This window comes from Bidens hawaiensis, unplaced genomic scaffold (genome assembly GCF_021521415.1).
Source record: "Bidens hawaiensis isolate Kalapana, Puna unplaced genomic scaffold, B.hawaiensis_p1.1 tig00043830_1, whole genome shotgun sequence".
Taxonomy (NCBI): domain Eukaryota; kingdom Viridiplantae; phylum Streptophyta; class Magnoliopsida; order Asterales; family Asteraceae; genus Bidens; species Bidens hawaiensis.
Window position 1 is genome coordinate 1 of NW_027497774.1, and position 142,574 is coordinate 142,574.

Below are 142,574 nucleotides of genomic sequence, written 5' to 3' on the forward strand. Positions count from 1 at the left end.
GGCGTCTCTCCGTTTGTGAAGGTTGCTTTTTGTTGTTCGGTGTTATTTATAAAAGTCATAAGAAAAAAAAAGGAATGATAAAAACATCACTTTAGTATATATTTGTATATTTTTGTGATTACGTAAACTTTAATATATGAAGCATAAATGCAAACAGATTGTCGACTTTTGATAATCTTTTAATTTTTTTTGTTTTATTTTTAATTTTGTTACAAGTAAATTATCACAATTCACAACTATATGATAATATGAAGTTATGAACCAGTGCGCACAAACGAGCTAAAGCATGAGCCCCAATCATAAGTCCAGCCCAGAAACATGCCGACCCAAAACTTTAAGCATTCCCGCAATCCGAAGAAAACGAAAGTTAGATAAATCTACTATGAACCCGCTAGCCCACCATAGTCACTATACGACCCTGATCCTGAAAGTAGAGGTGTACAACACAGGTGTTTTTTTTTTTCCAAACCGAACCGGTTTGGTCAAAGCCTTGTCAAAACCGGTTTGACCCAAGCCGGTTTAGGAACAAGAGAGGCCAACCTGGTCCAGCTCGGTTCGGTTTAAACCGGTTTTAAAACCAGTTTGGTAGATCATAAGGGGAACCGGTTTGGGTGAAACCGGTTTTATTGTCAAACTGTCAAACGGTTCGATTCGGTTTGCATAGAACCGGTCCCAACACCTGTTTTTTTGTACACCTTTTCCTGAAAGTAAAGTCTTGGGGTATACTCTAATGCCCAAGATAAGTTAAGATGATATTGCACTTTAAATATGAATTAAACTACTCTCCACTAGTGTTAAGTTTATTAAAAAGTCCTATGGATTATGCTTTTCACGGCGTTTAAAATGAACAATATGCATTAACTGTGTATTAATTACTAATTGATTTGTTAAAAATTATTAGAGTGAGATGGAGTTAAATGGATTAAACCAATTCTTTTAGATGAGATGGAGTGAAAGAGAGGAAAATGAGTGATGTGCAGCTTATGTGGAATTAGGATGTGTTAGAGTATATCTTATGGCCTAAGGGTTTGTATCATATAAATCTCTCTCGATATATATATATGTTATTGTACAATAATATATTATCATACATTACGTACGCGACCTTCCAGAGCGTTGGATTAAAAAACAGGCAATGGCAGTTTCGTAAATAACCCAAACTAGTTCATGATCAAATTCATCGATTACAAATCCAATTTGATCCAAATTCTGAACTCATCGTCTCATCCAATTTCTAAACCCTAATCAAAGCATAAAGTATGAAATCTCTAAAGTCAAAAACCAAATTCAACATGCAAAACGTCGTTGAATATCAAGAATCTTCAAGAATTGATCAAAAATGATGATTTAATCATTCAAATTGATGTGTAGAAGGATTTAGATTCATCAATCGATTGTGAAATTGCAGAATACTATACTCGATTGAGCTCTTATTGCGGTTCAAAATATCACGTTTAAACATTCTGAACAAACTAAAAACACTAAAATGCTCTGACCAAAACAAATTTAAACGTTCAGACCAAAACGAACACCTTTAAACGTTCAAGTATACGTTCAATTACCCAATTACCTCAATACTCTTAAACTAAAACGTTCAAGTAATACGTTCAAAAGTTCAAGTTTAAACGTTCAAGTTTAGAAGTTCAATTCAAAAGTTCAAGTTTAAACGTTCAAGTTTATACGTTCAATTCAAAAGTTCAAGTTTATACGTTCAGTTTATACATTCAAGGTTAACAAAAAAGGTTTAGAAGTTCAAGCTTATACATTCAGACCTTTAAACGTTCAGTAACATAAAACTTGAACAAACCTAAAACGTTCAGAGGCTTAGATATGAATTTAAACAACTGTAACATGAAATTGAACACTGAAATCACTTCATATAATCTCGTAATCATCAAACAATCATCAATCGGCCTTCAATTTTATCATCGATATCATCATATGAACAAAATATGAAAACGTCTGTAACTGGGTTTCTGCGAATGGAGTATTTCATTCAATTCAATTGAAGCGTGTGTGCAAATGGCGTTGGTAACGATGGTTGAATCGACGCAAACGGTTAATTAGGATGGAAACGATTTGAAATAATTTACAAATTTGCCACCGTGTGTTTTTTGAAATCTAGGGCTGAGGGTGTCCCGTACGTAATGTATGATAAATGATTATTGTATTATATCCTATATATATACACACACACACACATATATATATATAGGGGAGGGATATTTTGAGAACCATATTGAGTTTTAAGAACTTAAGAACTCAATTCTTGGCCACACATTTAATTAAATTGATTGAATATATGGTTGAGATTAAATCTGACCAAAAAATCTAAGTAGGAGAGAGAATAAGGATTTAAGTTATTACACTAACTTTTACGTCCGTTATACATGTGTAAACAAGACGACCCGGTGCGTAAAAAATTCTGTAACTTTTTTACGTATATGCAACCTACATATATTACGAATGTATACAAAAAATTCAAAAAAAAAATCATTACACTGAGTTCTTTCGAGTTCTTAAAACTCAAATGGGGTTCTTATTTGAAATCTCCCCTATATATATATATATATATAAAGATGTAAGTGGTTACACTAGCTTTTACGTCCGTTACACATGTGTAAAAAGTCGACTCGGTGCATAAAAAATTATGTAATTTTTTTACGTATATGTAACCTACATATATTACGCATGTGTAAAAAAATTCGAAAAAAATATCGTTACACTGAGTTCTTTCGAGTTCTTAAAAATCAAAGGGGTTCTCATTTGAAATCTCCCATATATATGTATATATATACACACACACTAGATTTTATCCCTCGTATCACGGGGGTTGTTCTACATTATTCGTTTTTAATATATATATATATATATATATATATATGTTTGGATTTTAATTTTATTTATTGTAAGAAAGTTAATAATTATTCTACTTGAGGTTTGATGATAAAATGGTTCCACAAATAAATGATATATTATAATATGATTTAAAAGCTATCTGGGTTTGGTAATGCCCATTACCCGTTTATTTTCTTTATTATAAAATTGGTTCTTAATTATAAATAATATCTTTTTTTAAATAAAATAGGATATTAATTTTTGGTATATCCCTATTTTATAGGATTTTCATATCAAATATTTGATGAGATTAATTTTTAATATAATGAGATGTTATTACCCGTTTAAGAGCTATCTGAGTTTGGTGAAACCTTTACCCGTGAATTCGGGTCAAATGCGCGAGAAGCCTTCATTTATAAATAAAGCAATCTGATGGCTTGAGAGAATGGTTGTTTTACATTTTTCATTTTTTAATATTTATTTTTTGGAATTTAATTTTTTTTATTGTAAGAAAGTTAATAATATACTTAGGGTTTGATGATGAAAGGGTTTCATAAATAAATGATATGTTATAAACCGTTTAAAAGCTATATGGATTTGGTGACGCATGACCCACTTATGTTTTTTACTATAAAATTGTTTATTAATTATAAAATAATATCTTTTTTTTTAAATTTGATATTAAATTTTAGTATATTCCTATTTTATATGATTTTCATATCAAATAATTGGTAAGATTAGTTTTTAATTTAATGAGATATTATAACCCGTTTAAGAGCTATCTGGTTTTGGTAAGACCCATACCCATGAATTTGGGTTAAATCAATGAGAGACCTCCATTTGAATATCAAGCAATCTAGTGGCTTCCATAAAAGGGGAAGCGACCACATCGCGACACGTAGGATTTTAAGGGTTTCGTTTATAAATATTATAGATATAGATATAGGGTTAGGTTTAAATAAAAACCCACTTGAGTTGTGAAAACTCAAAAAACTCATTCTCAATCACATGATTTAATTAAAGTTTGAATATTATGGTTCACAATTAAAGTTAATAAAAAATGTAAACATAAATATAACTTTTTCTCTCCCATATTATATATATATATATATATATATATATATATATATATATAAACTTGTTTTTGATAAAATTTTAACTGAAGTATCAAATAATGTTGAAGGTTAGCTAAACTTTAATAATTATTTGCATTCAGTTAAATTATAATAATTATGGCATTACTAACAATACATAGTTTTGTACTTGATTGTATTAGAATACTTTAGTTGAACTGTTTTTTTAATAATTCGAAACGTCCATGACTTGTACATTTTGTGTAGCTTGTATAAAAAATTAGATTAAAAAGTGTAGGACATGTGTTACTTTATATTAAAAAATAAAATAAAATAAAATAATTAAACGCCAACGATACTCTCGTTAGTAATGGAAAACCGTTTGTTACAACACCGTTTACAAATTTGAATAAAATGAATATAAAAATACAAATTTTCATATTCGGTGACTCTTTAGTGGGCAATTTACCAGGTCTACATTTAGTATCTTCGTCTTTTGTCTTCATCACATTTGGTTTTCAACTAAGCTTCTTGACTTCAGCAAAAAACAAACGAAAAGTTGACATTTATGCTGAGGATTCGTGTTAAACACGAGTCCCTAAAACAAATTTCAGGTATTTATTAAAGAATTCGTCTGTTTCTTAACGTATAACAACCGAAGCAGTATGTACTATCGAGGAAGATCATGCACCTGAGATTACACCGGATAGTTTAGTGTGTTAGAACTGAAAATATGAAGATAAAGTTTAAAGAGTATTCTTCTCCGATAATATTTATCGAAAAAGAAATATATGAAGGTTTCTTTTTGATGATCATGTTTTTAGTTCCATGACTTCTCTTCTTTACCCAAGGCGTACAAGCTTTTTATTAAGGGTGTTACTAAGCTTACCCCCCCTCCACACTATTTTTACTAAATGTACATCCCCTGAACTTATTAAATAAATTACCATTGGCTCCTAACATTATTTACGTACATATTAGCACTTACAACATTTTTCGACAGTATTTTTTTCACTTAATAGTCTCCACTATATATCAAATTAAAAACAATTTGCTATTATTATTAATTTACTAGGTTAGGTACCCGTGTGGAACGCGGGTTAAAATAAATAAATTTATTTAAATAATAACACAATGTGAAATATAAAAAATATGTTACATATATAAATATATAATAATGATAGAATAAATTACACAATACACAATATGAAAACGAAAGTTGAAAATTCGTAAATCTTTAAATATTTCTTTGCATATAATATTTGTAAATTTATCTATCATATTAAAATTAATAGTTTCACTTTGTTTTTGGTTTCAACTCTAAGTAATTGAACATATATATAACTAACCATTTGTTAAAACAGGTTGTCTAAAAACAATCTAAAGCGATTGGTCTTAACTTTTATTAATCTCTATTTCAATACAAACATAAAGTGAAAATTTCCTTCTTTGAAATTTGAAATCAATTATTTCATCTAAATTTGAAATTCGATCTTATAAAAGCTTAATATTAATAACTAATATTATATATGTATAAAACAAAATAATATATTAATGTTTGTGTTAAATTTTTTAAGCCAGAAAATAATTATTAAAAAAGAAAATAATAGATAAAAAAGAAAAAAGAATAAAATATAAAACTATTAATAAGAAAAATAAATATATATTTAATATGAGAAAAAGGTGGGAAATTTTTATAATTATCACTCATGTGTGACGACATATAGCATTAAGAAACCATGCAGAACACAGATTATAATAAATAAATTTATTTAAATAATAACACAATGTGAAATACAAAAAATATGTTCAAAAAATATAATATATGGTTGAATAAATTACACATTACATAATACGAAAATAAAAAGTTGTTGAAAATTCGTAAATCTCTAAATATTTTTTTGTATACAAAATTTGTAATTTAACTTCCATAACAAAATTAGTGGTTTCACTTTTTTTGCTTTTAACTTTAGATAATGAAACACGTAACTTATAATGTGTTAAATCAGGTTGTCTTAAAAACAAATCAACCATCTATATTGATTGACCTTAGCTATCTTCATTTCAAAACAAACATAAAGTGAAAAAAAAGTTCGTTGAAATTTGAAATTAATTATTTTATCTAGATCAACGTAAAAATTGTTACTTATAAAAGCTTAATATTTATAATTAATATAATATATTTATATAAAACTAAATAATATATTTATGTTGGTATTAAAATTTTTAAATAAAAAATAATTAGTAAAAAGAGAAAATAATATATTAAAAAGAAAAAAAGGTTAAATATAAAACTATTAATAAGAAAGAGAAATGTATTTAATAAGAAAGAGAGGTGGGAAAATTTTGTAAGAATCATCTTGTGTGATGTCATGTGGCATTGAAAAACTTTTATTTATTATATAGTATAGATTTTATTAGCATTAATGTTGTAAATATTATAATATCTTTTTTTTTTAAATTTTAATAGTATCAACATGCATACATACACACATACTATTTTACAAATATAATAATGCATCGACACTGATAATAATAAATATTATTATTATGATTAAGGATAATACACTAAAAAAGAAAGAAAAATAAGTAAAAAATAAAAAACACTTTATAGTTATTTTAATGTGAGACCATGAAATGCAAAAAAAAAAATGTTACAAGAGAGTACCATATCAAATAAAATTCTTAAAGGAAATGACAAAAACACAAGAGAAATAAAAAAACTTTATAGTTTTTAATTTAATATTTTAGGGAAAGATTAAAATACAAAATAAGACAAAAATAAGAAGTTTGAGAATGATTTATGGCCACACAAAGAACCCTTCAACAAAAAAGTTCAAAAAAAAATAATAAAAAACTCATAACTCAAAATATAAAGAAAAAACAAAAAATAAAAAATAAAAACTTAAATGTTTCCTCCGTCATTCTCGTTAAAAAAACGTCAAAAAGACACAATGCCAAGATCAAAGACACAATGACAAAAATGAACAAAAGACATAATTATAACAAAAAAGACACAATAGCTCGCAAAATATAACACAATATTGAGTAATATAACATAATATTAAGAAAAAAAAGACATAATGTCAATTGTCAAGTTAAAAAACACAATCGATGACGAAATAAATACAAAATACAATTATAAACAAAAAGACACAATGATCATTTCCCCTCAACATGGTGTCTTTTTTTTTTAAAGAGGAAGACGGTGGAAACATTTTTGTGTTTTTACTTTATTCGTTTTTTATTAAATTTTGAGATATTATTTATTATTATTATTTTTTCTTGAGGGTTTTTTTGTGTGCTTATAAATCCTTATTATACTTCTCATTTTTGTTTACATTTGTAAAATAACCTGACCCTAATATTTTAAAGGGAGACCATAAAATGTTACAAGGGAGTAATATGTGATCATAAGAAATTCTTAAAGGAAATGAAGTATGATAAGTAGATGATAAGTAGAAGAGGAAGGTACTTCTAGCCTATATCTTTTGTTAATTTATACAAGAAACATGGACGTGTGAATGGTCTTACTTAATTTGAGACAAAACTATAACAAAATTCAAGAAATGAAACTCTACTCAATAGTTTATTTTTTAATCCATCGTATTAAAAGTTTCATTAAATAGAATATCCATCCTTCATCATAAATAAATTTCAAACAAAGGAATATTGGTATAAATTGCAACCGAATGTTTAAACTTGCTACGACCCATAAGGGGAAAATATTTTAACTCTAACCACATTAAAAAGAATATTGATATAAATTGCAACTGGCAACTGAATGCTTGTAAAGAGTAATCCATATGAATAGAACTGTTCAGATGATTCAGGTTCAACAACTAAAAAAATAAACGCAAACTTGTTGAATTGTACCCAATATATGTAGGTGTAACAAATGAATAAAATAAAGTATTATAAACCTCAATATGTTATATGGTGGCCTTGGATATCACAGCAAGCTTAGAGCTCGACTTAGGGGCTGTTTGGCAATTGCTGAATCATTAAATGCCGAATCATAAAGAGGTCTGAACCAGTAAGATCTGAACAAGATAAAGTCTATTTGGTTGAACATCTGAATAACTGTACAAAATGACTATCTTACCCTCTGAACTATTTTATGCTGAAAGAAATGTACTTGTTTATTTAGAACTCCGAATGATAAATAAGTATAAAAAGAAAATACAAAACATCATAGAAAATCCAAATTACACTATTACTTCAAAATCCATGGAAACATACTAAAATCCAAATAGAAGTTAATACTTCGCATACAAAATTAATTTTGTTAATTTGAAATTAGTTGAGTAGCTATCTCGTCACGCAAAGTGACTAGTCATATACTCAATGCCTTGTGAACCCCATTCTATGTCATGAACGAACTGGCCATCACTTTCTCCACCACGTTTTGTCAATAGCCTCGTGACTCCAACAGATCCTACTCTTTTTTTGTGCCATTTCTTTATGGGTCATTTCTTTTTGGGCTATTTCTAAAAAACAAATATCACAACGAAGGTAAACAACCAACAACCTAGGGGATCAGAACTAGAAGGTAAAAAGACAATAAAAATAATGTAAAGTACAAGCTATACATAAAAGTACAAGAGAATGAGTTTAAAAGACTTGAAAACAATCATGATAAACACGCCGTTCGGACAGCAAACTACAACAGTAGATTTAGCTTAATAAATCAACATTCACGGCTTAAAATTAACGCACTACACTTACCATGTGGACAGCAAACTACTGCAGCAACATAACACATTAAATTGATATATTTAACAGCAAAACAACCTAATAAACATGTAGTTGCAACAGCAAACCAGTGCAGCAAAATTAGCGTATTAAACGAACATTTATAGCTTCAAATGAACACATTAAACATGCCATTTGGACAGCAAAGCAAACACTCGACCAAACATATGTAATAGATCCTGATTTAACCAATTCAGCGGCTAATATCACGTCTATAGGGCTACACAACCATTACATATGACCATATGAAAACTTTAATCATAATATCAATCGTTAAGCAAGAATAATACAGCATTAAAAAGGGAAGTACCTAAGATTTTTGAACAAAACAAACATGGGAAGCTTCCACGTTCCTTGTGTTGGAAAAACAAAATCATTCCACCACTATCATAATAAATAGGGGTGTTCATGGTTCGGTTTAAAACTGTGACACCGCCCAAACCGGTCATCGGTTTGGTTTCACAGTCGGTTTTATTATTTAAACTTTGGTCGGTCGGTTTGAAAGTTTTCAAACCGTAACGAACAGATTGGTTTGTTGTTTATTTAAACAACCGGCCGTATAAAACTGGACCAAACCGTAGCACTTAAATGTTATAATTTTTAAGAAATTTTTTATTAGCTCAATACTTATAATACCAGGCCAAGTAACCTGATAGTTGAAATATAACTTAATAATAATCTCCACAATCATATGCTTTGTACGCATAGAAAGAATGGTTGTTGGCAGTGAGCAATTAACACTCAAATATACTATCTGGTCTAATTTTATTGGGAGTGAAAAATTTATGTGATAAAATGCATAAGCAGATAAACATTGAATTTAGCTAAACCAAGTATGCTTGCATGTCTACATATGGGTGTTTATATGCATAACAGTTCCTCATCAAATTTACAGAGTTTCTGTTTGTTTTTTACCTTTCGAGTCTAATAACAATTATTATCTAGAAAAGAAATTGATCCAGGATACCATTCTTTATGAAACAAACCCTGAAGTCTAAACCGTGAAACCAAACCGTTTGGTTTGGTTTGGTTTTAGGTTTCAACAGTTCGGTAACGGTTTTCAATACTAAAAAACCGTCACTAACGGTTTGGTTCACGGTTTAACCTAAAAACCGGATCGAGAACACCCCTAAATTAATAGATATGTGACAAACACAAACTATGATGGTAAAAGCATTAATTGAGCAAAAGTTAGCCATTCGAACCAAATTGTCAAAATAAAAGTAAGATTCAACCAAATAGAATATCAATCAGCATAAACTGAGCATCAATTGGCCGTTCAAACCATAAACCCTAGCTTCTAGGCCTAGCCGTTCGAACCATAGAGGTCATGTAACAGAAATCGACGACAGATGGGAAAGATAAGAGCAGAAATCGAGTAGTGAATAAAAATCATACATGTTTGTGCTTGGGATCGGGCTGAGATCGAGCGAGAATAATGGTGTTGTGCCTGAGTCGCCAGAAGAGAAGGAGGAGAAGGAGCTAAAGGTGGTGTGCGTGGGTAATTATGTCTCTATTTCATTCAGACTTGTTTCCAATCTGAACCAACAAGAGGTCTGAATAACTAAGAGACTCTGAACTATTAAGTGCTGAACCAACAAGTGCTGTTTGGTTGAGCCTCTGAATGACTGTAGATAATGACTATTTTACCCCTCTGAGTTATTAGCAAACAAATAAACAATCTACCGATTACCGAATATGTTGAACCAAATTAAACATGATTACAAACAACAAAATAGATATTGCATAATATGAAACCAACAATTGAAAAAGTTTCTTTATTCTTGAAGGAATACTTTCTTCTTAAATTGTAAAAGCTAACTTAAACTCAAAATGTCAACAGTGCACTTCACAACTCTATTTCCTTCTATTTACTTTAGAAACAAGTCCAAGAAATAATAAACAAACCAGCTTGTTTCTCTTTTATCATACCAAAATCCCTAACCCTTCCTCATCCGATCTAACTTCGGTGGCCCAAGAAAACTGTAGACGGAACCCAATATACTTGGTTGGTTGTAGCAATTTCTCCTCTAAGTTAGCTGGGTCTCGACGGCGTTGGACAACGCCGGCGACGTTTGTGAACAGTGGCGCCACGGCGCCGGCAGGTTCTTCTTCCAGCGGCGGCGCGACCTAGTCGGCTTTAGATGGACGTTGATGAAGCATAAGAAGTTGGTTGAGTGGAGTAAGAACTAAGAAGCACCAGCAGGGTAAGATTGTCCGCTGAATCATTCAGCTTAATTTTAAGTCTGTCCGAATAAGTGGTAAATGATTCCATTCAGATGCTTGATTTTATCAAACCAAACAACATGAAATCTGAGCGAATCAGACATGTCCTCGATCAACAAGGACATTTTTAGAGGGAGTAACTCAAGATAAGACTTTAGGCTCCCACTTGAATGATGACTCCAATCGGCTAGATTAAAAAAAAAAGCATTCTAAATGATGAAAACTCGTACAAAGTTAACAAAAAACATAATAAAACTGGTACCCAATTTCATTTAAAATCATCGTTAAAAGAAGGGTGAGAATATCATGGTCGGCTCTAAGAGTGTGCATGTGGGTGTCCAGCCGGGGCATGCTTTTTTCGATGGCACAAAAAATTTTAAAAATTTCCGATGTTATACACAGAATATCCGGACAATTATAATTCTACTATTTTTATAATACTCACAACACCTTTTAGACCCACATTTTGTAGATTACCCAAAGACTTATAGGCCCATCGAAAATTGAAAAAGGCCCATTATTTAACTAATCAATAAAAGTTAATAAATAAATAAAAATAAACGAATAGACGGGATAGCAACAAAGTCGACTTCGAACTCAGCAGCCACGGTAGCATCTGCAGAAAGAAGGTTTTCGAAATTATAGTTATTGAGATCTTATTTAAGATCCGCAATGCCCCAAGAAAGACTTAGCGGGTTGGTGATGATAGCTATCGAGAACGAAATATTAGAAGCATAAGCTGCGAATAGTTGATTCACCTATTTGCTATCAATAATGATAGGATAGCTTCATAAATCATCGGCTAGCTGTTAGCCTATTCAGTATGTCATAAACTTAATTCTAATACCATGATTTTGCTAATTGTTATGTTTATTGCCATAACTTTTCATTGGCGTATGAAAATGTTTTTACATTATTTAGTACGTTAAGATTTAAAGGCCATATTTTGTCTGGCTCTGTCGGGGCATGCGAATTCTCAAAGACACCATGGATGAGATAATTAGAATGCTTAATTACTGCAGCCACTTCATCAGCATGAATTGAACCAAGTGTTGGCATGTTAATTCCATGTCATCGTCTAAGTCAGATTCTGAACCCAACAACTAATCTTCATCATGCATAGCTTCATTGTCATCAATCTCAGAAATTCGCTTTATGCCATTTTATATCATACTCCTATTCATATTCACATAGAAACACATAATGGCCTTAATTTGTTTTCAGCCTTCGCAAATTCATTTGGAGTCATATATACATGACAACATCTGCAAATCCAATTCTCTTCTGGAATTGTTCTCAATGTCCGTATTAACAATCGTCACACTTGAACTCGATCATTACAACTTATCTAGAACATCAAATGTTTTATACAAAGAAGTCTTTCGAGGTTTATGAATTATAATTCTCTCTTTTGATTTTAAATATTATTGTTCTATTACTTAAGCATTTGGTTAGTTATACGCAATTTCAATCCCCTCAACTACATAAAAGGTGACAAAATTTTTTTGCCCAACTTGATATTACTATGTCCCTTTGATATCTAAATAATTATATCCGAAATAAATATACCCACGTTAGTTTGTACATCATCCATGATTATGAAGTACAACGTTCCCTTTCTTTGTTAAATCCATAACGTTACGGTCTATTAATGTGGTCGTTAGTTCATCTGTATAATTAAATCTAAAATAAATCCATTCATGAAGTACAACCTTCCCTTTCTTTCCATCATCCAATTAGAAATAACAAGTCTAGCTCAAAGAAAAAAGACAAGAACAAAAAATATTTCTAATTAGAGCTGCAAACAAACCCGAACGTTCAACGAATAGTTGGTGAACCATTCAACAGAAAGTTTGTGTTTTTTAATAAATTAACGAGCACAAATAAGAAACTTTGTTCGTTTAGTTAAACAAACAAACATAAATAAAGGCCATGTTTGTTGATTTCGTGAACCTTCGGTGTTCATTTATGTTAGTTTGTGTTCAATGTTTGTTCATTTAAAGGTTTTTATATTATAAATTTTTATTTTATTGGTTTTAATCTTAAAAAGTATGGAACCCTAGTTATGTCAAGTTCGGATAACTATGTTAAGTATATATTTATTTTGGTGGATTCTGCGTAATGCTTGTGATTAAAAATGGAGATTCTGTTCTAAAGTAGTAAAATGAAATATGATCGCTTGTATTCATTTGTGTTCTTTTATGTTCGTGAACATTTGTTTGTGTTCGATAAATACCCGTGAACAGTTCACGTACATGTTCATTTCCTTAATAAACGAACACAAGCAACAAATCTTGCTCACTAAGTGTTCGTAAACTGTTCATGAACATCTTCATTTTCTTAATGAACAAATACAAACAACGCTTTGTTTTTGTTCATTCAGTATGTTTGCAGCCCCTATTTCTTGTTTTCATTTGTTCATATTTCATAGACATAATAGCCTTTTATAGGCTACTAATTAACCAAGATAGAATAAGGAATTACATGAAAGAGAAAGAACCGACCGACGTAAAGTCAATTATGCATGGAATGTGAGGATGTTGATTGTTGGGCACATCTACGTACGTAAATGACAACGTGGGGTGTTGGCTACTATACAGCCCTTTCCTTGTCAATTGTCATATTAACTCTTCTCTCCTTTGTCGTGCTCTAACACTATGCATGCATATTGCATTACGGGCCACTGTTCTTATTTTCCGTCATTTAACACATCAATGTTATACCTAATTCTTCATCATTTGCCACCATTCTATTCTTTTATATTAGAAAATTAAAAAAAAAAATAAAACAGAAAAAAAAACTAATTAGTTAAAAGGCAAATAACCTGTGTGACCATGACAATTTGCACTATGTGACTAGGGAGATGATGACAGGGGCGTAGTGTTCCAATGAGCTCATGCAAGCCACGTAGGCATCACACATGATGCTCCATAAGGCATACCCTTTAGTGTGAAATTATTTTTACTCTATTCTACATTACAGCATTCTATATTCCATATATATACTATCTTATAGATAAAAAACACTCATGTTTTTTTTATTATTATTCTTTTTTTGTACTTTCTCTCTTATAATTACAACTCTTTCATTTTTTATAATAATATTTTAAAAAACAGGAATTATTTAAATAAAATATATTTATTTTTTAATATCTTTTATTTTAAAAAACTTTAAAAATCTTATGATGTACCTTTTGCTCTCAATTAAATAGTAAATATATGCAAGTCAAATTACATTTGATTATTTTTATGTGTTTTTGAGATATAATTATATATTAATTTTTACATATTTTTTATTTATTTAAAAGTGTTAATGTCTACAATAATATTTTTCCACCTATAAGATATGCATAAAGATTTAAAAATTTTATGTATTGACATATATTTTATGGTTTAGGATAGGTAATGTATAAAAGGTGTATATTTTCACATTACAATTTAAATCTGTATAAACAACACATATACTTATTGCCTACAAATTTAATTTTACATCCTTGGTTATAACGTCAAACAGTTGCACACTTGCGCGCACATAATAACACACATTAACAAAAGCATTCAAACAGTTGTTATTTATTAAAACATGTTGAAGGTATTTAAATGTAATCAATCAAGCTTTACTTTTTAAGCCTAACTTAACGAAAACAAGTGTAACGTAATCATATCGTAAACCAGATTTAAGTAGCTGTAATTTCTTGTTATTCCAGGGAGGATATCTGAACCCAAAATCAATAAGATATCCCCTCGTCATCACTGCCTTCTCATGACTGAAATTTTCGAACGAGTATTTTCCGTGGTACCTTCCAAATCCGCTTCCACCGACTCCTCCAAATGGTAATGTATCAACTGCATACTGTAATGTTTTTCATAAAAAAACATAACCCGTTGTTAAACAGTCACATATACTAATTAATAAGAGGCTCATGGTCCATGAAAAATATTGTGGGCCGAACCGATAGCTTAAGTTTCAAAAAACGATAAACCAAACCAACCAACTGGTTTAAAAATTGTTTTCTGAGTAAACTGTCATTATGCAAGTTTTAGAAACCATAATGGCGGAAAAGGAAAGCTTTTTTTATGAAAGTGCCGAAAGTGACCAAACCAGACGAAAATGACAGTTTACTCTTGTTTTTTTATATTAAAATGATTAAAGTGATTATCAGTACGTATAATTAATATGCATAACTACGCATTTATAGAACAAATATATGAATACAAATATAAATATAAATATAAAAAAGTTAAACGACCGGTAACTAGTTCAAAACCCTAGGCTGGAACGTTACACTGTCAAAACCGGACCATAACCATAACCATATAACAATCTCAAGCCGGCTGATTTGCTTCTCTTTGGGCGGTCTAGTTCAACATTTTATGAATACCCTTGTTTAAAATTAAAAGATTGATTAATATATAAGTTTTTGAATAATTACCTGAACTATGGAATCATTGAATGTAATGCTTCCTGATGAAGTTTCCGAAATCATCTTTTTCTGGAGTTTTTCATTGGATGTGAAGCCATAAATAGCAAGTGGTTTTGGCCTTGCCCTTATAAACTCAACGCTATCTTCAATTCTTTCCAACTGCATGCAAAAGTCAAACAGGGTTGACCATTTGTTACCATTGATATATTATGTAGTACAATGGTAGAGGGTGATAGTTTTCTTACGGTGATAATTGGAAGCAACGGCCCAAAGATTTCTTCGGTCATGATCGAAGAATCAAGTGGAGGATCAACCAATATTGTCGGCTCAATAAATCTACAAGGGCTCAAGATTCATTAATTCCCGGCCCTCCATATTTGATTTTTTTTTTTAATTTTAAACCGCAAACTAGCATACTTCTAAATACTCGTATAATTATAAAAACCACCTATACCTGCACCCTTGCAGGATTTAAATTTATATTGTTGTATTAATTAACATAAGCTTTACTTACAAGTTTTCTTCATCTGATTTACCACCATAAACGATTGAAGATTTGACACCAGGTTCCTCTAAAAGCGCTTTCAGTCTTGTAAAGTGTTTCTTGTTTATTATCCTAGTCATGCTATGAGATTCCATTGGATTGTCTCCAAATGATTTCTTGATGTATTTTTGCAATAATGCAACCTAAAGTGTTTAAACTGTTAATTGTTTCTGGTGATTAATGTTATGTAAATAAGTAAATTGATATGGATATGAAATTTAAGGTTTGTTTATTACCAAAGTAGGTGCGAATTTCTTCTGTGTGAGAATGTAATCAATTCCGACACAAGCTTGTCCTCCACACACTCCATATTTTCCCCAAATAACTCTTTTAATCGCGATCTGCTACGAGAAACAAACATGAAATTGGACATATAGACATGTTTATATTATTGAGGTGTATTTTAAATGTTGATCTTATTAAGTCTAGCAAAAAAGCCAGAAAGGGTCTTATAATGGGTTCAGAGCGCCGTTCAAGTCAAAACAAGTTCTAACCAAAATAGGCTCCGGTTAAAATAGACCTTAAGAGAAAAAAAAGTATCAAAATTGGTGCATCGACTATATTTATTTTAACGATGGCTAGTGGCAATGTTGATGCGGTGTGACTAGTACTAGGTCGTGGTGGTATTGGCTCACTTGGACATATTTAAGGCAACACGATTTATACAAGAGACCCATTGTGACAAATTAGTGTATCATTTGAGATGACACAAATGGACTTGTATAATTTGAGTTGATTCAAATGAACTCGTATGCAAATTTTTTTGCAGAGTCAACCACTCAACCCATACATAAATAAATAGTAATGCCAAGCTTGAATTACCTTTTTGTCCCAAGAACTAGAGATGAAATCAACCACAGCAGGACATTTTCCACCCAACTCTAGAGTCACTGGAGTTAGAAATTTAGCAGCGGCTGTCATAACAATTTCGCCCACTCTTGGACAGCCTATCGAAAACCATATTTCAAATTATGAGTCTTGTATTTCTCTAAGGTATACATTGCAGAAATGTATTATACAATATAATACTATTATTATATTGCATCATATGAGCATGTGTGACACCAAAAATGAGATGTATTATTCAAACTAGAAAACTATATGGTAATATTAATAAGAATAAATCAAGACATGCTGCATAACAAAAACCAAAGAAAAGTTTGGACCTGTGAAGAATATTTTGTCAAATTTGTGTCGGAGAAGATATTCACCGACATGTTGTCCACCTTCAACGACCTTAATTGCCGAGTTATCAAGGTAATCACGGATAGTGTTAGCGACAACTGAGGAGCATGTTGGAGCTAGCTCGGAAGGCTTTAGGATTACTGCATTTCCTGCGGCTATTGCCCCTATTATTGGTTCAAATGATAAACCTGTTGTATACAATTTTGAAACAAAAAAAAAACATGTTAGAGTCGTTACAGAAATCTACAACTTATCAAACATGTACAAAACAGTGAACAAGGGTTAGTTATGTAAAATCCATAAAGTTGAGGTACCAAATGGAAAATTCCAAGATGATATGATGAGTACAGCACCAAGCGGCTCCGGAACCAACTTAGCCGAGCTGGGGAACGAAGCTAGCGGCAATTTAGCCTGTCAACATGAATTTACTATTTTACCCTCAAAACCACTAAAAAATAAAAACATGTCAAAATATTTTTATAAAAACTTTTGAAATTTACCCTTTTGCTAGACATCCATTTCTTTAAGTTCCCTAGTGCATAGTTTGCAGATTTGATCACTGTTCCAATCTTCAAAATTTCAAATCCAAAAGAACATTATTAAATCATTAACTTATTAAACACACTGAATTATCATTGACGGTTTTGTTTTTTTCTTTACTTCTTTTGTTTGGTTGTTTGCTTTGTTCTAGCATCTCGCTAGTCCGTTTTAATGAAAAGCTTCTATAAAAAGCCACACTTGCTAAGCAGGCAGAAACCAAAACAATATGAAATATAAGATAAATGCATAAATTATCTTTTTCAGCATATTTATTATGGCAATAACTTCAAGCCTCTTTATATAGCAAATTTCGGAGTTTTTTACAGAACTAATATCGTTTTAGAAATTCTTTTCACAACTAAGCATGGGTTTGAAAATTTTTCAAAATTAATGCAATCTCCATTAGTAATGGCAACTTGAAGAAACCTTATAGGGTTAGTCAGGGAATGTAAGACTTAAATTATTGAGAATGTATAAGTTGCCGTTACTAACGGCAACTTCTGCCATGTTTTTGTCAAGTTGCCGTTACTAATGACAACTTCTGCCATGTTTTTGTCAAGTTGCCATTACTAATGACAACTTCTGAAAAGTTGTCATTAGCGATGGAAACTTCTGCCATGTTTTTGTCAAGTTGTCATTACTAATGGCAACTTCTGAAAAGTTGTCATTAGCAATGCAAACTTATGACAGGTTGCCGTTAACAATGGAAACTTCTGCCAAGTTACCATTACTAATGGCAACTTTTCGGTACCGAAACGAGTTTATGAACCACGGTTTTAAACACATCTCCTTGTGGTCATTTCTTAGACGTGATTCCACGTTTGCGGCTGCGACTAATGCTCCGGTTGAAGATCGCGACTCCGACTCTGATGGTTTAGGTGCGGTGGAGCATTGTGAATTTATGTTTTTAGTATATGTATTATGGTTTTAACGCATGCTTTAAGGTTTCTTATGAATTTAGGGTTTTAATGTATGCTTTATGGTTTGTTATAAATGTTGTTTTTTTTATTAATTAACTTTTAAATTTTAATACACCAAGTGTATTATCTTTAACTAGCAAACATGTAAAGAAAATTACAAAATATGTTAATATTTTCTAAATGCAATGTGAGCATGGTTATTGACTATGCTCAACGAGGTGAATTTTGAGTTACTCGAGTTAATTGAAAAAGTACTGATTTTCATGCTTGTTCATAATCTTGACTTAAAAAAATAAAATAAAAACAAAGCAAGTTTCAAAATTAATTCTCATTAACACCTTTTAAAAATAACGGTCTCCCCTCAATCTACTTATATTATAATAACTAAACATAATTAAAAGGATGCATGTATTATATTAGAAGTTTAAAAAATACATGCATGCATCTTTAGCTACTGACATTCATCTTATTTATTGTTCCAAACAAACACACGTGAAGCAAAGAAGTGATATCGGAAGTTGTCATTAGTAATTGCAACTTGGTAGAAGTTTCTATTGTTAACGGCAACCTGTCATAAGTTTCCATTGCTAACGACAACTTTTCAGAAGTTGCCATTAGTAATGGCAACTTGAAAAAACATGACAGAAGTTTCCATTGCTAATGACAACTTTGTTGTCATTGGTAATAGCAACTTGACAAAAACATAGCAGAAGTTGCCGTTAGTAACGGCAACTTATACATTCCCAATAATTTAAGTCTTACATTCCCTTACATTCCTTGACTAACCCTATAGGGTTTTTTCAAGTTGCCATTACTAATGGAGATTGCATTAATTTTGAAAAATTTTCAAACCCATGCTTAGTTGTGAAAAGAATTTCTTAAACGATATTAATCCTGTAAAAAACTCCAAATTTCGTGTACGTTACGTACTCTCTTCTCATCACTCAAAACTTCAATATTCAAATTTTTGTATTTTACTATTCATTACTACAAAAACATGTCACTTTTACGGAAAAATATTAAATATACAAACAATATATATGGTGGTGTAAGAGGTACTCCCTCCCTTTTGAAGATCGAGGGTTCTCACATTAAGCAGGTTAGATCGATGGATTTAGTTGTAGATTATTAGACGTTAAAAAGAAAAAGAAAAAAAGGATGCTAAATAGTTAGATCTAGTAAAATATGTTGTCCTTTGATTTGAATGTTACAACTATATGATATCTATAATAGATAAAATTAACAAAATAATAATAATAATAATAATATACACACACACATATATCAGTCAAAAATATCACGTGCAAATGCGTTATGCGGTTTCGTAATTCTCAACGTATTCTTGGTTTTTAAATGAACTCCCTTAGAACCAGGAATACGTTAAAAAAATGTCAGAACTGCATAATACACATATACAATGGTGTTTTAAATGTGTTACGCTAGACGATTAAGTTATACCTCATCTCTATAAGCTTCTACGTTATGCTTTCCCAAATCTTGATTGAGAGCCTCCATGATGTCACTTTCTCTCTCTTTGAAAAGAGAGAGTATCCCTTGCAGTTGTGACCTCCTCCATGATGGTTCTCTTGTCTTTCCACTATTGAAAACCTCCCTCAATTCCTTCAACTCTCCTTCAAAACCATCCACAATTGCTGCCATTGTGTGTGTGTGAGTACGTGTATTGTTTCCTCTCTTAAGTTTTATAAACGTCCATAGCCCAAAGGCTTGTTGGCCTAGTCTATAGTATACTGATAATACACGGGTCATTGTTAGGCTTCATAAATGCACCACCTACCAAATTCAATGTTTTAGTTTGAATCAAATGCCTGGTAAAAATTGTTGGTAGTTACCTCCAATATTATTATATCATGTGAGTATTTTGATGATACCTATATTTTTTTATAACGACGACTTTTTTGTATTTATACTACCGCACTCTCCAAATTTGGAGAGCCCTGATACCCCACTCTGGCCAGACTATGTTATCTTAACCGGGCCCACACTGGCTTCAAAGTTTTGCTTGGGTGTTCTCCCGGAAAACCATACCATTGACTGTCACTTGACAGTCGTTGTGCTACCACAAGAGTAGAAATCTCTGACGTAACACACGGTGGGACGAAAACCCGGGTGGGCTCAGGGTTCGAGCTAACAACCTTTGCATAAGGCCTAGCTCAAATCCTTCATTTCCAATATGCAACCAAAAGTGACACAAGTGAGATTCGAATTTGAGTCTTCACTGGAGAATCCAAGCCTCCTACTACTAGATCACAAGTGGGAGGTATATATCTACCACTTTAAATGAATCGATTATTAAAGAACTTTTTATGAATTGTTTGACGAAAGGTTCGTCATTAATGTACTAATGTACATCTATTTTTGGAACGGACATAGCTAAGATTTTATGTTTATTTAGGGTTATAAAGGTTTTGTCTAGTGTTTATAACTCTACCTATATACTTCTTTGTTTATGCATGATAAATACACATAAAAATATATAATTTTGAATGAGGACAACTTTAAAGAATAATAGCCAACTTTCAAGCTTGTTCTATTTAAGTCACTTATATTATAAATTCATAATAATAATAATAATAATAATAAATTAATAATGGTAACGAGCATAACAACAATGACTCAATGAGCATTTTTATCATAAATATAAAAATGGGATAAACAATAATAAATATAAACGTGTTTACACGTAGGGAATAATATGTCTGGAATTTTATTTCTAGTTTTTAGTGTTGCATGTTCTTCTTGATAGCGGGAGGGCCCCCATGACTTTATAAGAGCTTGCATGCCATGCCATGCCATGATAGGTAGTCCAGTACACTTACCCATGCCACAAAATCTGAAAGCTACTAGGCATCGGGTCCATCTCTCAACTTGTAGTACGTTATTAATTTGATACATAGCAAATCAACAAATGAATTTCGTGATGCATGTACATTATGGAAACGAGTCAAAGTGGCATCTAAAAATTGGCAAACGGATGGAGCGGAGGGTGGACCAGAGAGTGAAATAAAGCAATGAATCAACGACTTTAAGCCCCAAAATTCTAAAAAGTAACAAATTATATATAGGTAATTTAGGTTTTGGAATTATTTGTCGATATGATTTGTGGTCTATAATTATGCATACGTATATATGAGATAAAAGTCACATGATAAAAACATTTTTTCATATGAAAAGGGTCTCATTTTTATTATGCGTTTTAGGTCCCTAAAAAGATCGAGACAACCCCAGGATGGAGACACCGTCCTTTAGGTTGTTAACTAGGGTCATGTAAATTTAATGGAAGACTAATAACTAATTATAGTCTTTAATTAGTGTTCTAGTTCACAACTGTATGTAAATAGAAATAATGTTCAACTATATATAAAGAATAGAAGGAGATGAAAACTATTAAAATTTAGGCATTTGTTCATGAACTTCAAGTTCCGTGTTGAGTCTTTGAATCAACAACTATCTTGAACTTATTACTTCCGCGTGCATCATTTGATATTAGAGTTCTTGGTTGTCAAATGGTTCTGCGTGGAATTTAAGACCCTCGAGATCGTAGACCCACCGACAATGGCATGGTAATAATTATTCGCTTCCCATGTGCCCGTGGTAAAGAATGACTTGCAACTCACAGGACCGCTGACTAAGGCAGTGGTGATGTCTATCCCGACCCACAGGATATCAAGATTAAAAGGCGCTGGAGACAAGTCCAAGATCTTCAAACACAAGAAGAGAACAAAATACTACGTCGGCGGATTCAAGATCTTGAGTTGAAAAAGAAGATGAGTGAAAAGGAAACCGAATCGGAGCTTTGAGCAAACTTATCCCTAGAGCGAGTCACAACATGAGTCTAAGTTTGATGAGGATGGAAGTGATTTGGATGAAGATGAATGTTTATTTGTGAAGCATGTCCTTGTGATGCAGAAATGAAAGCATTCAAATGGCTATGACACTTTAGTTAATTAAAAACTAGTAAAACGAACCATAGGTTCCAAAAACAATTTCGTCAATGTCATATTCAACAAAACCTAACTCTTAAATAAATCCTAGCAACCTATTTATACTAAAGAAAAAACAGATAACATGGAAATGAAATAAAAATAAAAATAATAAAAGATCTAATAAAAATAAAGACAAAAATAAAAGATAATATTGATGCTTCCCGCATCACCTTGATGGTAACCCACTCAATAGGTCGCCAACAACCTCCTTGACAATGATATGGTTTGTTCGGCCAATTTTGTTAAAAGTTTTGAAATGTACAATGGTGGTTGACGGAGAACGAAATTCTGATTAGGATAGTGGCGCAACTTGTTGCCCATTTGCCTTCTGTTTCGATATAATAACTACTTTGCTTATTATAATACTATTGATATTTGATATTGATTTGGATTTGCAAACTCTAACCACCATGTCAATCGAGGAAAGATTGAATTTAATTTTGGATGATTTTATCAATTCTAAATTTTCAACTGGTGGAAATATTTTGATCAATTTTATTTCTAAAGATCGTACCCTGATTAGAGATAGTTTATTCTTTTTTTCTCAAATGGTGTTGCACTGCATGATTTCAGTGACACAACTGGCTCGATAATTCTAAAATCCTCAAGCCATCCATGAAAGTGTTTGAACAGGATATGTAGTTGGTAGACACGAGGAAGGCCAAGATATTTCGTTTAACCCGCTAGTTTATTACAAGTCTCGAAAGCAAAACCCCGACCATGTGGAGACGTATCAAAGTGACGCCAAGGTGGAAAATGAGTCGAGATCCCTTTCATTTTGAATGTTGTTTGGGATTCTTTATTTTACCTTTAACTTTTTCAAAAAAGTTAATAAGTCATGGCATTGTGACTTATTAACTTATTTTGAAGGTTGTTAATTAGGGTCATTTGAATTGACGTTGAATTTATATATATTAATAATAGGATTAATTAGGTTTCTAATTAGTATTCTGGTTTACAAGTGTATGTATTTTATAAATAGGAATAATGGTTGAAGAAACACTAATCGACCCCTGGGCAGATTACGGATAATCTGGGGGTTAAATAGATGTTTCCCACGAGGGGTTAGACCCGGCAAAGATGGTTCTTCTGATAACCTGCAAAACAGACACCGTGAGCTCGTCACTGAGAAGGGGGGGGTACCTCCTTGTGACCACCCTCCGGCGTGAGAATCAGACTAGATTGCTCTTGAATATAAGTGTATATTAAGAGATTGCTAGAGCAGATATCAGGTATAAGATATAAGATACAAGATAAGATGAGATGATCATACCATTTGGGGTATTTATAGCCGAAGGTAGGTTTCCAAGAGGGTATAGCCGGTTGAATAGTATTCATGTTCTACCAACTGTGGCCTACGCACGTGCCATGCTGGTAGTTGGTGGGTAGGCAGCGGCTGACATTGACCAGGCCTGCTGTGTACTATTCCTTTTCCACCAACTGCAGGCTATGCACGTGGTATGACAGGAGTTGGTGAGTAGGTAGCGGCTAATAGTGACATACAGTACAAGAGCATGCTGCTCGCCATACTGTTGTCAATGGGCTGTCGTATCCCTGGTCAGATCTTTTGCCCATACCTCGTCAGGTACAGTACAAAAGATCTTCCAGTATCGTACGGACTGGCTCATTTGGGCGGGAGTATTCCCCCTCCCGTCTTTGTGCGGGATTGTTCCCGGCTTTGCTCATTCCTTCAGGTGACTACTGAATTATTGAGAGCTAAGTGCCTTGTGCGTGTAGCCTTGCTGCGCGGGTGGCCTTCTCTGATGGCTTGTATCCGCAGCTGCGGGAACAGGCGGAGTACTTCACCATTGGGAGGCATTTCCTGCGGGAACAGCTTGCGTACTGCGCGTAAGGACGTCACGTCTCTGAGCATGGTGGGTCCTGCGGATCCAGTTGGTTTCTGCGCAGACGTCTCTTCAAGGTGAGTCCTGTGGGTCCAACTGGGCTCTGCTGGGACCTACCTCTTCAAGTCCCCCCAGTCCAATGTTCTTCTCATGAGTTTAATAAGTGAGGTGAAATTTTGGACTTAAGCAAAGGGTTTTTGAAAAGGGTTTAGTTTTAAGGTTTTCCATGGGGATTCTTCCCGCGGAAGTCCTTATGTCACTTGCAGAAATTCCCGACTTTCCTGCTTGATCTTTGGGTATGATGCGGGTAGGTCTGTAACCTCCTCGGAAGTCAGGAGCGTTGAGTCACACTTGTGTGGATTCTCCATGAGGTTTTGGTAGTTTTGAACATAGTGATCAATTATGTTAAAACCACCAATTCCATCTTGAAGCTTCAAACAATGTAGTTCTCGACGTTCCCGCTATGCGGGGATGTTATTCCCGTTTCCGCAAGCATTGCCCAGAAGATCCTTCTTGGTTTCAATTCCCTGCGGAGCGCTAGGTATGTGAAGGGTTTTGCCTTGACACTGTACCCGCACTCGTCTTACGGTTACTTTACTTCCAAGGTATTCCTGGCGTCAATTCCCTGCGGGTGCTAAGTATGTGAAGGGTTTTGCCTTAACACTGTACCCGCACCCGTCTTATAGTTACTTGGTCGCCGAGGTATTCTTGGCTTCAATTCCCTGCAGGTGCTAAGTATGTGAAGGGTTTTGCCTTAACACTGTACTCGCACCTGTCTTACAGTTACTTGGTTGCCAAGGTAAGGGGTATTTTCCCGCTTACTTTTGAATCTTTTTGAAATTTTGAAATTCGAAGAGTTGGTGAAAGGATAAGAACAGTCCAAATTGTTGAAACGTCGTCCGACGGTTTCTTCTGACTGTGTCAGGACGTGCAGGAAGTTATGGTGACGTGACAGTACATGGTCATTCCAGACGCTTTTTCAGACGCGTGGGCGCGATTTTTCGGGCGCGTGGGCGCGAAATTAATGGCACGCGTCCTTTCAACAGCTGTTGCCAGCTTGCACTTTGCCACGTGTCATAGTTTCATTGCACCTGCGATTTCTCTCACTTCCGCATTAAATTCATCGCATTAATTGCGATGAGTATATAAAGGGGGAGAGGGTCCTTTGTAATCCACACTTTCACTTTTCTCTTCATCTTCAAAACGATTTCCGGCGAATACTCACCTTTTCAGTCGAGCATTCTCTTGAAATCGTTCTCTTCTTTCATACATGCAAGATGTCTTCTGCTCACGATCTTGAGGCTACAGCCGAGGAGGCTGGGGTGTACGCCGAGAACCCGTCATCCACGTCCGACAAGGATGACAAGAGTACTGCTGGCGAGTGCCAGTGTGCTCTGCCTGTCGATCTATATCAGTACATCGTCAGGAAGTTCATGCTCGAGTCTTTCGAGCCTGAGTTTCCTGAACCTCACCAGACGGTGTATGATGCCCCCAGAGGCAAGATCGGGGTATATGCCGCGTTCTTTGTCTATGGGAATCTTAGGTTCCCCTTGACGAAGTTTGTGTACCGTGTTCTGGAGAGGCACGGTGTACACCTGACCGAGGTACACCCGATGGCGATCGCGAAGATTCGCCACTTCGAGTGGGTGTGCCGGATTCTGGGCGTTGAGCCCTTCGTCGACCGCCTGATGACCTTCTACTCTTGGAGGTGCATCCAGGGGTGGTATACTCTGATAACCCGGATCAAGGGTTTGAAGATTTGCGCAACCGAGCGCAGTCTTCGTTCATGGAAGCGGGAGTTCTTTTATATCTCCGCTCGCGCCATCCCCCTTGCCATGAAGTTCAAGAATGGGCAAGCACTCCCCAGCCTTCACGCCTCCAACTACCAGGAGGCGGAATGGTTCTCAAAGATTTCCCGAGTCCAATCTCCGGTTTACCGCTTTGCGGAGTCCGGGATGGTGATGCTCGGGATGAGCCGGGTGTGGAAGGATGCGGAGGCGCAAAAGATCCCGATCGTCCTTGAATACGGTTTGAACTCTGTCCCTTACGGTATGCTTCATTTCTTTTTGTTGATTTAGAATCTCTTCTAACTTCTTTCCTGTTTATTTTCAGAGGGAAACGATTTGCAGTCTCTCCTGCAGCCGCGGGAGAGTGATGGTCCCGCTCGGATGGGTACTCGTGCTCTCGATGAGAACGAGTTGCCCATCTTGGAGCAAACGAGGGATCGGTTTGTGGAGGTCTACCCGCCAGGCCACCCTATTCTGAGCGCCACGCGGCCAGGTAAGGCGTTATTCAACCCTCGACCTCTCAATGCTGAAACCTCTGCTGGAATTCCTCTAATTTTGTCATCTTCTGATGAGGAATCCGCAGATGGTCCTCCGTTGGTGCGGAAGAAGAAGGCTGCCGGCGGGAAGGGGAAGGCGAAGGTTGCCTCCACTGCCGATCCGGTGCATCGGTCTGATTCAGACACCGAAAGCGAGGAAGTGGCGGGGAACCCTGGTGGTGCTAAGACCACTGCTCCGGAGGCTGAGACGACCGTCACCTCCGAGCAGCCCAGGACAACGACGGTGAGCGGCGTTAAGAGGCCGGCTCCATCGGGTTCGTCTCCGCCTGTTCGCACTTTTAGGCTCAAGAAAACCCGTAAGTACAAACTTCCTTTATTTTTTAACTTCATATCTTTCCGCCAATATACTTATATCTTCTGTGCAGGCGTGGATGCTACCGCATTCCAGGGTGGAGCGGGGAGGAGCACCTCCGGACCCATGACGGTAGGTTTGGTCAACCTACCTGAGGCGATGACCCAGGCGGCTGCGCCTGCTTCAGTTGGTTCAGTTGCTCACCCAGTTGAGCCAACTGTTCCAACTGCGATGACATCTCCGCCGGCTGTCAGTGCCATATTTACTGAATCTTTCACTGAGCCGGCGGTGACTGTTTCTGCGGGTACCTCCGCAGCGGCGACCACGGTTGTGAGTTCACCTCCGTTGGTTTTTACCGCGGCGGCGTCTATGCCTCCTCCGACGTCGGCAGCTACGGCCGATCCTTCAGGTATGCTTGGGGCTTCTCGCCAACCTCTGCCCCCTTCCCATCTGCCTGACCTCTTGGATGGATTTCCCTTGGGTTCAGGTGATGGGTTTGGCGGCTATCGGCCTGTTGTCGACCCTACAGGTGCGTAGGGTTCTTTTGGCCTTTTTTTTTTTTATATATCATCTTTTCCTAACTGCTTTTTGTTTTTTGCAGTGTCGGATTCCAATGAAGTGTATGTTCCACGATGGAACATCCGCCGAGGAACAACCCTTCGCACGCCTGTGGAGTGCGTGGAGTGAGCTCGTCACGCAGCTCCCAGTGGTGCGTTGGGGGAAGCAATGGCTAGCTACCAGGAGGGTAGGCTAACCAATGAGCTTCGGATTCTCCTGGCCCGGATGCAGCCGCGCGTCGAGCTGCTTTGTCGTGAAAACGACAAGTTAAAAGCAGCTCGTATTCAAGAAGTAGCTCAGGCGCGGGCTGTCCGGGAGGAGAATAAGAGGCTTACCGCAGTGGCTGCGGAGAAGGAGAAGGCCTTCAAGACCCTTGAGGTTGATGTTCAGGCCCGTCTCGAGGCCCGTTCCAAGGCTGCCCAAGCTGTTAACGAACAGCTTCGGCTGGCTAAGGAAACCGCAAGGAACGCAACCGAGATGGCCACCAAGGCTGAAGCTGTTGCTGAGCCTCTACGCCTCGAGAATAAGGAACTTAAAGCCAAACTAGAGGCGCTCCAACAGGCTCATGATGCCTTGGCGATGGAAGACGCCAAGAAGCTCCAAGAGATCTTGGACCAGAGGGGCGTGCTTGACCACACTGAGCGGAAGCTAAAGGGTGTTGAAGAGGCTGCTGCAAAGGAAGTGTTGCTTGCCAACCTCAATAAAAGTGAAGCCGAACGCGCCCGTAACCAAGCTCAAGCCGCCCTCCAAGAGGCTCTGGTTGCCAAGGAATGGCTTCTTCGAGAAGCGTTGTCTCAGGTAAGCTTAACTTCATAATGTCTTCACGCTTTTCTTTGTAAATAGAAAAGATTTTGATACTTATATTTTTTTTGTAGGTTGTGCATCGAGTCTTCACGGACACATCATACGACGATGCCATGAGTGCAGCCCTCAACGCTTCTCATGAGGATGGGGAAAAGGCCGGCTTCCTGCTTGGTCTAGGGTTCGTTGAGAAAGGCATCCCGCCTTCCAACTTCCCTTTGTATGATGTGGATACTGAAGCTGTTTATGACCAAGCAGTGAATCAGTATGCCGTCTTCCCGCATCCGGTGGTGGAGAAGGTGAACGAAGTTGCTGCTGCTGATGATGGGCTAGCTATCCTTAAAGCTTTCCTTGAACCGCCACGCTCTACTGATGGTGCTGGTCCAAGTGGAAGTGGTCCTGAAGCTTGATCCTGAAGATCCCTTCCCACTGTTAGGATAGGTTTAGCTTGTATAGATTTATATTCTTGTAGGCGGGTAGTTACCCGGCCATTCTTGTAATGAATATTATGAAATATAAATCTTTGTGCGGGTAAGACCGCTACTTTCACTGGATGACTTGCTTTATAAACGTTATGACTTGCTCATGCATACTTTAGTTTAAATTAGCAATTTTCCAAGTGTTTAGAATAAGTTAACCTTTGAACGTGGTAGATAATAGGTTGAAGTTTTGCTTCCTCCTTCGTGGTTGTGCGGGTAGGACCGTCACTTGCACTTAGTAGGATGGCTAAACTTTACCTATATCTGACCTGCGTTGAGGTTTTCCTCATTTTTTTAGAAATTTTCTAAGTGTTTAGAATAAGTTAACCTTTGAACGTGGTAGATAATATGTTGAAGTTTTGCTTCCTCTTTCGTGATTGTGCGGGTAGGACCGTCACTTGCACTTAGTAGGATGGCTAAACTTTACCTACATCTAACCTGCGTGGAGGTTTTCCTCATCCTTCTGTTAGAAATTTTCTAAAGTATTTTGAATAAGTTAACCGTTCGACGCGCGGTTGTCAATAGGTTCGGTTTCCTCTCATGATTTGTGCGGTTAGGACCGGCACTTTCATTTAGTGGGATGACCAAAGTTTACCTATGACTGACCTGCGTGAAGGTTTGCCGTTTTTTGGGTTTATGCGGGTTTTGCCGCCTTCCCCACGCGACGACTTTCCACGTAATTATGCGGTGAGTACCGGCATCAGTGTTGAATAAATTAACCGTTTGACGCGCGGTTGTTAATAGGTTAGTGTTCAGTTTCCTCTATCATGATTCGTGCGGATAGACCGGCACTTTCATTTAGTGGGATGACTGAACTTTACCTTTAACTGACCTGCGTGAAGGTTTGCCGTTTTTTGGGTTTATGCGGGTTTTGCCGCCTTCCCCACGCAACGACTTCTTTCACACTTATGTATGCGGTGAAGACCGGCATATCCGTGTGGAAAGTTCATAAGTATAAATGTAAAATCATCAGCGTCGATGTTCTAAGGAGAATCATTTCCATTAGAAGTGGCTCTGGGCCTTTTCTTTACAAATTTGGAATTGATCTACATGCAAACTGTGTAATTGAGCTCCCTTCCATGTTGTTGTGATGGGAGTGCCATCGAGCCGATATGCACCTGGTTCGGGATCTCGTTGTTTACGCAGTATGTAGTCTCCGGCATTGAAGCTGCAATTTTGTTCGTGTTTTCCCCAGCTGGGGTTCTACACGCATCAGCCTGCTCAGCGTTCGTTACGCCACGAGGTGTGCGAACGTCCCATCTCTGACAAATGCTTCGACGATGTCCTTTACGTCTGTGCATTCTTCAGTGTTGTGGCCTTTTGTCCTGTGAAAGTCACAGTATTTGCTCCGATCAGCATTGTGATGATGTCGGATTATTGGAGCCTTTGGCCATGGGAGCTCCTCAGTGGCGAATATCTCGGTGACGCTTTTGGTGAGTGGCGTCCATCTGGAGTTCTGGTTCGACTGTACGTTATCCCTTCCACCTAACCGATGTTGCAAGCCGGATGAGGTGTCAAAGTTTACCCTTGACTGCCAAATGCCTAGCTTCCGCTTTTTGTTTAGTCGGGCGGTAAGGACGTTGTCTTCTCTTGTTTTCTGGGTGTAGAGGTTTGTGCTCTGGGGGAGATCTCTACCCAGTTGCTTCTCCGTTTCCGCAAAGCGTTTAGCTGCTGTCATGATGGCATCCCATGTGGATGGCATGCCATCTTTACCCGTTAAGGTGCGGATGAGCTCTGGGTCGTTCGCGCCCTGGATGAAAGCAGCGCGAACAAGATCTTCGCTAATATTACCCAGACTTAGCTTCTTTGAGTTGAAGCGAGTGATGAAGTCTGGCAAAGATTCATCTTCCTCTCGAATGCATTTGAGGATTGTCCATTGCTCTTCGGTATACTTTCTTTGTTGGCTGAAGTGTTGGCTAAATTTCTGCTGGAAGTCTTCCCAATCGTAGATGTGGTGGACCGGTAGACGATCGAACCACGCTCTAGCTGCCCCAACAAGCGTCATTTGGAACATGTAACACCACGTAGGTTCCGTCCAACTACTGACGGTTGCCCCCGCTATGAACCTGTTCAAATGATCGTCTGGATCAGATATACCATCGTAAGTGCCGATGTTGGACATCTGTTTGGCACTTTTCGGGACGATTGCTTCCGCAATGTCCCTTGCAAATTTGGACGTTCCCGCCTTTGCAGCAGTTGGTGTAAATGTTTTGGAGAAGTCACGTGGGTTTCCACCTGCGTTTTTTGGTTTGAAGGTTTCTCCAAAACGCCTTCTCGGTTGGGAGTCCGTTTCCTTACGCTTCCCTTTCGCCCTATGACGAGGGTTTGCGTCACTATCGGATTCCTCCGAATCATTGTCCCAGTACTCTCCGAATTCCTCAGGCTGTTGGAGTGAACGTAAGCGTTCATCCAACTCAGCTTGGAATTCTTTTTGACGTGCTTCCGCCCACGCTTTAACTTCATCGAGTGTTTGGCGGGGGAGCCTCGTTCGTTGTCTCTCTAACTGGGTATCGGTGAATCCCAGTGAGCGATTATTTACTGCACTTGCCCCGGCTTGGGTAACCGGGGTAGTGTTCGTAAAAACTGTGTAGTCGCCGGTATTCCCCTCAGTAGCTGGGGTTGTGGTTACCGGAGTTTCTTTAACCATCTTTCCAGAAGTTTGAAAAAACTGAAAAGAAATGAAGTTCTAGCTTTTATGCACGGATGGCGCCAATGAAGAAACACTAATCGACCCCTGGGCAGATTACGGATAATCTGGGGGTTAAATAGATGTTTCCCACGAGGGGTTAGACCCGGCAAAGATGGTTCTTCTGATAACCTACAAAACAGACACCGTGAGCTCGACACTGAGAAGGGGGGGTACCTCCTTGTGACCACCCTCCGGCGTGAGAATCATACTAGATTGCTCTTGAATATAAGTGTATATTAAGAGATTGCTAGAGCAGATATCAGGTATAAGATATAAGATACAAGATAAGATGAGATGATCATACCATTTGGGGTATTTATAGCCGAAGGTAGGTTTCCAAGAGGGTATAGCCGGTTGAATAGTATTCCTGTTCTACCAACTGTGGCCTACGCACGTGCCATGCTGGTAGTTGGTGGGTAGGCAGCGGCTGACATTGACCAGGCCTGCTGTGTACTATTCCTTTTCCACCAACTGCAGGCTACGCACGTGGTATGACAGGAGTTGGTGAGTAGGTAGCGGCTAATAGTGACATACAGTACAAGAGCATGCTGCTCGCCATACTGTTGTCAATGGGTTGTCGTATCTCTGGTCAGATCTTTTGCCCATACCTCGTCAGGTACAGTACAAAAGATCTTCCAGTATCGTACGGACTGGCTCATTTGGGCGGGAGTATTCCCCCTCCCGTCTTTGTGCGGGATTGTTCCCGGCTTTGCTCATTCCTTCAGGTGACTACTGAATTATTGAGAGCCAAGTGCCTTGTGCGTGTAGCCTTGCTGCGCGGGTGGCCTTCCCTGATGGCTTGTATCCGCAGCTGCGGGAACAGGCGGAGTACTTCACCATTGGGAGGCATTTCCTGCGGGAACAGCTTGCGTACTGCGCGTAAGGACGTCACGTCTCTGAGCATGGTGGGTCCTGCGGATCCAGTTGGTTTCTGCGCAGACGTCTCTTCAAGGTGAGTCCTGTGGGTCCAACTGGGCTCTGCTGTGACCTACAACAAAATTAGTTGATATAATTATGGGAATAATATGTCTGGAATTTTATTTCTAGTTTTTAGTGTTGCATGTTCTTCTTGATAGCGGGAGGGCCCCCATGACTTTATAAGAGCTTGCATGCCATGCCATGATAGGTAGTCCAGTACACTTACCCATGCCACAAAATCTGAAAGCTACTAGGCATCGGGTCCATCTCTCAACTTGTAGTACGTTATTAATTTGATACATAGCAAATCAACAAATGAATTTCGTGATGCATGTACATTATGGAAACGAGTCAAAGTGGCATCTAAAAATTGGCAAACGGATGGAGCGGAGGGTGGACCAGAGAGTGAAATAAAGCAATGAATCAACGACTTTAAGCCCCAAAATTCTAAAAAGTAACAAATTATATATAGGTAATTTAGGTTTTGGAATTATTTGTCGATATGATTTGTGGTCTATAATTATGCATACGTATATATGAGATAAAAGTCACATGATAAAAACATTTTTTCATATGAAAAGGGTCTCATTTTTATTATGCGTTTTAGGTCCCTAAAAAGATCGAGACAACCCCAGGATGGAGACACCGTCCTTTAGGTTGTTAACTAGGGTCATGTAAATTTAATGGAAGACTAATAACTAATTATAGTCTTTAATTAGTGTTCTAGTTCACAACTGTATGTAAATAGAAATAATGTTCAACTATATATAAAGAATAGAAGGAGATGAAAACTATTAAAATTTAGGCATTTGTTCATGAACTTCAAGTTCGGCGTTGAGTCTTTGAATCAACAACTATCTTGAACTTATTACTTCCGCGTGCATCATTTGATATTAGAGTTCTTGGTTGTCAAATGGTTTTGCGTGGAATTTAAGACCCTCGAGATCGTAGACCCACCGACAACGGCATGGTAATAATTATTCGCTACCCATGTGCCCATGGTAAAGAATGACTTGCAACTCACAGGACCGCTGACTAAGGCAGTGGTGATGTCTATCCCGACCCACAGGATATCAAGATTAAAAGGCGCTGGAGACAAGTCCAAGATCTTCAAACACAAGAAGAGAACAAAATACTACGTCGGCGGATTCAAGATCTTGAGTTGAAAAAGAAGATGAGTGAAAAGGAAACCGAATCGGAGCTTTGAGCAAACTTATCCCTAGAGCGAGTCACAACATGAGTCTAAGTTTGATGAGGATGGAAGTGATTTGGATGAAGATGAATGTTTATTTGTGAAGCATGTCCTTGTGATGCAGAAATGAAAGCATTCAAATGGCTATGACACTTTAGTTAATTAAAAACTAGTAAAACGAACCATAGGTTCCAAAAACAATTTCGTCAATGTCATATTCAACAAAACCTAACTCATAAATAAATCCTAGCACCCTATTTATACTAAAGAAAAAACAGATAACATGGAAATGAAATAAAAATAAAAATAATAAAAGATCTAATAAAAATAAAGACAAAAATAAAAGATAATATTGATGCTTCCCGCATCACCTTGATGGTAACCCACTCAATAGGTCGCCAACAACCTCCTTGACAATGATATGGTTTGTTCGGCCAATTTTGTTAAAAGTTTTGAAATGTACAATGGTGGTTGACGGAGAACGAAATTCTGATTTGGATAGTGGCGCAACTTGTTGCCCATTTGCCTTCTGTTTCGATATAATAACTACTTTGCTTATTATAATACTATTGATATTTGATATTGATTTGGATTTGCAAACTCTAACCACCATGTCAATCGAGGAAAGATTGAATTTAATTTTGGATGATTTTATCAATTCTAAATTTTCAACTGGTGGAAATATTTTGATCAATTTTATTTCTAAAGATCGTACCCTGATTAGAGATAGTTTATTCTTTTTTTCTCAAATGGTGTTGCACTGCATGATTTCAGTGACACAACTGGCTCGATAATTCTAAAATCCTCAAGCCATCCATGAAAGTGTTTGAACAGGATATGTAGTTGGTAGACACGAGGAAGGCCAAGATATTTCGTTTAACCCGCTAGTTTATTACAAGTCTCGAAAGCAAAACCCCGACCATGTGGAGACGTATCAAAGTGACGCCAAGGTGGAAAATGAGTCGAGATCCCTTTCATTTTGAATGTTGTTTGGGATTCTTTATTTTACCTTTAACTTTTTCAAAAAAGTTAATAAGTCATGGCATTGTGACTTATTAACTTATTTTGAAGGTTGTTAATTAGGGTCATTTGAATTGACGTTGAATTTATATATATTAATAATAGGATTAATTAGGTTTCTAATTAGTATTCTGGTTTACAAGTGTATGTATTTTATAAATAGGAATAATGGTCAATTGTAAAGTAGGAGATGAAATTATTGAAATTAGAAAAATTGTTCGTGAACTTCAAGTTTGGTTTTGAGCCTTTGAATTAACAGCTGTCAAAAAGCCATTACGTTGTTTCTACTTGTGTCATTTGGGTTCTCAATTTAATCGAACGAACTTTAGGTTTTGGTTCCTCAACTTGATCAAAATTAAGTTATTCCAATTTCAAAAGTTTTAACTAAGGGAATTTTCTCCCGTGTTACGACGAGAATTTGGTACTATGTATAAACCGTATCAAACCTAATCAAGCTAGCAAGAGTTACAAACATAAAGTTCAGACCAATTTCAGCAAGTTCCATGTGCGAATTACAATGTAGAGTTCAGGCCACCATGTCGGACCGTCACTATAATTGATATCAATAAATCTGTCTAGCTATTTTTGTACTTGATGTTTGTATAAAATAATTAATTCAATGTGAAGTTTCGTTGTCGTTGGAATTGGGTTACAACTGGCCTAATGGAACTTCACAACTAGCCGAATTGTGAAGTTTCGATGTCGTTCGAACAGGGAAAAATACAAATATTTTTTATATAAAAATCCCATTAATGGTCGTTAGCGGGAGAAATGTTGGGTTTATAAGGACTGTTCAACCTCTGATACAACCAATGTGTTTAGATTCAATGGCTGCGAATGAAAGGAGCGTTCAATAGTTAAGTGTGTGTCACAAATGGTATTTGTTTATTCCAATTCAACTATAAAAAACCCAAAGTGTCTAGAGAAAAAACTTACAGATGCTTAACCAGAAAATGCAAGAAATAGAAGAACAATAGAAAATCTAGACAGTACACAAATCATCTATAACAAGGAGATGATTTATGGAACAAAGTAGTGCAACGGTGAAAATGGTAATAAACTCTAGAACCACAGCACGACCAAGATAGCCAAAAGGTATGGGACGACTATTGTGCTAATTAAACCCTTTGAGGAGGCGGCCTATAAATAGGCGAGGAAAGGGATTTGGCGACCCCAGAACATAGCGAAGCCGATTCCAGAAGAAGCACGTCAGTATTGTAACCAAGTAGCAGACGTTGATCAAGAAGCAAAAATAGAATTCCATACACCAAAGAAGGCTAATCCAAGCACAAGCTCATTTTACTAAGTATAGCCCAAAATGCAAAATAGAGACAAAATAATTAGAACAAAAGATTATAAAATTGTATAAACTTTAAAATTGTGCTTGGGTGGAAGTACTCTAGCAAAAATACTTTCCTGGAGGTGCGTGTTTGGCTTTTGATGTGCCACACCGCACTTGCCCAACTAATAGAAGAGTTTCTCTCTCTTACCCTTCTCACACAAAATCAGTAGTTCTCTCACATCTCACCCGCTTAAAACATCTGTAACTTGTGTTCAGATGTTTTTACCCAAGAACTAATCTTCTCTCCCTCCCTCCCTCCTTAGGGCTAGTTATTCCCGCGAATAATAACCAGGCGCTTGGTGCGCCTTTTTTTGATGTGATTGAAAAGTTTTTGCTCGAGTATCGAAACTTAAAACATATAAATTCACAAAACAGACATTATTATGATTACGAGGGCCCAAATATACATAAAGTCGTATTAAGAAGTTAATTTTATCAAAATGACAAACCCACACATAAATTCATTATTTATTTAGGAAACAAAATTTGAAAAAAAGAAAGTTTTGTAAACTAAAATCAATAATGATTCAAATCGTTCAAAAGTCAAAACCCAAACCCAATAGCCCATTCATGTCTCTTCTTATTAGGCTCCTGTGTTTGGTTGAACTTCTAAAGTTTTAACTGATTTTAATTGTAATTCAAAGTTAATAGCCCGGTTACCGGAGGGGCTGAGCCCATAGTCCATTACCAACAATCTCAGAAGTCGGGAACACGTAAACATAAATAACCGATTCTCAAAGGGGTTTGTGATTTAGTTATAAATTATGTAAACATAAATATTCAAAATAACTGACCTAAATAAAAATAAAAATAAAAATAAATTTGTAATAATTAAAACTAGGATATACCCCGTGTAATACACGAGTAGTTAAAAAAATGCAACAAAAAAGTTAAATCTAATAATATACATAATAACATACCTTATGTATTCAAAAGATATAAATATTGATAAATAAAATTTTAAAATTCTTAAATATCTAAAAATCTCATATAGTATAGCATTTAAAGTTGTATTTTTAATTTTATTAGTAATCCTATAAATGGTAATAGTATTAGTTGACTATTCTAGTTGAATGACATGTAGAAAAATGGTTTTGCTTTAATAGTATAGTTAGGTGCTTTGTTTTTGTTATTCACAATCGGCTGTGATGGTTGCCGTAGTGGTTGCAAGTCGAGACCCTGGAACTTGCCATCCACTGATTCCGCCACGCCAACCAACGATCTTTACTTCAGTCATCATAGCCTCGTGTGCTGTAAAATAACAACAGACCAATTTGTATGTATGAGTAATTCTAGCCGAAAACCTCGCAGACAATTGTATCTGAGTAGTTAACAAATGAAGTATGGTAGTTAAGTAATCTGACACAATTAAAAGGTTACCAAACCACCAATATTATGAAGTATAGTTATGTTACATTCTATGTAAGATGTTTTAGTTTGAGAACCGAGTTTTGTCATATGCATAATTATATAATATAATATTGAAAAAATAATAATAGGATTTTACCTGAGACATGTAACATTTTGGCATAAACTTCATAATGCTTTCCAAACAACACCTTGTTCTCGTATCGTAAAGGAGAGCCACCGATACCAATGTTGACATTTGACAAACGATTGCATGATTGAAAGAATAAAGAGAATAGTCCAATAAATAATGACTCATCTTGAAATCTTTGAGTTCTACACAAAAGCATTCATTTTTAACGGTGCCAGACACGTTATAATAGCTCACTCCTTTGTTTGTGGCTTTCACATTCTTAATTTGTTAGAAGTGTGGAGATTAACAATGTGACAAATAACATGTATCTAAAACGAATTTACTATCATTTTCGTGAAACACAAGATTTCTAAATCGTATTTTGAAGCTTTGTGAATGCAAAACCGAACACTATCTAAATAAACATTGTAAAATAAGGGTCAGTTTAACTGAAAGAAAAGTTTGTAAAGGTTAATGTTGCATACTGATCGCTTTTAATATTGACTTGTACGGGATGACTTTCAACTCGTAAGAAACTCTAAGCAACAAAAAGGTGACAATTTATATAATATCAAAAAGAAGATCTTGTGTTACACGGTAAAACACTATTCATCAAATTGTGATTTCTTCACATGACGCATGTTTGTAACTTTACTAAGTTTGGCTCGGAGCAGTTTTATCATCAGAGCAAGAGAATTACATAACAACAAAGGTTACAAGCAGAGAAGTAAAGATGCATCTCGCATTTGCCACCTGCCAAGTTGTGGGGAATCTCATTCTTAACTCAATTCACATATAATCATCATAGGCTTCAACTCACGTTTTTAAAAACATGAATCCTTCAAATCCAATTGTTAACATACATGAAAGAAAACCTAGTTGGTTTCATGTTTTTAAACCATAAAACACTTGAAATACTGCTGCAAAACACATATAATCTAAATCATCAAATCAGGCTTCTACATGTTCAAGATGCAACCCAAACTAACAAATTAAAAATCAAAACCCACAAAAGCAGGAGCTGGACATGTCATTGATTGTGAGATATATATAATATTTAGAAAACCAAATACTTGGAAAATGTTTTTAAAATAGGAAAGTGGTAAAGTATAATATGGTTTATAGGAGAGAGAAAGAATGTTTACGCACAGGGGTTGTCAGTTTTTGTCTGGTGATGTGGACGAGAACCATGTGTTCCGCCATTTAAAATGGTGGATCATTAATATTTTATTTGTGATCCGTCATTTCAAATGGCGGATGTCAGTTGGAAGCTGACCGCCGGTCACCTAATATATTTGATTGACATCGCCATTTCAAATGGCGGATGTGAGCAGTAACTCGTACTTCTCCTATGATCCACCTATATATTTTTTATTATATTTCAGTGACATCCGTCATTTGAAATGGCGGATGTGAACAGTAAATTGTACCACCTATGTCCCACAGATTCTAAGTATTTTATTATATATCAGTGATATCCGCCATTTAAAATGGCAAATGGCGGATGTGAATTGTATGACATGACAACTCCCCCTTTATCTTTTAATATAACTTAATCTTTGAACAAAAAGGCCGCGTTCTGTTTTTTTAAACATGCCAACAGTGCTCACATGGTTGGGTGGTTGAGAAGCCATCATTGAGAATCTTGAAGATGTAAAACTTTTAAAAATGATGTGAAACTTATTAAAAAAACTTTAAAAAAACATTGTGTTTAATAAATGATGTGAAACTTAAAAAAAAACGTCATTTTTTTAATGTAAAAAAAATAAAGGGGTAAATCCATATTTATAATACCACTCTTGAGATGGTTGTGGTCCTTCAATAATTCAAGTGTAGATTTAAGACCAATCTATGTGAGCACTATTTATATGGTTGGAAAGCACTGTTGGCAGTTTAAAAAAAAACCGTCCTTCTTGTTAAAAGATTAATTAAGGGGGAGTTGTCATGTCAAGTACGGATTACTGTTGACATCTGTCATTTGAAATGGCGGATGTCACTGAAATATAATAAAATACTTAGAATCTGTGGGACACAGGAGGTACGGTTTACTGTTCACATCCGCCATTTCAAATGACGGATGTCACTGAAATATAATAAACAATACATAGGTGGGTCATAGGGGAAGTACAAGTTACTGTTCACATCCGCCATTTGAAATGGCGGATGTTAATCAAAAAGTAATGGTGACCGGCGGTCAGCTTCCAACTGAAATCCGCCATTTGAATGGCGAAACACTAATAAAATATTCATGATCCGCCATTTCAAATGGCGGAACACATAGTTCTCGCCACATCACCAGACAAAACCTGACAACCCCTATGTTTAATCTGACATCCGCCATTTCAAATGACGGATGTCCTATATTCACTCAACATTCTTTCTCTCTCCTATAAACCATCTTATACTCTTCCACTTTCCTATTTAAAAAATTTTTCTTCCAAATACTTGTAATATGCATGTCATTCAAACCACCATGCTACATGATTGTCCTCAACCCATAGCTCACTTGGAGCACTTGTTATAGTAAGTGAAAGTGGTAAAACACTAACACAATGAGTTTCCTGATCTTCTTTATACAAGGATTTAGATTATCATTCTAATAATTGATGTTATTTTTCAAAAGAGTTAAATACAAAAATTTCCTTGCTATTAGTATGTTTTTGGTTTTGATCGTTTGTTTTTTAAAATTACCGATTTGGTTCTTACTTTTTTTGCCAACACTTATACGTTTGGTCCTTCAAGCAAATATCCATTTTGAAAATTAAGATGGGTTTCTCTATCTTATATTTGATAACTGGACTTAGACTCGTCGCACACATATGAAGCCTGCAACTTCTATATTCGGATGCGTGTACCACATCGCGAATTTGCCCAATAGTTTTGTTCCACTAATATGGCTTACTCGGTGAATAGTTATACTTATAATTAATAAGATTTTTGTACATAATAAGTGTAATGAATAATTTTGGTTTGCTTTATTGGAGTCATTATAAATATATGCTTTTGTTTCTGATCTCTATATAATCGTGATTTGGAATATAGATGTTAGATTTGAAAGAATATTATAGGGTAGGAAACTAGAAAGCCAACCCTTATCCTTAAGATGGATCGCATTGGCTTTATCATATATAAAATTCAAATAGATCGACGGTAGATGGTTTAAAAAATTAGAGAATCTCATAATGATGGGTTCAATAGGTAATGTCTAATTAAAGTTTTTGGTATTTTTACATCTTTTCATGTCTCGTGGAACTTTTTTGAATAAATAAAATGGTTAAATTACTATATAAAGATGTACCGGAACATTTTTTTTTCTTAATTTTGAACGGCTAATGCACTGATACATCATTAATCAATTTAACGTGTAGCTCCACATATACTTATGTAATTTCGTGCAAATATGGAATCTTGAAAACAAAACCTAAATACTCACATTTCTAATAAATTTGAAATAACAAGTTATTATATAACACTTTATAAAGTTATTATAAAATTCAGAGTGAATTAGTTATATGGTGTATGTGGTAATGATAACTAAAAACATCACTTTTCTTAGAGGTGTAAAAGAGTCAACTCACTCGTATGCTACTTGAGAGTTGAAATCGGTATGATAAAAAGAAATTGAGTCTAGCAATATTTTAAACGAGTTCAAGTTTGAGATACTCTATCGAGCTTGAGTTGGAGCGTGAGCATATTATTTGTTTAATTCTGATAAAAATAACTAAATAATATATTGCGTGATATATAAAATTGATAGACAAAAAATATATAAATAATTTTAAAATGTTTAAAAATTAACTGATAAATAATAAAAGAGCCAAGCTCGACCTTAAAAAATATAGCTCGAAACGAGACAAGTTTGAACACGAGCCTAGTCAAGTTCACGCTCAACTCATTTGCACCCCGACTTATTATGTCCCAACTATTTACTTAAAACATAATTCATTTAATGGGAATAGGAGTGTCAATCGTGTCGGGTTGGCGAGCTGACGGGTTGGCGGGTTAGCGTGTTGAGTGTAAGATCTCGAATCCTGGGAATCCTACAGTTGGTAATCACATCTACAATTTCACCAAAAATTTAAAACCAAACAATTCGTTTTGTTTAAAATAAGTTCAAAGTTAATAAACAGCGGCAATTCATGAGTATCAAAAATTCCCAAAATCAGAAAAAAGGTTCCCAAACAATAAGCAGCGGAGAAAGGTTAAGTTTTAAAAATCCCAAACCCGGGTGCAAGTGCACTAAAATCAAATGTAAATAAAATGTCTGTTTTATTTGAAATCCTCAACCAGAAATTCCCTCAACCGTCCGAGTAGCCTCCAGCACAACCAAGCAATCATCTCTAGTCCTTAACCTGAAAGTCAAACTAACATACACACTAAGTCAGCTTGAGCTGAATGAGTTCACGTTTTAGTAAACAACATTCATAATTCGTTTCAAAAGTTATAGATATAAAACTGTATAGATAATAATGGGCAAATGAATAATTAATTAAATAAATAAATATAAAAATAATCACCAAATAATCTATCCACGGTCGAACACGCGTACACGAGCCTCTCCACCACGAGTCAAAACTCGAGTAATATATTTGACCCGGACGCGGTAAGACATAAGCACGTGACACAAGCCTCTCCACCACGAGTCAAACTCGAGTAATATATTTGACTCGGTCACGGTTTACAAACCTAACACTATAAAAAAAGGCACCATTAGAAACTACACTTTTAGAGACTAATATATCAATCTCGAATGCTTAGTATCTGGGACTGATTTATCAATTACCATTACTACTGGGGACTGATTTTTTTGCGACTGATGTTAGGGACTGATAATCAGTCACTTACATTATTTGAGACTAAATTTTAGTCACAAATAGATAATGAAAAATGGCACAAAAATTTGGTGACTAATCTTCGGTCTCTAACGTGAAAGGAACATATTAGAGACTGAAAATCAGTTGTTAATATTTCCAACACATATCGAATTAGGAATTGATGTTTAGTATTTGACGTGTTTTGTGTATGGAAAGATCAAGGACTGATTTTTTAGTCTCTATTTTTTGGGAGCAAATTCTACAATCCAAGGAAAAATATTAAGGCTAAGAATCAGTTTCAGAAATCATGTAATGTACCGTTTCCGAGACTAATTTTCAATCTCTAAATATATTTTTTTGATAAAGTAATTTGGGACTAATATATAGTCTCTAATAACCGCCGAATATTAGGGACTCATGTTCAGTTTTCCAAACATCATTGTCATTTCAATCATTCAGCGTCTAAACTTTTAGGAACTGCTACTTTAGTCTCAAATACATGGTATTTGGGACTGATTTATCAGTTGCTGATTAATTGGGTAATATTAGGTTTATGCGGGAAACTTATTGGAGACTGAATTTCAATCCCAAATCGATGATGAAAAATTATTCATATGGCAACTGATCTTCAGTCTTTAATATGATTTGAACATATAATATTCTACTATTTTGAGGTAATACATCAAAGACTAAAAATCAGTTCTAAGAATAGGACCAATTTCAACCACATTAGTTTTATCACTAGTTATAATATAAAATAATGTTATGATTTCTATCACCTATAATTTTTTATTTAGATTTTATCACTAATGGTTTAGTTAGTTCTATACAAGTCATGATTTCTATTCATAATTTATTTGAGATTTTTTTTTTGTTACCAAAATATGATGTAGGGAAAAGTATTTACCAAAATGAGGTATTTGAAAGTTATTTAACAAAATAAGTGATTTTGTGTAGATTTGTATTTCTCATTATAATCTTATATTGGGCAAAAATCAATTCTATTAAAAAATCTCTCTTTGAGAAAGATAATCAAAAAAATTAATTAAAATATAATGACATTTATATTTTTGTCTATCATCCTGATTAATTTCTTTGAAAATAATTCATTACGATTTTTTAATCAACTAATTATTTTTTTTCATGACCAATTTCAACTAATTATTTATATGTTTTTAATCAGATAATTACTTTTTAAAAAAAAATAATGACATTTATATGTTTTTTAATCAACTAATTAATTTTTTTTATGACCAATTTCAGTTGTAAATAAATATGGTATCCCTCGTATATATTCAAATTTGATCTTTGTTTATGAATATAAATTTCTTGATAGATTATTCTTAACCAATGATATTAGGACCAATAAATTATGAATTCACAAAAAAAAATAATAAAATAAAAATATTTCTTTTTTAGTAACTAACTTTTAGTAAATATTTTTTTAACGACCAATTTTGGTAAATAATTTTTTCTCCAAAACCATTTTTTATATAAACTCGTTAACAGTGGCCAAGTAAAATACTTGATGGCCAACTAACAGGGCCATTGATAGTCAATTGGGTTGTTCACGGTCTGGTTTCATGGTTTTTTTTTGTCAAACTTTTAGCCAAACCGTTAGGAACGGTTTTTTATATTGGAAACCAAAACTAGACAGTTGGGAATCAAAACCAAATTAGCCGAACCTTTACCAACAGTTCAATTAGGATTGTTTTGCGGTTTGAGCTTTATTAGGCTTTCATAAGACAAACTATCTAAAAATGGATAAAGTGATCATGTTGATAAAATCCATAAACTTGTACACCAAAAGAATATATAAAAATATGTAAAACAAACAGAATGTTTTGGTATACAATTTGTTTTGAGTGTAAACCGTAAACTAAGGCGTTCATAGTTTTAAAGCGAACCATGAATACCCCTAGTTATGATTAGTTTTAACTGTTTTTCGTACCATCTCTTTTGTTAGGAAAATATTCTTCACCATAAAGACAAGGCTATGGCTAACTTAACTTTAGAAGGGATGGTTATAACTACTGATATGGAACGTGAGCTAGCACTACTAGAAAAAAGGCCTTGTTTGACATGCGCATAATGACACGCGTCGATTTATGACGTGCAATTATGCGAGTCATTAAAACAGTGTCATAATTTTTGAAAATTAGATAATTTATGACATTTTACTTTTGTACGTCATTAAATCAATGTCGTAATTTTAAATAATAACCGATGCGTGTCATCTTACAATCCCATGTAAAAAAAAAAAACCAGCCCGCCTAAAACTCCCTCTCCCTTCTCATTAGCAGGGGCGGATCTATAGCTTAAATGAGTGGTTCCTCGGAACCACCCGAGTTTCGAAATAATAGTGTATTTGTATATAGAAAATATTAGAGGAATCACCTTTTAAATTAGAAAGGAACCATCCTATAAACATTAGAAATGCTAGTCCAGCCGGTAAGGTGTTGGTTTTGTAACGTGAAGGCCACAGGTTCGATTCTGGATTTCCAAATAAAGTTTTGAACTTTTTTTAAGTAACTGCTGCACAGCCCATTTAGTAAAAACACACAGACACAACGGCGCCTGCTATCTTCGCTGACCCCTCGTCCCCGTCGGCCGTTCTCCGAAATCACCAATGGGTTATTAAAATAACCAGTGGACCGGTAAGGCGGCTAGTTCAATGATTATGTAAGCTTTGGTTATAATTTTTTGCCTTTCTTTGCCAGGAACTTTAAGTTAGTGATCTGCAAGAAAGTAGAAGCGATATCCCAACTTAATAATCTTAGAATAAAGTGGTATGGTCGAATAATGTTATTTCTTGCAAGCAAATAAAGCTAGATGATGGCCACAAATGCAGTAATTGGATTAAGGGCAGGTGAAAGACTATTAAAAGACTATTAACTTCATCCTAATGTCAATGAGAAGCTTCCAAACAGTTGTGAACTCGGGTTTGTATCTGTCCCAACTAAGAGCACGATCACTGCAAAAAAGTCAACCAACTACGGCCTTGGTTTCAAACCCAAACAACATAATCAAGACATATGTTACATCAGAGCTGTAAAAGAATACGTTAACGTTGCTTCCGATTGGGTTCAAGGGTTTGAACATGCATTTAGTAAATGAAGATTCTGATGAAGAGTTTTCACTTGAAGCCTTGCTTTCATTATCCGAACCATCGAACCGACCCGAACCTCAAACGACCCAGAATTTTTTATACCCGACTCTATGAAATTGAATCATATAAAAGTTGTGCACCACCTGAAAAAAATTGCTTGATCCGCTACTGCTCATCAAATACCCCCATACCCCAGCCCTCCTTCTCATCAAATACCCGTCTTGCAATCGACTTTCTCCACCACCGCCACAACCGGAGGCGAAAGCTGTGTAGCTGATGAAGACGAGAAGAAGCCTATGGACCAGTCCGCCTCGACACACATCAATCTCAAGGTTAAAGGCCAGGTATTGATTCATTATGTAGTTCGTTTGTGTTTGTTTTGCTTTGATTTGATTCCTATTATTCTGTTTGGTGCTTACGGATTTGATTAATTTTGTAGTTTTTTAGATCTGTGAATGAATTTGATGTGCATGCTGAATGACGTAATTGAAAGCGAGATTTTAGGCTATTGTTTATTCTTGTTAAAAGCCCTAAAATTTGCTTCTGAAATTGAAGAGCATTTTAATAGAGTAGTATATTAGTATCTAACAAATTGGCAGTGCATTTTAATAAAATATATTAGCAGAGGATTTTTAGTATCCATATATTGACCAAAATTCTAACTTTCACTCATAATTTTGGCAGCTGATGGTGCAGAATCCTTTATTCAAAGATGAATTTTATTGAAAATCAATAGATAAAATAAGGTTGAAAAACCATGTCCAGAACCTATTACAACTCAGACTTATTTTATGCAAAACCCATATTTTCCAATGCCATTTTTACCCAAATGAAAGTGCACTGGTGGGAAACTAAATCTGAAAAATGCAGGCTGCAGAACAATTTAAGTTCTATCATTTTGACTTTAATTAAATCAAAATGGAACAACCATTAAAAGGCCAACTTAAAAACTATTACCATGAGCTCACAAAAGACTTACAACCAGGTCACCCTTTTTAATACATATATGCTCCTTAATCATTTTTCTAATAGAAGACCAAATTGGTCTCGCCCGAAGGATAGCGATAATGTATTTTTATATTATGTTCAGTATGTATTGCAACAGTATGGCAATCATTTATCCAAGAAGCTAAGTAATGTCATAAATGAGATCAGGTGCCAAAGATGCAATTACCTTCGATAAATTTGATGTCTGTTGCATTTCTGTTTTTTTTTAATTTTTGATCGGTTTTCTTATTATGTTTACACGTTTTTGTTCTTGATGTTTTTTATATTTCTTGCAGCTTAAAGTTATGCAAGAAAGGAGACCAATCAGGTAATATAAATCAACCTGTTTTCCCGTAATTTATTTAATCAGTTTAGTTCTTTTATCTTAACAGGTACTTGTACAAGCGAATCTAGAATGGACCCATTCAAGATCATGGAATATGTTTTGTGACCTCGTCTGCAACCATGACAGATGACGTAAAATAAAACCCAAATATATTGATGAATCTAGTAAACTACTTGCAAATCAACTATGCAAAAGAAACAACAATGACATCATCATAGTGCCCTACAATCCCGGGTTTGAATTTTCATTTAAATAATTGTTCGTAAAGAAATTAGGACCAAATTGTTTTGACTTTAATTGGTTTTCGGTTTTTGTAGAAAACACTGGGTGTTGGCTGTTTTAGACATGAAGACTACTACTTGCTATTATCTGGATTCGTTAAGGACTATCGATGTCAGTCCGGAGCTGAAGCAAATTATTGATTAGTAAGTAATACAGATTATTGAAAAATTATATATTATATTCTTTGATATATTTCATTATTTATTTTAAGGCAATGGTATTGTATGCTGTAAAAAGGGGATCCGACAAGAGGGTAAAAGTCAACTGGGTCAACAGCAAGGTAAGCACTTAATTTCTTTAATGATCAGTTGAAAAGATTAATAATAATAATAATAATATAATAATAATAATAATAATAACAACAACAACAATAATGATCAGTTTAACATTCCGTTTTGGTACTTGGAACTAGGCCCGTGAACAAACAGAACGAGCACGAACAAGGGCATGCTTGCGTTCGTTCATATAACTTTAAACGAACATGAACACTTAATCGAATACATGATATATTATGACCTGGGGAGTTGACCATAATTTATTCAAACTGCAGTTTGACTATAATTTATTATGGACACAGTTTGACTATAATTTAGTCAAACTACAGATTGACAAACAGGGGTATTTTGGGAAACATTGATAAATAATCCGGGCTGAGGTATGCAGTCTGCATGTTCAAATAAGTAATCTAGATCGTGTTTGTATTTAGTCAAATTTTGAAGCGTTTTGTTTGTTTAATTTGCTTAGGTTGGGGGAGGCAAAACCGAGTACACGGATGCGGATATTGATGCTGTTCGCAAGGAATGGTCAAGTTATACCTCACAGTTTATTTTCCGGTAGTGATATATGTGTATGCTTTTGAATATCAACAAATACTTTTGTTAATTAGCTTAGGAGTATTTGTAAAAAATTTTACTTGCGATGAGTTCAAAGTTTCCAGATTTTGAGAATCTTGTAGCTGCATCTGCAAATAATGGAGGAAATGGATCGAGTGGACAACTCACTGAAAGTGGTAGCGAAGACCTGATCTAGCTAGCGTGTTAGTTAAGACTTATTCTTTATGGTTTGTTACTTGTTTTATTTACTAGCATTTTAATGTTTGGAAATACTGAACCAGGTTTTGTTTCTTTTTTATGTCTTGCATTTCAAAGTTATGATATTGTTGGTTTAGCATTACAATGTTGTGATATTATTGACATTAAATGAAGATATATGGAGACTATTTTTAGTCCTAAAAGTAAATAAATTAAGACAATGCAAATAATATTAAGGACCAAATAAGATTGGAAACTATTTTCTAGTCTCTAAAATAACCAAATTAGATTTAAAGATAATATCAAAGACTGATTTATAGTTACTGAATGAGCGTATTAGAGAATGATTTTCAAAATCTGATTAAACGTATCGGAGACTGGTAAATTTTGTTATTAGAGACTGATTTTTAGTCTATATAAAAATATATTCAAGACTAAAATGACAATGCATTTGAGATTAATTTTCAGTCACTAAAAAAAACAAATAACGGATTGAAATGACATGTTATTAAAGAACAATTTTTAGTTACTAAAACACTTTATTAGAGACTGAAATTTGTGATATTAGAGACTAAAAACTGGTCTCTAATACACCTTTTTAGAGACTGAACTGATATAGAGCTATGAATATAATAAAACGCATTAGAGACAAATACACATGACTTAGAAGACTTATTTTTAGTCCCTAAAGAAATGCGATTGGGACTAAAATATCATAATACAAGACACTGATTTTTACTCATAGAAGATATGTATTGGAGACTGAAATGATGTGGTACGATTGATCAGTTTAAGGACTTAATTTATGTGTATTGGACACTGAATGTTAGTCTCAGTTGACGCCATGCAATGGGGGCTGATTTTAAGTCACTAAAACTACCATCTAGGACTAGGAATAGGGGACTGACTTGGGACTAGAAAAATCAGTCCTTGATAACCATTTGGGACTGATTCGTTAGTATCAGTGACTGATTTTTCAGTCCCAGATACCGCTCTTTTTTGTAGTGTAAACACGTGATACGGGCCTCTCCACCACGAGTAAAACCCGAGTAATATATTTGACCCAATCACGGTTTAGCAAACGGCGGGCCTCTCCACCATGAATCACGAGACACAAGGTTAAGTATCCGAGTAATATATTTGACCCGTCTAAATGATGATTACGCCACACGGGCCTCTCCACCACAAGATTTAAAAACCCAAGTAATATATTTGTCCCGGCCATAATCACCATGCACACACACATCAATAAGCCTACTCACATAAATATTAGTTACAAGGAACTAAATAATATCAACAATCGTAGACTATAAGGTAATATATATATATATATATATATATATATATATATATATATATAAGTCCAAAATAAGAACCCAAGTAAGAAGGTCTACTCATATTCAATTAACACCAAGCCTAATAACATCCTTGAGTCTAGACCATAGACAATGTATATAACCCTAAGGAATTTATGACCAAAACGAGTATAAAATATCCTAAGGCATAGAATATAATCCACACCTGGTTTCATAAATGCATAAATAATAACAAGGCTATACGATATTATTCAAATTGTTTTAACGAGTAAAATCGGGTAAAATAGTAATTGAGTGTGTATGCCAGCCCAAAATGTAAAAGAGTTAAAAAGGGCATCATGAACTCACATGACACGAGTAACGCAAATACCAACGAGTTAGAGAACCTCAAATCACAAGCCTATCGGATTGCATACAAAGATTACTAACTAAACCCTACCGACTTGCTTATCCTACGAGGCGTTCTAACACGATTTGATTTACCCAAGGCCACAACCATACTAGTTCTAATTACATCAGCCCCCGAGGCCTCGTATTTACCAAGACCACCCGTAGTTAATTCCAGGGACAAAGGTTTCCCAAACTACCCCCGAAAGTTGTTAATTGTATCGAATACGTGCTTTAACGAGTTGCTTATGCACTTAGCAACCAACCCAGCCCCGTGTGAACCAAATTAAGGATATTTACAGCCAACAAGTCCACACGACTCTACACGATTTGAATGGGTCGGCAATTCGCTTGTACAACGCATAAAGAACCAATTAAACAGGAATTTGCGTTGTACCGACCCGTTTGAGCAACCGACAACCAATTCAGCCCCATTAACATAAAAATATAGTTTTTCACAGCCCGTAAATCATACCGAGGCTACAAAATCTGAATTGGTCGTTAATCCCTTCAAACAACGCGCTACACGCAACAATCAACAAACTAGACAACCGAAATTCTAGTTTTCAATCCAACGACAATTGACTAATCAAACGAGCTTCAATGCTCATGATACTAAAGTATGACATATATGACATACCTAGGAAGATAATGGAGCAAACACTTCACTTAAAACAGCCCCTAAAGGACAAAATTGGACAGCTACCGGTTAAGCCTAAAACGAACGTATCGATCAATAACGAGTATAACATGCCGATTTTAGCATGCAAAGATGTATTTTATTACATAGGAAAACCATATAAATAAATTATGAAATTTTTACCAGAGTTTAATAAATGACTTAGGTTTATAAGGATATTTTTATTATATTTTTCTAGTGCATATAAAAATCATAAAAATTCCTCCAACACAGGAAGGTACGTGCAACTATATCAGTGCGCAGAAAAATGGTTTTATTTGTTTAAAAATCATTACCAAACCAAATTAAACGATTCCAATTGTGTTGTAATCATAACTCAAAATATGAAGTTCCAAAAGTGGAATCAACCAATTTGGAGTTTTCAAAAAAGAGTTATGATGTCGGGAAGACAGACCAAAATCCGTCACCCCGCATCAGCTTTGACACACAATTTTATAAAATCATAAAAATCATTCAAATATCGTCCAAAAATTGCAAATTATACCTTTCTGGAAACTAGACTCAAAGTAGAATATCATGGAAACAATAATCGATCAAAAACAATAAATGTTCATAGAGTTACGTGTCGAACAATAAACGAGTATGAATCTGTCAGAAACTGTTATAATCAAACCTCAACCCTGACGTGTTCAACAAAGGGTTTAATGGTGGAAAAAAGTTATATTATGATAGAACCGACCTTGAATTAGACTCGGGAGGGCTGGAAAGTGGCTGGAGAAAGAAAAAAGATGGAGCTTGGAGCTGCTGCAGGCTGCGATAGGACAAGGAGGGAATGGGCTGTGTTCCCGAGTTAACTTACCAAAAGAAAAGAAAGGAAAGGAAAATTTTCTTTTTTTCCTTTCCTTTCCTTTCACACATCATATATCTTTTCCTTTCCTTTCCATTCAATTTTTTCCATATTGGAAAGAAAACTTTCACCCTTTAAAACCTCACATTTCCTTCCTTTTTTCTTTCCTTTCTCCCCTTAAATGAAACTTGGGAACACAGTTTTTAACTTTCCATTTCTTTATTTCCATAAAAAAAACTTGAGAACACACCCACCTCTATCTTTCCATCCATTTCCTTTCCTTTCTCTCCTTATGTGGAACTCAGGAACACAGCGTTAGGGTTTTTTTTTGTTATAATATAAATGTTACATCTAGGCCCTCCAGCTTGTAGAAATGTAATACTTGGATGAAAGGTTAGGAAATTTAACTCACGAGAACGACCAGGAGGTCCCCGAAGATGCTAGAACGGGTCTCGGTTAAAGATATAAACTTACAAGGCATAAGTCCTTTTAACGAAAATTTACGGGCGTTACATTGAGATTCTTCAACCCTAACCCAACTCATATTTTTATTCGTGTCGTGTTGTGTCGACCCATTTAAATTCGTGTCGTGTTCGGGTTATGTTTCGGGTCAACCCATTTTACATTCATATACGAGTATGAGTAATACGTATTGATTTGATAATAAATTAAACAATTAATTATTCTTATTCATAAAAACTTGTTAACAATTTGTGATAAATCTTATTGTTTTTGTGTATTTATATCTCATTGTCAATTAACAAACTTAGGTTCACATATTTAGCTCAAGAAAAAAACAAACGAATGAAATAACTAGAGAATCATAGATAGTTATAACTAATAAAATGAAAATATTGTAAGTAATAAGTAGATAAAAATAGTGTAAAAAGAAATTAGTTTTACTTTTAAAAGTTAATTAATATATGAAAAATTAAAAATGTATGTATTTAACTTTAAAATTTAAAACTTCTTATCTCTAAAATTAAAATAATAACTTCTCTAAAATTGTTAAACGGGTTAACAGATCAACCCACTTTTAGCGGGTTGGGTTCGGGTTGACCTGTTTAAAAAAACGGGTCGTGTCATCTGACTCAAAACCTATACTTTTTCGTGTCGGGTTTCGGGTCGTGTCAGGAATTGACACCCCTAAGTAAGAACAAACCAACTAAAAAAAAGTTGAAGCTGGGACTCCTGCATTTAATTGTTCCCAACATTTTTAAGGCTTGACCATGTTCTATTTGCATTCGATTCCTCCATCTGGTCACAACTCTTTCAACTATCAACCTCTCAATTTTTCTGTTGCAATGGTGAAATTGTGCTCTTTTTAAAATTTATATACAAAATATGTGTCACCATATTACTACGTATAAATTCTAAGAAAAGGTAAATAAACTATGAAAAGAACCTCGATTTTAGATCTGTTTTAGACTTTTAAACAAATAAATCTATTCTAACCAAATTACCAATGCTTAATTTATTGAAAAACTTAAGCTGATTGCGTAATTCGAACTTACCATCTCCTTAACTTTAAAAAAGCATACTACATATAAAAATAAAAATTGCAATGAATAGTCCTTGGTAGAGCTTGGCAGCATCCAACTGATGAATGCCATGTAGCATTCACTAAGGTTTTTTTTTCGTCTCTAACGTAATGTATGCACACAAAAGGTGTTAAACAAGGAAGCACAAGTGACATGGTGGAAAGTCACTTGGTTTGCACCCTGTGCGACGTAGATTCGATTCTTATGGAAGCGGATTTGAGGTTCTTTTAAAAAATAGAAATTTTCAGTTAATACCCAACTTTAACTAAATTTAGGGGTGCAAATGAGCCAAGCTACTCGCGAGCTACTCGAGATCGGCTTGTTAAAATGCTCGATCGAGCCGAGCTTCATCGAGCCCCAGCCCGAGCTCGAGCCTAAAAGTAAGCTCACTTAATAACGAGCCCGAGCCCGAGCTTCACTTATCGAGCTCGAGCCGGCCCGCGAGCCTAAACGAGCCTGTCATTTATATAATTTTTTTAAAATATATATTTAATAATTATTAATTAATATATATAATGTTATGAAAAAAAAAATAAAAACAACTCAAAAACATATATTATTTTATATATAAAATTATAATAGAACAAATATATATAAATAATTATAATTATATAAAAAATAGTGGATATATAGTAAACGAGCCGAGCCCGAGCCGAGCTCAAACTTGAAAATCTACTCACAAGCCGAGCTCGAACTTTGAAAATAGAGCTCGAAACGAGCCTAGCTCGAGCTCGAGCTCTGTATAAATTAAACGAGCCGAGCTCCAGCCTAGTCGAGCTCGGGCTCGGCTCGACTCGTTTACACCCCTAACTAAATTAGTTAACAATATGTAAACTTTGATAAGCCTATTTTTTTAGTTTACTGTCTTTGTATAATGTGCCATCATAATTTATTTTATTTTATTCTTTTCATCTTCTTTTGGAACCCCGAGTAAAGAAAAACTAGCTAATAAAATAATTATATATTTAACCATAAATTAGGGTAATTAATTAATATTGTTCTTTTCAATATGGTGTAGTGATAGGATGGGTAATTAACATTAGTAACGGATCTTGACCATAATCTCAGGGGTAATGTTTAAAAAAAATTTACCGTATTTCATACAATGTAAACGAAATTTTTTATTGTATTTCATACAATAACCGGATTTTTTTACGATATTTCATACAATAGTTCTTTGGTTTTTTTAGCTTGCCTTTGGACCGATATCATCATTTCTTGTAATTTTCGTTTAAAAAGATTGCTAATAACACTTTGTTGTTTCATCTCATATCCAAGTTCCCTAATTTTAGAAGGGAGAAAATTTAAACCATAAATTTATAATCAATTTTAATTTACACATAAACCCTAAATCCCTAATCAATTACAATTTCTAATTTATATTATCCAAATATCCAACAAACCATAATCATTCAATTGCTACCAATGGGTGATGCTCCATTGCCAAATGCAAAACCTTTAAAACACTTGGGTTTGGAGGGAATGTCTTGGGTTCAAATCCTAAGACAACAAAAATTAAAAGTTCACTGTTAAAAAAAATCATTTAATTACCCATAAACAATTCCAAATTAACAATTTATACAGACAAATAAACAATTACAATTTTAAGTAGAAGTAGAAGAATACCTAAATTGAACAAGTAGAATTTAAACCGTGGACGAGTAAGTGAGGAACTGAAGGAGCACCGATCGTTGACTACTTGGCTGTAGCATGCAGGGGTTGGGGCAGTGTGGCCGTGTGGGGTGGAACCACGACTAAATAAAACTTTGGTTTGTTGAATGTTGATGTCCGACCTAAACCAAACGTTTAAGCATAAAGGAAAAACAAACAAATGGTTTTATTTAGTTTGTGCTTAAATTTGGTTGGGCTTTAATTGGTTTCGGCTTTTAATTTGGTTGGACTTTAAACAAACAGGGGTAACATTATATTTTTTAGGGGTAACGAAATACGAAAATCGACCAAAACATATAAAATTTGTACTACCGGTGAAAAGTTGAGGGATAGCGGAGGCTACCCCTAGTTATATCCTAGGTCCGCCACTAGGTAATTCAATGGAGACTCAGGTTTGGTCCTCACAGACAGCACTTTGAGAATGACATGGGTGGATCAATAATGGAAGACCTGAATTTTTGTAATCTCTGGTTTGATTTTAAAGGCGTCCAAATTTTACCACCAATAAACATTCGAATGGATGAGTTTTCTTCGAAACTGAAGATAAGAGCTACATATGGCTTAGTTAGGTCAATTGGTGTGATATTTTGCTATTTGTTCACATCCCGTACATAATACCCCAATTCTCTGTTAGTTACTCTTTGAGAAAAAGAAAAAAAAAGATATTAGTGGGTGGAAATTAATGGGGAAAATGGGGATGTGTTACACGCGTCCGAATATACAAGTCGTGGGCTTCAAATGTGTGCGGTGACTCAAGTCCAGTTTTCTTTTCTTTCAAATATATATATTAACCCACATCTTCTCTTCTTCTTTCTTTCTCTCTCTCTCTCTTAATATTAATAAAACTATTTAGATTTACACCTCAATTCTCTCCGATTCGTCGCCTCTAAATTAGGGTTTTTTTTCTTTTTTACTTTTCGCTCTCAATCAATACTCGTAAGTTCTCTAATTCGCATAGCATGTTGAATCTGATTACTGCTATCGCTCGATTTGGTGTTTAATCTGTTGTACGATTTGTAATTGAGTCCAAAGTATGCAGTTTTAATTCGATTTCTGGATCCAATTTGGTACTTTTGATTGATTTGAGGCACAGAGCATACTTTTGTGACCTGAAATTGAACAGATAGATGCATGATTTGTGTTTATTTCACTTATTTGACATTGATATATTCGTGCATGTGGATTTATTGGACAATTGCATTAGCTATTAATTTAATTAGGGTTTGTGGTTCAATTGATTGATAATTAGGGGTTATGTGTGTGTGTTATTATGTTATGAGCATTAGTTATTTGTGAGATATAGATTTAATTAAGTTGATTATTTTCTGATATGTTACAGATAGATCTTGCTGTAACTGCATTGCATAAGCTGCATGTCATCCGCTGCGATGCGGGCGAATTCAGCCGATTCGTCGCCTCCAGAACAATCATTAGACAGGGAATCAGAGTCTGATGAAGCTTTAAGTGAGGAGGAAGAAGATGATGCAAGCAAAGAAACACAAAATGCTTCATCTTTTCATTCCGGTACTTTCTTTTTATATTATCATACTTGTTGAGAATGTTATAGGGTCTTATGTATTTTTTGTTGTATCACTGATCATAAATTAAAATTTTTGAGTTCAGATAAAAGTTATCTGCACCAGGGAGTACCAAATATGCTTCCAAGTAATGGAGAAACTCTAGGGCAGGCCCCCCAACTAGAACTTGTTGGTCACAATATTGTAAGTTTTATTCACCTTGTGTTTGAATATTGCTATATTTCATTCAGATTTTTAATTATCTTTAAATTTTCAGGCTTGTGCTCCAAATCCTTATTGTGATCCGTATTATGGTGGAATGATGGCAGCTTACGGTCAACCTATGGTAAGTTACATGATCTCATAATTTCTAATATATCTTGTGTGTGCATGTTAATAAATATATTATTGTGTTTTTGTAGGTTCATCCTCAGTATCTTGATATACCAAGAATGCCTTTGCCAATCGAGATGGCACAAGAGCCTGTCTATGTAAATGCAAAGCAATACCACGCGATACTAAGGCGAAGGCAATCGCGTGCAAAAGCAGAGCTCGAAAGGAAACTTATCAAAGACAGAAAGGTCGGTTGTTACTTTATTTACATATTTTTTGTCTACGATAAATAATATCGTGACTTGTATTGTGTTACAGCCGTATCTTCACGAGTCGCGCCACCAACATGCAATGAGAAGGGTTAGGGGTACCGGTGGCCGTTTTGCGAAGAAGACAAAAGTGGAAACATCAAAGAACACAGCAGGGTCAGGTGCAGGATCCGTCATATCATCATCCCAGTCGGTGAATTCAAAGCGCGTGCAGTCCGAAACTGATGAAAGTTTGGAAACACCAAGGGGCGGATTGGTTAATTCGTTGAATACTCATACGTATCGTGAAAATGGGGGTTCTTGGATTAGTATGTCATCAAACCAAGCTTCAAACAGGGCTGTTGCCATGAAGTGATGTCGGCTATTTAAGGTCCTCTCGTTGTCTATCCGTGTCATCTAAAGGTGTCTCCTTGTGGAAGGCTGGCTGGCAAATCATTCTTGGCTCATGTGTTTTTACTTTTTTAAGGTTTTGTTTGGTAAAATGTGTTATGTACAAAGTTTGTTTTTGGGGTTATACAGAAATGGATGGTTTTGTGTTTTTTTAATTTTTCTGCATGTTTGGTATTTGGAGGTGAAGCAACTGCTTATTAAGAAATGCTAGTGTGTATTGTTTAATCCCTGGGGCATATAGTGCTCCAGCACATCACAAGGTTGTGGTGGTTGAAATTTGCTGTTTTTTGCCTATTTTATTCAGGCTGGAGATTTTTGCTATATTTGAAAGTTTTGGAATGATTAATCAGTTGGCCTGGTCTTATTGTGTGGGGCTAGGATGAGCCTGCTAAGTCAATAAAACTGCTACATCAGATGCCATGTTACTGAGTGAGGAAGGATCAAATCCAAATAAAGAATGTGGGAAAAACAGTAGGAACAAATCTTAGCAATCCATATTTTTATCCTTTGGCTGAGATTTTGTATTTCATCATATCTAATTAATTAGCGACTAAAAAGGAAATAAAGGGTACTTTTGTAAGTTTATAGTTTTTTTATAATTGGTATCCCCTGATTTCTCGTCCCACTTCCATCGCATACGGGAAATCATTATAAAAAAGATGAAACACTTAATACACAGTTGAGAAAAATCAATCCAACGAACAACTCCTATCATCTGAATTGTCGTCGCAACTCCTATCGCCGGAATTGCCGTCGCAACTCCTATCGCTTACCCTGGTCGGAATCACCTCCGACATTATCCTAATTTTGCGTTCCATGACTATCGTGAACGGTTGGAGAAAAAGGATTATCAAAATTGAAAAACCGAATGATATCCTTGTGCAAATTAGATGAAATTTTCCAATTGCACACAATCCGTAGCTTTTTTTTATAAACAATCTTCTTCATATTTTATGATTGTCGGAGTTTGCTATCAATTATATACGCTTAAGTGTTGTGCTGGTTGTAATGATCGTGCGGTTATGTATCGTGTCCTAAACTACTAATTTGTGCTACTTTGTTTTAGGTTGTTGAACGTTATGCTGGTTGTAGTGATTGTGCTGCTAAGTATTGTTCTACTTTGTTTGTTGTTAAACGTTGTGCTGGTTGTAATGATCGTGCTATTAAGTTTGTGTCCTAAACTACTAATTTGTTTTGTGCTGGTTGTAATGATCATGCAGTTTGTGCTAATTTGTTTTGTGTTAAATGCTATGTTGGTTGTAATTATTGTGTTGTTAAGTATTATGTAATGTTTTGTGCTGTTAAATGTTAAGCAGGTTGTAATGATCGTGCTGTTATGTATTTTGTGTTGTTAAAGGTTACTCTGGTTGTAAATGTTGTGTTGGTTTGACTGTGAATGAAAAACGAAAAGAAATAATAACTATATTGATCAAAAGTAATATAAGAGTAAAATCTGAAATTAAAATTATTTAATTCAAAATCCACATCCAAAAATAACGTAAACAGAGTTTGCATAATTGTAGGGGCGGTCCAAACAAATCAAATATAAAAATACAATTGTACCTCTAGTGTAAAATTTGCTAGTTGCCATGTGTCATTTATGGATTGTTTCCTAAGTTTCTTACCGAAATAATGTTTTGTATGGTATCTCTACTCGTTAATGAGTTTACCTACTTATTGGTTCTTTTATGTGGCAACTCTTTGATAACTATAGTTGAAACTTGATGATACTATGAGCCTGCTCTAGCAATTTGGCCTAGAAGTTTTTGAATAATCATCAAATATCCCTTAAAAGAAGTTGTGGAACTTTGATTAATCGTGCACATCAGTTAGTAGATAAAATTGTATTGGTCTCTCTTTTATTGTTTGTCTTCTTTTATGTATATGGTATCTTATCTTATGGTAAAGACAAAATAGCAAAAGACGTCTTTTATGTTTGAATATATCTTTAATGGACGTCCTTTAGGAAAAGAAATAACAATATCATACTTTATGATTCAAATTTCTTTCACATTATGTCATTTGATATTAACCCTGTTAATTTTTCTTGTTAAATCTGATCATGTGCAAGACACACGAGGGTAGTTTTGTAATTTTATAAAATATTTAATTATTAAAACTAAAATAATAAAAATATATAAAATTCTCTCTCTCTCTCTCTCTCTCTCTCTCTCTCTCTCTCCTACCGTAGCTTTCAACTTGTAAATTATCATCATCAAAAAACGCAAATCCCCCAAATCAAACCTTAAGATTCAATTAATCTAATAATCCAAATTCCCTCAATTCAAAACCTTAAAACCCAGTGCTGGTTTCTTGATGGTTTCTTTATACCATCAAGAAACCAGCACTGGCAGAAAGATTGTTTTGACATAGCTTCATAAAGAGGCTACTAAAGCGTATTGCCCGCTGCACTGTTACTAAATCCGGATCCAGATTCGGTTCGGGTCGGGTCGGGACTTGGATCGTAGCAGGCAAACTTGGCCTGGGTAGGTGTTGATCCTTTCCAACATGTGGCGGTGGTGATAAATGGTGGTTCAGGTAGAAAGGGAACATCGTCAGTTTGCGTTTTTCGGCATCTATAGTCTCACCTGGAGTTTAAGTCGAAGAAGATGATTAGAAGTTGCATATTGGTGGTTTGTGGTGGTGCACAAGGTGGTTTTTTAGAGAGAGAGATTAAAGAGAGGCGGGGATTTATTAAATTAATATTTATCTTTTTATTATTTTTTTTAAGTATTTTCATCATTGCTCAATAGTCTCTTAAGGAGTAGAAAGATGAATTTACCCGCCTTGCATATGACCATATTTAATGAAAAAAATTAATCGGGTTAGTGTCAAATGACGTGAAAAGGATTTGAAACATGAAGTATGATTTCTGCTATTTCTTTTGCTAAATGACGTTCATTAAAAAAACGTTCAAATACAAAGTACGTCTTTTGCTATTCTGTTTATTGTAAATATATGCTTTCGACTAGACCATCCCGGTTGAGTGCTCAACTGCTCATTACGGTTTGCCTTGAGGTTTACCATTTAGAAGAAGCACCTGTTAGCTCGACTTTTTATCTACCTTTCAGGTAGTTAAGTGGCTAACCCTTATGGGAGGCTAAACCTCACTTTTGACAATTTTAGAAGTATAAGTTTTAACTTTTAGGAGTGAAAGTGCAACTTTTGAAACAGATGATTTAAACATAAACCAAAGTATTTGACATACTGACAAATAGTAATTGTAAAATGGACTGAATTTTGTGTACTCTCAATGGAAGAAAAATCGGTCAAAATAAATGAATACCTAAAGGATATTGTTATTTAACTTTATGTTAAAAGGATATAATTGCTATCATGAGATTTGATTTATTTTTCAGTCGAGGGTATAATTGCCTCCGGCATATATTTTGGAAGACTTTCCCAGTGTAATCTAACCGGTTCGTTCAAACAGCCCTGGCTCGTGACTCATTTGAAACTTGCTCGAAAATAACTTTATATTAGTTCGTAAGAATATATTGTATGCATTTGTAGATTATGATCCTGTTTTGTTGTCCTTGTTTGCTAGTCTTGATATGGATCGTATAGTTTCAAGTCCGAGCCGAGTTGATGTGCCAAGTTATCTGGGCTTTAGCCTAACGAGGTCACCATTGGTGGGGGCAACATTTGACAGGCTATATATTCACGGTCCATCCCTTGTAGTTTATTTGTTGCATCTTAGTCCAAGGTAATCTCTTCAAATCCCGCAAACGCCACTCTGATTCGCATAGGTAGAGGAATGGTGCCAAGAGCCTACAATAGTAACTTTTTTCGAAACTGTAAATTTTATAAACCAAAAAACCAACACCACAAACTACCACCTCCACAAGCGGAGAGGAGACACCAAAAAAAAGCTAAGGAAACTACATGAACAAGAATTTACACCACTTCGACCAATCTAATTGGCTATTTTTTGATCTAAACTTGTACCAAAAATACCCACTCGACTTAATATCTCCAATCAGCTCTTCAATCTTAACTTCTTTACCTTCAAAGACCTTCTCATTTCTCGCCTTCCAAATTCTCCAGCAAGCGACTATAACAATCCCATGAAAAACCTCCTTTTCCACATCGCCAAGCTCCATAGACTTATATAGGTCTAATAAATCTCTTACCGTAAAACCGTAGATAGGAGGGACTTTGCACCAACGACTTATATGCTCCCACACTACTGACGCTACTAAGCAACCGGTAGTAATGTGATCCGCCTACAATAGTAACTAATTGTAGTCTCCCCATGCCATCTCCCTAATTCGCATTTTTTTAGTTATGTTTATTTGATTCATACATCCAAACACGAAGGTATAATATGACGTAAAAAGCATTTTAGTTTATTTGATTCGTGTATCCAAACACGAAGGTATTGGGTATCATATGTCAAAACATACGCAAAATTCGTTTCAAGCTCTATGCTCAGGTTGTGGACAATTTCAATCTCAAGATCTGCTCGCTTATTACAAACGAACACACAGACTCACAATTTGTCGTGCCTCTAAATCTAACTAAATAATACTTATCAAGGTTTTTTAAGGCTTGAGCCCAGCTAGATTTGGGTTTCTGACAACCTAACTCATTCTGAGTTTTAGGAAACCAGCTCGCTCCTCAAGTAGCTCAAAAGTGGCTTAGGCCTACCTCAAAACAAATATTTGCAATTGCATGTCTAATTGCTCATTTATTTACACCTATTTGATGATAGACCTTGCCAAATTAAAAAGAACATGCAAATCAACAGAATGAAAATCAGCATCTAAGATTGTTGAAATCAAATGTTTGAAAAAACACCAGCTAAATCAAATGTTTGAAAAAACACCAGCTACGCATTCTCCAAATAAGGTAATACAACTAAAAACTTGATTCTAGTCTGGTTTTTAGAAAAAGATAAACTTAGCAAAAAAATAAAAATCCAGGCCATTACAAATCAGATTTAACACAAACTTAAGGAAAAGGAAAATTAATGAAGTAACATAACGGATTTAAAAAGTTTTGTTCACCCATCGACTACAAGCTCATTGCAGTAGACAACTATAAAAATTTAACCACAACAAAAGTCTGCAACCCAAAAACCTTTCACAAACATGAAAGCTTCCAAGGATCAAAATACCAAAACTCAGTTCAAAACTAGTAAATCAAACACTGAAAATAAAACAACCAAAACACAACCACCTCACTTGGCTCCCTTCTTGACTGCAGCCTTGGTAACCTTAGCTCCAGTTGGGTCCTTCTTCTCAACACTCTTGATCACACCAACAGCAACCGTTTGACGCATGTCCCTCACAGCAAATCTTCCAAGAGGCGGGTACTCAGCAAAGGTCTCAACAACCATGGGCTTGGTGGGAAGCATCTTAACCATCCCAGCGTCTCCATTCTTCAAGAACTTAGGCTCCTTCTCAAGTTCCTTACCAGACCGTCTGTCAATCTTGGTCAAGAGCTCAGAAAACTTGACTGCAATGTGGGAGGTGTGGCAATCAAGAACCGGGGCATAACCGTTACCGATCTGACCAGGGTGGTTCATGATGATAACCTGTGAGGTGAAGCTAGCAGCACCCTTGGCAGGATCATCCTTGGAATTTGATGCAACATACCCACGCTTGAGATCCTTAACAGCAACATTCTTAACATTGAACCCAACATTGTCACCAGGAAGAGCTTCTTGCAAAGCTTCGTGGTGCATCTCAACAGACTTAACTTCAGTGGTCAACCCTGATGGTCCAAAAGTAACAACCATACCGGGCTTGATCACACCAGTTTCCACACGTCCCACTGGCACAGTTCCAATACCACCGATCTTGTATACGTCCTGAAGTGGGAGACGGAGAGGCTTGTCTGATGGTCTCTTGGGCTCGTTGATCTGGTCAAGAGCATCAAGAAGGGTGGGACCCTTGTACCAGTCAAGGTTGGTGGACCTCTCAATCATGTTGTCTCCTTCAAATCCAGAGATTGGCACAAATGGGATTTTGTCAGGGTTGTATCCCACCTTCTTCAAGTATGAAGACACTTCCTTCACAATTTCATCATACCTCGCCTTTGAGTATTTCGGGGTGGTCGCATCCATCTAAATATTAATTCAACACAATTAGTAAACATTTTATAAAATCTTGAAAAACAATGAATCTTGAAACATTATTGAATATGATTATACCTTGTTGCAGCAGCAAATCATTTGCTTGACACCAAGAGTGAAGGCAAGAAGAGCGTGCTCACGGGTCTGACCATCCTTAGAAATACCAGCCTCAAAACCACCAGTGGTGGAGTCGATAATCAAAACAGCACAGTCAGCCTGTGAGGTACCAGTAATCATGTTCTTGATAAAGTCACGATGTCCAGGGGCATCAATAACCGTGCAGTAGTACTTGGTGGTCTCGAACTTCCACAACGCAATATCAATGGTGATACCTCTTTCACGCTCGGCCTTAAGCTTGTCAAGAACCCAGGCGTACTTGAATGACCTTTTGTTCATCTCAGCCGCTTCTTTCTCAAACCGCTCGATGACACGCTTGTCGATACCACCAAGCTTGTAGATCAAGTGTCCAGTTGTGGTGGACTTGCCAGAGTCGACATGTCCAATGACGACAATGCTGATGTGAGTCTTTTCCTTACCCATCTGAAACACAAAATTTACTGTTGCTAAATTACAAGACAAAACAACTAAATAGTAAAACTATATTTAAGTAAATTATCTTTTAAAAACCTAAAACAGATCTCATCATTGAGCTCAACAACTAATCAAATACAAAACAAGATTTAACTAATACTAATAATAAAATTAACTGCTACTAAATCACAGATCAGATCAGCTAGCAAGTAAACTAATAACAGCCTATCACTGAGCTTAACAAATTAATCAAATACAAACTTTATAACAAAGTATAAATCTAGATTCAATTCTTAACAAACTTAACTGCTACTAAGTCACAAATCAGATCAACTAGAAAGTAAACTAACTACGAAATAAAACTAATTGTCGTAAAAGAACCTAAAATCATAACTAATCAACGAGCTAAACAATTAATCGAGCATAAAACTCAGAATAAAGTATAAATCAATGTTTAATCTCATACTGCTAGTAATAAACTTAACTTTTATAAGCTTAGATTAACAACTAATCGAATACAAAGTGTAGATCTAGGTTATTCAAAACATAAAGCTAGACAGATTATCGATACAATACTAATCGTAAGCGATTAACTAATCATCGATACAACAATAATCACATAAACTAATTACGACTAACACAGAACCTCAACATTAGAAACAGATCTAAAAAGCTAAATTACACACAGATCTACTCAAATACAGATGATTAGCAGTTAATATCTAGAGCAACTGATAAGCTGGAGGTGTAAATTAAGACTAACCTTAAGAAAATATTTGTGTTGCAGACGAGTGAGGTTGAATGAGAGGTTTTATAAGGGAGCTATGAGATTAGGGTTTTCTATTGGCCGTTGGATTAAGTTATCGGACGGCTGAGATGGAGTTGATTATTGGGTGCCCTAGCCAGCCTCCTTCGTTTCTTTTGCTTTGTATTGTTGGTTAATTACGGTATTGTCCTTGTTGAGGTTCATTAATTTCAGCTTTTGACCAGGTATATTGAAGAACTTAAATTTTATATTTATTAAGTTTAACGTCATTTAATTAAATTACCTTTTTAGTTTAATAAGACTTTTATTTTCTAATTAGATAGCATTATATTTAGTTTGTACCACAGATCGTTTGGTTTAGTGGTAGTTGAGCTGCTTCTTTTATGAAAATTAAGAGGTCGACAGTTCGATCATGGACGCCTACGTCGGGAAAGGGAAGCTTTTACCTGGTTGTTGGAGTTTTTGCCTAAGAGAGGGTTTTGAGTTAGACCCAAAGCGAAAAATAACTTGGGAGAGTTGAAATCCCATCTCAGGTAGACTCGGAAATAAATGGTGTTAAAAAGTATATATTCAATGCAAGTAGTTTAAAGGTTGTGAACCTATCTATATGTTGGATTGTAAGTTCAAATGGGTAGGGCATATGCCAATATCACCATGATCTTGATTTTGATTCTATGATATCACATTCAAAAAGCATGTCGGATAGTGTTCACATGTTCCAAAACAGTTATGCTATTCACAATTAAAAACGAAAAATCGATACCAAAATCAAAATATCATGTTCACATGTTCCATTTTTGTTCAATATTGGAGATTCACGTGATCCATACTTCCAACTCTATTTGATATTGTAACTTCGTAGGTTCAGAGTTCCAAAATTCGTTTGATATTGCATTTTCACATGTTTCTTTCTAAACCCTTCAATGGAATCAATGGGAAGTCTGTTTATTTGAAAATCGTTGTGTATGTTTTTATTGGATAACATATAAACGGGAACATGCTCGTTTGATCAATGAGCACACACAAACAATAACTTTTGTTAGTTCAGTGTGTGTAGTCATTTGTTTATTCGGTTAAAGTTAAACAAAATAATGAATCAGTTCCATTATGCAAGTTAATTTGATATATGTATTAATAGCTACAAGCACGTGCCTTAAACTACATTGTGATCCTCACACATCCATTTCAATGTTCCATGGTGCTTTGTTAATATGGTTATGATCATTTTCGGGCAGCGATGGATAGATGTTGCAAATCTGAAAAATCGAGGGTATTGTTTGGAGCGTTAAGGATAAAAAAAGGGTGTGGGTCGTTTTATTATTCCTTTGTTGATGACCGGGAAGACGACAAAGAGGGACCAAAAGCACCACATTTTTTGATAATCGATTGATGTGAAGCTTGTGATTCTTAAATATGATTGGAAAATATGAAACAAGGAAAGATGTTTCAAAGAAAAATGTCTTTGTTTCTTTTTAAAAAAATATATACAATCATGAAATTACAGCCTTACAGGGGGTCCATTAACCCTTTAGCCAGTTAATTTTTCTTGATATTCGTCATCAAATGGTTTTTGTGATTTGGCTCTCAACATTGTTAACTGAAGTGTGGTTGAAGCAAATAGCAGTCAAAGTAAAAGTAAAAGGATCAATCCCATGAGTCACATATTTTTTTGAAGAGAAAAATATGTGATGTTGAGATGCACACCCTCTTGGACCACCAATTTTGACAAGTGGCAGTGTTGGACCGTTGATACTTAGAGCATCTCCAACGCAGTACATCAGTTTTTGTTTTAAACCGTCAACTTAGCATGTCATATCAGATTTTAAACCAACCTAAAAAAAACTTTTATTTCTTCTCCAGTGATTATTACATAGTTTGTATTTCAAACCGCCAACTTATCACCTACTTTTCCATTTATTTAATCTAAATTAATTTATATATTAAAAAATAATAAAAACAATTACTAGAAAAAACAACACTTTAAAATTAAACTTAAAACATACAACATTTAAAAAAAAGAGCTAGTGATATAAATATTACATGCATATAAATAATAAATAAAAAGTATGTGTGTGATTTATGTGAATTTAATCCAACGAATGTTTGCATAACTATATATATATATATATATATAATAAAGACAGAATTACAAATTTTGTCCTTTAAAAAAAGCCAAATTACGGTTCGTGTCCTTTTTTTAGTTTCTTTGCAGGCAATATCCTTTAAACATTTTTCTCCTACACGTTATGTCATTTACGCTAACTGAGTTAGAAAAACTCAGTTAAATACCCTCACGTGAGACGCATGTGAGGACATTTTTGTCTTTTCGTCAGTACCTGCAAATTTATAACACTTTCCCCTCATTTCTCTCTTCTTTCTCTCTCTAAGCCACCACCATCACCACACCATCACCTGCAAATTACCACCACAAATCTCAGCAACGGTTTCCATTAACACATCCTCCGCATCCTCCGCAACGGTTTCCATTAACCACTCCGGCCAACATACCCTTTTCCGCCGGAGCCACCATCACCACACCTTCACCCCGTCGGAGCCACCATGGTTCTCCGCCGTCTCTTCCGATTCCGGCCACCTTCACTTTTCAATTGCGGCTAACTTAAAAAACTTACACCTTGTCGGAATCAAAAAGTCTTCAACCTCTAGATAATAATGTCCACGGCGACACAACAGTCACCACCACCACCATCGGAGTCAACAGAGTCAACGGCGGCAAACACACTCACCAAACGATATGAAGGACTCGTAATAGTCCGTACAAAGGCAATCAAAGGCAAAGGAGCTTGGTTATTATCCGACTGGGTATACGAATCTGAAATCCCCAAAAAGCCCCCCGAGTCAAATACTATCCAAGTCCCAAATCGAGTCATCACTCCGGTTATTATCCGACTGGGTATACGAATCATGTGGGTCCGTCACATTAACAAGTTTGACGCCATGTTCTTCAAGCTTTCATCCGACGGGTGGAAGTCAAAATTGGTCAACTTATCGGTCAATTTACCCACCGGAACTAGTGTTTTACGGCGGGCAGTGGTTAATAACGGGTATGTGTTTAATGGAAACCGTTGCTGAGGAGGATGTGTTAATGGAAACCGTTGCTGAGATTTGTGGTGGTGGTAATCTGGGCAGATCTCGAACCACCATTGATTTTCCGTCGAGCTCTGGGTAGATCTCGAACCACCACGAAATTTAACGATTGAGGTTGTGCCTTCAATCTAAGTAGACAACGACGGGAAAGGGGGTTGGTTTGGTGGTGGTCACGGCTGAGATAAGGGGGTTGGTAGTGGTGGTGGTGGTGTAGAGAGAGAAGAAGACGAGAAGAGAAAGAAGATGAGAAGAGAGAGAGAGCGTGTGTGTATATTTGAACTACTTCGTTGTAATGACCAAAAAGCCCTCACATGCCATGCACATGTTGTCATTTAACTGAGTTTTTCTAACCCAGTTAGCGTAAAGGACATAACGTGTAGGAAAAAAATGTTTAAAGGACACCGCCTGCAAGGAAACTCAAAAAAGGACACGAACCGTAATTTGGCTTTTTTCAAATGACAAAATTTGTAATTCTGTCTATAATAAATATGGTTGTTGAGATTGTTGGTCACTTGCGCCCATATTCAAAGCAATACACCAGTCCTTGTTTTCAAACCATGTTCTATCTGACAATTAACTCCAATGTTTTAACTCAATGGTTTGTAATTCAAAGCTCCTCCACGTGGGATTCCAATACACCCTTTGGAAATGCCCTTAGGCCTGTATCGAGTCGGTAGTGGGTCAGTGGAGGTGACGTGACTTGTGAGAACTTGTTTTAAAGTCTATGATTGAGAATGATGATATTATTTTTGAACAACTACATTTTTGAGTTTTATAAGGCTGCGTGCTATGGTGGGGGTTTTGAAGTCCCACCACAGTGCCATGTCAGCGTCACGTGGCATTGTGGGCATCGAAGCCCTAGGGCATAATGCTCCTCTATGATGAGGGGGCTTCGAAGCCCAACCTTTTTTCTTTTTTTTTTTTTTTAAAACAAAAAAACCAATACAATAATATAAAATACAATAATAAAAAAAATACAATAATACTAAAATACAAATAAATTAAATAAAAAAACATATAAAAAATTACAGTTATTTTTAGTCCTCGCCATCATCTTGCTTATTACTCCAAAGATGTTCAACCAAATCCGATCGAATGCTGAAATTCGTTTCCCTTTTTCATGTTTTTAATAAATTAGCAAGTTTCTCATATTCATTTAGTGTACAGATCGGCTCTGGCTCATCGTTGTACTCACCTTGGCAAATTGCTCTACCCAAGTCCTCCAATATCATATTATGCAAGATAATGCAAGTGTACATTATGTTTCTTAACTAATCTATTTGTTGAAAACGAGCCGGTTTTCTAATGATAGACCAACGTTTCTTTAATACACCGAATGCCCTTTCGATGTCTTTCCTTGCCAACTCGTGTTTTTTCTTGAAATATGGACGTTTTTCGCCGGTCGGGCACGTAAAGCTAAGAACCAACGTGGCCCATTCCGGATAAATACCGTCGACTAGATAATATCCGTATTCGTAGTTGCCATCGTTTGTGGAAAATGAGGTGTCGGGTGAGACTCCGTCTGTGAGGCGGTCAAAAATAGGGGACACATTAATCACAGCTACATCATTGTTTGCACCGGGCATCCCAAAAACCGCATGCCATATCCAAATATCAAATGATGCAGCAGCCTCAAGAATAACTATTGGGCCATCATGATCACTCCAATGATATTGACCTTGCCAAGCAACAGGACAGGCTTCCCATTCCCATTGCGTGCAATCGAGACTACCAAGCATCCCGGAAAAACCGTGTCTTTATTGATGCACCTCGTATATTTTTTGTACGTCACTTTGAGTCAGCTTCCTCAAATATTTTTTATGATATAGTTGGGGGAATACCTAAGTTTAACAAATATTATAAAATTCATACTCAAAATGTTACAGTTTTGAAATAAATAATTAGAATAATAATACTCACATTCGCAGAATGTGTGAAGCGCCTCACGAGCCACTGTCTCCAATATCTGTAAATACTCTTCCATGGCGTCGCTCGTAGTCCTGTACGATAGTTGACGAATTACCGCCGTGCATTTTTGCATAAATATCCTGGTTTACCTCTCGCGTCCGGTCGTTGTTGGAAGAATGCATAAACGCGTTCTAAATCACCAACTATTCGTAGAAATAGTTGGCGACTTATCCGAAAACGGCGCCGAAATCGTTCTGAACCAAAAGTCGCGTCCGGCGAAAAATAATCTTTCATCAACCGGTCATGTGCACCTACGCGATTCCGTTAAAGATGAGGCCGTGTTTTTAGTGGTTGTGAACTTTCGCAATGCTGGACTATGAGTTGGGCAGCCTCTAGAACGGCACTAAATATCGCTTCATCCTCTGAATCCGAATTGGAAATATCGTCGATATCGGGCTGGAAGTCGGGTGTCAAAGATGAGTTGGAAGACATATTTGGGGAGAAAGTTTTAAAAAGTTTAAATAGGAGAATGGGATGTTTGTAGAGATTGGGTGAATGATATATATATATATATATATGTATTTTATATTATTTAAAATTGTTTTTTTAAACGGTAATACATCCATTGGGGAGGGACCCACCCATCATCCCCACCTTCCGCGCCCGCCTTACCCTTCACCGAACACCCCACCGCGCCCCCGGCAGTGTTCGCAGACACACCGCGCCCTTCTCCCCCCTTCACGGCGCCCATAACACGCAACATAAGGCTCAAACTCATTATTTCTATTTCACGACTTAACCACCTTATCATCACATTAAAGTGGGAATTGTGATTGAGAATCTTGATATAAAGAGTCACCCTAGCTTCTAAAAATGATATTATATATATTCCCTTATAAATAAAAATAATATAAATCATTTATCAACACAAATAGAATGATTTATATAATTATTAGGTTAGAAACATGTGTATTACACATGTTTATATTTTTTAAAATATATATTTTAAATATCATATCATATATTATCTCAAAGACGTTATTAAATATTAAATAGCAGGACTTATGGTATAAGATCGAGCATAGTGCAGCCTTGTGGGCTGCGTTTTGAAGCCAAAATGCCGGGGAACACCATCCCTTCCGGCGTTTTGAGTGGCGGTTTCTGAATGAGCATTTTCTACATAATGTTGGTGATGGCTCACATTTTCATAAAAGAGCAGTTGGTGGCCACCACCACCACCACCATATTCATCCTCTTCTTGCACCACCGTGATGCTCAAAATCGGACATTGACGGTCAAAATTGAATCGTAATGGATCAAAACTAGACCTAATTGGTCTAGGGGAATTAGTTCTTGCCTCATTTCGAACCAAAATCGGACCAAAATCAAACCGAATTTGGACAAAATCAAGTATGGGCTTGGTTTTCATCCCTTTGTCTTATATGATGAAGACATGTAGAAGATGAGATCTAAAGGAAAGTTAAGTAGGTTAAAGGGATATGGGTTTTTTCTTTTTTTTTATTATGTGCAATATAACATTTAACACCCCCTCTCATCTTTTTTATAATTGGTCTTCAAAGTTTAAGTTATACATAAAAAAACATAAAAATAATTGGCAAAAGATACCCCTCATGTAACGTTAGAAAACCAACGGAGTTAACGATTTGGACGTAATTGGCAAGAAGTAGGAATTAATATGTTTATTTATTTAATGAAATATTCTTTATTTAGTTTTAATTAAAAATATAGAAATGCAAAAAAGAAAAAAATGATTAAGTAATGATTGCTGTAGAGTTTTGAGAGAGTTATAACTACACCATTTTTTTACAAAATGTTGAAATGCTGACCGGGTGTCACATGGCTTGAAATGCCCGGAGGTAAGGCATTTTGACTGCACATGGTAATCATATTATATACAAAATAAAAAGATCATAATTATTTAGTAGGAGAGATACGTGTAATCAAAAATTTTAAACAAAAAAAAAGTTTTTAAACAGTCTACAAAAGCTCATACCGTCATACGTATCCCCCGTTAATTTATTTATTAGATATAGAACATAGAATGTATAATATTCAAACCTTCATGTGACAAAACATTTTGTTTTACCCATGATGTTCGATCATAAATTACAATTTTTAGTTAGATAAGCCAAGATTGCTTTCCGCTCGAAAAAACTCATGGAAAATCATAGGCACTAAAATCACAAAGAGAAGAGTATTTACAAGAATGAAAAACACTTGGCAAATCTTAATATCTATAGCTTGGAAGTATGAACATTGTGCCTGACTGCCTGGTAATAGTGAGAAGATATATAAGTAGTTGGGCTTCCCCTAAAAGACCAATTGCCAAATATTTTCGAAATTGAAACTGGTAAGTTAAGTAGGGTGGTGGGCCGAGTTGTCAATAGGCCCAAAAGATGGGGTTGAGAAAACAGAATTACCACAATCGTATGAGAGGTTGGGAAAATACAAGACAAATGGACCTGGTGTCACAATTGGATGATTATAAAAATAAATGGATAAATTGATTTCATATAAATCTGAATTAATTTGCATGGAGTGCGGTACAACAGTTTGCGTACATTGCAGCGAAGAATAAGAAACGATAGATCATTTGCGACATGTTGTGAACTTGCAAATAGTTAACACATGGTGTAAACTGCCAATTGCAAATTCCAGTTTTGGCATGGTCAAGGAAGAAACGAATGCATCTTCAACAATAGCCAAGTAATATGCATAGATGTTGTGAGGAGACCAAGACAAACTTTTTTATTTGGATAAAGAATCAAGCAATAAGTCATGGTTTAGAATGGAAAACATGGTGTAATTTCAAATTTATTATTAGGTGACATTTATGGGTTTTTTAAATCATATTTAACAAATTGCTAGTTTTTCATAATTAATATAAAAATCATTTATTTAAATTTTGGATTATTTTTGTTTGTTTATATTTTATAGTTAGTTGTTTCCTAATTTGAGTATGATTAGGATTGTGGGTGTTATATAAACTCATCAAGAGTTTTTGTTTTAGATTGAATCATGTTCTCATTTATTATTAATAAAAAGAGTCACATAAGTTTACGTAAATCCGGTTCGTATTCTTGTTTCACTTGATCGAATAAGTTCAACAGCCAATTGGTCAGGCTGACAATACAAGTCTCTATTTTCGCAACTATTTTCGTCTAAGCATAATCAGAGATAAATTTATCTTTATGATGGTATCTTTCCCCTCTTCACCAAGAACATTCTAGTTAGGAATGAAGCAATTTTAAAAAACAAGCTCGCATCTTTTTTTTATTATAATGAGAGAATCGATAATATTAGATAAAAAATAAGATTATGTAATTAAAAACATACGTGTCTCTTCCCCGCATTCCAAGTTTGTCCAGTTGTTGGGCAGCGCTGAAACTACACTACATACTTGCTGCAACCGTAGATGATATGCTAAGTGATTATGAGGATTCAGTATAATATTTAAAGAGAATGGCGATGAATGAATGAATGAATGAATAATAGTTGACTAACTTTTGGGTTCATACAATACAAGGAGATTACAAAGATTCAAAGAAGTGTTGGAAAGAAAATTATTGTGAGTGAGTACCTTGCTTTCTTTGACAGATTCAACATGCCTTCCTCTAATGATCTCATATAAAGAAGAAGAGGATATTCTCTTTACCATTGAGCCTTGGTTTCTTTCCTTCTCCATTGTTCTTCACCTTCCTTCCCTTTACCCAGTAGGCCTTGGTTCATACCAAAGGACATGTTTGTCTCGAGCCTTTCTCTTTGGTAAGGGGAATAGTGTCTCTCGAAAACCTCCCGACTTGACCTCTCCTGACTTGTTCACTTTAGAGGTGCACAAAAAACCTGAACCCGAAACCGGACCCGAAAAAAATACCCGGAACCGTTTTTTTTTATATCCGGGTTTTAATACCCGAAAATACATCTAAAAATTGTAACCCCTTAAAAAAATCCAATCTTTATCAGAAAAAAACCCAGAAAAAAACCCCAAAAAGACCAAAAATAGGGTTTTTTCAATACCCGAAAATAGGATATTCAAATACCCAGTTTCATACCCAACCCGAACCAGATGCATAGGGTATGGTTTTTATAGACAATACCCGGACCCGATCCGGGCATTACCAATACCCGATTTTTCAATACAGGTTATACCCAAACCCGGTTCCATACCCGAACCCGGGTATTTGAAAAACCCGATTTGCGCACCTCTAGCTCACTTTAACTCTTTTATTCTTATCTTTCCTTCTTGGGCTTTTGCTGGGCCTCCCTTAGTCTTGTTCATCATTTGCTTGCTCATGGGCTACCTCGGAAGCCCGGTTATGAGGTAGGCTATGGTTATGAGGTAGGCTATTCAATAGACAAGGAATGTAAAATAATGGTAAATGATGGATTGAATAATATTGAAGGATTGAGTTACAATATATAGAGATCATAACATGAGAATAGTAACCCAAACGGGAATAGAAACAAGTAAGAAAACATTACCAATATAATCCTCTGTAGCAAGAAGGGACCGATTAAAATAATGAAAGAAATAAAGATCAAAACCGAGGACGGTGGTGGTGGGACCATCTGTTTTTATTTGACCACGGGAGGTAACTACAACTTCATAGGCATGAATCAAGATTTACTTGCACTCGGGTTTGCCAGACAAAACTAATAATAATAATAATAATATTATATTTTATAATTATAATATTCTGACATTTATTGATACAATGATGTTGCATATATACAACAAAAGCATATTTTAGTACTTTTAGGCTTGGTAAATGTAGCAAGATGAACAAAAGGTGTGCCCGGGCGTCCCTTTCTCAACAATAAATGTTGTTATCCCTTTTGATCGAGAAGCAATATCCGTTTTAACTGATATGGATGAAAAAAATAAAACTACGCAGATTCAAACAAAACATATCTGAGGCGATATCAATGGTTGACGATAGAAAACAATATGGTGTAAATCCAAAACAAATCATTCTTAAGCGATTTAACAAATCATAGAAGATTTACACTAATCCGAGTGGTTTAGACATATAGATATGCGAAAACACATGTATCTTATAAATCAAATAATTAATCTCAATCATCAATACAAGAACCATTAGATATGTTCAACATAGTGACTTTGGTTAACCAGAATGACAGTTGTGTACTCACAGTCAAGTCATCATCTACAACCAAGGAAAAAGTTTTAAACTTTCTTTGGTTGTTATTGAGTTTTAAATTACCTGTCACTGGTTCGACTGCCCAATCGGCCCATTCATGAGAAACAACCCAAACCCATTGAATCGAACCGGATCCATGCCCATCCCAGAATGGTCTGAATCTCTGTGGTTTTTATATTCTTTTAAAGGTTCCTTTTGGATTTCAACCATACATGGTTCAATATTAATATAAAGTCAGTGGATGCATGTTTCCACTACTCGGGTGTTGAATTGGTTCGGTCGGTGGATCTTCTACTAGTTGGGCAGTCGCTCGATTGCCAACACAGGTGCAATTCCCACAGGTCAATTAAAACTGATGTCTTGAATAGAAAGAGCCAATGTTTTTAGCACTTATTAAATTCCCGTTTAATGCAAATAAAACTTGTTTCTTACAAGGTTAAATGAGATGTTTTTCTTCCTCATTGTGTGGATATAAAATGAACTCGATTGTTATCATTATGTTGTCATTATTTTATGATTTATTCAAATTAAAAACAATTCACCTTTTCACAAACACATCATCATGCATTAATCTCGACGTAGATTAAACACGATTAAATTACTTCAAACATATTACACAATCTCGAGATGTAGATTACACGTACAGAATAATACTACAGCCCAAGGATCTGTAACTTATTCGCTTACATATTCTTACACCCAAGTGATCATAGCTGCCGGATCATCAGTTTGAAGCAACATAACCACGCTTCATATCCTTAACAGCAACATTCTTAACATTGTCAGCAGACTGGCCGGAGTCGACATGTCCAACGACGGCAATCTTGATCTGAGTCTTTTGGTATCCCATCTATAACACAAAATTAAGATATATATGAAGTTTCAATATATCATGCAGATTCAAACAAAACAAATCTAAAGTTTCAATATGAAAATAGTTACTAGAATTGGAAAGCAGAAGCTGTGGATTAACACTAACCTTATCAAAATATCTGCAAACGACTTCTCTGCTATAAGTGTGGACAGGAAGAATGAATTGTTATGGAACAAGTGTGGTTGAAAGAGAGCTTTTATAGGTGAGGTGTGAGACTATGGCTTCCTGGAAGCCGTTGGATGATTAAGTGATCTGACGGTTGTAGGGTAATCAGTCTACTCCACTTCTGTTGATTTCCTTCTGATGTCTATTTATGATATATTATCGTTGTCGAGGATTATTGATTTCAATTCCTGCTCCCCTATGCTATATTATATTCATATTCATTATACACATGTATAAATCATACACACATATAACTAAAAAATGGATCTCCTTCCTTTCTTTTGCTTATTTCTTGCTGTTGTTCAGGTGTAATGGGATGTTTAATTACTATATTATCATTGTCGAGTTGTGCCGACACTTTTTGTGTAACGTTTCATTTTCATCTAAATACTGATTGTGTGGAATATATGATAAGAAAAACTATATCATTGGTAACAGTTTCTTCAGCCACCTGAGCAAGATCAACTTCGGAGTTTTCATATGCTCCACAACCAACTAGGCCTAAAATGTGTTTGTGAAGAGACAGAGCATTTCTTATGAACCAAGAATTTTTTCTGTTCACAATTGACGTGGGGTTTAATTGGGGTGATACGGTTGGTTGGTTAATCTTCTTTGCATGGCCACCTTCGATAATTTACATGCCTCGGCCGAGCTGAAATAAAAAGACTGAAATAATATAAGCAAAAAAAATTGTAGTTCTTATGTAAATGGTTTTTTGTTTGGTTTAAACATTAAATTTTTAAATGAAAAAGACTGAAATAATATAAGCAAAAAAAATTGTAGGTCTTATGTAAATGGTTTTTTGTTTGGTTTAAACATTAAATTTTTAAATGAGCTTACTTAATTATGATTTAGGTTGTGTAAAAAACTTTTTGTACAAAAAAAAAAAGCTTAAAAATGTCTCAAGTGAGACAAGAACTTACAACCTTTTGGTTAGGAGTCATACCCTTTGCTAGACCAAGCTAGTTATTGTATGATTAGGGTAAAACATTAATAAATATACATATTTTTTTTTCATATATATATATAGGATTTGGTTCATTTCAGAAGTGTTTCTTAATGCGAGAAGTGCGAGAAGAGATTATAACCAATCACATGATTTTTTTTAATTTCTTATTATTTAAATAAAAGAGTATGTTAGTAAAATATAAAATGTTTTGTTTTGTAACTTATACTCATTAATGTTTTAATTAATGTTAAGTAACTACAAATGATAAGTTGTTGTTGTTGTTATTATTTATTTCATCTAAAATTTGAACAATTAAAATCGATTTGATTTAAATTCATTTTATTCTAACACATGGCTAGTTAATTTTTTTATTTGACATCTAATGTGAAATGTTTTTTTTTTTTAATTTTAATCAACTAATGTAGTGTAGCTAGGCTTATCTTATGTAATGTAGATAAAGTTACGTAGTCTAGTGCATGCACACTTTCAAATTTTGTATAGTCATAACTAATGTAGTGTAGACATATCATATATATTCTTGGAAAAACTGTTGTAATGTAGTTTTACTTTCAGATGTTGTGTAGTCATAACTAATGTTATGTAGATATAGAAAATGTATTGTAGACAAAACTAATATAGGGTAGGCACACACTTTCAAATGTTATATAGTCATAACTAATGTGGTGTAGACATATCATATGTAGTGTAGGCAAAACTAATGTAGCGTAGGCTCACTTTCAAATGTAGTGTAGGCACACTTCCAAGTGCCATATAGTCATAAATAATGTAGTGTAAATATATCTAGTGTTGTGTATGCAAAACTAGTGTAGTGTAGTGTAGGCACACTTTCAAATGTTATGTAGTCATAATTAATGTATTTTAGACATATTTAATGTAGTGTAGGGACACTTTCAAATGTTGTGTTGTCATAACTAATGTAGTGTAGAAATATCTAATGTAGTGTAGGTAAAACTAATGTCGTGTAGTCACTTGAGACAAGTTGGTGTATGTTTTTATGTATCATGTATATGCATTAAACTAGTATTAATCATCTTATGAGCATTGATTATGCTAGAAAAATAACCGCCGAATACATTAATGCCTGGTTTAATTAGGCCAACACCATAAAAGACATGTATGCCCTTTTTAATTAAAAATATGCCATAAATATGTGTCTTTATTTACGATAATGTCATTTCTATTGTTGACCATTGATTAAACACAATCAATGGTCTAGATTCATTTCTCGCACTTCTCGTTATAATATCATTCTCGCATGATCCATCCCCTGTATATATATATAAACTAGCTTTAGAAACCCGTGTATTACACGGTATAAGTTAATGCATAAATTACAATAAATAATTTAATACAAATAAAATAAAAGATAATTAAGTCTCTTTATATTATGTAAAAAATGTATTACAAATATAGTTGCTTTATATCATCAAATGCATTTGAATTTTTTAAATTGAGAATGAGTTGTTCTACCATTGATATACAATAATGAAGCAATACCACTGAAAGCAACATTTAAAACAATGAGCCCTTTAGATATGAAAGATGTAGTTAAAGTCTTTCTCAAAATTGTTTTACACTCCATACCTTAAACCCTAAACCATAAATTAAAAAAGACATCAAATTTTCTTTTTTGAACAGCTTGCATGATGTCTCTTATACTAAATATAAAAAATAAAAAATTTGTCTATGACTTTTAAAACTTATTAAACATTGAATATTTGTAAAAAGTAAACAAAATTATTATAGTTTTCTTCAATATGAAGATGTCTAAAAAATTAAATGTTAGTGTACTCTTTAAGCATAAACTCTTTTATATACATTTTAATTTCAAAGAAAATATCTTTATGACACGTAATTATTATATATATTAATATTTTTTTTATATTAAGTATGTTTACAATATAATTTATAGTATTAATAATTCAATCAATGGATATTGACTAATTAATACGATATGTTGAATTTATAAACAATACTATATTTATAACCAATATATTTTTTTTCCTTTTCCGTCAATAGAAGAGAAATGATTTGGACGGGAATTTGATAGTAAGAATTAACCTCAGAATGCCACGTGTCTAGAATTATTTTCTTTTATTAGTATAGGTAGATTGTGCTCCGAAAATTAAGTGCCCCGACCGGTCGCCCATGTCGCCGTATGCCCCAGCTGACTCTGCTCCTTGTATCGTATCTGTACAATATATCATTATCGAGTTTCACTTATTTCAACTCATGTCCCCTTGTATTATATTCATACCCATTATACACGTGTATAGACAAAGTGTTTAAGTCCTCAAGATGGATCTCAAGACTTGACTCGGATCAATCATTGTTGTTGGTTAGCAGAAATCACTAACGACACTCGGATCTCGGATCTTAGTTTGTTTATGTAAAAGAGAGGAAAAGAGAGAAGTGGGTAAGAGAGAAAACTTTATTTCCCTAAGGTTTTCTTGGAATGTGAAAAGGTTGTGGAGAAATGGGTAAAGTGTCCTTTATATAGGGCCCCATTTCTCCAAAGTTTTACATGATAAACGTACTGAGTACGTACTACATCGACTAAAAGCAAACTAAAATGACATATACAATCCTAAAAACAATATATAATATTGGCCCTACAATCTCCCTCTAGGATTGAGTATGTCGAGGAACATTCGTCAAGTCTTTGCTTCGTCTTTATTTCTTGAAACTTAGTACCTGTCTTGATCCAGGGTCTTGAACCAGATTGGATATTGAACAGTTCTTTATTTTCCAGTCTTGTAGACTTGAACTTTAATCTTATTTTCTGGGAAGGATCGGCAACTGCAAATTTTCGAAACATCATATGTGGGAGGCTCGACATCTAATTTTCTTTTGTTGACTTTCTTGAGCCAATTGGTTTCTTTCCTTGTGTTTGAATGCAATCAGTTCATTTTTAGCTTCAACCACCAACTTTCACGTTCTCAGTTTCTTTTCGCTTCAGCATCTGCAACTCCAAGCAGATTTGATTTTGATCTACCTGTCCATGTATAGCTGCACAAAACTTAAAACGATAAGATTCGTTCACAGACCCTCTCGAGGGTCAAGAAGAAATCATTCATAGGCCCTCCCAATTTTAGTCCCTCAACTTGTAAATGATTTGTTTAAGTCCCAGATTTTCAACGAACTTTGCATGAACGACTTTGACAACAAAACACATGATTTTGAATGAACAGTTTAACAAAATATGTACGAACATAATAAAAACTTAAAATCTTTTTGGCATTTTCATATATTTTAAAAATAACGAAAATATATACATAACATTTTGAAGTTGAAACTAAAATAAAACAAAATCAAAATAAACAATAAAAGATAGGAGTAAAGATGAAATTAATATTATATATCAATAATATTTACAAAATTTTCTATTGATTTTAATATTTTTGTGAGAAAGATCACAACATGGAATCATATTGATTTGCAAAGCCCTAGATCGCGTTTCCATTTTGATATTATTATGTCACAATTTCATCACCGACTATAGATATTGTCCGTTTGTTTAACTTGACAAGTGTTTCGATGCCAAAGTGATACGCTTAAAGTACAATTAGGCACAGTGCTTATGTGGTTCCCACTTAATCAGACATGTTACTTATTCCATCATATCTCGGGCTTACTTTATGTTAACATATCACCTTAACTTGACTTAAACCTTTCTTAGTTGATCATAGTACTCTTATTAACATACTTGACACTTTGTACACTCGACATTTTGTGCTTTGCACACTTGACTCGATCTAGAAAAGTTAAAATAAAGCAGAAAATTCAGGGCCTTAACAATCAGATCTTGTATGACTACAAACAGAGAAAGTGCAAGGTTTGAATCAAAATAAATGAAGAAATAAAGCAGAATTTAAAATCCTAAATGACTATTTTTCTTGATTTTTCATTCTGTTTTTCTGTTTTTCTTTTTCTTTTATTGACTCTTTTGTTTTTCTTTTTCTTGCCTTTCTGTGAGGCTTTACTTGACTCAAATAAAAATTAAAAATTGACACTTATTTCATAAGACAACCGTGATCAGGTTAAGAGAGGCTTGGGTATGACATGTATAATTACATTTCTACCTTCATGAATATGACTTCACGAAATCATGCAACCGCTTCATAATCGTATATCCACTAGTACCGACAGGAATTTAGGTTTATATCACCCGACACTTACTTGTTTGTCAAGCCTATCTACACATCTGTGAGTGATTTTGTAGACTTTTGATCTACTCTTTTCATGCGCTATGATCATTGCATATCAATGTACTATCATTTTCCAATGGTCGGATCAATTTCTCAAAATTTGAAAATTTTAATTATCCGACTCCCTCTAAGCAGGAGCTCCCTCTAAATGGGACAATTCCTTTTAGATTTTTTTAAAAGTAATATAAAATCTTTTTGGTAAATCAAATGATTTGTTTTTGCTTTTCTTAAGATGAATTGAAAATCTTTTTAGTGAGTTAAACTTAACTCATTTTCTCCCTCTAAAATTGTGACATATTTGAAAAATATTTACAATTTTAAAACAAAAGGATAGATAGGTTGTTTTAATCAAAATTGATCATGCCGAGCGATTCGACCATAAATTCAAATCGGGCATGATCGATGGCTTTAGTGAAAAGGTCAGCAAAGTTGTTGTCAGATGGACTATCTTAAGCAAGCATTATCACATTGTATGACAAAGTTGAAGAGATTCAAACCGAGATCCAACATCTGATGCTGGATCCATCACTTGAGAGAAGTAGTTGGACGAGGTTAGTTGAGAAACGCTCGAAAAGTTGTTGTTGAACCATTTAAACAAGGCTTCCCTTCCTTGAAATTTGTCCTCCCATGTCGCTTATGAAAGACTCGAACACGCCATCGAATGGTTTAGCATCAAATAGCAAGGGTTCATTTCCCATCATATGCCGGGTGCAATCACTATCTAGGTACCTAATACTATTGATAATCCTCCTTTATTAACCCTGCATGCACTAAGCGTTTAAATAGACATGGGTTCCCGATACACTTTTGTCCCGGGAAGGTCAACCGTAAACCGACCGAACTTAATTTTATTTCCTCAAACCCATTTATTTCTTGGTGGAGCCTCACTTGATGAAGAATAGTTCTTAGGAATCCAAGCAAAAACTTGTTCCTTGGTTTTGTCAATTTTGAACTTTTTCTTTTCTTGATTTTGAAACTATTTTTGGTGAATCCTCAGACTTTACAGTCTTAGGATCCTTTTTGATTTTATCCTTCTTGGTTTTCCAAAAAGGTTTCTTTTTGTGTTTTACTTTATTTACTTTGGTTTTCACATCCATTTCACTGGGTTCACTATCAGCCTGATCAGTCCTTGAATCAGGGCTACTAAAAGCTCCTTTTGGGGACTGACTAAGCCGCCTTTGAATATCAAGTTGTTGCTTGAACCAGTGCTTGCAATGTCTTGCAAGGTGAGAAGAGTGACCACACACAAAATAGCACTTTCTCCTAGGAGTGCCATAGAACTCATCTGAACTATAATGTGGTTGGTGCGATGGGAAAGGTGATCCTTGGAAAGGAACATGATTATAAAACACATTTGTGTAATATGGATCAACAAAATTTTGTTGATAATACCATAGTAGTTGTTGTCACAGAAGTTGTATGGCTGAGGATTTCTAAATTGATTGGTTGTTTGAGAAAATGATCGTTTATTTGGTGGAACATATTTACACGAAGTACTTGCTTTTTCATTTTCAAAAACTTTACTTTCACTTGAATTATCCTCAGTCTCACAACTTGATGATGAACAACTTAATATGTTCACCTCAACAGGCCTACTTTCATTGACATATTTTTCAACAAAAGTTTCATCACAAACGGTTTCATAATCACAACTCGTGTCCGTTTCCACCGACCCATTTTCTTCTACACAACCAGCTTCAAAAGATACATTGATGTTAGATTTATCAGATGATGGGACTGGAGCAGCAGTTTGAGAAACTAGGGGGACAAATTTCACAGGTTTTGGTATTCTACCAACCCCATATGACATTTCTTCCTCGGGAGCAGTATTATAGCTGAAGTGGGGTAAGCTGGTATAATTATAATTTAAAGGTGGAGGTACATCAGTATAAGCATACCCCAGCCCCGCTTTTAGCTTAGTACTTCTCTGGGCTCCAATGATATCATCCAACTTCTCAGATGATGTTTCAAATCTTTCGACTATCTTTTCGTGTTTCTTTTTCTCAGAAGCATCAAGTTTCAAACTTTCTATTTTAGCTTTTAATTCAGAAACTATGTTTTTATAATATATAACATCATGCTCATTTTGAAAATAAGTTTAAGATTTGCCACATCATTACGATGAGTATCAATCTTCTCAACGTAAATCTTGTCAGCCTTTACATATTCAACATTTAATTGTCGAAGTTTTGCATTTTCTTTCAAAACTTTGTTTTGATGATATCTATAATATGTAACCTTATCAATGCAAGCATGCGTGCATAAGTTGTGGTTTACCTTATCACAAGGTGATGTGTCGGGAATGATAGGACATGCATGACTGCTTTCACCTGCAGCACTTGTCCCAACTTTATTTTCTTTGGACTGATTGTTCATTTGGAGCTTATCTTCCATTATTTCAAAAGACTTGATGGTAGAAGCCAACTCTAAGAATGTTATGGTATACATGTTTGTGGTTCTCTTTATGGTGACAACATTGACGCACCATGATTAAGGCAATGAATTCAATAGCTTTATATTGATCTCATACAAACCATTGATGATACCGACACTTCTCATTTTAGAGACGAGTGACTCAAATCTATTGATGAGAGAGGCAATCGATTCTCCTTTAATATGTATAAACATGTCAAAATTAACCAAACTCGACTCACCAAAATTTTCGTTAACGATGTTTAAACTTATATTCTCGATCTTAAGAACTTCATTCCTAAAGAATACGATATTTAAGGACTCCATATGCCATTAACTATTTGTTATAAATTAAATCTTTGCGTAATTCATCCCTTGGATAAAATTCCTTTATCAAAGATTAATCAATTAGGATCTTGTATCTCCATCTCATTTCCTTAATCTCGATTATCACAATAACATCTGTTTCACCAAATCTATTTTCTTAAATTTTCAAAAATTTTACTTTAAAAGTAAACGAGATTTCCGAAATCTCACGGTTTATTTAATTCAACTAGAACATTTATTAATTATAATTTGAAATTATATTTAGAAATTATCAAAAACAATTGTTTTCTCTTAAAATTTTATTTTCAATGTTTTATAACCCACATGATGAAACGAGTTATGCGGACCATCCGATGATAAGAGTAATTATGGTCGCGAACATAATTATCCGAGTCCTCGCATGGAAATCATAATACGTACAATTATGTGTCATGATTTAGAACCTAAGGTAGCTTGGGTAACGGTACGAATGATGAGATGATAAGGACATGGTGGATACAACGCTGGTACATCATATATAAGTGCCTTTATCGGATTGCCATTTGAAGCGTTGCTTTGGTTATTAAGAAGTTCTACGTTATGATATTTTCCTTAAAAAGTTTAATTTGTTTTCAAAATGATGATGTTTTGGTTTTCCTTAATTTCGGGATGAAATTCCCTAAAGTAGGGGAGATTGTAACATCTCGGATTTTTCGTTTACGTTTAAACCGACCGGGAATAATTTAGATTTTCATTATTAAACAGAAATAATATATTTAAGTTTCTAATGTTCAATTTATACCCCTCATACTTTATATAATGTCTAAATCCTTATTTAAAACATAAAAAGTTCAATAATGGACCAAATATCAAACTACAGGGACTAAAAATGCAAAAAATGAAACTTTCCCCATTGTGGCCCGGGGCGCTGCGCGACGGGACAACCCTAGGTGGCCGCGCGGCGTGATGGGGTACCTGCAAAGATCGTATAAGCCATAGTTCGTTTTCTAGTTCATCTAAGGTATAAAATCGTTTATTTTAGGCATGTTAGAGTGAATTAAGGTCCAAGTAAACATCATACAACTAAAATACCATTCCTAATTCATTTTCCCTTGTCCAAGATTAGATCTTTGTGAATAAATCGAAGATTCTTTCCTTAAATTGCATATACTTGCTTAAACGGGCAAAAAAGCCCATATTTGGTTCGTTTTAGCTTTCTTATATAAAAAAGCCTCATTCATCTGCTGTAAAATTTAATCAAACCCTAAAGAACATCCTCCAGCCGTCCTACCTTCTGCTGAGCTCGTAAACCCTTTGGTTTTTGCATGATCGTTAAAGACACAAGCCTTGACGTTTGACTTTGCTTATACGTTGATCTTTGACTCGTTATATTTCTTGATCCTTTCACTTTCCGGGTAAGTTGTAAACTGTAAAATTGTTCATACATATTCCCTAGTCAATAACCTTCAATCAATTTCTGAGATTGAAGGGTATTGACTGGTCAATTGCTTTAAAACCCACTAAAGGGTAAAACAGTCAACAAGTTTGACTTATCGTTTTCTTATGCTTCTAGTCGGACTTAACGTTCGGTCCAGAAGACTTTTATTCTCGTAACGTAATTTTAAGAGTTCTGACCAAAACCCGACTCCCGACTCGAAGTCCGGATTCTGGTCAGACTTGACTCGTTTAAACATTAAAATCAACATAACTAGATTTCTACTCATCCGTTTGGATTGATTTCAGTGGCATTAAGTTCTTTTTTATTTATAGTTTCATATCACAAAGTTTCAGATTCTGATCATTAATCTCGTTGGACGCGTATTGGACGACTCGCTTAAATCATTAGTTCGTTTGTCGAATTTATTAATCACTTGCCTTCCATCTAATGTGAGTTTGATCATTCCCCTTTTTATATACTGTTTTCTAACGTTTTGGGAACATATGCGTACTTACTCATATTTTCTATTCTATATATATACTCAAAATCGCAAACATAATTATTGTGTGGATATCAATTGAATGCTATTTGCTAATTGCTACATGTTTAATTGTTTACTTGATAACGTTTCGGAGAGGTCCAACATATCCCCTTGTAGAGGGTTCTCATTAGTATTATCATACGACCGTCTTAGTAACCGGAGCCCGATTCGCTTGGCAAAGGTAAAACGACAACCTTAGTCATTGTAATCAATGCCCGATTCGTTTGGCAACGATTTCATTGGCACACACGATTTGGTTATATGCTTGATTGTTATGATTCGATTGATTATTATCACATGGTTGGTTTGTGCATTTATCATTTATCAACTATATATATATGCTATTATTTAATGATTCAAAATTGGTGATCATCTCACTCAACATGTGTTGTTAACAAACTCCATTTTCTACGCATATGCAGGTTGCTTTGGTTGAAGTATGGATATTTAGTCAAGACCATAGGTTATAATGAAGACGAATGTTAAATCATGTTTATAATCAGTTATTTGAATTGTTTTGTAAACGTGTGTGAATATTTGAATTAAAATAATTAATTAGATATTGTCATTTATAATTATGATAGTATCTTTGAGCTGTGAGCAATCGGATCACGCCCCGGCATTTCCGCCTTAGGTTGGGGTGTGACAACAGTGTTTCGCATGAGTTGCTACAGTACCCGTGCGAAGCTAAACAATTGCTACAGTACCCCCCGTGCGAATCGAAACGATTTGCTACAGTACCCGTGCGAAGCGATTGCTACAGTACCTCGGCGATGCGATTGCTACAGTACCTCGGAAGCGACTGCTACGGTACCCGATGCGATTTTTTTTTGAGAATATAACACCCTAACTTCCAAAAGGTCAAAAAGACTTTAGTCTAAAAATCAATAAATCGGCCTAGATATGAGTTTTTAAACCGATTCTGAGCTTAGACACAAAAATTTAAAATACTAAAAACTTAGATTTGGTGATTATCGTGTGTTTCTAAGGTGTAAGTGACTCCAAAAGAGATGAGTAACATGAACTCAACCTCAAATCCAACAAAAACTAAGATCAAAACCCGAAAACCACAAAAAGTCGAGCCGAAAGCTCTGATACCACTTGTAGGTCCCGAAACCGGATCTGACAGTTGGATGATATTATTGGAGCCTAGAGAAGTACTAAAGTTAAGGCTGGGCTAGGATATGACTACATTGCAGTTCCACCTCCGTTTAATGATAATTACACAAGCCTGCCCCATTTTAGCTATAATACTTCTCCCGAGGAAGAGATGGTATATGGAATTGGTCATGTACCAAAACCAGTAACATTTGTTCCTCCAGCTGTAGGTTCCCTGGATGGATCTGCACGAGATATCTCGATCTACGTAGGTGCGGAATCCCTGCGTAGGTCGTTACGAGCGTAGAAAACTAATCGATAAAACACACGATACGAACAAATGAACACACGTTATATTATAACCGAAACACGTGATGTAATATCACTGATTACAGAGAACTCTCGAATACACGTCTGACGACTTACAATTCACGAACTGAACGAACTAGATCAACCTCTTAACCTAAGCCGTAACCTAGGTATATATACACGACAACTTCGCCTGATATGTTCAGACGAAGTTGTTGCTAACTTCGCTTGACTAACAAGTTCGCCTGATAAGCGAACTTGTCAGTAACTTCGCTTAAACATAAACAAAACACAATTAACATTACAGACTCGATTACAGACACTAGACTATGAACTACTGACACTATGCACCAACAGACTCCCCCTTGGCAGTAGCTTCATATCTTTTTCTTTAAGCACTTGTCTTGTAATCTTCATGCATGCACTCCCTCTCTTACACAGACCGTGACAACTCGCTGATACTTCCTCGCTTCGTCTTTCCAAGCAGGAATATAGAATATCTTCTTCTCGTTTAACACCTGCAGATCAGCTTTAGATAAATTAACAAGATGCATCGGATCATACACTCTTAGCACTTCTTGTTCGTCTTCGTCTTCCATCACGGCTTCAGCAGTCTGGCAATCCACATACCACCATTTCAGATCTTTCAGCACATCTTGAGGCATAGTCTTCATTGGAACCTCTTTCAAACACCGAACCGACTTATATTTCATCACCATCCAAGGTTTGCCATCTGCTCTCATTCCTCTTTCAGTATCTTCAACTAATTTCCTTTTCTGTGGTTTTAACAACTCAAACTTTTTCTCTTTAATACTTTCTTTCCATACTATCTTCCCAATAACTCTGGCCATATTATCATCACTTCTATTAATCAACCCCAGTCTGGCCAAATCCTTTACCTCACACTCAGGTAAGGTATTTAGAGATCTCAACGTCCTCTTAAAGTATTGGATCCCATCATATCTTTTCACCACGAACACGTTTAGCTGTTCATCATATAACCAACAGATAATGCCTTTCTTTGACTCAGCGTACCCTTTAATATTATAACTTTTCTTGAACATTGTAGGTACCACTGGCTTCTTCGTTTTGATAAACCAATGAGCATAGCCTTCCTTCCATCTAGGCTGCTCCTCCTATTCTGTATCATCAACTACTGTATCTTCACATACATTCGACTTCTCGACGGTTGGAAGCTCGTGTTCAACATTCTCCTCTATAATTTCACCTTCTTCAACATCATCTTCTATCACTATATGTGCACCAATCTTCTCAATTTCTTCTAATGGCAGCACATCATCATCACACACATCATCAACATCTAACATATCATCATCCAACTCCTTCAAGGCATCGATCACATCATCTCCCATCTCCTCGTCATCTACCATCACCACCTCATCACCACCAGAACCGCCAGCTGCACCTGCAGACTCCCCCTGAGCTGTGGTTGTCCCAAGAGCTTGAGTAGTTCTTGGCAACTCACCACCTGCACCTTTCGATGCATTGGGATCATCGTCTCTGTCATTCTTCTTCTTTGTCCTGAGCTCGTCGCCTTTACAGCTCGTCTCCCATGAGATGCCAAGAACTCCTTCATAGCATCTATAATTTTTCCATGTTCAACCAGGAGGGACGACTGTAGTTGATTTTCTGCTACTAGGCGCTGAATAGTCTGGGTATGGATAAGATTTATCCTAGATTGCTCTGCCACGACCCGCTCTAGTGCAGCTATTCTTTCCGAGTCTGATAGGGTTGCATCGAAATCGAACCTCATGTGAGATATGTCTTGAGTATACTGAGGAGGGATTTCGAATGAAACCGGGACATCAGAAGTAGCTGTGGACATAACCGCAGGTGGTATCGTGACCGACAACCCTGCAGTGTGAACCACTGTCGACTCAATAACCTGTGCAACAACCTCCGACGGAGTAAGCGTTGGAGGCGGCAATGATACAATATCTGGAGTCGTCAGCTGGAGTGTGATGGATGGGAGGCCAACAAATGATGATGTAGCCACCACGGGAACGTCCGTGGCTTTTGGCCTTGTGACCTTTAATGGTGTAGGGACAATTGACATACCGGACAGTGCGGGCAGAGCGAAACGTATGACTCTAGAGCTCTCACCAGCTCCCCTACCTGCACCTGTCCTGTCCCTTCTTGAACGTCTGATCAACTTATGAATGTCTTCTTCTTCTTCTGACTCACTGTCGTCATCTGTCCTCTTTCTCTTCCCATACGTCCTCTCTTGAGTCACCATCATACGTCTTGCTTCATCCATTACATCATCAAAATCTGAGTCATCCACCGTCGTAGCTGCTCTAGTAACATTTACTCTCGTACTCTGTGGAACCGAGACCTGTATATTTTCTTGAAGATCAACCCGGTCCATGTCAAAAAATCCTTGGCCGCCAAAAGCAGCGTCAAGGTCTACCTCTTCTTCAGCTGACACAACAGGCGCAGCAGGTACAGCTTGAGGTGCTCCCGCCTGTTGTGTTTGAGGATCTCTAAACTCGTCCCCATTAGCAGGAACATACTCCGGGTTGATTAAATACCCAAACAGTGGAGTATGCCTAGGACGCAGTTCAGGCTTGCTTCTAGCACTCGAAGTTCTACATTGAGCAAAGATACGCTTGTTCACACTCTCCACGTATCTGATAGGGCGACGTTGAGGCAACGTGGGAGCAACATGATTCAAGATCATTTGGAGAAATCTTGGATACATGATGAATCTCTCACGCCCCATCGCCCTTCGCTGTCGATCAATCTCATAGAAGACCATCTGACTCAAGCTGTAACGCTTGTTATAAGTCAGAAAGGATGGGTTATTCTGGTCCATTCCGTCAGTGCCCGCCTTCCTCCCTGACATGCAGACAATCATTACGTGCATGAGGAAGCGCCACTGATCGAGCAGAAATCCCTTCCTTCTCTGCGAATCCCCCAAGGGACCAGAATAACCCATCCTCAAAAATGCCCCATCGCGGAAAGGAGCTACAAACTCCGTCGGGTCATCCCTTGTTTCGTTTCCAAACCGCAGAGCCGCCCGTATATGTTCAGAAGAGAACTGAACAATTTGATTGTTGACGGTTGCGCGCATCACCGGGGGCTCGACTCTACAGTCGTATTCCACGGTCTGCCAGAAATCCTCAATGTTGGGTAAGGATATCGGCAGAGTTGTTGTAATGGCGTGGAATATCCTCGAGCGTAAAAGGAATGTGATGATTTCGCGGAAATCATCAACTCCGCTCGCTTCCGGGTCTAAGGTGATATACATGTTGTGACCCGGGAAGAACTGTCTTTGTTGATCACCTCCGTCATCACCGCCTGCACCACCTGCTCCAGCAATAGCAGCCATATCTGCAGCAAACAGGTTAAGTTAGATAAACGTCAAAGCGAGTCACAAGTTCGCCTGTTACCATGAGCGAAGTTGTGATCAATTCTGTATAGGCGAAGTTAAAGGTGAGACGAAGTTGGGAAACAACTTCGCTTCAACTTGAACTTCGTCTTAAAAAAAATTAAGTAAAATGGTCCAGGCGAAGTTACGGATAACTTCGCCTAATCACAACATCGCCTCATAAACTGTTTCAAAATCAATAATCAGGCGAAGTTAAACCTCAGGCGAAGTTATCGATAACTTCGCCTAAACTGTAACTTCGCCGAATTCGAATCGGCAACAGTTAAGGTTGTTGAACGACGTGTAGATGATGATTTCGGTGATCGAGGACTCCGAAATACATGATTTTATGAAGGTTTATACGTTCAAGTGGTTTACTATCACGTAAAAACAAGTTTGAAAATCGGGTGTTTAGGTTTCAAAAAAATCAAGGTCACGAAACGGGTCGTATCGACCTGTGATAATCATTAACGACAATGATTATACGAATATGGAACCCTACACACCTTTAATAGACAATGAAAACACAGAATGATTGATGATAAACGAATCGATAAGTTCGCCGAGGTTTCTGTGAGTATAAGTTCGCTGGATTTTGAAATAAATGAACAGTTTGACCTTTAGAGTCCTTTATATAGGGTCACAAATGTATCGGCGATGTTGTGGATAACTTCGCCTATCAGGCGAAGTTATGCAGAACTTCGCTGAAATTAAAAATTTTTCAAAACAAACCCCATAATTCGAACAATTTGCAATTAAGTTTTAAAACATCCTTTAAAGTGTTAAATGAAACGATCAAGACCAAGTAACCAAGTATAAAATCATAAACTACCTAAGTACGAAAAACTTTTAAAAATTAAAGTACAAGGGATCAAATTTCAGTCTAGACAGGGACTACCATGTTTTAGAAAAGATCCCAACAGGAATCATACTAACTACGTGACTGTCACATAGATCCGTGTTTAGCTGTATTATGACATAAAGAAACAGGTTATAGGCAGGTAAATAACTTAAGATGGTTTTCATCGTTTCTGTGACACGAGTTAAGTTCAATTAAGCTAAAAAATTAAGTGGGCAACAACTCAGAGATTATGATGCCTCCTATCTATTCTCAAAGCGTATTTGGCTTTCCCCAAGTCACCCCGAATTGACTTCGACCCATAGTGTCTGATTAAGTTTGTAAGTACTTTTCATCTGCTTCCCGTTCTCTTTCTTACTCCATGATTGAGAAGTCTTGACATTAAGTTTTTTTTTTTTTTTTTTTACGATAAACATTTTCATAGACTTCAGAGTAGTAAACAACTGCAAGTCCTGAATCTGGATCACTACAGTTTCTTCACACACTATCTTTACGGGAATCAGAACACTTACGGGCTCGTGTATGACTGAGTAATCGCTTTTCTGCCTATCATTCGGAAAGATATATATGAAGACATGCAAAACTCTTAAGGAGTTTCCACTTAAAACCGAGTAGATTTAGTTTGTATCATATCTACTTTTACGCACCATAAAAAGCTACCATGACATACAATGACTGTTCTAAAGACTTTTAAGCCTAATAACTTCACTAGTTAAGCACACAGAATCAGTATATCTATCATTTTCCAAGGTTGGATCAATTTTCTGTTAAACATAGTAAAGTAACTTCTTACGAAGTAGTAGACTTGAAAAATAATTTCATTTCCCTAAAAAAAATTTTTGACTTCAATCGCCCCGATCAGTTCAAAGTCTTCAGGTAAACGGTTATCCTGAGGATCCAATGGATCCGCTGGACCGACCACATACAAGTATGTGTCCTTCTAACTAAGTATGAACGACTAATTTTCAGCGAAAGAATAAAAACACATCATAAACCGCCCCGGTCACATTCAGTCATCTGGTTAATGGCAATCCTCAAACTCTACAAGTAGAAAATGAGGACCAAACATATCCGAGGATATGTCCTTCAAACTGAGGTAACCGACATAATTTTAAGCGATAGTGACATTTTTTTTTATATGCACAAAAAGCCTGGTTACTCGGGATTGATCATCCCATTCAACTCAACAAGGTTTTGAAATCTTGATTTGTCAAACGCTTTAGTATATAAATCAGCGAAATTATCAAGCGTATCCACCTTTTCAAGCACAATCAGTTTCTTCTCAGCACAATCCCGTATAAAATGATGACGTATGTCAATATGTTTAGTTTTACTGTGCTTTACGGGATTATTAGTTACTGAGATCGCAGCAGTGTTATCAATACAAATTGAAGTAAGTGAGAAATTCAGACCATAGTCGCGTAACTGTTGTTGAATCCACGGAACCTGGGAGCAGCAGTTTGATGCTGCCATGTATTCTGCCTCACATGTTGAAATGGCGACTGATGTCTGCTTCTTGCATTGCCAGGACACTAATCTGCCTCCTAGAAACTGACATCCTCCAGTAGTTGACTTCCGACTCTGATTGCACCCTCCATAATCAGAATCTGTGTAAGCTACCAATTCCAAGTCTCCTCCCTTCGCGTACCACAACCCCAGCTTAGGTTTGCCTTTGAGATATCGCAAGATCCTCTTCACACCCTTCATGTGAGATTCCTTTGGGTTTGCCTGAAAACGAGCACAAAGACAAACTGCAAACATAATATCAGGCCTAGAAGCAGTTAAGTACATTAAAGAACCTATAATAGCCCGATACTGAGTTGGGTCCACATCTGCGTCATTGTCTGTCTCAGCACCCAATTTATGGTTGACGCAGATTGGAGTATCGAATGGAGTGCTGTCCTCCATCTTGAAGCGTTTGAGCACATCATGGACATACTTGGTCTGATGAATGAACATCCCATCCTTCTTCTGATCAACCTGCAATCCTAAAAAGAAAGTTAGTTCACCCATAGCACTCATTTCAAACCTTTTCTTCATGACGGCCTCAAACTCCTGACACATGGAGACTTTTGATGCAGCAAAGATAATGTCATCCATGTAGACTTGCACCAGCAGGAAGTCGCTTCCTTCTCTCTTGAAGAACAACGTGCTATCTATCTTCCATCTTTCAAACCCATTTACAAGCAAGTAATCTGATAAAGTTGAGTACCAGGCACGAGGTGCCTGATGTAGTCCATACAACGCCTTGCTTAACTTGTACACGTGGTCTGGAAAGTCTGGGTTAGGAAAACCCGGAGGTTGCTCAACGTACACAACCTCATCAACTTTCCCATTTAGGAACGCACTTTTCACGTCTAACTGAAATACCTTCATCTTCTTATAAGCAGCAAATGCCAAAAACAATCTAATGGCTTCCAATCTTGCCACAGGAGCGAACACTTCATTATAATCAATCCCCTCTTGTTGATTAAAACCTTTAACGACTAGCCTCGCCTTGTTTCTTATAATAATCCCTTTCTCATCTCTCTTGCACTTAAAAACCCATTTTGTGCCTATCGCATGCACATTCTTTGGTTTTTCAACCAAAGTCCAAACTTCAATTTTCTTGAATTGAGCCAGCTCTTCTTGCATGGCTTCGACTCACGAGCTGTCCTTTAGAGCCATTTGATAATTCTTTGGTTCAATCTGGCTGATAAAGCAGGTGTACAAGCATTCGTTGATTATGCCTGTCTCCTTAATGCTTGTGTAAACACAGGTGTGCTCATTCAAGCTACGTCTTGTTTGTACACTGGAGGACACATCACCAATCACATTCTCCAAAGGGTGATCTTTATGAATTCTCGTGGTTGGAACAGAACCGACATGCAGATTGTCTTCCAAGTTAGAAGAGAGCTCATCAATGGTTGTTTCTTGCTGAGAGTGAAACGGATTGAAAAATTCTTCTTCAGGAGAGGCAGCAGGGGTATCGATAGCATTTGATGAGGAAGGTTGACATTTATCAAACAGCTGTCTTTGCACTAGATTTTCTTCCTCATCAAGGATCATCTTCGTAGCAACTCTTCCTTCTACTTCTGCACAATCCAAATAAGGTATGTTAAAGACTTAAAAAGTCTATCATAGTCGAAAAACTCAGCAAGTCCGTTGCTTGGTTTTGGCGGTTTGTAACTTGTGATATCGGTGTTACACACCACCTCAACCTTGCCGGTCGATGTATTAAAGACACGTCTGTTGGGAGTCCCAACAACATAGCCGACTAAGATTCCTTTATCGGCTACTTCACCAAATTTAGAATTTGTCTTTAAAATCGAACAAGGGGACCCGAATGGTTCAAGACCACTCAAGTTGGGCTTCCTCCCATGCATAAGCTCATAACACGTTTTATTAAGTCTTTTAACAGTCAAGACTCTATTCAGGATATAACAGGCTGTAGCAACTGCTTCAGCCCAGAACACCACAGGAAGCTTCGAATCAGCCAGCATAGTTCTGGCTCCTTCATTAATGTTCTATTCTTCCTCTCAGCCTGTGACACCCGGTAATTTCCCAATCCTATAAACTAAGTAATCAACCTAATAATTAGGTGATTGTAAATATTGAGCGCGCCATGTTAGAATCAGCGCGGGCATTTGTTATATGCGCCGTGCGCGAGCGCGCCATGTTAGAATCAGCGCGGGCATTTATTATATGCGCCGTGCGCAAGCGCGCCATGTTAGTCAGCGCGGGCATGTTATGTACGCCCTGCGCGAGCGCACCATGTTAAGAACCTGCGTGGGCATATGTTATATGCGCCATGCGCGAGTGTATTGGTTTTATGTATCCATAATGTTGTCTATTGGGTTGACCGTCTCGCATGATGCTAAGGCGGGTGCATCCCAAATCGTTTATGCGCGTGCGGAAAGGGAACTAACCTCCCCGCATGGCGGGAACATTGAGAGCTAGTTTGTCTGAAGCTCCAAGATGGAATTGACTTCAACATAACTGATCACTATGTTGAAATACCAAGACCACCTGGAGAATCTACAAATGAAACTCAATGTCCCTGACTGCGAGAAGGTTACGTACCTACCCGCAGCAAAGAAATGTCCTTCACGCAGAAAGCTATGCGCACAAAGTGATACGCGCAGAACACTTAGTCTATTCTCCAGATGTAAGGAGATTACTCCCGCCCAAAAGGAAACAGTAGCGTGTTTCAGAGATTTTCCACTTTTTACTGTACACTGACAAAAGTATCTGAAAAAGCACACTGTAACATGAAAAGTCAACTGTCAGCCACCCTACTCCCACCAACCACAGACCTGCATGTCCTGTCCAAATCAAATCATAATCTTTTATCCACTACTCCACTTTTAAATAAATAATAATAATTTCCATACTTTACCATCATTGCACCTAGATATGAAAAGATTTCAATCCCCTAAAGCAAGGGATTGTGTTCCCTTGAGTTTGCCTATAAATATGTAACCTAAATTATCACCCAAAACACACTTCAAACTTCTCTCTTAAGAACTGCAAACTTGCACTAATCATCTCCCAAGCATCCGTTGTTTTCATTTCCGATCCTGTTACTAGGTAAGCCGAGATTATAACCTTGAGATCTACTTTCCAACCCTTATATTCTCCTATTTCTTATATACTTCTTGTTATTTAATCGTATTCTAGACCTTCAATTCAAAGGCCAACACCAAGAAAACCCGAATCTCGATTAATCCCTTAACAAGAACCACAGGTGAGTCTCACAGCCCCTATTTTCACTGTTTTCACTGTTTTTAAACTGTTTTCGGGGCGAGGGACACGTACTTAAATAATGTTTTATCATGGTGTACTTACAAGCTATGCAAGCGATTATGTGTTTAAATTATGTTTCATGATGAGCAATGCGAACGGTTATCTATGGTTTTCGATGTATGTGCGCTAGAATTCGAGTAAGTGATCACTTTACCATTGGAACTCTAAGGGTAGGGACTGCTGGTTTGATCCACCCACTCGTAGGGGTCGCACCTCTTTGCATGGACGAGTGCCTAGTATGGTCATGGGGCAGTACTATGGGTTTGAGCCCGCTCGTAGGGGTCGCGCCTCTTTGAATGGACGAGCGCCTTGTTTTCCGGCACAACGTCCGCGCGTAACCCGCGGGACGGAATTATTGATTAGCTCGTAGGGGCAGCGCCTCTTTGCATAGACGAGCACGGTTTTTCAGAAATGTCCACGCGTAACCCGCGGGACGGCATTACATTATTTAGCTCGTAGTGGCAGCGCCACTTTGCATGGACGAGCACGTTTTCCAGAAACGTTCGCGCGTAACCCGCGGGACGGTATTACTTATTTCGCTCGTAGTGGCAGCGCCACTTACACAGACGATCACAGTTCCCAAAAATGTTCGCGCGTAACCCGCGGAACGATTTTATCAGATTATGTTATCAGAACTATGTTTTACTAAGCATGTGTTTCAATGATGCTATCAGAATTATGTTATAGAATGATTTTTATCAAGACTATGACACGATACGATTTATCAAGTTACTAAAACTTGTGAACTCACTCAGTTTATACTGATTCAAATGTTTTTACGTGTCTTTCAGGAGATAACTAGGTAGCGCATGGAGTCACACTTAGAGCACCTCACGATGAACATCTAAAACTAGCTGTGGAAGATTTTAGTTCTATCCCTTCGATGCGCATGGTTGTTCCCGCCGTGCAAGGGGATATGGCGTGGAAATCTTCAACAGTTTTTATACTTGGATGTTTTTATGTAATTTTTAAACAATGTAATGTATTTGTATTAAACATTTCATGCGCAATGAAAATCTTACTTTGAATGTTTGCAATGGCCCGTGCTTAATTATCAATCCCCACTCGCGCGCGCCCGGCTGATTCCGCCGCTCAGGGCCGGGTGTGACACAGCCACTCCATTCTGTTGCGGAGTATACGGAGCGCTGTACTGGTGCTCAATCCCTTTCTGAAGGCAGAAGATCTCCATTTCAAAATTCTTGAACTCCGTTCCATTGTCACTTCTGATGAACTTAACCCTTTTATCCATAACGTTCTCAACTTTGGTAATCAAATTCTTCACCATCTAAGCCGTTTCATCTTTTGATTTCAGGAAATATACCCATGAATATCGTGAGTAATCATCAGTGATCACCAAGCAATAAGAAGTACCTCCTAGACTTTTTGCATTCACGGGACTGAAGAGATCCATGTGAAGCAATTCTAGAGTACTGACAATAGAATTGACCTTCTTGGTGTGATGGGATTTCTTGTGCTGCTTTCCCTTCTTGCATGCTAGACATTTTTCTTCAAAGTTGAAACTTTTCAAGGGAACGCCCAGCACAAGTCCATTCTTGACAATGTGGTTCATCTTCCGAAGATGAATGTGCCCCATTCTTCTATGCCACAATTCGGACTCCAATTCGCTCGCTTTTGTCATAAGGCATGATTCTTCCGTGGCCATTTCAGTCGACCTCATATCCATAATATACGTATTCCTCTCACGTGGAGCCTTCATCACAATCCACTCCTCTGGTATCTGAAAACCAGGATGCAACACAATCGCCTCATTCTTTGTAAAATGTATGGTGTACTCCTCATCACAGATCTGCGACACACTCAGCAGATTGTGCTTCAATTCTTCGACAAAGTTTACTTTCTCTAGAGTCATCTTTCCATTAGACACCGTTCCCATTCCTGTAATCTTGCCTCCACTTTCTCCAGCAAAGCTCACTCTCCCTCCTTGAACAGGTTTCAAATCGTGTAACAAGAATTTGTTACCCGTCATGTGCCGGGAACAGCCGCTATCCACAACCCAAAGATTATTGGCAGCCCTGTTCAACTGTTCCTGCACGATTAAAGCAAAAGATTAGAATCTAGGGACCCAAGACCAATTGGTCTTGGATCTATACATCCCGAACTTTGGCTTTCCAAAGTTAGTCTCTGTATAATTCCTGTAAGTCCTATTAGAATACCTCCTTGTAGATTGATTGTGAGGCCTTCCAAACCTTTGTGAATTGAAAGAATTATAACTTACTGTTTGGTTATCAGCAGTGTGAAACTGAGATTGGTTTCTTTGAAAACCTGAATTAGTCTGATTTCTGAATTTTGAATGGTTTTCACTTTTACCAGTATTATAATTACCATTAGGCTTAGTCTCAGTTTTGGTATGCCTCACACCTCTGAATTGCTGCTTCAGAGGGCAATCTGCAACTAGGTGCCCTAATTGATTACACCTAAAACAACACCTATGCTCAACTTTCTTTTCAACAGTTGTTTTGGATGTCGAGGCTGTACTACTGCCCGTTCGTCTCACATATGGTGGGACATACGGGTTTAGCAGAGAACTCTTTTTAGTTGTTTTATCTTTCTCTCCACTATTTGGTAATACAACCTCCTCCTTTGTCTTACCCGACTCGAATGACTTATCCGAATCTGATGAGACCGGACTCGGAACAGAAATTTTAACACTTGACACAGGCGGACTTGTTTCGCCTCTACTAACATCTGGTTCTTTACTAGTTACCTTAATTGGAACTGTCTGAACAACCTCAAAGTCAACAGATTTCTGATTACTAGGATTAAAAGTGTAATTGTGATTATAAGGTGGTGGAACCTCATGATAACCAATTCCTCCCCTCTTAACTGAGGAACCTTGATCACTAACAAGGTGATCAAGAATAGCAGAGGAATTTCTGAACTGCTCAAGTTTTCTATTCAGTTCCACCACTTTCACCTGGTGATCAGCAATCTGTTTTTCTCTTTCAGCTATTAGTTTGGTTTTTTCTTCCAAAACTTCATAGCTTAGATCAATCACTTGAATTTTTTCAGCAAGTTTTGCTTTTAGACTTTTAATATCTTTTTCACAAGCTTTTATTTTAACTTTATAGCTATTTTCTCTTGCTTTTGTAAAATGATGATCTTCTTTTAGAGTTTTAAACTCAGCATCCAAACTAACATATTGATCAGTTATAGTTGCTAGTTGCTCAGACAAGTTTTCACATTTAGAACAAGTAGGTTTAGAACATACCTCGGAGAGCTGGTCTTTAACATCAGCCATGAAAGCTTTTTCTTCTCCAGTAGCTTTCTTACTTTCTTCATTTTCAACATTTGCCAAATTTGCTTGTTCAAAGATTTCTTCAGAATGCAGGTTCCAGTTATATTCACCATCATCTCTGGAAATCATGGCACTATAATCTTTACTACCCCCATTATGCTGTGTAGACTTGCCTTGACCACGTTCTACACGCTCATTTCTGCACTCCTTAGCAAAGTGGCCGTTTTGCTGACAGTTGTAACATCTTACCTTCGTCTTGTCAAACCCTGGCCTTCCACCGACAAACTTTCTTCCGGTCTTTTTCATAAACCGTTTCACTCTTCTCACGATCATAGACATCTGCCATTGCAGATCCATTTCTTCCAGATCATCAGCATCAATCTGGTCATAGTCTTCTTCCAACATAGCTGGATCAACAATCTTCCCCTGAATGTAGTTCTCATAGGAAGCAATAAAAGAAGCATAGAGAGCAAACTGCTCTTCAGCAGATTTGACACTCATAGGCATCTTAGAGTAGTTGTTGCTAGGAATACTTGGAGAGCAACTACTCTTGCTTGCTTGCGATTTAGATGCACTAGATCCACCTGCTACAAAGCAAACATCACCATTCGTGTTGACTGACACATGCCCCTCATGTGATGAGTTGGCGCCCGACTCTCCCTTCGAGTAGTAGGCAGCTGATTCAGTCTTCGAACCTGAACTAGAGTTGACTTTAGCACCATACATACCTGGATCTTGAACTTGATCCGTAGGTGTCTCCTTTCTAACCATGTTAAGCTCAAAGGTTCGGAGCTTGTTAACTGCTGTCTCAAGGTCATAGTCAGCAAAGTCTTTATCTTCTCTCATCAACACAGTATACATCTCCCATTTTGGTGGGAGAGCATCAAGAAGCTTCTCAACAATCTCATCTTCTTTGTATGCAATTGAATAGTTGCTGAGTTCAGTCATCAGATGATAATATCTGGTGATGATATCATCAAGTGATTCGTTTTTCAGATACTTGAAGACCGAGAATTGAGTTTTGAGCAATTTGATCTTCGAAGCACGGATTCCTACATTTCCTTCAAACCGGTTCTCAAGAGCTTCCCAAAGCTCTCTTGCTGTCTTGTACTTTCTAAAAGTATGAAGGATCTCTTTTGGAAGAGCCATAGTGATAGCAGCATGAGCCTTGCTCTCGGCCTCATACATTTTCTTTTCTTCATATTCCATTTTGCTGTACTTCTTGATCTGATCACGACCTTCGTACTCCATAGTTGGTGGAATATAACCATCCTGGATGCATACCCACATTTTCGCATCCTGGTACTTGACATATTGTTCGAATCGATCCTTCCAAGCAACGAAGTCGGTTCCTTTAAGCAACTTTGGGGCCTTAGTAGCTGACCCTGCTTCTACTTCCATCTTAACTAACTCTGAGATGTTAATTGACGACATCTTTCTCAAAAACTAAGAAACCCAAAAAAAAAAATTTCTTCTGAAAAGTACTGTAGGCGAAGTTACGGATAACTTCGCTTAAGTCTTAACTTCGCTGAAGAACTTCGCTGATTCTTAACTTCGCTTGAGGTAAGCGAACTTAGGAGGTAGGCGGAGTTGTCGAGAACTTCGCTTGAGTTAGGCAAACTTGAGAAGGTAGGCGAAGTTGTGGATAACTTCGCTTAACCTTATATCTTCGCCGAAACCCTACGAACAGTGACGGCAACTTCGCCTGATGAACACGAAGTTTCTGCAGATCTGATTTCTGGGTTTTTCGAGGTTTTTGACGGTGTAAAGGGTTGAATACGATGGTAGGAGGTAAGAATGACACGAAAACACAGAAAACACGTCCCGCGAATAGTCAAAACGGGACGATTTTTACACCCGCGTGAATATCCCGAACCACACAATCGAGCAAATGATACCATTTGTAGGTTCCCTGGATGGATCTGCACGAGATATCTCGATCTACGTAGGTGCGGAATCCCTGCGTAGGTCGTTACGAGCGTAGAAAACTAATCGATAAAACACACGATACGAACAAATGAACACACGTTATATTATAACCGAAACACATGATGTAATATCACTGATTACAGAGAATTCTCGAATACACGTCTGACGACTTACAATTCACGAACTGAACGAACTAGATCAACCTCTTAACCTAAGCCGTAACCTAGGTATATATACACGACAACTTCGCCTGATATGTTCAGGCGAAGTTGTTGCTAACTTCGCTTGACTAACAAGTTCGCCTGATAAGCGAACTTGTCAGTAACTTTGCTTAAACATAAACAAAACACAATTAACATTACAGACTCGATTACAGACACTAGACTATGAACTACTGACACTATGCACCAACACCAGCTTCTGAAGCAACAGCTCCAATACCTGTAACTATTGATTCTAGCGGTGATTCATCTTGTTCAGCTGGTTGTGTAGAAGAAAGTGGGTCGGTGGAAACGGACACGAGTTGTGATTATGAAACCGTTTGTAATGAAATTTTTGTTGAAAAATGTGTCAATGAAAGTAGGCTTGTTGAGGTGAACATATCAAGTTGTTCATCATCAAGTTGTGAGAGTGAGGATAATTCAGGTAAAAGCAAAGTTTTTGAAAATGAAAAGGCAAGTACTTCGTGTAAATATGTTCCACCAAATAAACGATCATTTTCTCAAATAACCAATCAATTTAGAAATCCTCAACCATACAACTTCTATGATAACAACTACTATGGTCATTATCAACAAAATTTTGTTGATCCATATTACAAAAACGTGTTTTATAATCATGTTCCTTTCCAAGGATCACCTTTCCCACCACACCAACCGCATTATAGTTCAGACGAGTTCTATGGCACTCCTAGGAGAAAGTGTTGTTTTGTGTGTGGTCACTCTTCTCACCTTGCAAGACATTGTAAGCATTGGTTCAAACAACATCTTGATATTCAAAGGCGGCTTAATCAGTCCCCACAATGAGCTTTTAGTAGCCCTGATTTAAGGACTGATCAAGCCGATAGTGAACCCAGTGAAATGGATGTGAGATTCAAGTTAATAAAGTAAAACACAAAAAGAAACCTTTTTGGAAATCCAAGAAGGATAAAATCAAAAAGGATCCTAAGACTTCAACGCCTGAGGATTCACCAAAAACAGTTGTAAAAGCAAGATAAGAGAAGTCCAAAATTGCCAAAACCAAGGAACAAGTTTTTGCTTGGATTCCTAAAGACTGTTCTTCATCAAGTGAGGATGCATCAAGAAATAAATGGTTTTCAGGAAATAAAATTAAGTTCGGTCGATTTACGGTTGACCTTCCCGGGACAAAAGTATCCCGGGAGCCCATGTCTATTTAAACACTTAGTGCATCCAGGATCAATCAAGGAGGACTATCAATAGTATTAGGTACTTAGATAGTGATTGCACCCGCATATGATGGGAGACGAACCCTTGCTATTTGATGCTAAACCATTCGAGTAGGTCCAACCAGAAAAAGTCGAGCCGAAAGCTCTGATACCACAGCCAAGACATTACCATATATAATAAAGGACACCACAAAAAGTCGACTTTAGATGGATCTCAAGACTTGTAGGTCTTGGCTGTAGGTCCTTTAGATGGATACCACAAAAAGTCGAGCCGAAAGCTCTGATACCACTTGTAGGTCCTTTAGATGGATCTCAAGACTTAACTCGGATCAATATGTGTTGTTGGTTAGCGGAAATCACCAACGACACTCGGATCTCGGATCTTAGTTTGTTTATGTAAAAGAGAGAAAAAGAGAGAAGTGGGTGAGAGAGAAAACTTTATTTCCTAAAGGTTTTCTTGGAATGTGAAAAGGTTGTGGAGAAATAGGTAAAGTGTCCTTTATATAGGGTCCCATTTCTCCAAAGTTTTACATAATAAACCTACAAAATAAACGTACCGAGTACGTACGACATCGACTAAAAACAAACTAAAACGACATATACAATCCTAAAAAAATATATAATATTGGCCCTACAAAGTGTTTTTTTAAGCCATGGTGCTAAAGTGTTTATATTAAAGTAATTAAAAAAATTTAACAATGATTAGTAAAGATCACGAAAATCTTTATATACAAAAAATAATAACATAGAATACAATTATACTTACCATCATAAATATATTAATCTCTCAATTATTTAAGTGTTCGAGAAGGAAACAAATAAATATTAGTCACATCATATTAAATGTCAACAGGTCCTGTTTATAACAATAGTTAACATTTAAATATTACCATAATTATATTAAAGTAATAGAAAAAACTAAAGAATGGATTAACAAAAATCATGGAAATCGTTATACACTCTAAACAATAATCAAAATTTACCATATTACCTTGTAAATTATTTTCAGAATCTCTTTACACACACAAAATCAGTATTCATTCTTGATGGTGTTTTGTGTAGTTGTAGATCATGCATCTTCAACTATGCCTTTGTATTATTATCTAAAGTTAAATATCGTGCCTTAAGTCCTTAACTGCTTTTCCATCTCCTTTTAAGGCTACGGCAAATGAAGGATTCAGGGACCGAGACCCATTGCAACCAACAATATAAGGCAAGGTTCTTCATGCTTGTTTGAACTTCTTCACACCATATTATGCCCATTTGGAACAAAAAAATGTGGTGTTCCATTGTTTATTATATTTGGTTATATAATATATAATGTGTTTTTTAATGATGATTGGTACAATTTTATTTTTCTTTTTGTATTACTGTATTACTGATTTTTGCCTCATCTAAACTATATGACTGACAAAAAGTTGGTCAGGCGAAATAGATAACTAGCTTGTTAAAATGAGCTCATGAAAGTTTTTGGTATACTTAGGAGCCACAACTAGCCAAACATGATTTAAGATTTTTTTATGATTAAATTACACACCCTCTAAAACTACTAAATGTACTAATGTTCACCATGCATGTGTTTAGAACACCTAGCCACTTGGAAAATTATATTTTTAGCACACATCTTAGATGACATAATATGCATGGTTGCAAACCACATCTTCCTTGAGGTGCACAAAAACCCGATTCCTTAACCTTAGCCGACAACCTGACTCAAATCGGTTTGAATTACCCGGATTGATAGAAACCAGTTTTAACCCGATTGAACCTGCAGGTTTGGAACCGATTAATTGCCTTCTACGTTGAAACTAGTTCTAACACGAACTGACCCAGTCAAAAGCCTGTCAAATTGATTTATAACAATGACACATTTATAATTGTATGCTTGTAATTGCTAAAATTACATATCCAACATAAACTCATTAGCTAATTCCGGACCAAAAGTTGTGTAGGCCTTCAAAACTCAAACCAAACTAGAAAACAACTTATTTGCTTTGATGAGGCGGACTACTATATGGTCAATAAGTCTAAGTTATGATGATGTGTCCTGCTTATGTGGTAAAGTTTTGATGGCGTGAACAGCTAGTAAAAACTAACCGGGTTAATTACAGTTAGTATATATATGAGATCGTTGAATGAAAATATGTTCAAATATACGAATATTGGTAAACATTTCTTGAGATATATAAGATTAACTTCGGCTAATAGGTCAAAGTTGAGATGATTAAAATCCAATTTTCTTTTAATGAAATACATAAAACTAACTCATATAAGCCGTGAGAACTTTGAAAACCACATAAAACATGTTTAGAAAAACAAAAAACAAACAAACTTTGGAAGAGCTTCTATACACTTCTATGAGTATTTTCAACAAACAAAAAAAAGCACTGAGAGATTTTTATTTATATGGTCAAAATTACCATTTTTGCATATTACATATATTACAAGCATTTAACTTAGGCAGTTACATGTGTAACATAGATATTTGTCACTTAAAAAAAAATCTGTTAACGTTTTTTTTAACGAAAATACTCCTAAAAGTGTATAAAGCTCTTTCAAAATTTAGAAAAATAAAAACGTGTCTTTTTATGTTTTTTTTGTGCGATTCTCAAAATTCTCACAACTAGGCTTGGTTCTCAAAAGAACCTACCCATAAAACTAAATATGAGAGAATTTGAACAAGTCCGGATGGCCAAAAACCTGAAAACCTTTATAATTGAATCATGAATATATTGGGGACGAAGATGATTATTTGTAAAACATATGATAGAGACTTAGAGAGTATATATACTACTTAGGTAGGATTATTCATAGGGCATTAAAAGACATTACAAAACCAAATAATTTTGCAGCTTAGATTTTTATGTACAAGTTATGCGAATCCTCTGATTGTTTTTTTAAATTATGTTGTAGATCAAACATAAACTAGATAAATTATGGTTCACAATCTACCTGAATATTCACATCATGAGTAATATACTAGCTTCTTTTGAACCAGATTCAATCATCCCATCCATACACTAGCTATACGTGTAAAGTGTTGATTAATAATATTCTAGAGTTTGATTGAACATCATTGCTGGGAACCTACTGCTCGAAAACAAAATTTGGAATGGGTACACTTCCCATATTTGGCCCATGCACCTTTTATTTATATTTTTGTATATAGTCTACCTTTACTCCTTTAGACCCATTGTACTGAGTTTAAGTTTACTTGAATCGGCTTTTTTATTGTCTTTAGAAAGTATTTGATCAGCTATTTATTTATTGATCACTTTAGGTGAACACGGAGGGTTATGGAAAAACCTGATCTTTTAGAGAAGCAACACGAAGGAGTTGATTCTTGAAAACGAATCCTCAGCCACAACCTTCAACCCTTATTGTGTTCATTTTTGCACCCGAGAATAATACAAGTTGCAGTTGAAATTCTTTGTTGAGGACATTGATTCAAATAAATTTGGTTACATGAAGTTGTAAGTTTTATATTTATTGTTGTTCGTATTGTATATTGTATTTACTAATTCTTTCCTACTAATAATGAGAGCTGGGATCGTTTTATAGTTATTTGATGATTTATTTTAATAAAAAAGGATTCACTCTTTTACAAACACACTATGCAATCTCGGCGTAGATTAAACACAATAATATTACTTCAAACATGTTATACAATCTTTACGTGGATTACACAGAACAATGAGAACAATGCTACAGCCCGAGTCTGTAACTTATTTGCTTACATACACGTTTGAAGCAACATATAACCACGTTTCATCAGTTTGAAGCAACAGAACCACGTTTCATATCCTTAACAGCAACATTCTTAACATTGTCAGCAGACTTGCCGGAGTCGACATGTCCAATGACGGCAATCTTGATCTGAGTCTTTTGGTATCCCATCTAAAACACAAAATTGGGATATCAAGATTCGGTATATATCACACGGATCGCAAAGCTATAGTAACACAATTATGAAATAACAACGAATAGTTTGACTAACACCTAAAACAGAAAAACAATTAGAATATTATTATAACTGGGACATTTACTAGAATTGGAAAGCAGAAGCTGTGGATTAACACTGACCTTATCAAAATATTTGCAAACGACTTCTCTGGTGTAAGTGTGGAAAAGGAAGAATGATTTGTTATGGAACAAGTGTGGTTGAAAGAGAGCTTTTATAGGTGAAGTGTGAGATTATGGCTTCCTGGAAGCCGTTGGATGATTAAGTGATCTGACGGTCAGCCTCCTCCGTTTCTTTTGCTTTCCTACTGTTGTTTTTTTACGATATATTATCGTTGTCGAGGATTATTGATTTCAACTCCTGCCCCACGTATATAAATAATAAATTGATCTCCTTCCTTTCTTTTGCTTATTTCTTATTGTTGTTCAGGTGTAATGGGATGTTTGATTACTATATTATCCTTACCGAGTTTGTGCCGACACTTTTTGTGTAACGTTTCATTTTCATCTAAATACTGATTGTGTGGAATATATGATTAGAAAAACTATATCACTGGTAATGATTTTAATTTATTACTTGAGTAAAATGATTTAGGAACCTGGACTTCTACCACTTGTTGGTTAGTATTTCCATTAATTTGGATGTTTTTAGTAACTTCAGATTTCTCCCAAAAAAAGAATCTAATAGGTTTCAGTGATTTATATGTTCCAGGAGAATTAATTAAGATCTGATGTTGGAGGTCAGATCTCGTCATTTGACTGATCAGGGTCAACTTTTGTAGCAAGGACATTATCACCTCAGAGTCTGGCAATGCCAAATTGATGCAAAATCACAATAATTAATTGATACTTTCTAATCATATTAACCACAAAATGTATACTTTCTGTTCACTAGTTAAATAGGTCAAACCGGCTGAAAATTGCCCATAATGTATTTTTAAGTCAAAACAATTAATCAGTTTATTCAAAAGCTACATCATTACCATAATAACTTGTACTTTCTACTTTCTAATCACAAATCTTCTATAAAAACAAGGATAAGTGTTTTGGGTCAACTACTCAACTTCGTGTTTCAGTTGAATGCTTTATAATTTGTTGAGCCATATTAATTCATCACATCAGTTGTATCAGCCCTTACAAGTTACAAGTTACATATTAATTTGATGGACTATGGCTGCATATTATATATATTTCATGTATTCATGTACTATGAGGCTATGAAAAGTGCCATTACAACAATGTATGTTTTGTATGTAGAAGCCGTTGACACTATCATACCGGACCAAAAGTTTTGTAAGTCTTGAAAACTCAAACCAAACTAGAATTCTGTTGATTTATTTAATAATGTAAGAAGGAAAAGCTCTTAATTTGAGGAGTTTTGTTGAGAATTGGGTGTGATTTCCCACATGATCAAATGCGGGTAAAAAGAGCAGATTTTGAATCGAAGACCCGTCAACCATTGATTCAAGAACGAGGCTTATGCACAACATTCTCCTTTGTTTACAGTATTCAACATATACATATTATACAGTATTCAACATATGCTTTGGGAATTGTTTATGCATTTTTATTAAATGTAGCGACTCAATCTGTTGGAGACAATGAGATTTAGAGTTTTACATATGGGAGATTGTTATATCAGTATGCCCAAGTAACAATATATGACAACGTTAACGATGAAGTTTGATCCTAAAGGGTCACACAGCCCGGAACAATTATCCGACTAGTGTGTTTAAAGAGTATAGACACGTTATTGTGAATCGATGATGTGAATATATTATATATATAGTTACCATAGAGTCATATTTAAACCTGACCGTTGGATAAAAATCCAAGATTGATTCTCAGCCCTCCGATAAGCCTATAGCAGTTACCATTACAGTTTTACTCCCTCTCTCATACGCTCCGGCGGTTCCACAATGCATAATATATAATAATAATAGTAATAACTATAAAATCCAATACCATATATAATAAAGGACACCACAAAAAGTCGACTTTAGATGGATCTCAAGACTTGTAGGTCTTGGCTGTAGGTCCTTTAGATGGATACCACAAAAAGTCGAGCCGAAAGCTCTGATACCACTTGTAGGTCCTTTAGATGGATCTCAAGACTTAACTCGGATCAATATGTGTTGTTGGTTAGCGGAAATCACCAACGACACTCGGATCTCGGATCTTAGTTTGTTTATGTAAAAGAGAGAAAAAGAGAGAAGTGTGTGAGAGAGAAAACTTTATTTCCTAAAGGTTTTCTTGGAATGTGAAAAGGTTGTGGAGAAATAGGTAAAGTGTCCTTTATATATGGTCCCATTTCTCCAAAGTTTTACATAATAAACCTACAAAATAAACGTACCGAGTACGTACTACATCGACTAAAAACAAACTAAAACGACATATACAATCCTAAAAAAATATATAATATTGGCCCTACAAAGTGTTTTTTTAAGCCATGGTGCTAAAGTGTTTATATTAAAGTAATTAAAAAAATTTAACAATGATTAGTAAAGATCACGAAAATCTTTATATACAAAAAATAATAACATAGAATACAATTATACTTACCATCATAAATATATTAATCTCTCAATTATTTAAGTGTTCGAGAAGGAAACAAATAAATATTAGTCACATCATATTAAATGTCAACAGGTCCTGTTTATAACAATAGTTAACATTTAAATATTACCATAATTATATTAAAGTAATAGAAAAAACTAAAGAATGGATTAACAAAAATCATGGAAATCGTTATACACTCTAAACAATAATCAAAATTTACCATATTACCTTGTAAATTATTTTCAGAATCTCTTTACACACACAAAATCAGTATTCATTCTTGATGGTGTTTTGTGTAGTTGTAGATCATGCATCTTCAACTATGCCTTTGTATTATTATCTAAAGTTAAATATCGTGCCTTAAGTCCTTAACTGCTTTTCCATCTCCTTTTAAGGCTACGGCAAATGAAGGATTCAGGGACCGAGACCCATTGCAACCAACAATATAAGGCAAGGTTCTTCATGCTTGTTTGAACTTCTTCACACCATATTATGCCCATTTGGAACAAAAAAATGTGGTGTTCCATTGTTTATTATATTTGGTTATATAATATATAATGTGTTTTTTAATGATGATTGGTACAATTTTATTTTTCTTTTTGTATTACTGTATTACTGATTTTTGCCTCATCTAAACTATATGACTGACAAAAAGTTGGTCAGGCGAAATAGATAACTAGCTTGTTAAAATGAGCTCATGAAAGTTTTTGGTATACTTAGGAGCCACAACTAGCCAAACATGATTTAAGATTTTTTTATGATTAAATTACACACCCTCTAAAACTACTAAATGTACTAATGTTCACCATGCATGTGTTTAGAACACCTAGCCACTTGGAAAATTATATTTTTAGCACACATCTTAGATGACATAATATGCATGGTTGCAAACCACATCTTCCTTGAGGTGCACAAAAACCCGATTCCTTAACCTTAGCCGACAACCTGACTCAAATCGGTTTGAATTACCCGGATTGATAGAAACCAGTTTTAACCCGATTGAACCTGCAGGTTTGGAACCGATTAATTGCCTTCTACGTTGAAACTAGTTCTAACACGAACTGACCCAGTCAAAAGCCTGTCAAATTGATTTATAACAATGACACATTTATAATTGTATGCTTGTAATTGCTAAAATTACATATCCAACATAAACTCATTAGCTAATTCCGGACCAAAAGTTGTGTAGGCCTTCAAAACTCAAACCAAACTAGAAAACAACTTATTTGCTTTGATGAGGCGGACTACTATATGGTCAATAAGTCTAAGTTATGATGATGTGTCCTGCTTATGTGGTAAAGTTTTGATGGCGTGAACAGCTAGTAAAAACTAACCGGGTTAATTACAGTTAGTATATATATGAGATCGTTGAATGAAAATATGTTCAAATATACGAATATTGGTAAACATTTCTTGAGATATATAAGATTAACTTCGGCTAATAGGTCAAAGTTGAGATGATTAAAATCCAATTTTCTTTTAATGAAATACATAAAACTAACTCATATAAGCCGTGAGAACTTTGAAAACCACATAAAACATGTTTAGAAAAACAAAAAACAAACAAACTTTGGAAGAGCTTCTATACACTTCTATGAGTATTTTCAACAAACAAAAAAAAGCACTGAGAGATTTTTATTTATATGGTCAAAATTACCATTTTTGCATATTACATATATTACAAGCATTTAACTTAGGCAGTTACATGTGTAACATAGATATTTGTCACTTAAAAAAAAATCTGTTAACGTTTTTTTTAACGAAAATACTCCTAAAAGTGTATAAAGCTCTTTCAAAATTTAGAAAAATAAAAACGTGTCTTTTTATGTTTTTTTTGTGCGATTCTCAAAATTCTCACAACTAGGCTTGGTTCTCAAAAGAACCTACCCATAAAACTAAATATGAGAGAATTTGAACAAGTCCGGATGGCCAAAAACCTGAAAACCTTTATAATTGAATCATGAATATATTGGGGACGAAGATGATTATTTGTAAAACATATGATAGAGACTTAGAGAGTATATATACTACTTAGGTAGGATTATTCATAGGGCATTAAAAGACATTACAAAACCAAATAATTTTGCAGCTTAGATTTTTATGTACAAGTTATGCGAATCCTCTGATTGTTTTTTTAAATTATGTTGTAGATCAAACATAAACTAGATAAATTATGGTTCACAATCTACCTGAATATTCACATCATGAGTAATATACTAGCTTCTTTTGAACCAGATTCAATCATCCCATCCATACACTAGCTATACGTGTAAAGTGTTGATTAATAATATTCTAGAGTTTGATTGAACATCATTGCTGGGAACCTACTGCTCGAAAACAAAATTTGGAATGGGTACACTTCCCATATTTGGCCCATGCACCTTTTATTTATATTTTTGTATATAGTCTACCTTTACTCCTTTAGACCCATTGTACTGAGTTTAAGTTTACTTGAATCGGCTTTTTTATTGTCTTTAGAAAGTATTTGATCAGCTATTTATTTATTGATCACTTTAGGTGAACACGGAGGGTTATGGAAAAACCTGATCTTTTAGAGAAGCAACACGAAGGAGTTGATTCTTGAAAACGAATCCTCAGCCACAACCTTCAACCCTTATTGTGTTCATTTTTGCACCCGAGAATAATACAAGTTGCAGTTGAAATTCTTTGTTGAGGACATTGATTCAAATAAATTTGGTTACATGAAGTTGTAAGTTTTATATTTATTGTTGTTCGTATTGTATATTGTATTTACTAATTCTTTCCTACTAATAATGAGAGCTGGGATCGTTTTATAGTTATTTGATGATTTATTTTAATAAAAAAGGATTCACTCTTTTACAAACACACTATGCAATCTCGGCGTAGATTAAACACAATAATATTACTTCAAACATGTTATACAATCTTTACGTGGATTACACAGAACAATGAGAACAATGCTACAGCCCGAGTCTGTAACTTATTTGCTTACATACACGTTTGAAGCAACATATAACCACGTTTCATCAGTTTGAAGCAACAGAACCACGTTTCATATCCTTAACAGCAACATTCTTAACATTGTCAGCAGACTTGCCGGAGTCGACATGTCCAATGACGGCAATCTTGATCTGAGTCTTTTGGTATCCCATCTAAAACACAAAATTGGGATATCAAGATTCGGTATATATCACACGGATCGCAAAGCTATAGTAACACAATTATGAAATAACAACGAATAGTTTGACTAACACCTAAAACAGAAAAACAATTAGAATATTATTATAACTGGGACATTTACTAGAATTGGAAAGCAGAAGCTGTGGATTAACACTGACCTTATCAAAATATTTGCAAACGACTTCTCTGGTGTAAGTGTGGAAAAGGAAGAATGATTTGTTATGGAACAAGTGTGGTTGAAAGAGAGCTTTTATAGGTGAAGTGTGAGATTATGGCTTCCTGGAAGCCGTTGGATGATTAAGTGATCTGACGGTCAGCCTCCTCCGTTTCTTTTGCTTTCCTACTGTTGTTTTTTTACGATATATTATCGTTGTCGAGGATTATTGATTTCAACTCCTGCCCCACGTATATAAATAATAAATTGATCTCCTTCCTTTCTTTTGCTTATTTCTTATTGTTGTTCAGGTGTAATGGGATGTTTGATTACTATATTATCCTTACCGAGTTTGTGCCGACACTTTTTGTGTAACGTTTCATTTTCATCTAAATACTGATTGTGTGGAATATATGATTAGAAAAACTATATCACTGGTAATGATTTTAATTTATTACTTGAGTAAAATGATTTAGGAACCTGGACTTCTACCACTTGTTGGTTAGTATTTCCATTAATTTGGATGTTTTTAGTAACTTCAGATTTCTCCCAAAAAAAGAATCTAATAGGTTTCAGTGATTTATATGTTCCAGGAGAATTAATTAAGATCTGATGTTGGAGGTCAGATCTCGTCATTTGACTGATCAGGGTCAACTTTTGTAGCAAGGACATTATCACCTCAGAGTCTGGCAATGCCAAATTGATGCAAAATCACAATAATTAATTGATACTTTCTAATCATATTAACCACAAAATGTATACTTTCTGTTCACTAGTTAAATAGGTCAAACCGGCTGAAAATTGCCCATAATGTATTTTTAAGTCAAAACAATTAATCAGTTTATTCAAAAGCTACATCATTACCATAATAACTTGTACTTTCTACTTTCTAATCACAAATCTTCTATAAAAACAAGGATAAGTGTTTTGGGTCAACTACTCAACTTCGTGTTTCAGTTGAATGCTTTATAATTTGTTGAGCCATATTAATTCATCACATCAGTTGTATCAGCCCTTACAAGTTACAAGTTACATATTAATTTGATGGACTATGGCTGCATATTATATATATTTCATGTATTCATGTACTATGAGGCTATGAAAAGTGCCATTACAACAATGTATGTTTTGTATGTAGAAGCCGTTGACACTATCATACCGGACCAAAAGTTTTGTAAGTCTTGAAAACTCAAACCAAACTAGAATTCTGTTGATTTATTTAATAATGTAAGAAGGAAAAGCTCTTAATTTGAGGAGTTTTGTTGAGAATTGGGTGTGATTTCCCACATGATCAAATGCGGGTAAAAAGAGCAGATTTTGAATCGAAGACCCGTCAACCATTGATTCAAGAACGAGGCTTATGCACAACATTCTCCTTTGTTTACAGTATTCAACATATACATATTATACAGTATTCAACATATGCTTTGGGAATTGTTTATGCATTTTTATTAAATGTAGCGACTCAATCTGTTGGAGACAATGAGATTTAGAGTTTTACATATGGGAGATTGTTATATCAGTATGCCCAAGTAACAATATATGACAACGTTAACGATGAAGTTTGATCCTAAAGGGTCACACAGCCCGGAACAATTATCCGACTAGTGTGTTTAAAGAGTATAGACACGTTATTGTGAATCGATGATGTGAATATATTATATATATAGTTACCATAGAGTCATATTTAAACCTGACCGTTGGATAAAAATCCAAGATTGATTCTCAGCCCTCCGATAAGCCTATAGCAGTTACCATTACAGTTTTACTCCCTCTCTCATACGCTCCGGCGGTTCCACAATGCATAATATATAATAATAATAGTAATAACTATAAAATCCAATACCATATATAATAAAGGACACCACAAAAAGTCGACTTTAGATGGATCTCAAGACTTGTAGGTCTTGGCTGTAGGTCCTTTAGATGGATACCACAAAAAGTCGAGCCGAAAGCTCTGATACCACTTGTAGGTCCTTTAGATGGATCTCAAGACTTAACTCGGATCAATATGTGTTGTTGGTTAGCGGAAATCACCAACGACACTCGGATCTCGGATCTTAGTTTGTTTATGTAAAAGAGAGAAAAAGAGAGAAGTGTGTGAGAGAGAAAACTTTATTTCCTAAAGGTTTTCTTGGAATGTGAAAAGGTTGTGGAGAAATAGGTAAAGTGTCCTTTATATATGGTCCCATTTCTCCAAAGTTTTACATAATAAACCTACAAAATAAACGTACCGAGTACGTACTACATCGACTAAAAACAAACTAAAACGACATATACAATCCTAAAAAAATATATAATATTGGCCCTACAAAGTGTTTTTTTAAGCCATGGTGCTAAAGTGTTTATATTAAAGTAATTAAAAAAATTTAACAATGATTAGTAAAGATCACGAAAATCTTTATATACAAAAAATAATAACATAGAATACAATTATACTTACCATCATAAATATATTAATCTCTCAATTATTTAAGTGTTCGAGAAGGAAACAAATAAATATTAGTCACATCATATTAAATGTCAACAGGTCCTGTTTATAACAATAGTTAACATTTAAATATTACCATAATTATATTAAAGTAATAGAAAAAACTAAAGAATGGATTAACAAAAATCATGGAAATCGTTATACACTCTAAACAATAATCAAAATTTACCATATTACCTTGTAAATTATTTTCAGAATCTCTTTACACACACAAAATCAGTATTCATTCTTGATGGTGTTTTGTGTAGTTGTAGATCATGCATCTTCAACTATGCCTTTGTATTATTATCTAAAGTTAAATATCGTGCCTTAAGTCCTTAACTGCTTTTCCATCTCCTTTTAAGGCTACGGCAAATGAAGGATTCAGGGACCGAGACCCATTGCAACCAACAATATAAGGCAAGGTTCTTCATGCTTGTTTGAACTTCTTCACACCATATTATGCCCATTTGGAACAAAAAAATGTGGTGTTCCATTGTTTATTATATTTGGTTATATAATATATAATGTGTTTTTTAATGATGATTGGTACAATTTTATTTTTCTTTTTGTATTACTGTATTACTGATTTTTGCCTCATCTAAACTATATGACTGACAAAAAGTTGGTCAGGCGAAATAGATAACTAGCTTGTTAAAATGAGCTCATGAAAGTTTTTGGTATACTTAGGAGCCACAACTAGCCAAACATGATTTAAGATTTTTTTATGATTAAATTACACACCCTCTAAAACTACTAAATGTACTAATGTTCACCATGCATGTGTTTAGAACACCTAGCCACTTGGAAAATTATATTTTTAGCACACATCTTAGATGACATAATATGCATGGTTGCAAACCACATCTTCCTTGAGGTGCACAAAAACCCGATTCCTTAACCTTAGCCGACAACCTGACTCAAATCGGTTTGAATTACCCGGATTGATAGAAACCAGTTTTAACCCGATTGAACCTGCAGGTTTGGAACCGATTAATTGCCTTCTACGTTGAAACTAGTTCTAACACGAACTGACCCAGTCAAAAGCCTGTCAAATTGATTTATAACAATGACACATTTATAATTGTATGCTTGTAATTGCTAAAATTACATATCCAACATAAACTCATTAGCTAATTCCGGACCAAAAGTTGTGTAGGCCTTCAAAACTCAAACCAAACTAGAAAACAACTTATTTGCTTTGATGAGGCGGACTACTATATGGTCAATAAGTCTAAGTTATGATGATGTGTCCTGCTTATGTGGTAAAGTTTTGATGGCGTGAACAGCTAGTAAAAACTAACCGGGTTAATTACAGTTAGTATATATATGAGATCGTTGAATGAAAATATGTTCAAATATACGAATATTGGTAAACATTTCTTGAGATATATAAGATTAACTTCGGCTAATAGGTCAAAGTTGAGATGATTAAAATCCAATTTTCTTTTAATGAAATACATAAAACTAACTCATATAAGCCGTGAGAACTTTGAAAACCACATAAAACATGTTTAGAAAAACAAAAAACAAACAAACTTTGGAAGAGCTTCTATACACTTCTATGAGTATTTTCAACAAACAAAAAAAAGCACTGAGAGATTTTTATTTATATGGTCAAAATTACCATTTTTGCATATTACATATATTACAAGCATTTAACTTAGGCAGTTACATGTGTAACATAGATATTTGTCACTTAAAAAAAAATCTGTTAACGTTTTTTTTAACGAAAATACTCCTAAAAGTGTATAAAGCTCTTTCAAAATTTAGAAAAATAAAAACGTGTCTTTTTATGTTTTTTTTGTGCGATTCTCAAAATTCTCACAACTAGGCTTGGTTCTCAAAAGAACCTACCCATAAAACTAAATATGAGAGAATTTGAACAAGTCCGGATGGCCAAAAACCTGAAAACCTTTATAATTGAATCATGAATATATTGGGGACGAAGATGATTATTTGTAAAACATATGATAGAGACTTAGAGAGTATATATACTACTTAGGTAGGATTATTCATAGGGCATTAAAAGACATTACAAAACCAAATAATTTTGCAGCTTAGATTTTTATGTACAAGTTATGCGAATCCTCTGATTGTTTTTTTAAATTATGTTGTAGATCAAACATAAACTAGATAAATTATGGTTCACAATCTACCTGAATATTCACATCATGAGTAATATACTAGCTTCTTTTGAACCAGATTCAATCATCCCATCCATACACTAGCTATACGTGTAAAGTGTTGATTAATAATATTCTAGAGTTTGATTGAACATCATTGCTGGGAACCTACTGCTCGAAAACAAAATTTGGAATGGGTACACTTCCCATATTTGGCCCATGCACCTTTTATTTATATTTTTGTATATAGTCTACCTTTACTCCTTTAGACCCATTGTACTGAGTTTAAGTTTACTTGAATCGGCTTTTTTATTGTCTTTAGAAAGTATTTGATCAGCTATTTATTTATTGATCACTTTAGGTGAACACGGAGGGTTATGGAAAAACCTGATCTTTTAGAGAAGCAACACGAAGGAGTTGATTCTTGAAAACGAATCCTCAGCCACAACCTTCAACCCTTATTGTGTTCATTTTTGCACCCGAGAATAATACAAGTTGCAGTTGAAATTCTTTGTTGAGGACATTGATTCAAATAAATTTGGTTACATGAAGTTGTAAGTTTTATATTTATTGTTGTTCGTATTGTATATTGTATTTACTAATTCTTTCCTACTAATAATGAGAGCTGGGATCGTTTTATAGTTATTTGATGATTTATTTTAATAAAAAAGGATTCACTCTTTTACAAACACACTATGCAATCTCGGCGTAGATTAAACACAATAATATTACTTCAAACATGTTATACAATCTTTACGTGGATTACACAGAACAATGAGAACAATGCTACAGCCCGAGTCTGTAACTTATTTGCTTACATACACGTTTGAAGCAACATATAACCACGTTTCATCAGTTTGAAGCAACAGAACCACGTTTCATATCCTTAACAGCAACATTCTTAACATTGTCAGCAGACTTGCCGGAGTCGACATGTCCAATGACGGCAATCTTGATCTGAGTCTTTTGGTATCCCATCTAAAACACAAAATTGGGATATCAAGATTCGGTATATATCACACGGATCGCAAAGCTATAGTAACACAATTATGAAATAACAACGAATAGTTTGACTAACACCTAAAACAGAAAAACAATTAGAATATTATTATAACTGGGACATTTACTAGAATTGGAAAGCAGAAGCTGTGGATTAACACTGACCTTATCAAAATATTTGCAAACGACTTCTCTGGTGTAAGTGTGGAAAAGGAAGAATGATTTGTTATGGAACAAGTGTGGTTGAAAGAGAGCTTTTATAGGTGAAGTGTGAGATTATGGCTTCCTGGAAGCCGTTGGATGATTAAGTGATCTGACGGTCAGCCTCCTCCGTTTCTTTTGCTTTCCTACTGTTGTTTTTTTACGATATATTATCGTTGTCGAGGATTATTGATTTCAACTCCTGCCCCACGTATATAAATAATAAATTGATCTCCTTCCTTTCTTTTGCTTATTTCTTATTGTTGTTCAGGTGTAATGGGATGTTTGATTACTATATTATCCTTACCGAGTTTGTGCCGACACTTTTTGTGTAACGTTTCATTTTCATCTAAATACTGATTGTGTGGAATATATGATTAGAAAAACTATATCACTGGTAATGATTTTAATTTATTACTTGAGTAAAATGATTTAGGAACCTGGACTTCTACCACTTGTTGGTTAGTATTTCCATTAATTTGGATGTTTTTAGTAACTTCAGATTTCTCCCAAAAAAAGAATCTAATAGGTTTCAGTGATTTATATGTTCCAGGAGAATTAATTAAGATCTGATGTTGGAGGTCAGATCTCGTCATTTGACTGATCAGGGTCAACTTTTGTAGCAAGGACATTATCACCTCAGAGTCTGGCAATGCCAAATTGATGCAAAATCACAATAATTAATTGATACTTTCTAATCATATTAACCACAAAATGTATACTTTCTGTTCACTAGTTAAATAGGTCAAACCGGCTGAAAATTGCCCATAATGTATTTTTAAGTCAAAACAATTAATCAGTTTATTCAAAAGCTACATCATTACCATAATAACTTGTACTTTCTACTTTCTAATCACAAATCTTCTATAAAAACAAGGATAAGTGTTTTGGGTCAACTACTCAACTTCGTGTTTCAGTTGAATGCTTTATAATTTGTTGAGCCATATTAATTCATCACATCAGTTGTATCAGCCCTTACAAGTTACAAGTTACATATTAATTTGATGGACTATGGCTGCATATTATATATATTTCATGTATTCATGTACTATGAGGCTATGAAAAGTGCCATTACAACAATGTATGTTTTGTATGTAGAAGCCGTTGACACTATCATACCGGACCAAAAGTTTTGTAAGTCTTGAAAACTCAAACCAAACTAGAATTCTGTTGATTTATTTAATAATGTAAGAAGGAAAAGCTCTTAATTTGATGAGTTTTGTTGAGAATTGGGTGTGATTTCCCACATGATCAAATGCGGGTAAAAAGAGCAGATTTTGAATCGAAGACCCGTCAACCATTGATTCAAGAACGAGGCTTATGCACAACATTCTCCTTTGTTTACAGTATTCAACATATACATATTATACAGTATTCAACATATGCTTTGGGAATTGTTTATGCATTTTTATTAAATGTAGCGACTCAATATGTTGGAGACAATGAGATTTAGAGTTTTACATATGGGAGATTGTTATATCTGTTGGGTTTCTATGGATAATTTATACCTAGTTAACCATTTAACTAGTCACAATTAAGGCGGAAGCGTGATATTTACAAACTAAACATATCTATCCATATATATATATATATGTTACAAGTTTATATGATATGTGTTCATGAATAACCTAGTTTATTCATGTCATAAGATTACCAATAATCTATATGATAGAAACCCGAGGCAAGGATTAAGTAATACGGAAAAACTAAACTATCAAAGCTTGTAAAACTTACATTCTTAAACCTTTAAGAGATGTAGTTGATGGTTGAAGAAGATGATGATGTTGATGCTAGACTTTCAAAGGAAAAATCCTCAAACGGAATATACCCCGAGCCTCCAACACACACCGAGCTATGTTAGGGAGCTTGAACACCAAAAACCCGAGACCCGAGCCTCTTCCTTTTCTTTGGCCGATTACAAGAAAAAGAAAAAGAAAGAGTGGAGTGGTTGTTGTTTACTTGAAAGTGTATACCTTATGATCTTGATCTTTTTCTTTTATCATTACTACATCACATCCCCACATGATGTTAGGTATTTTGGAAACTTAATCCTTACCAAAAGCATGACAAGATATTGACCACAAGCATGGGGTGTGGGGCCCACCCAAAACCGACCCCAAATATATTTAATTTTTTTTTTTTTTTTTATTTTTATTTTATACTTTATAAAATATATAAACACCCCATCTTTTATAAACCATTTTATAAAAGAACACTTAGTTAAATAATCATTCCAACAATAATTATTTGAATAAATAAATTAACCAATTAATTTATTTAACACTTTCAAGTAAGAATTCAGAAACCCGATTTTCTGAATGTATCGTGTTCTGTATTTGTCTCATAGATCTTATCTTAACAAATACATAATTGGTGTGTGTCTAACTCGTTATTGGGTATGACCCGACTTGGATCAAACACAACTAGCCACATTAATCTAATTATGTGTCTCGGGCATATGTTTTTCCAACAATCTCCCACTTGCACGTGACTCATAAGAAGTTAATGCTAATGGTGAATACCGCCTAACAACAGGTCACCACCCCTAGTGTGTTTGACTAAGTGCCATTCAATAACATCATCCCCTTCAAGTCCATACTTGATATGATATAGGTAAGTCTTATCATTATATCCCTTTGTTACTAGATGTCCTGTCAAATCGAAGAGACACAGAGTGATCATTCTCTTAATGATTTAACTTAACAGGCCTTAGACATCTAAACTCTCAACACATAAGAGGAACAAATTCCATCTTGACTGCATACATCCTCGTTGACATCTCATATGATATCTGAGCTCTTTCTTACACGTCATCGTGTTACTGAAATAACAAAGAAGAGAGTCAAGATATCAGACTTGATGAAAAACCAGATCCGATATACATCTCAGGTCAAAGGACACAATGATACTCGCCTTTACTCAAGGATTACTTATGATCAGTTGCACTAACTCCATGCAGTGATCCTTGAGAGCGGATCATGTCCAATATTTGTATCCCACAAATATCTATGAACCTTGGTGGCAAACCTATGCCCTATATTCATCACATGAATATCAACCAATCCGGGTTCATAATAGTCTTAACTTCATACTTGCTCCCACAAGTATGATCGACTACGGACGTTTAGAACAACATAAGTCATTCATGGATTAAACATGCAAATATAGAACATAACTCATTGAATAATTAAAACATAATTAATTTTTCATGAGATACCCATTTCTTTTCTTTCTTATACAAACACTAAATACAGATTAAATCCACTCACTAGAATACCGAAGTCCTAATGCACAAACATGACCCTCATGCTTTGGCCTATGGAGGAGCTTCGTGAGTGGGTCCGCAATATTTTGATCGGTATGAACTTTATGAATACATATCTTTCTCTTTTCAACTTCATCCCTTATGTAGTTGAATCTGCGCTCAATGTGCCTCGTTTTCTGATGAGCACGAGGCTCCTTGATCTGTGCAATAGCACCTTCATTGTCACAGAATATCTCTAGGGGCTCCTGAATGGTAGAGATAATCCCTAGATCCATGATGAACTTTTTATCCATGCAGCCTCTTGGGCTGCCATTGAAGCGGCGATGTACTCAGATTCTGTAGTGGATAACGCGACAACATCCTGCTTCGAACTCTTCCAAGAGACAGCGCCTCCATTCAAAATGAAGACGTATCCCGACTGTGACCGAGAATCATCTCGGTCAGTTTGGAAACTCGCATCCACGTAACCCTTTACGACGAGTTCCTCCTCACCAGACCCATATATTAAAAACATATCCTTAGTCCTTCTAAGATATTTTAATATATTCTTGACAGCCATCCAATGACTGTCACCTGGGTTGTGCTGGTATCTACTCGTTATGCTTAAAGCATACGAGACGTCCGGTCTAGTGCACATCATTGCATACATAATAGATCCTATTGCCGAAGCATAAGGAACATGCTTCATCCTATCCTGCTCTTCCTTAGAGCTAGGACTTTGGGATGAGCTTAACACGGTCCCTCTAGGAATAGGTACCAAACCTTTCTTAGAGTTTTCCATCCTGAACCTTTTCAGGATTTTATCAATGTATGCACTTTGATTGAGTCCGATCAATTTCCTTTGTCTATCCCTATAGACCTTTATTCCCAAGATATATGTCGCTTCTCCAAGATCCTTAATTGAGAAACGACTACTTAACCACGCTTTAACGCTTTCCATACTTGGTATATCATTTCCAAATAAAAGTATATCATCGACATACAAAATAAGGAACATGACTATACTCCCACTAGCCCATTTATACACACACGCCTCATCACCGTTTTGGACGAAACCAAACGCTTTGATTTCTTCATTGAAACGATGATTCCACATCCGTGATGCTTGTTTCAACCCGTAGATTGATTTCTTTAATTTACATACTTTGTCAGGATTAGATGGATCGACAAAACCTTCAGGCTGAACCATATGGACATCTTCCTCAAGATATCCATTAAGAAAAGCGGTCTTGACATCCATCTGCCATATCTCATAATCAAAATGAGCTGCAATGGCAAATAATATCCTGATCGACTTAAGCATCGCGACCGGCGAGAAGGTTTCATCATAATCAATCCCTTGAGTTTGCGTGAAACCTTTTGCTACAAGTCGTGCTTTGTAAGTATCTAAATTTCCATGCATATCGGTCTTTTTCTTGAAGACCCACTTACATCCAACCAGTTTGGAGTTAAGTGGACGATCAACCAATTCCCAAACTTGGTTATCGTGCATGGATTGCATCTCGGCGCTCATGGCTTCAAGCCACTTGTCACAATCAGGTTGTGACATAGCATCTTTGTAGGAGATCGGTTCATCCGAATCGACCAAGTAGCAATCATCCACGAGAAATCCATATCTCTCGGGAGGTTGACTAATCCTACTAGATCTGCGAGCAACGTGTGTATGATCAACCATTTGATCACTTTCAACATCCTCGTGTTGAAAACTAGTATCGACCAACTGTGTATCATCCAGTGATTCTTGAACCTCTTCAAGTTCCACTCTCTTTTCACTAGGTCCTTCCATAAGGAACTTAGTTTCTAAGAAGTATCCTTTGCGTGAAACAAACACCTTTTGTTCACTAGGATCATAGAATATATATCCTATATCATCCTTTGGGTATCCTATGAAGATACACCTGATGGATCGAGCCTCAAGCTTATTTGGGGTGTCACGTTTAACATAAACTATGCATCCCCATACCCTTAAATATGAAAAGGATGGAACCTTTCCATGCCACACTTCATAGGGTATTCGATCCACCTTTTTGGTCGGGGCCATATTCAAAATACGAGCCGCTGTAAGTAGCGCATATCCCCAAAATGACGGTGGTAGCGAGCTTCGTGCCATCATTGATCGAACCATGTCCAACAGTGTTCGATTCCTCCTCTCGGATACTCCGTTATGTTGAGGAGTACCAGGAGGAGTGAGCTGTGAAATAATTCCACAATCTCTAAGATGACTTTGAAAGGCATCACTTAGGTATTCGCCTCCTCTATCGGAGCGGAGTACCTTGATTGTTCGGTCGAGCTGATTTTGTACTTCCTTTTGAAATTCCTTGAACATTTCAAAGGCTTCATGTTTGTGTTTCATTAGATACACATACCCATATCGACTAAAATCGTCGGTAAAGGTAATGAAGTACCTTTCACTATTCCTACTAGTGGGCTTGAGAGGTCCGCATACATCCGTATGTATGATACCTAACAAGTCCTTAGCCCTTTCATTTGTACCTTTAAAAGGTTCTTTGGTCATCTTGCCTTGAATACAAGATTCACACTCATCAAACGAACCTAACTCATTTGTTTTCAAAAGACCATTCTTTTGGAGAGTATTTACACGATTCTTGTTTATGTGTCCAAGACGACAATGCCAAATGTAGGAATCACTCAAATCCTTTTTGAGTCTTTTAGTGGAAGTTTGATATAATGAGCTATTTAAGGTATTGTCATGAACCAATTCATAAATACCGTTGTTTGGTACAGCTTTAAAATAAAAGATACCATTAGATGATACATGCATTTCTGATTTTACAAATTTAAAGTCAAAGTTACATTGTCTAAGAAGGTGCACAGAAATAATGTTCCTAGTCAAACTAGGAGCATACAAAACATTTCTCAAAACAACTTCCAAACCACTTGGAAGCGATAAAGTGAAGTCTCCTCTAGCGACCACGTGCACCCTTGCACCGTTGCCCATGAAAAGACTCACTTCGCCCTTCTTTAAGTCTTCATTCCTTTTGAACCCCTGCAACCAATTGCAAATATGAGTTCCACATCCGGTATCCAATACCCATGTGTTAGAAGAAATAAGATTTAGCTCAATATTAATCATAAAGACATTACCCGAGGTATGCCCCGCATTCCTCTTGTCTCTTAGCTCCTTTAGGTAGACCGGGCAATTGCGTTTCCAATGTCCGGTCTCCCCACAACCAAAACAAGGATCATCCTTATGACCCCTCGGTTCCACAACCTTTTGTTTCTTTGCCATAACCGGTAATTTGCCCTTACCCTTAAGATGCATAGGAGGACCCTTTCTTTTTGCTACCTTAGCCTTAGGATTGGGTTGAGATCGATTCTTGGATCTACCTTCATTGATCGCAAACACGGGTAAAACCCTTTTACCCATGCTCGCCTCGGCTGTTTTAAGCATTGAGTGAAGTTCTCCAATGTTTTTGTCCCACCCGTTCATGTTATAATTTAACACGAAAGTGTCGAACCTTTTCGACAAAGAGTTAAGGATCAAATCCGTTGCTAACTCTTTTGAGATGGGACAATTGAGCTTGGCGAGGCGATCAATGTAACTTTTCATCTTAAGTACATAAGTTGAAACTGGTTGATTATCATCCATTCTACATGCATGCAAGGCTCGAACCGTTTCGAACCTTTCAACCCTCGATTGCTTAAGGAACATTTCCTTAAGTTGAGTAATCATGTCGTACGCATTATGATTTTCGAAATCCTTTTGGATTTCGGGAACCATAGTCGCCAACATGAGGCATGACACTTGAATGGAATCTTCCGTGTGTTGGACCCAATTCATATATTCGACCTCACTTCCCTCTTCCGGTTCATTGGGGATAGGTGTTTCCAAAACATGATATAATTTTTCTTGTTTTAGAACAATCCTTAAATTTCGGAACCAATCCGAAAAGTTATTGTGGTTAAGACGGTCTTTAGCGAGAATAGATCGGAGAGATACGTTTTGGACGTTAGGGATTATGTTGTCGTCGACGTGTGCGGCCATCTGCAGAATTTTAATTAAGTTCATTTTAGTGTTTTACATATTTTAATTATTAATACCCTTTTATATATATATATACCAAATATAATTAATAATTAAAATCTAGAATCCAACGATAAACCCGACTCCGGTTAGGTGACCTTTTTCCCATTGTCGGTTTATCAAGGTAGTTATTCATAACAATTGCAAACCCTTTTGCAACTTCTAGAGTTTATGGGACCGGTTCGAAATCATATTTCGTGTCGGCATGTTTATCCCATCAACACCTATTAGACCCCATGCTTGGGTGACCCTCTTCACATGGTTCTAATTTAAGTCGTCCTACTTGTATCAACTTGTAATATTAACATACAAACGGTTAGGTGACCTTTTTCCCATTTATATGCCAATATTACCTCAACACATTAATTTACTCTACGCGGTTAGGTGACCTTTTTCCCACTAAGAGCTTACTAATATGTTAAGCGTTAATACAAAAGGATGGTGTTTAACTTGTTATCCTTAATTTCAAAAAGGGATTTTAGTTTTAATAATTCTAGTTATAAAACTTTAAATCATGTTCTAACATGCATTTAGTAACATGATTATTTTGAAACCATTTTCAAAATTCTAATTTATAATAAAACCATTTTATTATGGGCGTGAGACGGCTAGTTTATAAATCCATTTTATTAAACTATGTGTCACGTAATTACCGATAATTATTAGAACCCGTTTTATGCTTTGTTAATTAATTCTAAGTGACGAAGTTGATATCCTAATATCTAACAACCACACAATCAAACAATCAATTAACAAGCATACATAATTATACTAGACACGAGCCACTAATTTAGACCACACTTGTTAGCCGAAACAAGTGTGTGTCTTAGGTCCAATCCTAAGGGACACATGACACATGGATGTTGTAGCTCCCACTCGATCCCGCATCCAAATGCTTCGAGCATCTTCTTCAACCCCGTTGTGATCCATTGGGCTTGAACTTGGGCCTTAGCTTCCATAAGCTTCCATTTGGGCTCATTGGGTGGGCTTAGGTCCATTTGGGCTTGAATCCCTTTAATGGGCTTGTGAGACCCATTATCACCATACCCGGCCCAATAAGGCCCAAACTTCCAATTTGCAATCTTCTTTAAATTTACATAACAAATGTCCTAATACATTTTTTTCTATAAAATAAAGATATTACAAATAAACTATTTATTACATACCCATATGAATAAATAATTACAAAATTGCCCCTAATTAATTATTACAAACCGAAACTTTGAATAATTAATAACAATCACAACAAAACATCCATTTGGTCTACGGCTCGGTCTAGTTTTAACAAACATAACCCGTTATGTCTTAGGAACCCGTTCCAAAACCCCTTGACCTTATCGGGCCTAGCCCAACCCATTTGGGCTTGACCCAATAACTTGATTATGGGCTTCGGCCCACACGTGCAAAACACATGGGCTTCGGCCCAATGAAAATTCTAATGGGCTTCGGCCCATTTAACCAAAATGGGCTTCGGCCCATTTAACTTTCTTCCCTCCTTTATTTTTCTTCTCGGTTAACCCATTAACCTAAAAAGGTGGACTTCGGCCCAATCACATCCGAATTGGGCTTCGGCCCATGAACTCGGTTTTATATTTTTTTTTTTTTTTTTTTTTTTGAACAAAGCCAAAAATAATAACAAGATTAAATACAAAAAATCATGCATGTTTATTTTTGTATAAAATCTTTCAAGGGGAAAAATATAAAACCGAAAACCCGAAGCTTAGTTTCCCGTATCCCGGCTCTTGATGCCATTTGTTGGGTTTCTATGGATAATTTATACCTAGTTAACCATTTAACTAGTCACAATTAAGGCGGAAGCGTGATATTTACAAACTAAACATATCTATCCATATATATATATATATATGTTACAAGTTTATATGATATGTGTTCATGAATAACCTAGTTTATTCATGTCATAAGATTACCAATAATCTATATGATAGAAACCCGAGGCAAGGATCAAGTAATACGGAAAAACTAAACTATCAAAGCTTGTAAAACTTACATTCTTAAACCTTTAAGAGATGTAGTTGATGGTTGAAGAAGATGATGATGTTGATGCTAGACTTTCAAAGGAAAAATCCTCAAACGGAATATACCCCGAGCCTCCAACACACACCGAGCTATGTTAGGGAGCTTGAACACCAAAAACCCGAGACCCGAGCCTCTTCCTTTTCTTTGGCCGATTACAAGAAAAAGAAAAAGAAAGAGTGGAGTGGTTGTTGTTTACTTGAAAGTGTATACCTTATGATCTTGATCTTTTTCTTTTATCATTACTACATCACATCCCCACATGATGTTAGGTATTTTGGAAACTTAATCCTTACCAAAAGCATGACAAGATATTGACCACAAGCATGGGGTGTGGGGCCCACCCAAAACCGACCCCAAATATATTTAATTTTTTTTTTTTTTTTATTTTTATTTTATACTTTATAAAATATATAAACACCCCATCTTTTATAAACCATTTTATAAAAGAACACTTAGTTAAATAATCATTCCAACAATAATTATTTGAATAAATAAATTAACCAATTAATTTATTTAACACTTTCAAGTAAGAATTCAGAAACCCGATTTTCTGAATGTATCGTGTTTTGTATTTGTCTCATAGATCTTATCTTAACAAATACATAATTGGTGTGTGTCTAACTCGTTATTGGGTATGACCCGACTTGGATCAAACACAACTAGCCACATTAATCTAATTATGTGTCTCGGGCATATGTTTTTCCAACAATATCAGTATGCCCAAGTAACAATATATGACAACGTTAACGATGAAGTTTGATCCTAAAGGGTCACACAGCCCGGAACAATTATCCGACTAGTGTGTTTAAAGAGTATAGACACGTTATTGTGAATCGATGATGTGAATATATTATACATATAGTTATCATAGAGTCATATTTAAACCTGACCGTTGGATAAAAATCCAAGATTGATTCTCAGCCCCTCCGATAAGCCTATAGCAGTTACCATTACAGTTTTACTCCCTCTCTCATACGCTCCGGCGGTTCCACAATGCATAATATATAATAATAATAATAATTATAAAATCCAATTCCAGAGTTACGTCTTCCATCTTCCAAATTAAAACCATCTCTGTCAAATTGAAGCATCGATGCCATCGTCGGAGATTTATCTACAATTTGTCTAATGATGCAAAGAAGAAATTGGTTTGGTTGTTCTTCGTAAGGGTTCGATTGCATACGTCGCTCCCAAGGTTGGTCACCATAAACCCCTAGACAACGTTTTTATTTTTATTATGGTAGAATTATTAATTTTATTTGTATTATCACACGTGTATTGAAGTTCTATTTTAATTTTGTTTGCCAAGCAAGTATGTTGAACTTATTTGTTATGTTCCAAAACACCTTTATGTTGTTTTGTCAGTAAGAAAGGAATGGAATGGATCGAGTTGAGATCATTTCAGGTTTACGATCTTGATAAGGTATTATTTAATTATGTATTTACTTTTTTGATAAGCATGCTTATGATACTTATGATTGTTAGGATTAAACGCACACACGAAACCGAAAACACACACGAAAGCAATAAACGAACACGAGGATTTAACGTGGTTCGGTCTAAACTGACCTACGTCCACGGGTGGCAACTAGGTATATCTTTATTGAGTGACAAATATTACAAGTACATAATGTTGTTTATATAGAGACTGAACTAGGGTTAGTAAATTATTATGCAAGAAATCTAAACCGGGCCGGGCTTGGGCCCGACCGCCCACACCCGTCTCCTCTTTTGACTTCATATAATAAACCGGGCCAACAAGGCCTACGAACCCAACAATCTCCCACTCGGAGGCCTTGAGTACTCTCGTCTGCACTCCTGATTGTACTTCTGTAATCTGAACATTAAACTTCTTCTAGTTGCCACCGCCTTCTCATCAATTAACCTGAAGGCCCGTTGAAGCTCCCCGGAGCTCCAACACGTCAGTCACGGCTGAAACTGCCCCTGACCCATTCTCTGTCCCTACCGGCTCCCACTGTAACGAACTACCGGATCCTGAGATAACCTGAGAACAAACACTCTCCATATTCAGCAAGTAATTCATTGGAGAGACTTTTACAGCTGGAATACTGGTTTTCTTAATCCACTGTCGACCTGGAACTGTAACTGAAACACGACCTGTGCTCCCACTGTCACGATGTCCCCCAACTGATTTAACCTTCCTAGCTCGTTCATCCTGAATCTTCACTTTGGCTCTGGGTTTGTTACTTGCAAAACGAACCTTCTTCTGCCCACGAGATTCTGTGAACCGGATTTTGTCTTTCACCAAAACTGGATCCACTCCTTTCGATGACATATCGACCATATACAACAAACCCATTTTCTTGCCACGAGCAACAACGAGATTCCCTTTGACTACTTTCCACTGCCCATTCCCGAACTTAACATCGTGCCCCTGGTCATCCAACTGTCCAACTGAAATCAAACGTTTCTTCAAACTTGGAATAACCCTCACGTCTTTCAAAGTCCAAGAAGTACCGGCTGAAGTTATCAAATCAACGTCTCCCATACCCGTAACCTCTAAAATATCATCATTCGCTAGTCGAACCTTTCCAAAATCCCCAAATTTAAGATTCTTCATCGTTTCACTACAGTGAGTGGCATGAAACGATGCACCAGAATCCATCACCCAAGCATCAACGCTACTCTCAACACTACAAACCAAAGCCTCATCACTACTGACCCCGTCATCTGTGTCGTTTTCTGTAACGTTCACCTCTTTCTTACCATTCGGACACTGATTCCTGAAGTGTCCTTTCTCTTTACAACCCCAACATTCAATATCCTTACGAGTCTTAGACTGACTCCTCTTCCTGCTCCCACTGCCTCGCTGTTTTCCCCTACCTCTACCTTCTGTGACTAGCATATTGCCTGATGATTCACCTGAACTTCTGCGTCTTGAATCTTCTCCCAGAATCAGATCTCGAATCCCATCGAAAGTAATATTTGTAGACGAACTACAAACTGCAGTCACTGTTTGCGACCAACTGTCGGGCAAAGAGGATAATAACAAGAGGCCTTGAACTTCATCATCAAACTTAATGTCAACTGACACTAAGCGGGACAAGATCGAATTAAGATTATTGATATGAGTTGTAACTGACCCACCCTCTTTCATTCTTGTTGTCACTAGCTCTCGGATAAGATAGACTTTATTCGCTGCCGAAGGCTTTTCATACATGTTGGATAGCGCCTCCATCATACCACGTGCTGTGGTTTCTTTCATGATGTTAAACGCCACATCTTCCGACAACGACAGAGTAATACAAGCCCTAGCTTTCTTGTCTAACTTCTTCCAATCTGCTTCTGACAGCTTTTCTGGTTTTTCATCCTCAAGCACTACATCCAAGTCTTTCTGACAAAGTAGTGCCTGAATCTGCATCTTCCACCAACCGAACTTCTGTCCGTCAAACTTTTGTATCGAAACCTTTCCGTCTTCTGCCATAACAATGACTAAAACGAAAAACTGGATAAAAAAACAGAGACAGACACAGCAACATGAGCCTGAACTTAACGACTGTTCTACTGAACTCTGTTAAAAATCAACCTATTTAAACCGCAGCGGAAATACGAACTGTAAATCAGAAAACAGAAACTTTAACCGAAACGATAAAACCTGACAAACGCGGTTGGCACTGGTTCTCCGTTTCTTTAAACGACTTCTTCTGATTGACAACGGTTCTTCAATAAAAATAGGATCTTGATTCAACTATTCTTGGCTCGTATTTTGCAACTATGATCTTGACCCAATATTATTTATGGGCTAAACTACCCAAACTTTGGTCCCAATGAACAATTTAAATTCGGTCAAATCTTTACCAGAAACAAAAGTGCCCACTAAGTCACTAACCTTGCAACTTGGGCCAGCCCAAATCGCTACACAAATTAGTCAACTTAGGTTTGCCTGGGTTCTTAACCTGGATGCTACTGCCACGATTTTCCCAGCCAACAAAATCTTTCTTCTTGTCGGCTCAATAACCAGAAAACCAGAAATCGGCGAAGCAAGGTTTCTGATGATTCCAGTCAACTTTAATCTGCTGACACACCAACCCAATCTTTTACGGCGATCAACCGCGACAACCGGCTGCTGTGGCGGTGAGAATCGGACGACGACGCGGGCGGAACCCTAGCGCAGTAGGGTGGCGGCGACTCGGTGGGTTTCTGTGTTCTTCGTGTGATCCGAACCTAAGCTCTGATACCACTTGTTAGGATTAAACGCACACACGAAACCGAACACACACACGAAAGCAATAAACGAACACGAGGATTTAACGTGGTTCGGTCTAAACTGACCTACGTCCACGGGTGGCAACTAGGTATATCTTTATTGAGTGACAAATATTACAAGTACATAATGTTGTTTATATAGAGACTGAACTAGGGTTAGTAAATTATTATGCAAGAAATCTAAACCGGGCCGGGCTTGGGCCCGACCGCCCACACCCGTCTCCTCTTTTGACTTCATATAATAAACCGGGCCAACAAGGCCTACGAACCCAACAATGATTTTTGTTTACATGTTATTGCAGTATGAAAAGAAGGGCATATCAATGAAGAGTGAAGGTGACCGTGAACAATCTAAAGGACATATAATCGGCCCTTCAAATGATATCAACAATGAACAGAAATTTGATTATGTGAGTAATTTTGACAAAAGTTGTATCATCTCTCATTCAAGTTTTTTTACAATACTGTTTTGCAGAAGTTGTATCATCTCTCATTACAAAATTATACAAATGAGAAACATCAGGTATCCTATTTAGATTTGGCAGGACATGTGGCAACCAGGACTTCTTCTTATGATAATCAATCATTGTTGCCACTTCAACAAATATTTCAAATAACTGAAGAGGTGATCATATCCCCATTGTATGTATTATTAATTAAAAGTTGCAATTTCAACACATTTAGTGGCCAATATTTTTTACTCTTGCAGAAAGATCTTAAAAGTATGGAAGAGGAAGAAAGGAAAAGTTTACATGGCTTTCGAGAGGTGATTGAAATGATTTCAACTTCTCAGAAACCTGTTGTTGTTCATAACTCTCTTAACGGTCTGTTGTTCATAATTCGTACTACTTATTATTAGCTAACTTGAACAGTTTTGAACTTACGACTGAAAGATGTTCTGTAACAAGAAAAAAAGTGCAGATTTTTGTAGTTTGTTGGTGTTAGATTAGTTTAGTTTTTATGCGTAAGAGTTGTCAAAACAATGCATATTTGTGCAGTTTATTGCTGTCAATTTAGTGCAGTTTTTATACACTATATAGCTCTCAAAACTGTGCAGATTTATGCAGTTTGTTGGTGTTAGATTAGTGAAGTTTTATGCATAAAAAGTTGTCAAAACAATGCATATTTGTGCAGTTTATTGCTGTCAATTTAGTGCAGTTTTTGTGCACTATATAGCTGTAAAAAATGTACAGTTTTATGCAATTTTTTTGTTGTCAAATTATTGCAGTTTTTATGCATGAAGAGCTGCAAAACAGTTCTGATTTGTGCAGTTTATTGTTGTTAGTTTCGTGCAAATTTCTAGCACTATATAGCTGCCAAAATAGTGTGGATTTATGTAATTTGTTGCTATCAGTTTTGTTTAGTTTTTTTAATACATTATATAGCTTTCAAAACACTGATGTTTGTTGCTGTCAGGTTAGTTAAGTTTCTTTTTAATACATAACAGAGCTGTCAAAATAAATATTAGATAGTAGTACTTATATTACTTAAGATGTGGATTATGTTTGAGCATGATAACACAAATTTTCAAGTTTCTCATCATTTGTAGTGCAAAGTTGAATGAGTAACTAATTGTTCAGTTATCAAGGTTGTAATGATGATATCCTTTATGAAAGGCAAAGAGTTTAAACGAGTAATGGGGTTTTCTTATATGTTATCTTGATTATAATCTTGAAGCCTTAATTATGTGTGGTTTAATAATGCATACAACCTGGTTTCTTGATAATGTTAAAGCACAAATAGACTTAAAGTGTCATGTTAGTGCATTTGGGTCAAGAACTAGCAGGTTTGCCCCTAATTTGATGACTTTGTGATCTACTCGTGTCAAATGCTTTTCCTTTCAGAAGTTGCATACAACATGCCCAAGCTGGCGTAGTCATGTACGCTTACAACCATGTCAACAGAGTCCCAAATTATGTTGACCACAATCTTTTAACCAACATTGCTAGAAAGCAATTGGGCTTTCAAGGGTACATTTCATATTAATTTGGATTTTTAATCTATCAGTGTTTCATATTCAATTACTAGAGTGGGCACTTATTTGTAGTAATTACATATCTTTGTTCAGGCACATCGCTTCTGATTGTGATGCAGTATCCATCATATATGAAGTTCAAAAATCAAAATCATAAAGATGCATGTAGTGAAGTGCTCAAAGCAGGTATGTCTATTCTCTACTTTTATATTCATTCCTTTGTTTATCTTATTAGTGGATGAGCCGATTTAGGTTATGCTAATTATTTCTCCAATGGGTGATACTGAGAAAACAAAAAAAAATCAAATTAATTGGAAACTTGGTCAAATGGGTCCCAAGCAAGCCTAGCCACTCGTGAGTTGCTCGAGATCAGCTCGCTAAAAGCTATATTCGGCCGAGCTTAAATGATCCCGAGCATGGTCTGAGGTTCGTTTAATAAACAAGCCTGTGCACGAGCTTTACTAATCGAGATTAAGCAGGCTCACAAACCTAAATATCATTTTTAGTGAATTGAACTACTTTAGTAGATGAATCAACTTATCATATTTAGTTAACGGGTCAAAAGTACCAGTTTTAGTGAATGTTAGTGAATTAAACTACTTTAGTAGATGGATCAAACTTATCATATTTAGTTAGCGGGTTAAAAGTACCAGTTTTAGTGAATGAGTCAGGCTTTTAATTAGAGTAAACGGGCCACAATTATAGTTTTAGTAAGCAATTTGGTTAAGTTTTATTCTTATTAGTTTAAAAATGGGTGGTGTATGACCTACTATACGCAAGCCATTCTTGGGCTATACGCCTAGTATAGCCCTATATGAGGCGCATATCCCTGGAAATGGCTTGCATGCAGATCATACATCTCATTCGTCGTCTATTTTGGTAAATTATTTTTTTTTCTTTTTTTAAACAATATATATAATAAAAGAACTTATTGTTTTACGGTAACAATTTATAAATATTATAAAAATTGTAAATAAACCTATAAACAATCGTATAAATATAAATAACAACTTATAAATATAATAAAAGTTTATATTAATAACAAATTATCTTAGAGTTTTGTAGTTTTCATTACCTTTTTGAATAGTTTATCTTTCGATTTTTCACCAACAGGTTATTTGGAGTAGGGTTCTCTTATGACTTATAAAATTCATTTGCTTATGAGGTGTGTGCTCTTGAACTATTTGCTTGCTTATATTCTTTATGCCCTAAAAAGGTTTTGACAAAAATAACAAACCTTTTTTATGAAACTTTAAGAAGGTGTTCTTTATAATGTTTATACCTTCTAAGGAACATTAAAAGTTGTTTTCTTTATCTTCTTGCTATCTAAAATGCAGAAAAAAAGGATTCTATAATAGTATCATATATGATATAATTTTTCATTTTAATATGATTTAGAATATCTTTTTAGCTACCTACTTAAAGAGCATGTCTTTTAATTGGGTCTCTGTTATGCACAGATATGGTGGAGGTTTTGTTGACTTCAGCCAAAGCTAATTTGGAGAACCATATAAAAATTAATTTTCTTTTCTTTTATGGTGCGTAATGGTTCTTTGTAAGCTTCCAATAACAGTGATTGGCTGTTGCTTTAGGTACTGGCTTTTGAAGCTGGAAGAAAACATAGAATCAGGAGCTCATGATGATATTTGTAGGTAAAATGCACCGGAAGACACGGGTGAGCTGTACTGCGCAAATGACAGTTGGTCAAAACACGAGTGAACCATGGATGATGTGCAAGCGAGAAGACAAACTATCCAAATTCCCACAGAGCGCTTGGGTTGATCGTTATACATCATGTTTGTATATAAATTGCCCGATGTTACTTTCTGTTCAATTATTGTTTGAAGTTTGTTTCTGTTAATGTGATTATGTATATGTATGATATTGCATTCTATGCAATTATTGTTTAAAATTAGTTTTTGGTCAACACATATTGTTGAAAATTAGTTTTTGTTCAACTTATTTTCTACTTTTTGTTCATACTTATGTCACTATAACATTAAAACAAATTCAAAAGATACCGGTTAACATGTCAAAATACAATCATGCTTACAGTTATTGTTTCTTACGACCTCAGCATCTCATCCATTTTTTTTTATGCTCATTTATGTTACTGAACTAATGTAGTCCTCACATTCCCACGTGTTGATAATAATTCCCGTCCACCAGACGGGTAAAATACTAGTTTATATGGGTTAGGTTATAATAGGAAGTATAGTTTTTGTAGGAAGGATAAGAAGTAATCTTGTCCATTGATTTTGAATATGGAGGGTTGAGATTAGTTTAGGGGGGAAATCAAGTGTGAAAGAAGGGGGAGTGCATAAAAGGAATAACACATTTGTTGACTTTCTCTCTCCATATGCAAGGCACATGCTAAATTCCCCCATCATTTTAAAACGTCCATAACTTTTTTTATGGCGTTTTTATTGAAAAACAAATTCACCATAATAACGAGTGTCTTTTTATCTTTTATATGAGTACCATATTGTAATATAAAAATTAAAAAAAAAATTAGTGGGTTTTTTACAAATTGTGTTTTACAAAATTGTGTTATACAATAGTATTTTTTATTGTGTTTTTTCCATTGTATTTTTTACATTGTGTCATACAATTATGTTTTTTATTGTGTTTTTATTATTGTGTTTTTTTAATAGTGTTTTTTTCCATTGTGTTTTTCATAGTGTTTTTTTCGGACTTTTCCGGCGAGGTGGTGGCGGTGGGTGACGGTCGTGGTGGCGGTGGGCGGTGGGGTGGTGGTGGTTGTAGGATATAAGTGGGTTTTATGTAAGTGGGTCTTTGAAATGAATGTAACTATGTTTTGAGATTAAAGTAAGTGGGTTTTGATATTTAAGTGTTGACTAAAATACCCTCCTTCCTAGCCTTCTTAGAAAAATCAAACTTCTTATTTGAACCTAACCCTATATTTATAATCATTTTTATAGTCATAACTTTCTTTTGTTAGTAGACTAAATTACATTTCAAATTTTTGTCATTAACATATCCTAAGTTATGGAACGAGTCATTTGGAAAAATGGTATCATTTATTTGGATTTTCGTATTGCTTTTAGTTAGTTATTTACACTAATGGGTATTAAGTTTTTCATTTAAATCATCCCATGCGTATTCCACATGAGTGTAAAACTTGGTGCAATACCAACTTGAATGACCTGAATAGTTAATATGAAAAGTACAAGGGTGGTACGGAAGATCTTAATGGGCTGTCTGGTGGAGGTCTAAAGTTAAAGGACCAAGTTGAATAACTTGGTATCAAAGTTATCTTTTTTATTTATTATTAAATAAAGACAGAATTACAAATTTTGTCCTTTAAACATGACTGATTTATGAATCACGTCCTTTAAAAAGTTTACTTTCATTCTTTGTCCTTTAAATGAGAAAGTGTTTCGCTTTTTGTCCTTTACACTAACTGACATCTATTTTCTCTGTTAAATGGTCTCATGTGATTTGCACGTGATGGGTAAACTTGTAATTTTATAATTTTATTAATTTCCCTACTAATAAATACAAAATCCAAACACCATCAAACACTTGACCATCGCCTTGTTCATCATCTTTGTGCCACCCAACCCAATCCCTTTCATTTTCCGGCTTCTCTAATGATCGGAGACAGCTCCGGAAGTTTGAATTTTGACCGGATTTACCAACACCTTCTTCTCTTCGCTAGATCTGGGACGTTTTTTCGGCAGTGCCCCAAAATTAGTTCAGATAACAAAACTAAAACAACACAAGTAAACCCTAAACTTTGGAATTAGAAGATTAACTCGCCTTTTATTTTTCTCCTTCCCGTCTTCCTTACAATGCAGTTCTTCCTTCTGCTTGTTCTTCTTGTAATACTTGAGTGGGTGATTGATTGCCATGGCTATTCAAAATAGTGGTGGCGGATGGGTTGGAGGTGCCCGGATCTAGTGGTGGTGGTGGAGGTAGAGAGCGGTGACGTCACCGCGTTCCTTGACTCGAGCTGAACCACCGTCAAGCGAAGTAGCGAACCACCGTCGTGAACCTCCGCCGCCTCTCAAGCCGAACCACCATGAACCTTCTTCTTTGCAATTGTAATTATCTTCATTTACCATATCTAGCTTTTATATACATGATTTGGGGTTTCATATTGATCTGGATTGCATTTTGAATTGAATTTGTAGGTTTGAGAAAAGAAGTTGCAGAGGTGTGTTTCAAGAAATGGAAGAAAGAGAGTTGTAGAGATGCTGGTGGAAATGACGGTGATGTTAGCCCACGATTTTCTTTCATAATTTAATTATTATGTTTATTTAATAAGTGCATAATTTAATTATTTTCTATTATTCTTTAATTATACAAAGGTAAATTTACCTAATTACCCTCATGTGCTATGCACATACATCAAACTAACTGGAAATTTGGATGACCGTTAGTGTAAAGGACAAAAAAACGAAACTCTTTCTCATTTAAAGGACAAAGAATGAAAGCAAACTTTTAAAGAACGTGATCCATAAATCATCTATGTTTAAAGGATATAATTTGTAATTCTGTCTTAAATAAATTAAAAGTCTAGAATAATTATCTTTCATAGTTTGAGTATGACTATAATTATTGGTTGTTATATAAACTCATCAAAAGTTTTATTTTAGTTAGTAGTGTATTCCGTTCTTGTTTCTTATTAATAAAAAGAGTTGAATAAACGTTTTATACAAAATCGTGTTCGGTGTTCTTAATTCACTTGTCTAAGGTTTAACAATAAGGATATTTTAGTTCTTTAATTTCCCTTAACAGCTATTTGTGTAAAACATAGTTTACATAAAATAATGGTGGGGCCTACCAAACCCTAACATATCCACGTTATCTTCTCCAGCAATCTTCTTAATTCTTCAAACTACCATACAATCTCGACGTAGAGTAAACACAATTATATTACTTCAAACATGTAACACAATATCGACGTAGATTACATAGAATAATACAACCCGAGTCTAACTTATTTGCTTCATATTCTACACCCAAGTGATATATCATAGGTGTCGTATCATCAGTTTGAACTTTGAAGCAACACAACCACGTATCCAATCCTTAACAACAACATTCTTAACCGTGTTAACGTCCATTGACTACAATGCTGATACGAGTCTTTTGGTATCCCCATCTATAACACAAAATTAAGATATGAATTAGTGAAATATTTATCGCAAATTAAACACGTTCAAGCTTTAGACTAAATACCTCTTATTAACTTTTTAAAAAGTTTAAATATTGCCTTGTCTATATTAAAGTAATTGAAAGAAAGTAAACAATGGATTAGCAAAGGTCTACCATAATCATTATACACTAAAATAATAACATAAAATAGAAATTATATTTACCATTATAAATATATTAATGTAGTTAATTAAATATATCTAGAAATAATAAAAAGTGAAATTGCACTTTTCATAAAAAGTGAAATTACCATTATAAATATATTACGTCCTTCTTCCGGTGCGCGTATATAATGTATATATGTGTGAACCCTCGGGTGGGCAAAAGTGAAATTGCACTAATTTTGACGTTATTTACTAATCTCGTGAAAATAAAGTTAAAAGTGGCGGATGGTTAATCAAGCATCATGTGGTGGCGTTGATAGCCGAAAGACAAGGGTACATGCACCAATCGACCGGTGTTGCTGATGGCTGAGTGTTGTGTGCCTTATGCCCAAGGCTTGATGCAAAACTACTATTGAGCCGGGGGTCTCACCGGAAGCAGCCTCTCTATTCCTACGGGGATAGAGGTAAGGTTGTCTACATCTTACCCTCCCTAGACCCTACTATAGCTTTTCTATTGGTGGGATATACTAAGTACGATGATGATGATGATGATCTAGAAATAATAAAAACCTACAAAACAGGAGTATTGATTAGGCTATTTGTTCATTTTGTGGAATAACTAATTGTTGCTAGTTAATTGTGTCACGTCACTGCCACGTTGGCAGTGAGAAAATCCTATGTTTTTTTTGCATTGTGGGATAACTAGATTTTGCTAGGTTATCCTGTCACGTATCACTATCACATTAAATTTAAATATATTTAATATAAATTAATAACAAAAAGAATGAAATAAAACACAACTTAATATATTAAAGTCACAAATTATCAAATATGTAAGAGTGAATGATAATTTATTTACTGAATTCCTTCTCCACACATTAAAAAACGTATACGGGCTTTAGTTTTAAATATAGTTCATCAATTACATTCTTTGAATTAGCCCATCAGATATTAGAGTTTAAATCAGCCCACCCCCAGATAGTAGGGTTTTAATATTATTTTGTTTAGTCTCTATTTCTTATTATTTACATCAAGCAAACCCCACATTTGTTTCTTATGCATTCTTCACGCCAAAGAAAGGAATGCGGCTCACTTTTGCACAATATCCAATCTTCAAAACGCCGTTGTCTTGGTGGCGCTGGAGGATGGCTTAGAAGGTGGTCGTCGTGGGGTGCTAGGCATCATCTTGCCTACATGGGATGGTTGGCGCCCTTTTTCTTGTCTACAACATCCAGCCTTTAATTTAGATCAAAATATGAATAACATTGTTTTTAGTATCACACCATCTAAAAAATTTACAATTTAAGTGCAAATAAAAACACATTACAGTTATAACTTATAAAGCATTTAGCTGGAAGTCCAAACAAGTTAAATCCATGACAATTGTATATATGATAAGAAATAAACATCACTGTTTTGTAAAAAATCATCCTAACATTAATTGAAATCTGATATGTGAGAGTATGCTATGAATTCATAACCAATTAATAAGAAAGCATGTTATTTAACAAATAGATAAGGTTGAATGGTGATAATTGTGTCAAGTGTTATATGAAGCAGTGGCAAGACTTGGACGAGTTCGTTTGGGGACCCTGACTCAACATGTATTAAAAAATCATAAACGATGTGGGGGGGGGGGGGGGGGGTTGGGGCTCAAAGTTTCAGTCGAAAACTGCATACAATCTCGACGTAGATTAAACACAATTATGTTACTTCAAACATGTTACACAATATTGACGTAGATTACATAGGATAATACAACCCGAGTCTAACTTATTTGCTTGCATATTCTTACACCCAAGTGATCATAGGTTGTCGTATATTCAGTTTGAAGCAACATAACCACGTATCATATCCTTAACAACAACATTCTTAACTTTGTTAACGTCCAATGGACTACAATGCTGATATAAATCTTTTGTATCCCATTTATAAACACAAATTAAGATATGAATTAGTGAAATTATTATCACAAATTAAACACGGTCGAGCTTTAAACTAAATACGTCTTATTTACTTTTAAAAAGTTTAAATATTGCCATGTTTATATTAAAGTAATTGAAAAAAACTAAACAATGGATTAGCAAAGATCACGATAATCATTATACACTCAAAATAATAACATAAAATAGAATTATATTTACCATTAAAAATATATTAATGCATCAATTATTAAAGTAGTTTCTTAATATGCTTTAGTGGTAAGAAGCATGAGTTTCTCAATGAAAATCTAAGTTCAAATCCCACTTACGACACTTGGGTTGGGGGGGGGGGTCTTAATGAAGGAAGACTGTGATCTTTGTGATCTCCACTTTGATCCTGAGGACGACCGGGGTTTTACCACCAATGGGCCTTCAGGCGGGTGGGTTTTTTTCACAGAACTGGGGGATAACTTAGAGACGTTTAAGGGCTCCGTGCGGCTGGGTTGGGCTAGCTGACGGTGGCCTTTTGCCATTGGGTCACCTCGTAAGAAATACCTAAATATTCTATGTTTGTTGGTGTTTCAAAAAAGAAAATCAATTATTAAAGTAGTTAATTAAATATATCTAGAAATAATAAAAACCTACAAAACAGGAGTATGGATTAGGTTGTTTGTCATGTTGTAGAATAACTAGTTGTTGCTAGTTATTGTGTCGCGTCACCGCCACGTTACAATGAGAAAATCCTATGTTTTTTGCATTGTGAGAGAACTAGATTTTGCTAGTTATCCTGCCACGTATCAGTACCACGATTAAATTTAAATATATTTAATATAAATTAAATAACAAAAAGAATGAATAAAACACTACTTAAAATATTAAAGTTAAACAATTACCAAATATATAAGAATGAACGATAATTTATTTACTAAATTCCTTCTCACACATTAAAAAACGTATACGGGCTTTGTTTCTTTTGCATTCTTCACGCCAAGGAAAGGAAGGTGGTCCACTTTCGCACGATATCCAATCTTCAAAACGCGTTGTCATGGTGGTGATGAAGAAGGATGGCGTCGTTTAGAAAATGGCCGTCGCGGTGTGCTAGGCACCATCAGATAGTAGAGTTTGAATCAGCCTACCAGATATTAGGGTTTTAATATTATTTTATTTAGCCTCTATTTCTTCTATTTACACCAAACAAATCCCTGCACATTTGTTTCTTCTTCATTCTTCGCCAAGGAAAGGAAGGGGGCCCACTTTTGTACAATGTCCAATCTTCAAAACGTTGTTGTTATGGTGGCGCTGCAGAGGATGGCGTCGTTCAGAAGGTGGCCATCGGGTTGTGCTAGGCACCATCTTGCCTACATTGCATGAATGGCGCCCTTTTTCTTATCTACAAACGCCCAACCTTATAAATTTATATCATAATATGAATAACATTGTTTAGTATCACATCTAAAAAAATTTCAATTTACGTGCAAACAAAAAAAACATTGCAGTTATAACTTATAAAGCATTTAGCTAGAAGTCTTTAAAGCATTCTCATCCCCTTCATCATCTCTAAATCCAAAACTACACTAAAAACCACTATATTTTATTGCTTCTTTTCAATTAAATAATAGCTTTGTATTATTATTTCTCTTTCTTCTCTTTCACTAACCCTTTTAACAAATATTAAAAAATTAAGTGGGATGAACACCATAAACCACTCCCTAAATTAAT

The 142,574-nt window shown here is 35.7% G+C and overlaps 4 protein-coding genes, 1 long non-coding RNA gene and 1 other non-coding gene across 6 annotated transcripts; 1 reads left to right on the forward strand and 5 right to left on the reverse strand.

The window, feature by feature from the left end:
- Nucleotides 1-12,028: 12,028 nt before the first annotated feature.
- On the reverse strand, nt 12,029-12,107 carry LOC143594550 (small nucleolar RNA snoR28). The gene has a single exon (XR_013146353.1). It is a non-coding gene; the product is annotated as a small nucleolar RNA snoR28 (small nucleolar RNA).
- A 2,394-nt stretch (nt 12,108-14,501) lies between these two features.
- LOC143594545 (aldehyde dehydrogenase family 3 member F1-like) lies at nt 14,502-20,307 on the reverse strand. Its single transcript, XM_077073828.1, has 10 exons — nt 19,963-20,307; nt 17,545-17,613; nt 17,359-17,455; nt 17,026-17,232; nt 16,682-16,806; nt 16,096-16,200; nt 15,830-16,002; nt 15,561-15,651; nt 15,325-15,474; nt 14,502-14,744 (listed from the first exon to the last, which is right to left on the reverse strand). Exons 1-10 carry the CDS (start codon nt 20,269-20,271, stop codon nt 14,502-14,504), a joined length of 1,569 nt encoding a protein of 522 aa, XP_076929943.1. The 5' UTR covers nt 20,272-20,307.
- Nucleotides 20,308-56,277: 35,970 nt separating this feature from the next.
- LOC143594549 (nuclear transcription factor Y subunit A-9-like) lies at nt 56,278-56,912 on the forward strand. Its single transcript, XM_077073830.1, has 3 exons — nt 56,278-56,301; nt 56,378-56,536; nt 56,607-56,912. Exons 1-3 carry the CDS (start codon nt 56,278-56,280, stop codon nt 56,910-56,912), a joined length of 489 nt encoding a protein of 162 aa, XP_076929945.1.
- Nucleotides 56,913-61,900: 4,988 nt separating this feature from the next.
- On the reverse strand, nt 61,901-63,594 carry LOC143594547 (elongation factor 1-alpha-like). The gene is made up of 2 exons (XM_077073829.1): nt 63,105-63,594; nt 61,901-63,017 (listed from the first exon to the last, which is right to left on the reverse strand). Exons 1-2 carry the CDS (start codon nt 63,564-63,566, stop codon nt 62,130-62,132), a joined length of 1,350 nt encoding a protein of 449 aa, XP_076929944.1. The 5' UTR covers nt 63,567-63,594; the 3' UTR covers nt 61,901-62,129.
- Nucleotides 63,595-68,699: 5,105 nt separating this feature from the next.
- On the reverse strand, nt 68,700-69,167 carry LOC143594544 (uncharacterized). Its single transcript, XM_077073827.1, has one exon. The coding sequence runs from the start codon at nt 69,165-69,167 to the stop codon at nt 68,700-68,702; it is 468 nt and encodes a 155-aa protein (XP_076929942.1).
- Nucleotides 69,168-75,098: 5,931 nt separating this feature from the next.
- Nucleotides 75,099-75,659, reverse strand: LOC143594546 (uncharacterized). Its single transcript, XR_013146352.1, has 2 exons — nt 75,495-75,659; nt 75,099-75,369 (listed from the first exon to the last, which is right to left on the reverse strand). It is a non-coding gene; the product is annotated as an uncharacterized LOC143594546 (long non-coding RNA).
- Nucleotides 75,660-142,574: the final 66,915 nt, after the last annotated feature.

Bases quoted from the DNA above. Each gene is read 5' to 3' on its own strand.
- LOC143594545 (XM_077073828.1), bottom strand. From the start codon at position 20,271: ATGACCCGTGTATTATCAGTATACTATAGACTAGGCCAACAAGCCTTT. The intron at 17,456-17,544 runs GTAAATTTCAAA...TCATGTTGACAG, and splicing joins AATGGATGTCTAGCAAAAGG to GCTAAATTGCCGCTAGCTTC. The intron at 14,745-15,324 runs GTAATTATTCAA...AAAACATTACAG, and splicing joins TCAATGATTCCATAGTTCAG to TATGCAGTTGATACATTACC.
- LOC143594549 (XM_077073830.1), top strand. From the start codon at position 56,278: ATGGCAGCTTACGGTCAACCTATG. The intron at 56,302-56,377 runs GTAAGTTACATG...GTGTTTTTGTAG, and splicing joins CAGCTTACGGTCAACCTATG to GTTCATCCTCAGTATCTTGA. The intron at 56,537-56,606 runs GTCGGTTGTTAC...ATTGTGTTACAG, and splicing joins AACTTATCAAAGACAGAAAG to CCGTATCTTCACGAGTCGCG.
- LOC143594547 (XM_077073829.1), bottom strand. From the start codon at position 63,566: ATGGGTAAGGAAAAGACTCACATCAGCATTGTCGTCATTGGACATGTC. The intron at 63,018-63,104 runs GTATAATCATAT...ATTAATATTTAG, and splicing joins TGATTTGCTGCTGCAACAAG to ATGGATGCGACCACCCCGAA.
- LOC143594544 (XM_077073827.1), bottom strand. From the start codon at position 69,167: ATGCTTGGTAGTCTCGATTGCACGCAATGGGAATGGGAAGCCTGTCCT.